Raw genomic sequence first — 144,179 nt, forward strand, 5'->3', positions numbered from 1 at the left:
CGAGAGAGATTGCAGCAAACAGCCCGGGGGTAGCCGCTGTGTAACTCAGACCCGCCGTGCTCACAGCTGCCGCCACTCGCCCCTCAGCTCATGTATGATTTCCCATTGCTGCAGGAGGCTCCCAATGTATTTATCCTCAGACCACCCATGTGGGTAGGACGGGGTAGTTACCATTACCTCTTCTCCCAAACACACACTGTCACTCACTCCACATGGGGATCTGTTTACAGTTAGAAAACTCAAACGTGCACAACTACGACTAGCCCAAAATGCTGCAGCGCATCTCTTCAGCAACACAGGCTACCATGAGCATATCACACCTGTCCTCCACTCTCTACATAGGCTTCCCATAGAATTTTGAATCAACTTTAAGGTCTCAGTCCTTATCTTCAAAGCACTCTGTGGCCTGGGCCCAGGATGCCTCAAAGGTTATTTAAAGCTCTGAGATGAAGACGGTTGAAAACTTTGTTCCTCTGGCACAAAAGAACAATAATAAGTAAGGATATGATTTAGGCACAGAGGTCAGGGATTCCATAACTAACGAACCTCCATGACTTCTTTGGCTTCGGCCCCCATCGCAATGGCAGGGCTGGAGCTGTTAGTGGCTGCAGCGGGGGCTGGAGTCCCCTGCGGGTGGTGGGGCTCGGGCTGTCAGTCCTATCCCGCCTGCAGGGCTCTGGCTTCAGTCCTGTTCCCCGGGCGGCAGTCCCTCCCCTGTTATTTTTAGTAAAAGTCATGGACAGGTTGTGGGCTTCCATGAATTTTTTGTTTATTGCCCGTGACCTGTCCATGACTTTTACTAAAAATAACTATGACAAAATCTTAACCTTAGTAATAAGAGTAAAGCTTTTCTGTGGGAAACAACCTTCTTCCCTGGGAATTAAGGACTATCATAAAGTGCATCACTTTCTGCTCCATGTGCAAAGCACATTTCTTTGACCTCTAATATAAACACATAGAAACAGGCGTATTAAAAAAAAAATGACACTCTACTCCACACACTTCTCCCTCTGGGGAGAGGATAAGAGAACAAACAACGTGACAGATTTGCAGTCATGTAGCTTAATGCAGTACTGGAAGGCACTCAGATATTACAGTGCTGGTATAAAAACCTAGATAGATTAGAAAGTTACCCATATATGTCCTAATTGCTGACATGAAATGATGACTAGAAAGTGCTGCAGAGTTTTATGTATTTAAAAAAAAAGTCTTTCAGGTGAGTTGGAACCACCAAGTTGTGCAAGAACTATGTCACTATTTGATATTATTTTCATTATCTCTCCACTTCCTTACTTTGTGATGGTCATTTGTTGCATCTTTTTTCAAATTAGGCCTAGTCTTGGCAGGTGCACCATGTGAGCAAACCTTATGCCCAGATAGATGACTGCACCCACATGGATTTACCCACATGGAATAATTTGTAGGACTGGGACATTCAGTTGTAGGAACCTAGTCTATTACATATGTTTGTACAGTATCTAGCACAGTGGGACCTGATTTTGATTTGAACCCTTAGATGCTACTGTAATAAAAATATTTCATGAATTTATATCACAATTTGCATGCAACTACAGGGTTATTTTAAAATCATGCTGAAAATAGATCAGGTTCCATTTACAGCCCACATACTGTCAATATATCCTCTTAATTTTGTTTCCAGAATTTATATTCCCTATAATTAGCACATGTAGATTAGAGTTTAAAAAAAAAAACTCTGGAGGAGGAGAAGAGTGCAAACAACATTAGTATGTCCTTTCCAGAGACAAACAGCATTTTGCAGTTTTGTTACAAACTTTAATTTTATGTTTTTTTGTTCTTTTCTTGTTTGGTAAATTGCATATTTTGGACTTTGAAGGGTTTGGCTCATCTTTTTGTGCAAAATGCCTAATAATTAGCACTTATAAAGCACATTTTGCATATCTAAGAAACAAACTTGTAAAATTCACCAGTGCTTTTTCTTGCTGAATAAACTACCTGGTGAAGAGACTGTTTTTGCAACAATATGCAAGCTTCCACCTGGTAGAAGCCAGGGAATATTTATAACTGAGTAGAGGATCACTAAAGATAAATATTATGTAAACAGATGAAGCTGTAGTTCCATATGCAAAAGCTGCCTTGTTGTTATGTTTTGTACAAAATTACTAATTTACATAAGGAACAAAGCTTTATGAAATGTAATTAAGCAGAAAGGTAGAAGCAGAAGTAGGTATATTATGAGATAATCACACCCTTAGGGTATTGCATCAAACTGATTGCAAAGGCTGTTCAAAGCAGAATAAACCCAATAACTGCTACAGCCATAAAAATATAAACCCACTTTATTGATTTAGCCAGGCCTGGTTATATTTGACGTTAATATATATGCATCTATTTCATTTTGTAGTATTTCATTTTTTTAAAATCTTGTTATATTTTAACTACAAAAAACTAAGGTGCTTCAGCTTTGTTTTGTTTTCTTACTGAAATATCAGTCTCAATGGGAAAGAATAAAAAGAACAGTTATTTCAAAAGGCTGTCAGTATTTCCTAACTACCAGCCAGTGTAATTTTTATGGCACCAGTTAACAAGGTGGCCATATTCAGAGATGAATTTGGGCCAATATTTCTAACAGTAGAGTTTAATTCCCTGTGCATCATATTCAGCTGTAACTTAGAGATGGTGGTAAGACTTGCTAATTTTTTGTAGCAGTAGCTGGAGAGACATTAGCAGATAACCACCTTTTGTATCTATTCTCTTTTCAGAAAGGCAGTTGAGATTAGGGACTGTCATAAAGTTGACCCTATCTTCCACTGGATTCCCGGTCTGCTCCATGGTGGGACTAAACTCCCAAAAACAATCTGTTGGAAACATCTTATATTTTTCTATCTGCTGTGCCTTTTCTCTTTGTTTTGTCACGGGTGAGGGCAGTTCCTCTGTTTTTATATTAGCCTTTACTCAAATTCCCACTGACTTCAGGAGGACTCAGAACTGAGTAGTATGAGCTATATTATACCAATGATTTTTAAGTAGTCTTTCCCATTGAAATTAACGATGAAATGTATTTAAAAACTGATGGCATAATACAGCCCTGAATAAGGGGCAGTAAAGGATTTGGTCCAGTATTTATATAACATATAAGTTTTCATTTTGATTGTTTTAATTTGGACTAGTAAGAGACTATTAGATACTTCTCTATTTCAAGACAAAAATCTAGTTTTGAGGAAATAAGTGAAAGGCTTGTGTTGCTGAAGTGTGCCTCTCCCCCTTCCCTCAACTGATGCTCTGAGTGGTAGGAGCCACACCCAACTTTGGCACAAATTTTGTGAACATTAGTGGTAAAATAATAGGTGGATTTTGGAAAAATCTCACCGAGCAAAAAAAGTCAGCCTCCAATATAAATAACCTTTGTATTCCAAAGAATTCATCTTATGTATGTATTCTTAGTCCTTCTGGTACTTCAGTTAGTATACGTTTCTATGAGGCACTGCATTCCATTCTAGGTGCGGCCGCCACCACTACCCCACCACTGACCGTGGACTCTAAGGATGAGATATTGTCGATGGCCGCTTCCTCGGAGATGTTAGCGGACGGGGAAGATGAGGAAGGAGATGAGGAGGACGAGGCAGTCGACAGCGCTTACAACGCTGATTTCCCCGACAGCCAGGATCTCTTCATCACCCTCACAGAGATCCCCCAAAAAACCCTGACTATTTTAACTAAAATTACATTGATGTGCCATGCAAGATATGAAACCTGAAAACTTTAAAAAATCCAAACACACATTCAGTGTTGTTAGTGTACTGAGTCAACATCCACTATCTCTGACTCTTAAATTTGTAAATATTGTACATCATTTTGGCTGCTAACTCCCAATGAAATGCTCTTTTAACAGCTTGAAAAACAAATCCTTTAGTATGAAAGGGGCTAATTTTGCTTCTTGTTTAGCACACATTTTTAGCCAGGCCAGCTGACCCATTTCTGAACCATGTTTTGTTGTAATAAAAATAAAAACAAATCATTCTGTGGAAGATTCTACTACTTCTAGAGAAATTGTTTTCAACCTGTGGTCCATGGACCACTGTGGGGGTCTGCAGACTATGTCCAAGGGGTCCACAAAAGGATGTCGTTACCATGGAACCGTGGTTTTCAACCTGTGGTCTGCAGACCCCTGGGACTATGTCTGAGATTTCCAAAGGTTGAAAACCACTGTTCCAGAGGATAAAGATAGTCTTGTGACTGTAGCACAGGATGAAATCTGGGTTCTTTTCCTGCCATCATCACAGACTTTACTGTGTGATCTTGGACAAGTCATAATCTCTCTGTTCCACACTTTCCCTTGTTGTAAAATAGACTAATATTTGCTACACATGGGTGTTGTGAGATTAATGTAATGTTTGTAAAACACACCTTCCAAATGTCATCTGGAAAGTGTTACATTAGTCCAAAGCATTGTTAGCCCAGTGGGATATTTGCTATTGGAATTTATTTTTATACAGAAAAGAGGCTTCAAGTGGCATTTTTGTTAGTAGTTTTATAACCAAATGACCAAGATTGATCTAAAGGAAATGCAGAGGTTCATAAATTATATAAGCACTATTGGGTTATAAATAGTTCTTTGTTTTACTACAGAAAGGAAACACAGTTAGTTGTTCGTTATGAAGAGATAGAGCAGTTTGTACTTTGATTTTTAATACAGTGGAAACAATTGTTCACTGTTCTTTATTTGTACTGTTCCTATACTGTTAAGGAACTAGTTTTGGCTGCTTTCCACATCACTTTTTTATCATTAAAAAGCCACAAGAATAAATTTTTCTAGATCTGCCAGAAAAAGACCATTCTAACTGCTATATTGTCTTGCTTTTTTCTTGTTTAAAATTATCTCTAGTCGAAAAGCAATAAAGTCAATGATACCCTGCAGCTAAAGTGGAGCAAGAGCATCTGCATTATTCTCTTATTTTCTTAAATCCACCAATAAATAAATAAATGCCCTACACTCTGAAATGAGTGTGGGCTGAAATGTCTGTTTAAAATTTTTGAGATAGTCAACTAAATCACAATTCTCTCTGAATCATATTCCACATGTTGCTATTTAATTTGTCTGCTTATATCTTGTCCATAGGACTCCCTTTGATGTCACTGCAAGTTTGGTGCACAGAATGATTATTGAATATCCAATAGAGATGTGCAATGCAGATAAAAATATACCTTGTAGATTGGAAAGGGGAATTTGATTGGAAGCCTTGGTTTGAGAGGAATTTACAGATATAATGAGAACTTCCATTTTGTGGTATCACTTCTTAGTAAATGATAAACATTTCACTAATTCCCTTCACAGTCATGTCACCCCATGATTTTTTCTCTGGTACCATCTACAGTCCTATAAATCATTTTTAGATTATCTTTTCATATTTCATTCAAGCCCTCACCCCATTATTTCTGTTATATAAAATTTTAAAGGTTGACTTCTTTCATGTTTCTTGCTTTACCTTCGGATAAAACTGGCCCTATCTCAATATAATATCTTTTATTTTGAAATGTTTCATATTAATTTCCATCTTAATTCCTGTTCCTGAAAAGCACCCCTCAGCTGAACACTTCTGATTGGGACAGGAGAAACATGAGGCAGGCTTTGGATTTTTCTTTTGAATGTTAAAAGCTAAACCAAGAGTTGTGCAATGCTGTTTTTCAGGTTTTGCTTTGTTTTTTTAAAGTAGAAAATAAGAGTAAACTAAGGGTATGTCTACACTATGAGAGTAGTTTGATTTTACTTAAATCGAATTCGTGGAACCAATATTACAAAGTCGAACGTGTGTATCCACACTAAGGACAGTAATTCAACTGTGTGAGTCCACACTAACGGGGTAAGCGTTGACATTGGAAGCGGTGCACTGTGGGTAGCTATCCCACAGTTCCCGCAGTCCCTGCTACCCATTGGAATTCTGGGTTGAGCCCCCAAGGCCTGCTGGGGCAAAAAATGTTTCAAGGGTGGTTTTGGGTAACTGTCGTCATCCAACCGTCACTCCTGCCCTCCCTCCCTGAAAGCGCTGGCGGGAAATCAGTTTGCGCACTTTTCTGGTGAGTGACAGCGCGGACGCCACAGCACTGCAAGCATGGAGCCCGCTGCGACCATCGCTGCAGTTATGGCCGTTGTCAACCCCTCACACCTTATCATCCACCTTTTCCAGAGGCAGATGCTGAGAAATCGGGAGAGGAGGCTACGGCAGCATGGTGAGGACATTAAGTCTGAGAGGGGCACAGACCTCTCACAAAGCACGGGACCCCGCGCCCTGAACATCATGGTGGCAATGGGTCATGTTGATGCTGTGGAACGGTGATTCTGGGCCCGGGAAACAAGCACGGACTGGTGGGACCGCATAATGCTGCAGGTCTGGGATGAATCACAGTGGCTGCGAAACTTTCAGATGCGGAAGGGAACTTTCCTGGAACTTTGTGAGTTGCTGTCCCCTGCCCTAAAGCGCAAGGACACCCGGGTGCGAGCAGCCCTGACTGTCCAGAAGCGAGTGGCCATAGCCCTCTGGAAGCTTGCAACGCCAGACAGCTACCGGTCAGTCGCGAACCACTTTGGCGTGGGCAAATCTACCGTGGGGGTTGCTGTGATGCAAGTAGCCAACGCAATCGTTGAGCTACTGCTGTCAAAGGTAGTGACCCTTGGAAACGTGCATGGCCTTAATAGATGGCTTCGCCACGATAAAATTCCCAAACTGCGGTGGGGCTACAGATGGAACTCACATCCCTATCCTGGGACCGGACCACCAGGCCAGCCAGTACATTAACAGAAAGGGCTACTTTTCAATGGTGCTGAAAGCACTGGTGGACCATAGGGGACGTTTTACCAACATCAATGTCGGATGGCCGGGCAAGGTTCATGAAGCTTGTGTTTTCAGAAACTCTGGTCTGTTTAGATGGCTGCAGGAAGGTATTTACTTCCCGGACCAGAAAATAACTGTTGGGGATGTGGAGATGCCTATAGTGATTCTCGGGGACCCAGCCTAATGCCCTGGCTCATGAAGCCCTATACAGACGCCCTGGACACTGAAAAACAACTCTTCAACTACCGGCTGAGCAAGTGCAGAATGGTGGTGGAGTGTGCTTTTGGACATCTCAAGGGGAGATGAAGAAGCTTACTGACTCACTCTGATCTCAGCAAAACCAATATCCCCATTGTTATTGCAGCTTGCTGTGTGCTCCACAATCTCTGTGAGAGCAAGGGGGAGATCTTTATGGCAGGGTGGGAGGTTGAGGCAAATAGCCTGGCTGCTGATTACGCCCAGCCAGACAGCCGTGCGATTAGAAGAGCCCAGCGGGACGCGCTGTGCATCCAGGAAGCTTTGAAAGCTAGGTTCCTCAGTGAGCAGGGTAACCTGTGACTATTAAGTTTGTTTAAAGAGAAGCTGAACCTGCCCCTGTTTCTTTACCCAGTTAATGTTGACTATCCTCTCCAGTTACATATTCCATTCACCCCGTTTCCCCCCTTCCAACACACGTTTAAAAATAAAATAAATGGAACTCTGTTAATGAACACCATTTTCTTTATTACTTTTCGAGACTCTGTGTGTGGGGGCTATGTGACTTTGTGGCGGGGGAGGACGGTTACAGATCCCCTGCTGCGTGGCTCTGTGATCCAGGCTAAGGACTGCATAAGATCTCTAACCGCCCTCCCACGCCACAAAGTCACATAGGCGCCCCCCGCACAGAACTTGAAAACCACCTCCCAGAATGACCAGGGTGCCTAGTGACTGCAATGTGTGTGTGACCTTCTGCTGAACCTGCCCCTGTGTCTGTACCCTTGTAAAGGTGACTGTCTTCTCCAATTACCAATCCCCTTCTCCCCCTTCAAACACACTTTCCTCTAAAAGAACATGACGGAAACAGTAATTAACAGAAACGTATTTTTTATTAGCAACTACACAGTTAGGGGATGACACTGGGACGGGGGCTTGGATGAGGTGCTTTTGGAGTGAAGGAAAGGACTTATCAAAACGTTGGGAATGAGAGCCGTCTGGTACTTGAGTGGTCTGCAGGGGTGGAGTGACAGTTTTCACGGCCCCTGCTGCCCCTCCTTCTTGGGACTTTGGGTGAGGGGGGTATGGGACTTTGGGTGAGGGGGGAGGGCGGTTAGAGATAGACTGCAGCGGGGCTCTGTCCTCCTGCCTCCGGTCATGCAGAACATCCACAAGGCACCGGAGCATGTTCGTTTGCTCCCTCATTAGTCCAAGCAGCGTTTGAGTCGCCTGCTGGTCTTCCTGCCGCCACCTCTCCTCCCGTTCGCTGTGTGATCGCTGGTATTGCGACATGTTCTCCCTCCACTGGGTCTGCTGGGCCGCCTCGGCTTGGGAGCAGCCCATAAGTTCTGAGAACATGTCCCTTGTCCTTTTCTTTCTCCGCCTAATCTGCGCCAGCCTCTGGGAGGGGGATGCCGGGGTAGGTTGGGAGACAGTCGCAGCTGTGGGATGGGAAAAAGGGAGTGAATTCCTCACAAAGATAAATTTTTGTGAACAATGTACATAGTCTTTCTCTGTGAACAAGACCATGCACAGCACCTATCACATGCGCACTCAGGACAAGGTCAAATTTTCGGCCTTCGCATTCAGTGCCTGGGGTCTTGCAGTGGAGATCAGACAAGCGGGGCAGGTCAGCGGAATTCAGGTAGCAGGCTGACATGGTAAGCCATAGACTTTTGGCTGCTTAAAACTTAAATTATAGAAGTGCCCTCCTTTCACGTTCAAAGCAATGCTCCTAGCGTTGGCCAGTTCCTGCTGCCGGCAATCCAGCAAGCATGAACTCTGCCCCTGTCGCACCCCCTCGCGGCTGTCCCCGGGAAAGATCCCTATATGCTGCCGTTCTCCCGTCTCCACTGCCTGGCTGTAAACCGCCGGTTACAGTTATGTAAAGGAGCAGGCAAGCAGTCCCAATACTAACATTCCCCTAATTCAAAGCAGGTCACCATGAGCGACATCACTCTGCTGAGGATTTCTGAAACAGAGAAAGAGCGCATGCTGCATGAAAGCCAGCAAAAACCAGGGCCATATGCCGCCATGCTCTGCAAGGCAATGATCCCAGAGTACTTGATGATAGCCTGGCGCGGAAAAGTTTCCTACCACGGAGGACACAATAAGGCAGCTCTCCCCAGGAACCTCATGCAAAGGCTTTCCAATTACCTACAGGACAGCTTCGTGGAGATGTTCCATGAGGATTTCAGCTCTATCCCCGGACATATAGACCTTATTTTCCAGTAGCTGCACTGCCAAGGACTAAAACGTTAAGCGCCTAGGGCAAACTAATCATGAAAAACCCATTGTTAATAATGTTCCTGTTCTGTTCAAAATAAATGTTTACATGTTTAACACACTTACCGACTGATCTTTCCCCTGACTCAGGGTCCGGGTTAACACATGGGGAGGTTTGGTAGGGGATCTCTGTGAGGGTGATGAAGAGATCCTGGCTGTCGGGGAAATCAACGTTGTAAGCGCTGTCGACTGCCTCGTCCTCCTCATCTCCTTCCTCATCTTCCCTGTCTGCTAACATCTCCAAGGAAGCGGCCGTCGACAATATCCCATCCTCAGAGTCCACGGACAGTGGTGGGGTAGTGGTGGCGGCCGCACCTAGAATGGAATGCAGTGCCTCGTAGAAACGGCATGTCTGGGGCTGGGATCCGGAGCGTCCGTTTGACTCTTTGGTCTTCTGGTACCCTTGTCTCAGCTCCTTGATTTTCACACGGCACTGCGTTGCATCCCGGCTGTATCCTCTCTCTGTCATGGCTTTTGAGATCTTCTCGTAGATCTTCGCATTCCGTTTCTTGGAGCGCAGCTCCGAAAGCACAGACTCATCGCCCCACACAGCGATCAGATCCAAGACTTCCCGATCAGTCCATGCTGGGGCCCTCTTTCTATTCTCAGATTGCATGGTCACCTCTGCTGGAGAGCTCTGCATCGTTGCCAGTGCTGCTGAGCTCGCCACGATGTCCAAACAGGAAATGAGATTCAAACTGGCCAGACAGGAAAAGGAGTTCAAATTTTCCCGGGGCTTTTCCTGTGTGGCTGGTCAGAGCATCCGAGCTCAGACTGCTGTCCAGAGCGTCAACAGAGTGGTGCACTGTGGGATAGCTCCCGGAGCTATTAGCGTCGAATTCCATCCACACCTACCCTAATTCGACATAGCCATGTTGAATTTAGCGCTACTCCCCTTGTCGGGGAGGAGTACAGAAATCGAATGTAAGAGACCTCTATGTCGAACTAAATAGCTTAGTTGTGTGGACAGGTGCAGGGTTAATTCGATTTAACGCTGCTAAATTCGACATAACCTCCTAGTGTAGACCAGGCCTAAGCTCAATATGACTGTAATTGCACAGTATCTAGTAGTTTCTGTTCTTAAAGATGTTTGTGGCAATCAGCACTTTATTTGCATGGGTGTGTGTAATAGGGTGCTCCTTTGCTCCTGTCATCTTGCCCCACAGAAATTGCACAGACTCCACTGATTGTGCATTCACAGTACCACTTATTTGAGTTCCCTCCACCAACACCACTACACCATACAACAGTGTATTTATAATAGCCTATGTGCTTTTGGCCCACACATCTGGACTTGAGACTAGCTAGCCCTGTTCCTCTCACTCAGCACTCCCTTCCTGTGTCTCTTGATCCTTCTGAGAGGATGGGCTAATTATTCTTTGTATCACCCTGCTTTCAAGCCTGACTATCTAATTACCTCAGTCAGCTTGGGGGCAGAGGGGGTTGGGGGAGGAAGGCATGGCCAAAGCATAGAGCATGCAAATGATCCTGGGCTGCTGAAATGACCCCTAGGTAGCTAGTATGTATTAGAACAGGGGTCGGCAACCTTTCAGAAGTGGTGTGCCGAGTCTTCATTTATTCACTCTAATTTAAGGTTTCACATGCCAGTAATACATTTTAACATTTTTAGAAGGTCTCTTTCTATAAGTCTATAATATATAACTAAACTATTGTTGTATGTAAAGTAAATAAGGTTTTTAAAATGTTTAAGAAGCTTCATTTAAAATTAAATTAAAATGCATAGCCCCCCGGACTGGTGGCCAGGACCCGGGCAGTGTGAGTGCCACTGAAAATCAGCTTGTATGCTGCCTTCGGCACATGTGCCATAGGTTGCCTACCCCTGTATTAGAACTTCCCACTGGCTGCTCCAATGTGAGTTGGAGGCTAACTCAGGCCTCAACTGCCCTAGGATTGAGGTGTGGGTGTAGAATGCTACCTCTGCTTCTCCTCCACTTCCCCGTAGCTGTGCCAAGCAGAGCCTGGTGCAACTGAGGATCCAGCCCTCAAAGTTTAATAGACTTCAAGACATGGGGCCAAATTCATCAGTAGTGTAACTCCATGAAGTCAATGGAATTACACTTAAGATGAGTTTGTTTCAGTGTTTCTTTATGGGACGTTCTTTTATAAGGTTAATTTAGTGCTTGTGGAAGGAGGTGGCCTGAAAACCTTGGCCCTTTATCCACAGAGTGGACATTAGAAGCGCAGGTTTCCTCACGCTCACGGATGAAAGGTAGTTCTGTCTCCACAATAACTCAATCCTTGGCCTGGGCTAAGACTGCCAATTTGTGCCAGTTTTGATGGTGACATTTGTAATGTGGGCCCTGTCCACTAGGAACTGGACTAAGGCCAACAACTTATTTTACTTAGGCCACTTAACGGCATTCTGATGGCAAGATTTCATCTTTCAGTCACTATTGACTGGTATCAGATTTTAATTACAGTACAGACCCATTTACGCGCGGATGTCGGGAGTCAAGCCATCACGACCGCGGGTTAACGGACTGTGGGTTAAGAGGGCCATGCTGAAATATCTTACGATATCTATATATACATTTATAATTATCTCGGATTACATATGTATGCACAACATCCCAAATACTGCAGGCCTATCTGTTAACGGCACTTTGCAAGAATATAAATTCAAATGTGTAATCTAATAAAAACATTATTATTAGTACACAGGGGTGAAAGTAACTCAGGACACTTACGGGGTGGAGGCGGCTCTGGCCCCTGGAAGGGGCGGGGCCTCAGCCAGAAGGGGTGGGCCTAGGGGTCAGCATCCCCCAGCCAGCCCTTGCAGGCCACCTGGTCCGTGCCGCCCGGGGTTCCCGTGATTTAAAGTGCCTGGGGCTCTGGACGCCGCTGCTGTGGTAGCGGCGTCCAGAGCCCCGGGCCCTTTTAAATTGCTGGCCCTGGGGCAGCTGATCCCTTTGCCCACCCTGCCCGTCGGTGGCTGGGGGGGGCAAAAGAGGCAGGGACCTTAAAGCGCTGCAGGGTCCTTTGCCACGGCAGTGCTTTAACGTTGCTGCCCCCTTCTCCCCCCTCCCCCCCATCGGCGGTAAAGATGTACAACACATTTCTGATCCGCACTTCCTGTCGATTTCTATGTCAGAGAGTTAGTGAGCAAATCTGTAGCACTACATAGCAAGTACCTGTACCATGTGTTAATGAGTCTCGCGTGTTAAATAGGTGGCACTGAGAGGCATGGCACTACCGTGCATTAAACGGATTTGCACGTAAATGGGTCACAAATAAACAGGTCTGTACTGTAATGATCTAAGGTCTGATCTTGCTATGCTTGCAAAGCAAGATCTGGAAAAACTCCTTTTGACTTCAGGGTGTTTTGCCTAAGCAAAGTCTGCAGGGTTTAGGCCTCTACAGATTGAAGGTGCGATACTCCAGTATCAAGCTGTGGTCGAAAAGGCACCCAAGTGCAAATTTGCCATATTTAACTTCCTGATTTTTATTTATTTATCACTGAGGATGAGGTCATAGGAAAAAACATGTCCTCACATCTGCACAGTGATGTTTGCAGTGTATGGTTTCTTTTTTAAAGTTCTCTTTCTTCATTTGAACTACTCCCTCAACAGAGAGGAGGAACAATAAGTTGGCAATAAATTTCTGGTGATAGTTTATACAGTGTGTGTTAATTTAAAAAATGGAGAGGAAGGACTATCAGAGTTAAAGCCGAAGATGTGGAGTCTGTATAACTGAATTCCATTCTTGCTTCTCCTACAGACTTAATGTGCGGACTTAGGCAAGTAATTTAGCATCCTGTACCTGTTATCTCATCTGCAATGTTGTTATACCAGTGCTAATCTCCCTCACAGCGTGTTGTGAGCCTTAATTTATTGATGCTTGTAAAGTGATCTGAGATCCTTGGATAGAAGGTGCTATAAAGCATGTGAGTCAGTATATTAGTATTCATATATATATGAATGTGCGTATACATACATGCTCACCAAATGTTAAAATTTGTAAAAGTAAATGTTATAAAAATAGTACAATGAATGTATAATTATTAGGGCTGTCAAGAGAATTAAAAAATCGATCGCGATAAATCGCACGATTAAAAAAATTAATCATGATTAATTGCACTGTTAAACAATAATAGAATACCATTTATTTAAATATTTTTGGATGTTTTCTACATTTTCAAATATATTGATTTCAGTTACAGCACAGAACACAAAGTGTACAGTGCTCATTTTATATTTATTTTTCATTACAAATATTTGTGCTATAAAAAACAAAAGAAATGGTATTTTTCAATTCACCTCATACAAGTACTGTAATACAATCTCTTTATCATGAAAATTGAACTTATTCTTCAGTTCAGTGGCCAGTGCTAGGTGCCTCAGAGGGAATGAACAGAACAGGTAATCATTAAGTGATCCATCCTCTGTTGCTCATTCGCAGCTTCTGGGAAACAGAGGCTAGGGACACCATTCCTGCCCATCATGGCTAATAGCCATGGATGGACCTATCCTCCATGAATTTATCTAGTTCTTTTTTGAACCCTATTATGGTCTTGGCCTTCACAACATCCTCTGGCAAGGAGTTCCACAGGTTGACTGTACATTGTATATAGAATTCTGTACAAAAAAACCTGCATTCAAAAATAAAACAATGTAAAACATTAGAGCTTACAAGTCTACTCAGTCCTACTTCTTGTTCAGTCAGTCACTCAAACAAGTTTGTTTACATTTGCAGGAGATAATGCTGCCCGCTTTGTTTACAATGTCACCTGAAACTGAGAATGGGTGTTCACATGGCATTGTTGTAGCCTGCATTGCAAGATATTTATATGCCAGATGCGTTAAAGATTCATATGTCCCTTCATGCTTCAACCATCATTCTAGAGGACATACATCCATGCTAATGAGGGGCTCTGCTCGATAACGATCCAAAGCAGTGCAGACCGACGCATGTTCACTTTCATCATCTGAGTCAGATGCCACCAGCAGAGAGGTTGATTTTCTTTTTTGGTGATTCAGGTTCTGTAGTTTCCACATTGGAGTGTTGCTCTTTTAAAACTTCTGAAAGCATGCTCCACACCTCATCCCTCTCAGATTTTGGAAGGCACTTCAGATTCGTAAACCTTGTGTCGAGTGCTGTAGCTATCTTTAGAAATTTCACATTGGTACCTTCTTTGCATTTTATGAAATCTGCAATTAAAGTGTTCTTAAAACGAACTACCTGTGCTGAGTCATCATCCGAGACTGCTATAACATGAAATATATGGCAGAATGTGGGTAAAACAGAAGACATACTATTGTCCCCCCAAGGAGTTCAGTCACAAATTTAATTAATGCATTATTTTTTAATGAGCATCATCAGCATGGAAGCATGTGTTCTGGAATGGTGGCCGAAGCATGAAGGGGCATACGGATGTTTAGCATATCTGGCATGTAAATACCTTGCAATGCTGGCTACGAAAGTGCCCTGTAAATGCCTGTTCTCACTTTTAGGTGACATTGTAAGTAAGAAGCCAGCAGCATTATCTCCCATAAATGTAAACAAACTTGTTTGGCTTAGCGATTGGCTGAACAAGAGGGAGGACTGAGTGGACTTGTAGGCTCTAAAGTTTTACATTGTTTTGTTTTTGAGTGCAGTTATGTAACAAAAAAAATCTACATTTGTATATTGCACTTTCATGATAAAGCGATTGCATTACGGTATTGTATGAGATGAATTGAAAAATACTATTTCTTTTGTTTATAATTCTTACAGTTCAAATATCTGCAATAAAAATAATAATATAAAGTGAGCACTGTACACTTTGCATTCTGTTGCAATTGAAATCAATATATTAAAAAATGTAGAAAATATCCAACAATATGTAATATATGTAATATATGTAATACATTTCAACTGGTATTCTATTGTTTAGCAATGCGATTAAAACTACGATTAATATTTTTGCGTTAATGGCGTGAGTTAACTGCGATTGACAGCCCTAATAATTATCATTATACATCTATATATTGCAATCTGTACATTTCCCCCCAATCCTTCAAAACATCAGTACATATTACTGTCTTTCACACAAATATCTGTGGACTTTATAGGTCAGCTAAATAGGCTTGGATTGTATTTTCTAAATAGACAGCCAACCTAATTCTCAATTACTGAGGGACAATCTCCACTCATTGATATATTTTGCTTTCCACAACCAAATCTCTGTACAACTTTTCATGAGTGATGTACCAGAGTATTCAGATTCTAATATCTAAACTATATTGTTAAATATATTCACCTAACGTTGCATTATTGCTGATTATGTACTCTATGTATCATATGACTTTTAAAAACTAACTTTATATTTGTAGATAATCTAAGCACTATACCCAGATGTACAGACACTCTTTTCCCAACCTATGTATTACATATTTTTTTAACATTAGCTTTAATAACATTTTTATTTCTCTTAGCACACATCACAGACAACTCAACTGAAGCAGCAAATAAATCTAAAAAAACCCGATCTTTCCCCAACTATCACCCCTCAGCAGATCTGCCTTGTGCTTTTATGTTGTTACATCATAGATACAAATGGGGACTGGGGCGCTCTTCCCTTTCCTGGGGCTCCCAGCTAGATCCTTTAAATCCAGGGGGAGTTTTGTTTTGCATTTGTCAGAACTAAAGGATCTGGGCAGGGGCGCTGGAACAGTTTGTATAGTGGGGTTGCTGTGAGTCATTGAACCAAACTGTAAATTCTGTATGTGATGGAAACCCCCTCAAGGAGGGGGTGCTGCAGCACCCCTAGTTCCAGCACCTATGGATCTGGGCTCAGGTCCCCTTCAGCCTGTGGCGTGCAGAACGCCCGGAAGCCCCATCTGACCCGCGGACACCCAGCACACAACCGGCGAGGGTAGCCGAGAAGGGAGCGGGGAGCGATCGCCTTCTCCCATGCACCGCATTGGCTGCGGCACCAGCAGCCTCCGCGGGACAAGCGCTGCCGGTTGGTGCCGGTGCACGCCAATTACCAGCGCTGACCTGCCCTTCCCCGGCGCTGTCAAAGTTGATCACCGGGCGCTGCGCTGCAATGGAGCGAAGAGCAGCGACAGCGGCCGCCAGGGAAGGCGGAGGAAGGGGGAGATTAACACGGCCCTGGCTGGCACAGCGGCGCGGCTGATCTCCCCATGCAGTAAAGGGGGAGCGAGCGGAGAGAGGCGGGAGAGGGGGAGGGAGGGATGCTGCTGCAGCAGCTGCCAGTGCAGCGCTGTTAAATCTGCTGGTCAGCCCTTCCGAGGAGCAGCCGCCGCCCGCCGGCGGCTCTTGGGCTTTGAGGCAGGAGCGGGAGGAGTCGAGGCGGTTTCTGCTAGTTGCCTCCTGCTGCAGAGGGGGATTTAGTGGCTGTTTACCCCCCTCCGCGGACTTTTCTCCCAGCCCCCCAGCATAACCTCGGACCCTCCTCCTCCTCCCCTCCCCGCGATCTTCCAACCATGAGCATGTCTGTTTTTACCTTATAAAGATGGCGGTGTGGGATCACTGCAACCTTTAGACTAATGACTGTCAGAAACATCGCCTCCATCTGTAATATGGTAAGTACTTGCTGACCTGCAGGCTGGCTTCAGGGGCGGGGGACACAACTCAACAACCCCCAATGGTGCAACATCAGAATGGGTGGAGGGGAGGGGAGGAGACTCCTTTCCAGGTGCACCGGGGAGTAAAGTTATGGCTATTCCTGTCTAATCCCCTCGCTGGAGGCTGGTGAGATCTGGAAGTGGGTGAAGGCCATGTAAAGATAAGCAGGAGATTTAATTCAAAACAGGGCAGTCGATGGCTTGAAGAGCTTCTACTGACTCCTTGCATTGAATGTAGACATTCATTGTCTCCTCAAGAAGGGAGAGTTCAGAGCTCAGCTGTCCAACCACCGGGCTGCATCTAGGTATGGGAAGGAGTTCAGAACAGTGGAGGGTCTCATCCTTTGTACGTGACACTTAAGCAGGCTGACAAGTTTGCAGTTTGTGTCCCCACCTTGTGGCCCCAATTAAACACTTGAGCCAATATTTCTAAAACTGGATTCCTAAAAGTAGGTTCCTAAATCCATACTGAGGCTCCAAAATAAGTGGCCTGATTTTAAAAGCCACTGAGCACCCAAAGACTCCGACTGAAGTTAGTAGGAGCAGTTGGTGCTCATCTGTTTTGAAAATCAAGCCACTTATTTAGGCTTATAACTGTTGACTTAGGAGCCTAGCCTTAGGCACCCATTTTTGAAAATGGCCAGAGGATCAGAATCTGTGCTGATGGGTATTGTAAGGGATATCCAGTAAATGAGAACTGGCTTTAGCCCAAGATGTTTCTATTATATTTTTGAAACACCTAACTCCCCTCCTCCCCAGGATAGTCTAAAAGTTTAGAAAAATAAATTTAAAACATTAATGTTTCATTTCAGTTTGTGTTGGGTCTTGCTGTTTTCAGCCCCAATAAGATATGACAGGAAGATTTCTTTACACATTTGAATATGGTTTTCATTTTGACTCTACAGACTTTGGGGTTTTCTTATTAGACCACATTGCCTTTGGATTTTTAAGATTTGTTTGGTTATAGTTTAAGGGCTCAAAAGTTTTAATGGACCTGCTGCAAAAGAAAGCAATTTATGGGGTAGGTTATAAATGCCCAAAATAAATAGGATAAGAACACATTTCAACACCCTTTGTTGTTGTAGTTTATGTTTTCCCCCCTTGTTTTCAGGTTCTGCAAGAACAGTTACATGCAGTTGCCAGCTTCCTTCCATGTGGTGCCCCAGCATGCCCTTTGCAGGTGATGTCACACCCACCATTCATCAGCACTGGAGAATGGAGCCTGCCTATAGGGTAAGGCAGTGGTTCTCAACCTGTGACTCATGATTCCCTTGGGGGTCACAAGCAGTTGTCCAAGGGGGTGAGGGTTGTGAGTCTGCTCCCATTCAATGTCTCCAGTCTTATGCTTGCAACCACTCATTCTCGGATGCTAGGAATGCCCCCCCCCCCCACTTGTTCCAAGGTCCTCATTGCCACCTTTGAAACATCTGTTCTGAGGTGCATTACTGGAGGATTGAATTTAGGTGTCACATTATGAAAAAAGGTTGAGAATCCCTAGGGTAAGATAATCTGAGTTCTTGCCTCTCCTCCCCAATGTGGTTTCCTAAAGTTTTCATTGTTCTTATTTTTTTAACCCTGTGGAATAGGAGGCAAGTATACTGCAAAGACATATATAGGAAACAATACAGTATTTGGGGAGAAAACCTGGAGTTACTTACCTTACCCTATAGGCAGGCTTCAGTTTTCAGTGTTTGATGAATGGTGGGTGCGATCACGCCTAGATTGCATGCTACAGCACCGCATGAAATAAAGCTGGAGATTGTTAGAGGGCTACAAGAGTTTAACATTGACATGATGTCTTAAGAATCCTATGTTTCCCCCCACACCACCTATCCCAATTATTTTAGAGGGATGTATTTGTGCTTTCCCCAAGGTCCAGAAGAACCACAGAGCAAAACCAACTAGGCTTGCATCAGTTTTACTTTTCTATTCCCGCTCTTGTCACTATCAATAGGCAGCTGCACAAGTAACATCTTACGAATGTAGAACTTAAGAGGAAAGGGACACAAGAACAGAAGAAGGGAATGGTCTAGTGAAGCCTCATGTTCAGGACCAAGTTTGGTTTCTTGCTCCCTTCATGATACTGGGGTGGCAACAATGCTTTGTTTCTCTAAGGCAACTTTCAGCTGAACAAAGGAGCTCTATCAATGGACTCCAGAGGAAGCTATGTCAACCCCATATGGGAGGGCTGCTGCAATGCGTGGCCTGTTGCAGGGGGAGGCACGTGGATCATAAAAGGCTTCCGAAAAGGAGGGACAAGAGAAGCAAGAAGTAGGGAGGAGAGAGACTGACACAAATAAAATGGGGGGAAGACAAGAACAAAATGCATTAAATCCAAAGGAGAGAAAAAGGCACTAAGAGTGGGATTGGAGAAGGGTGAATGAAGATTGATTTAAGTCGACCCTAGAAATAGGTTATTATAAATTCCAGCCAGAACTATTAATCCCAGACCATGTCTCAGTGCTTGACACCAAATGGCTCAATTCTTCTTTGGCCTAAGAATTAACCAGTTAAAGGAGAAATATATATGGAGTTCATTTCGTAGTTGAAATGAATTTTAAAAGCTCACTCTGTTCTTTTCCTTTTATCCTTCTAGTTCCCCTTCCATTTGAAGGTATGTGCACGGACTGCACGGAATGATTACATAAAAACCCTTGCTTAGTTGGTGTTTGCTCACCTACACTGCTATAAATATTTGTCATGTAATGATGGATTATAGGTTTTGGATTGTAGTCCTCTATTGAACAAGGATTTTTTGTTTGGAAATTCGTATGTGCTCATCTCTAGATTAAATGAATACAGTGAGAATTAACAGGTTGAAATTGGCCTGATCTAACTGGGTTAGTCAGAGTCACAGGAAGAATGCTTGTTATGATTTAGTTGACTGCCTGAGGGTATAGTACAGGGGTCGGCAACGTTCGGCATGCGGCTCGCCAGGGTAAGCACCCTGGCAGGCCGGGCCAGTTTTATTTACCTGCTGACGCGGCAGGTTCGGCCGATCGCGGCCCTCACTGGCCGCGGTTTGCTGTCCCGGGCCAATGGGGGCGGCGAGAAGCCGCGGCCAGCACATCGCTCGCCCGCGCCGCTTCTCGCCGCCCCCATTGGCCTGGGACGGCGAACCGCGGCCAGTGGGGGCCGCGATCGGCCGAACCTGCCGCATCAACAGGTAAATAAAACTGGCCCGGCCCTCCAGGGTGCTTACCCTGGCGAGGCGCGTGCCAACGTTGCCGACCCCTGGTATAGTATGTCAAATTGTAAGTCTGGTCTCCTAGTTATGGCGAGGCATTGTCCTCTTTCAGGAAGGCCAAAACAGGTGTAGGGAAACAAGTGTGTGAAGGAAAATGTTTTAACTTGTTTGAAAAAAATCAAAATCTAGTACTGCATATTCAATAGACAGATGAATCCTCATTTACTGAGCCCAAAGCAAAAGAGTTAGCAACAGTAACTGAGCAGAAGTGACCCAGTGAAAGAACTTAGCAGATATCGCTGTCCACGTGTTAAACAAATAAACCCACAATTTCCAAAACAGACCAGTCAGGGCCATGTCCTTTCTCTTTGTCCTGTCCCCACAATTAGAAAAAAAATGGTAGGTGAGGTCTAACACCCTGATTTTGCAACTTGTTCTGCACAGGTATACCCCTGCATTCATGTGGGGCTCCAGTGAAGTGAATGGGACTCTTGTGTGACTGGTGGGATCCACCTGCTCAGCTCAGTTGTATTGTAGGGGAGTCCAACTCTCTCTTCTTACATGCCTGACAGATGCTGTGAGAAGTTTAGTCAAATATGTGTACAATGCTCTAATCATGTTAGGTGATATAAAAGTGTTTATTAGCTATATTGCTTGAGGAAGAATGGTATGATACATTTGAAAAACTCGGTTCTAGGGAATGTCCATGCCTTAATGTTACCCCAGCTGAAGGGAGTCCAGGTAAAATTAGGGACTTTTATTTTTAGTACCTGTATTTACTCGTATTGTACCCATATTAAACTTGCATTGTAATCCTCTTCTGTAAAGCTCCTTGAAGGCAGCCAGTGTGACTACAGCATAGAATATTTGGTCCAAAGGTGAATAAGCATGTTGTAATTTTTAGACTGTTACTGAAATCCACTGCAGTGCTTTTCTCTGTTGATGGCCTTCTGATTCAGCCTGGGACTCTTGAGTTAAGCTCAGACTGCAGTGTAGAGAATGTTACTGTCTTGTGTAAGAACTACATCTAATCATTTATTAAATGTATATATTTATTTATTTTTGTATAGAGTGACCTGACAAGCTCTCTTGTGCTCTGAACAAGAGAAATACACCTTTGTGTTGTCCTGCTAAAAGCAGGTTTTATATTTCCTTCCCAACATTTTTCAATAGTGTTTGAAATCACCTGATCTCCATTGAAAGATGATATGTGTCAGTTTAATGCACAGTGATAACATGACACAACTTATGAGGATCTCTTGTTATACAACGTATCACAGACATCACATACATTGTAGTTACAGTAGACTCTGACATGTTTGTTTGGTAATCCTATACAATGTATACATATGACTTCAATAACAAGTTACAGTACAAAAAAACCCTTCAAGTTAATTTGGTTCTCTACTCTATATAAGCATGGCTTTAGTTTTTCCAACTCAAGATTTTATCAAGTCTCACAATAACTGGTGTTTTTCTTAAAGTTCCAGGCCAGCTCCAGGAGTTATGTGAACGCATGAGAATCTCAGTTTTCATTAAAAAACTAAGCTTCTAGCCCTTGTGGTTGTAGAGAAAAGCTTGAAAACATGAAAAGTTCAAAACCCAGAAGTCAGATTAAAAAAAGAACTCAACATTTTATTATTTTTAAAAGTCTCAGGATTGTTTGAGTGATGGGAGTTAGCAATATCAGGATCTTAGCTACAGAGACAAATTTGAAAAATGTTAGATGCTGGGACTATGTACATTCTAGTTATTTCTATAAACACAGGTTCTGAGACAGATTCTGCTCTTTGCAACACAAGTATACTTGAGGTGCAGAAGTTAGCACCATGAGTTTTAAATTGACATCATACTTGATAGTGGTTAAAATTATTATAAAACAAATTATATGATCATTTTAATTTTGGAAATTTCTTCTAACAAGAAAAACTTTGGGCAGTTTGTCACTGTCTAGGCAATAAACTAGCCATCTGAAATTATTTATGGGTAGATTAATGAAGCACTGTAAATATTTAGGTGTGAAAATATAGTTGCAGGCACAATTTAGATTCCAATCTTTAGAAATGTGGTCTCAAATGTGCATAATTTTTATACATATGACTTGTTTCTTCTGATGATCTTTGATCAGCCAAAAGAAATTACATTATTTTTGGTTAGTTGTTTTGCTGCTGCAACTATTATCATACATGCATTTTTATGGCACTTATTATAACATTAGAAAAAAGCAGGATGATATACTTTTAAGGTTGATTAACTTCTTTTCACTATCAGCTATATTCTTTTCTGGATTGTAAATAATATAGTCCACTTTACTCTGTCATGAATTCTGATTCTGAGATAGAAAAACTCCTCATATACTTCTACTGCCACTATTCTGAATTCCATCTCTGTAAATGAGAGTACAAATAATTAAGCATCTTTTCTTTCATGCCCAGTTTTCTGGTCTCTCTCATTCTCTCTCTCTCTCTCTCTCTCTCACACACACACCTTTAAATACAATCTGCAATTATTACTTTAAAAGTTTTAATTAATTGAAATATGCATTGACTTCAATAAGAGCTGCATCTGTTCATCATCTATGAGAAATCAAACCACATATAGTAGGTGCCTAATTTTAGGCAACCACATTTAGAAACTTTGGCCTCAATCTTGACACAACTTTATTTTAAAAACTTACTTTTCCCTCTCCAGCCCCTTCATTTTAGGTAGAGATGTAGTTTGGAGATACTGAAAGGAAAAAAATTGGTAAGTTTTTGAAGGATGCTGGTGAGGAAAAAATAAGAGACCTTGTATAATTCCATGTTAATAATTTTCACTATCCATACTGGGGGACATGGATCAGCGTTCATGTCACACTCCTTGTCAGTACCCAGCCCAGGCTGGGAACGCTAATGATCCAACCAGTGGATCAAATTTGGTGATGAATCCTTGGTCATGTGCCACCTGAGGCACATTGCGCATATGCTAAGACTGTCCATACTTTTCCTGTGCAGTAGTTCTATGTTGTTCCTGATCAGTTAGTTTAAAATAGGGGTGTCAAACTCATTGGGTGACAAGGGCTGAATTACCTTGTCAGTCAGTCTGTCCATTAACTTACCTTTCTGTGCAAGTGCATTCCCACTATGACCACCTTCCCTCCCTGCCCTGTCTTTTGTGAATTTCTTGCCTTTTCCTTATGGACACTACACTCCTCTTCTTTCTCCACCCCTTTTCCCCACCCAGTTTTGGGGAAGTTGGCTTTCCTCTCTGAGCTTGCTTGCTACCTATCCTCTAGGGTGCTGATGCTGCAGGCTCAGCAGTGGCAGTCGGCAGTGGAGAAGGAGACTCTCCTCTGATCTCAGAGCAGCAGGAAGCAGTGATTGTTAGCTGAGCTCTGATTTTACACATAATCGCTTTCTCCTCCCTATTACATTGCACTGCCATTAGCTGGCAAGGCTGGCTACCTACACACAGAAAGAAAGGTCTACATTTCTTTCTTTCTTTCTTTCTTTCTTTTTCTTTCTCCTCCCCTTTTATAGGCTACTGTTTTCAAAATTCTGGGATGAGGGCTGCCTGACCCTGCAGCCATTTCTAGTTTTATTCTTATTTCTCTTTTACCAGTTCTAGTGTCACCCTTCATTTGTTTTAAGCTTTCATGTTCTTCCCCAGGGAAATTCTTGACTTCTAACATGTTTTGCTCACTTTCCCTAGTGAACACTAAGACAAAAAAGTGTCGTTTAGTTCCCAGCCATGTCTGACCCTTAGTTCCTCTCAGTGGCAGTTTCTTTTCATGAATCTCTTGCACCTTATATATTTATTTGTTAAATGTTTTTTTTCACAGTTCACTTTCATCTGTGTCTTTCATGATCATTTTCTTTTACTTTTCATTTCTCTTGCAGTAGCAACCCTATTACTATTTCTTGTCTTTTCTTTTATTTCTCCATGGTCATTAATATTGAGTTTACAGTTCTAATGTATTATTTTCTCAAAAGAATATCTATTTGTTGGGCTCCCTGAAGGTAACATTAAAAAAACTTCTAATTTTCCTCTGGATTGACTTCGGTAGAACTATTCATGTACTTACAGCAAACATGCATGTGCTTAACTTTATCACACTGCAATATCATATCTAATTTGCATCCTCTGTTAACCCCAGTTTCTTTCAGATTCACCGGTTTCCATTTTTTATTTCCCAAAAATATCTGGGTTTTAATTATTTTACCCAAGATATATTAGTTTATATTTTTCAAAAACAAATATTTTGTTATATTTTTAATATCAGATTCTTTATATCATTTTTCTGTCATGACTGGTATTACTCTATTTTAAATGATTCATGAAGAAATCAGACCAGACATAACACAGATCTTACAGTATCTCCGTAGACAGCTGTTCTTTGCCATTTAAGTCAGTGGGAGCTCTGCACATACTTCCATGAGCAGAATTCAGTTTTTAGTCTTGTTCTTGAGATTCTCAACTAATTGGCCTCTTGTACTTATGTACAGTAATCACCTAGACTACATTGTCCAAAAGGCTGTATTTTGTGCCTTGGAGGTATCTGATAAAGGTACCCAAAGAGTACATATCCAAAATTTGCCATACTTGGATCGTGTTCCATGGTTGTCTATAAAATAAGGAGTAGAATGAGAAGACTCATAATCAAAATAGGAGGCAAAGTAATTACAACTAAATAACTATACAGTTATCAAAACTATGCTAGGTATTTGCAAACAAATAAGAAGATTCTCTCTTTGCCTTGCAGAGTTTACAGTCTAATCTGATTTAATCATGATAATCTCTTTGGGTTTTTTGGGGCTGTTGGTTAATGTATGCAGTAAACTAAATATTGGTCTTTGCTTCATTATTTCCACAATAATTTTGAGAATGAACAATCATAATTTAGTTAATCTGCTATTCTTTCTTGTTTCACGTGGCCCTCCAGTGCAAAAATCATTATCAGCCATTTGAGTTGAGATGATGATCAGCAAATTCAAGTGCAATAGGGCCAGGGAGAACAACAAACAAGAGAAAAGATTATCAGAAGCTCAGGTTTGAACCAAAAGCACAGTCATTGGCTATGGTTCTATTGCAGAAGTCTTGGTTTATACCAAACTGACACAAACTTGGCAAAAGTCTCTAGCTGTGTTCCTTCCATGCTGGTTAATGAGCAGTACATTTCAAAATGCTAAAGGTGAACTCCTGACTCTAGTAAAGTCAATGGCAAAACTCCTATTGACTTCAGTGGGGCCAGGATTTCACCCAGACTACAAACTATAAGGGTACTTCCTCTGTTTCCCAAGAGCTCCACAGCCTGTGTTCTGGTCACCACAGCCCCCTTTAGCATTTCCTTTTGTAACATACTCTTCTTTTAAGCTGTTGAGCCTAAATAGGCTCTGCTCACCAAATCTGTTGCCTCTGAATCCTGTCTGGGAATTAACATCCTAAAATCCAAGTCCAGTGTCTGTCTCTGTAGGGCCTCCTCAGTGCAGGACCCTTGTCTATAATTAGGACTCCCACCATTGCTACTTCTGATGGAACTGAATTAGCATTAGCAATGTTAGGAAAACGTTGTCAAAATTCCTGGTGGAGATACAGCATAGGATTATGTTTACAATGGGAAAATGTATTAGGCATTTTAATTAGTATATTAATAAATATGCTTTTGCTTTGATTATAACCATAGGGTTGCCAACCCTCCCGGATTTTCCTGGCATCTCCAAGAATTAAAGATAAATCTTTAATTAAAGAAATCTCCATGAATTTGTCCAACCAAAGTTGACAACCCTATGTAACCAGGACAGTAATGTTTTAAAAACTTATTAATTGGTCATGGATAACTCTAGGGTAGGTTAAGCACAATGGCTAACATGTTTTTTTAAACATGACTTGTCTATTTCTACACTGGGGTGAAATTATGTTTAACATCATGTTAGTTAAAACATTGGTTAAATGCTTGTAACCTGATACATGTTCCTAGTGTAGACATGGCCTAGGTGGGATATGTCAAAACTTTTCCCTTCTTCTCTGAGCTCCATTGATTATTGGGGAGCCTTCCTATACTAAACATTTACAATGTAAAGTCAGTGTTTTTTTTTAAAAAAAAAAAGTATACTGTTTAGATCTTTCTTCCTCTGTGTGGGAAATGCGTCTGCTGTTAAAAATCTCTAGACTTTTCAGCAGTTTACAGCCTCCAATCTCTCCATGTAATTTTGATAGTACCTTCTCTGACACTGTAAAGTAATAGCTACCAAGCTGGATTCACCCTTGATGTAAGCTGGCACAACTCTCTGTGAAATCAGTGGATGTTGTGTCAGCTTACCTAACCACTGAATTTGGCCCTCCCTGTTCTATTTTCTCCAAAGATGATATAGAGTATAGTGTATAATTGCTATGTCCAAGGCCTACTTTTGAAATAGAAGGGGGAGCTCCGTGATGAGTGACAAGCTATTACTAAGCCTATGTTGTTTTTGTGAAGTGTGCTTCAGCAACTTCAGTGCTAAGAGTTGACATTCGCATCACTCCCCATATTGAAAAGCAATTAGAGTCCAGAGTTTTAAATACAGATTGCACGATACACAGATGGATAGTGCACATTATGGACTTCTTTGGTTTTCAGTGGTGGTTCATCTATTAAATCCTGATTCTTGCAGTTTCTCACAATGTTTAGGAGATATTTTAAATAATAGAAAAGATCTGTCCAAGCCTTTTGGCATTCTCTCAAATAAGAAACCATGGAGTCAGGTCTTTGAGAATTCACAAGTGGTCACTGCACAAGTAATTTATAAGCATAGCATTGGCCCTCCACAGGTTTAATGACACACCCACCATCTTTACACAGTTGGTTACAAAAAAGTGGAATATTACAGGTCATTATTTCCTAAGGCCTTTAGATTTTTTTTTATAGGTCAAGAAACTTCCTACAAAGCTAAAAAAATGCCCAGAACTGTCTTTGTCCAGGGGTGATTTGAATGCTAGTCACATAACAAAAGAAAGTCTATTGGACAATTAGCTGAACTTAAACTGCCATTTTTTCTGAGTCCTTATACCTGTGCTTTGATCTGAGTAACTTATCAACCCAAAGACAGTTTAGTTCTGAAAGAAACAACATTACACTTCTGTATTTGCTCATGAGAACTTTTTTTTTTAAATCAGGCAAAGTTTTAAGACCAACAATGATGGCAGTTTACTTTCCTACTAGCCTTTTGAATATCTTAGATTAATACCTTTTCCTCCCTCTCAGCAACAGCTGTTTTGTGCTTTGCTGAATCAGTGTGTCTTTGGTGAGTAATAGCTCAGAAATGGAGGCTGTCATTCCCAGCAAATACATTAATCCTCACATGGAGTTTGTAATGTATGCAGCATGTCATATTTTCATCTGCCTTGAGATGCAGCCAATAACAATTTCATATGGATGCTTCTTTTGTGTGTGTGTGTGTGTGTGTGTGTGTGTGGTTAAATGTGAGTTTCTGATAGGAGCCTGTCTCAACAGTGAATACGCTACAGCTACTTCATTCATTTTGATATTTCCTCTGCCAGCTTCTCTTAACACCCCCCAGTATAGGGGGAATACAAAAGCATGTGTGGAATGGGGGGTGGACAAAAGGGGGCCACTTCTCTTGGTCCTCTACTGGTGTAATGTGACTGCATGCTAGTGGCAGAAGTTGGAGTACACCCCCTATTGCTCTAACTTCTGCTGGGACAAGGTGGCTGAAAATCAAGGAACCACAATTGGCTCCCTGTTCCCCCACCCACACACCCTCTACATCTGAGCTCTGCTAGAACGAACTGGAGAACTGAGCCCTATTGTGGCTTGACAAAAATGAAGTAAAGTACTTGGTTTACAGGTGACACATTTGGGAAATATTTACATACTCAAACATGTACTTGCCCCCCCGGGAGTTAAGATGAACGGTGTGGGGGGTGGAAGGGTCTGAAAAAGGGATATGAAATGCAAGATATTTGAAACTGTATTGGAAGCTACTAACTTCAAGCAAGTCATTTTACTTGGAAGGTTTCAGGGTCACCAACAGCATCTGTGTCAATTTTAAGACAGCTGATTCATCTGAAAAGAAACAGCTTCTTTCAGTGAATGACAGGAGATGATAATCTAGCATGACAAGGAATTGGCTGATGATGGGAGTAGTAAGAAAATTTAAATCAGACTTAGAAAAAAAAAAGTAACGTTAAAAAAATCACTGAAACCTATAACCAGCATATTTAAAAATATTGGCTAAAGAGCTCTTTGAGGCAGTAATATTTATATTGAACAAATCTTGGAACCCTGGGGAAGTTCCAGAGGCCTGGAAAAAAGCTAATGTTGTGCCAGCATTTAAAAAGGGTAAAAGGAATGACCCTGATAAATATAGGCTGATTAGCCTGACACTGATCCCAGGCAAAATAAATCCATGTATGTCAGCCTTACAGAATCAGGGACTGTACTTTGCAAAGCAGTGACTCTGAAAGTAACTTGGGAACCATGGTGGATAACTAGTTGAACATGAGCTCCAAATGCCATGCAGTGGTTAAGAGACCTAACATAATCCTTGGATTTATAAACCTGGGAATATCGAATAGAAAAAGGGAGATGGCATTAATAAGATCACTGCTGGAATACCTGTGTCCAGTTCTGGTGTCCACACTTTCAAAAAAGATGGTGACAAATTAGAAAGGGTTCAGAAAAGAACTACAATCTTAATTAAAAAAATCTGCCTTATAGAGAGACTAGTTTAACTATGAGAAGATTGAGAAGTGACTGATCAGAATCTTTAAGTGCCTGATATTAGAGGACTGTAATAAAGGATGCTTAATCTAGCAGAAAAAGACACAGTGAGATCTAATGGCTGGAAGCTGAAACTAGACAAATTCAGACTAGAAATAAGGTGCAATTTTTAAACAGTGAGGGTTATGATGTGTTGCAGCAGGTTGCCTAGGGATGGGGTGGATTCTCCATCACTTGAAGTCTAGATGTCAAGACTGGATGTCTTTCTTAAAGATATGCTGTAGTTATGGGCTTGATGCGGATTCACTTGGCGAAATTCCATGGCCTGTGCTATGCAGGTAGAAGAGGCGGTCATAGTGGTTCTTCCTGGCCTTAAAATATTGGCATGTTATATACAGCAGGGAAACAGACTGGGCTTTTTGGATGATAGAATTATCAGTAGATAATGGTAGAGGGAACTATGTGGTTGTCAGTTCCAACTCCCTGTCTCAGAAAGGAAGGATCCTGGACTCTGCTTTTCATTTACTTATCTCAGTTGGAATACAACTAATGAACACTGTTTCCTCTGCCTCTCCCCAAACCACATGAACTCCTTTATGAAGGGAAGGTATGGTGGGGAGGCTATCAATAGAGTGTCCTGCTCACCTTAAATCAACCATTACTTGAGACTACAGGATCAGGCCAGCCAGGCAATTATCTAGAAATGCAAATATCTTTATTGGCCTAAGCAGCTCCCAGGTTGTCCATTCCTAAGGCCAGCTTTAGCTTGATTAATTTTTCCCAAGAAAGGGGAAATGGTTTCCATCTGATGATTATTCATGACTTTATTTTGGAATCTGAAATGGAGGATAATTGGCTTTTTTCCCCCCCTTTTAGGGCACCAATGCCTCTGCTCTGGAAAAAGACATTGGTCCAGAGCAGTTTCCAATCAATGAACACTACTTTGGGTTGGTCAATGTAAGTACCATTTCTGTAAGGTGAACCGTATACTATTTTATATTGAGCAGTTGTAATGAGAACCATATAGACTCTTTTATGGTTTGATGCTGCTTTAATTTCAATGACCTCCAGTGCAACACTGATTTAAGGCTAGAATTTGGGAGGGTGCTCCTAGTGTTCCAGGGGACATTTTAGGTAATATGTTGAAAGTTGGTTGCAGCTAAGTCAAACATTTTAGGACATCTACCATTTGAGGAGAACAGCTTAGTGAAATCTGAGTAGTTTTAACATTTTATAAACCACTTCTTTCCCTGACCCCAAGTAAAATTAAATAATATCTTTTTCTAGCTATAAAAACCCCACTTTGATATTTACCTTTTTAAATCAGGATGCATGAAGTCAATGGGAATGGAGTATTTACATGGTTAAAATTTGGCATATGCTTAGATGTATCTGTCAAAAAGTGTTATTCACCTTATGGAGAGCGGATGAGCGAAAGCATCCAGTCTAAAGGGTGTTTTTCATGTCCCGAATGAAACCAATTTAAGTTCTGCTCCTATTGCAGTCAACGGGAGTTCTACCATTGATTTCAGTGGGAACAGGAGTGGGCCATTCCAGAGCATATTCGTTTATAGGAACTCTTATCAAAGATACTCTCATTGCAGTGAACATCTTTTAAATAATGCCCTACATTTGGAGCTTTTATTTTTAGTCCTAGTCAGTTAAGAAATTTTAATATTTATACTTTTTTTTTTTTTTTTGCTGTGTGACAATCAGTAAATGGCACTGAACCTATATTCAGTAAACAGCTGTGTGGTAATTGATGTGGTATTTTACTGGGGATGCAGATTGCAGAGGCTGGATGAAGTGATTAGTTTATATTACCTTGCACAGTGATTCAGGGCATTTTTGCTTTTACATTTGCAGTTTGGGAACACCTGCTACTGTAACTCTGTGCTGCAGGCATTGTATTTTTGCCGGCCATTTCGGGAGAATGTGTTGGCATACAAGGCCCAACAGAAAAAGAAGGAAAACCTCTTGACATGCCTGGCAGACCTTTTCCACAGTATTGCTACTCAGAAGAAAAAAGTTGGAGTGATTCCACCAAAGAAGTTCATTTCAAGGTTACGAAAGGAGAATGGTGAGTGCAAACTCTGATTCCTTTCAGAGACTCATGTAATGCCTAGGAAAGTAAAAACATTGAACAGTGTGGTCAAATTAATCAAACAATCAGGTTAGATTTGTAATAAGCTTTTAATGCTTTGTTTCCTAAATATTAATTATTTAGTGTATACATATATACGTGTGTGTGTGTGTTGTAGTTGGCAATAACTATACTAGGATTTGCAGTTAAGGGCCAAATCTTCCAAAGGTGCACAGCGGCTCTATTGATATTTCCACTGCATGGAGGGGCAGGCTGTAGAAAGCCAGCAGCAGGCAGTTGGGTCTGGATGAAGGGCTCTGCACATTGCAGAGGAGTGCTCTGCAGTGGCTTTCTATACAGTACCATGGAGATGGATATTTTGGGCAGCTGGAAGAGTGAATGAGGTGTGACCAGTAGGTTTGTGGATAGTACAGATCCATTAGCCCAAAACATCCTGGGGTTCAGTATGTGCATGCATGCAGTGAGCTACATCTGCTGCTCCTCCCATTCCCAGAAATAGTGACTTCACAGGAGCAATGGTGCCCACTCCATCTGGGGAGATTCCCCTCTAAGGGCATCAGAGGAGGAGGCAGTCTTGGTAACACAGTTTCATTCTGCATGGGAGCCATATCAGTGGGTGTGGCCCAAGAGACAATGCAAAGGGTCTACATACAGATAGCCCTGTGCCTCTGATGGAACCCCCTGGGAAGGGATTCACATGTATCTTGGCTGGAGGGGGTTGTAGGAGATAAAAATACATGTATTTGGGGAACAGAAGTTCCTGCTTCTTTGACAGAGAGTGGGATAGGGGCAAACCAAGCTGCTGATGGAAAAATTCAAAGGATATTTTGAAATGGGAGCATCTCATATAACATCACCACAGAGATGCCTCCCATGAGTTTCCTTCTGGTTTGTGACTGTGCATGTGTGCGCACCATCTGGCCCATTATTTATTGAGCTTTATTGACAGAAACAAAAATTCAGGAAATGTTTTCAGGAGCAATGCACTTACCAAATTACTGTGGGAAAACAATATCTCTTTGAAAAAAAAAACACATCTTTTTGTGTCAGACTCTCCCACCCTCGATCCTCACCCATGTTTTTTATTGCCCCAATTGAGCACATTCTTAACATAGTGCACATAGTCAGTGGGATTACTCACAAGCTTAAATTAGGCAGGTTTTAAAGTATGTTCCTGAATTGGGGCTTGTAATTGTATTTGGGAGCAAAACCTGAATTTAGATATATCCTTTCCTGCATGGAGCAAAGGAACTTTAGAAAGAGACAATTCTTCTTCTCTCCTATGCAGATCTCTTTGACAACTACATGCAGCAAGATGCACATGAATTTTTAAATTACTTGCTAAACACCATTGCAGACATCCTGCAGGAAGAGAAGAAGCAGGAAAAGCAAAATGGGAAACTAAAAAATGGCAACATGAATGAAGCTGAAGAAAACAATAAACAAGAACTCACCTGGGTGCATGAGATTTTTCAGGGAACACTGACTAACGAAACTAGATGTTTGAACTGTGAAACCGTAAGCATTGGGGTGGTTGATATTTTTACACACTAATAGATATGTATAAATATGTGAATCTATTCTGCCACCTGAGAAATGTGGATATTCCTGTATAACTTCACTTCTTGAAGTGAGTATATTATTTTCCAAAAATACATTTTTGTAAACATAACTTGACTAACCTGTCCCAAACTTTGCAGTTATAATATATGGTTAGATACCTCATTAACTAATCTGATATACCCTTTTCATTCAAGCCATCTTATTTATAAACAGTTAAGTATATATAGATGCTGCTGCAACTGTGGACAACGAATTTGCCTCATTATTCCATGAGTTAGGGATAACTACATAACTCACAAGTGGCAAAGTTAAGATCAAATTGTGCTAATTCATCCCTAAGAATGTCATTAAAATTCAAAATATTTGCTAGCAACACACTGTACATTATCAGGTTCTTTTTCAGTATTTTAAAAGAATGTCAACTTTAAAACTATTCATTTTGAAAAATGAGTACGAGTAGTTCCACCTAGTATACCTGAGAGAGTTCCCTGCCAATTTTTGTTGTTTTTCAATCACACTTTCCTATTTAAAAAATGTTTTTCTCTCCCTTGTTGCTGTGTGAAAGACCCCTGCAAACAACAGGGAAACTGGCTATTCTGGGAGAACAGTTGACATTGATATAAAGTGCTGTCAAATGCATAGAGGACCAGATTCAGTTGCCCCTGCTCATGTAGAGTAGCATTGTACTCCACAAAAAGTCTCCTTGATCTAAATAAGACTACTTGCAGAGTAACAATATCAGAATCTTGCCCAAAGTGAAAAAACAATGGGAAAAATTGAAAAGCAGTGTTTTGTCTAATGTATTTCAGTTATAATAACCCTTGTAACAAACAATAGTAGGTTAAAAAATACCAAAGGCTGTTTTTTAAATTGACAATGTCCCTTTAAACTTTTGAGATGAAATCCTAAATTTATATTCAGTGTTTGTTTACTCAGGGAAATTCCCACTGAAGCCAGGATTTTGCCCTAGCTAGCTGAGCAGAACTACTAAATACCTTATTTGTAAAATCTTACAGTGGGTCAGGCCATTGAGAGAAATTTGGGGCCCTGGAACATCATGTTCACTGGGGTCCCACCCCCTCCCCTTTCATTTTATTTACACAGATGTTACAGATGTTTTGAAGGGCCCCCTGAGCTTGGGATCCTGGTACAATTGTCCCCCTTACCCTCATCCCTGTTGTCAGCCCTGCAGTTAGTTCAAGGTTTGGTGGAAAAATTAACTTCTGAAGATTCCTGTTGTTGTTATAGGAAGGTTGATCTTATAGCTTCCTATGACTGCAGGAAAAATATATTCATACACTTTTCTAGTTTGTATTATGTAATTTTTTATTTATTTATTGTTTCTCATACTTTTTGGAAAGCAATAGAATGGATTAAAAGATGTGGTACAAGTATACAATCTACAAAGAGTTATTCAGATACAGGCAGTCTTATTCTTATTTATGAATGCAGATGTAATCCACTCTTCCAGTTAATTTTAGTACAGTATACATCACTCTACTTCCAGATCAACAGGTTCCGTCCCCCCACCCCCCAGTCTCTCTGATGGTTTGAAACTGTACCCTTTGAAACCAATGGCAAAATTCCCAGTGACTTCAGTGGTAACAGAATCAAGCCAAAAGACTGAGTATCTACGTGCATTTTTAAAATTTGATAAGCCAGACAGAATTTAGTTTGTTCTTAGTTCCAGCAGCAGAGACAAAATGTTCTCTGAAATTTTGTTCCTCTGTCTTTTGAATTCTAGCTCCGTGTTTATACTACAGGCAATTGTTGAAAAGTCCTGTGGTTTCCTGTCATTTTGCACGGAGTTATGTCACAGAGGGGATTTTTGTTTGAAGAGTTGCTGTTAGTTTTATTTGGACATATTTTATGGCTACCCACATCTTTGAGAATATCAAAATTCATCCCCAGTTTCCTATGGGTTCAGGGCTGGCATCAACTGGATTCACCATGTCAGCTGGGTTGGTGGTTACTTTAAAGATGGGCCCAAACCAGAACATTGATTCCAGAACCCCTTGAATTTTGTGGATCTGAATCCGAGCTCAGATCCAACTCTGTGATATGGCTCCACAGCAGAATACAAGCTCCAACCCTCTCCAACTTTGGAGAAGTTTGGATCCAGATCTAGACTTGAACTTTGCTTCTCAGCCCCATCTCAAGGTATTCTAATGAGATGCAGACACACATGGAGTTATTAACAGTTTAGAGAGAGTATTTAATCAGTGTGCACTACTTTTTTTTTTTAAATAAACAGGATTTGATTTTCATGAAGTTGGCCAAAATCAGTTCATGTGGCAATCTTGCTTCAAACTCAGTTTCTTTCAGAGCTGCCTAATACATGGCTGCATTTCTGGATTTTGAAGATTTCCCTCAGCCACCAGCCTAAACCTTTTGTACTTATAATGAAATAAGAGGCTAAAGCATGAATATTGGAGACCAATTGAAAAGAGCATATTTTCAATCTTAAACATGTGATATGTGTTTACATACAGAAGAACCTCTGTGGTTGCTGATCTGGGATAAATCAAAGGCCGGGGGGGTCTTTTTCTTATTGCAATAAACTTAGATCCTAGGAAGATTTATTCATGTCTGTCATTCTCAAGACTCTTCTAAGACATATTCTGTGTTAATTAGTGATGGGTCCCAATTAAAACCTAAGGCCTGAACATTCCTGAATTTTGGAGAAGTCTGGGATCTCAATTCAGATTTCTCAGCTGGCAGTTCTAAAATAGGCTAAACTAAAACCATGGCCCTAAACACCTCCCACTCCAACAATTTCCCCAAATTTGAATCCTGTAATTGACTGAAATCCTTTAAGGTGGCCTATAAGGGACATGAGTAGAGCAGGGCAGAGAACAGAAATTACATTTTGCAGAGCATTGTGAGATTTCAATTTTTGTTTTCATTTGGCTGGAATTGAAACTGAACATGTAAAATTAAGCGTGAAAGAAAATTACAGGGGAAAAATTGTTTGAGCTTGATCAAAAATGTTAGAGCAATTACAGGATTAATTTCATTTTAATTTTAATTTCACTGTATGGTATAATGCAACATTTAAAAAATTCAAAACAAAATTGTTTTAAAGGAAAAATTGAAATTTTTCATTAAAAATATTGAAATTAAATGGGACATTTCAATATTATTAGAGCTCCCTCCCTCCCCTTTTTTGTCTGAAATAAAATTTTGATGATATGGACATGATTTTGCAAAGCATTTCACTTTCTACGGAACTGCATTCTCTGAGGGAAAACTATTCTATTGCATTTTTTTCCAACCAGATCTAGATGCAAGGCTAAAGATAAAAAATTTGGTACAAAACTAAAAATTTGGTACAAAAGTGCTATGTTTACCTCCCTGATTGTCCCTGAAGATGAAAGAACACAAAACCAAATGGTATCCATTTTGGCGAATATGATATTTCTCCATGCATGCCCATTCTTGATTTATACCAACCACTGCACTTTCATTGCGGTCCTGTCCACAGGGGTGAATATAATTATGTAGATCTTTAGCTGTGTGCATATAATGCGGTATATTATATGTAAAAGACGCAAGTAAACTCTGGTACAATGTGCACTTAAAAAATTTAAAACGGGCAAAACTATTTTCATATTGTTTTAAAATTCACCATAGAACAATGTGTATAAATTATAGGTGCATCTCAAGGGGAAAGAGGTGAAACACCTCGGGCTGGTCTACACTACACAATTAGGTCGACGTAAGGCACTTATGTCGACCTAATTATGTCAGTGTCTACACTACAACCTTGCTCTCACCAATGTAAGTGCCCTACTACACTGACATCATAACTCCACCTCCACAAGAGGCATAAGGCTTATGTCAATGTAGTTAGAGCAACACAATGTTTGCGTAGACACTGTGTCCCTTACATGGGCTTGTCAATTTCACGGCAGGAAAACCCCAGGTGGCTTCCCTCAGCTCCCAGTGGGGAATGAGGGTGGGGGGGGAGGGGCGGGGCGAGAAGTCCTGGGCAGCTTCCCCCATGCTCTGTGCAGGGAATGGGGGGCAGGATGGGATCCCAGTGGGAGCCTGTGGGGGTGGTCTCTCAGCTCCCGACACTGCCCCTCTTAGATTGGTGAAAGCGTGCCTGGTGAGCATGCATATCACTGACCCAAGGAGGGTAGTGTAGACATGCACCACCACAGTAATTACTAATATAGGTCGACTTAGGCCTTGGCTACACTTGCAGCTGTACAGCGCTGTGAGATAAACCTGTCTTCGTACAGCTGAGTAGGGAAAAGCGCGGCAGTCTGTCCACCGTGACAGCTGCCAGCGCAGTGGTGTGGTCACACTTGCAACATTTGCAGGTGTGTTGGGAGCGGTGCATTATGGGCAGCTATCCCAGCATTCATGTGACTGCAATGTGCTTTTCAAAACGGGGGTGGGGGTGGGGTGGATTGTGACAGGAAGTGTGGAGGGAGAGAGAGTGCTTTTTGGAGAACGTCAGCTCTCTATTTTGCAAGTTCCGAACTCCCAGCCCCCTGCTCATTCATTTACTCACTCAAAGCAAGCTGCAAACTGTTTGCTTTTCTCTGTGGTACGAGCTTTGAAACCGGCACTTCCGCATTCCTGCAGCCGGTCACAACAATGGAGAGGATTGGCCACTTGACAAGGTGATTAGTACAGCGCTGCAAGCGTTTACACTCACACCCGTGAGTCATAGCCACTCCGCTGCAGCTGTTATTCCTCTTGGAGATGTGGATTACCTGCAGCGGTGTACCCAGGGAGATACAGCGCTGTAAGTGCCCTGCCAGTGTGGATGGGGAGTGAGTTACAGCGCTGGGGGAGGCTTTACAGCGCTGTAACTTGCAAGTGTAGCCAAGGCCTTAGGTTTGTCGTGTAGACATCCCCTTATTCTTTATATTTACATCAGTTATTTTTCACTCTCCTGCTTCTATCACAAGCATCTGAAAACCACAAATGAATTAAAATTTGGCTGCTCCAAAAATATGGTGGTGAAAAGCCAGGCCATTTTAAGGACTAGAGATAGATGGTCACTTGGTCATGGTCAGTGAGTTGGGATAAGTGCCAGAAACAGAACTGAAATGGTGTGAAAGGTTGATTAATGTACTTGCTGACTGACACGGGAACCTATTTATACAAAGCCAGAAATCTGTCTAGAAAATATTAAAAGTAGTTATTTTGTACAATTTGTATTTGTAGTAATTGTTTCAAGTGCAAAATTTGTATATGGGTTTCAGGTGCATTTAGACGTGTGTTTATCTTTTACATATGTATTTTTTGCTACAGGTTAGTAGCAAAGATGAGGATTTTCTTGACCTTTCTGTTGACGTGGAGCAGAACACATCCATTACGCACTGTCTGAGGTAAATGAATGGAAGATTCATAAATGCATCTGTTTGGGAATCATTTCTACCCCACTCTCCTAAATCATGTTTTCTTTCTGATTCTCTCAGTCCAGTAAAGGTTGAAAGTAAAGGTTCTAGGAACATCCCTGAGTGATGAGATGCAAGACAAACTGTGCAGTGTTAACTGAGGTTTTGCTGAGCAAAAGAAAAAGGGAATAATTTGGATGTTCATGATGCAATGGAACCTTTAATAAGAAATTTACTTTAAATTCATTTTGTTCGTGTGTGTATGTGTGTGTGTGTGTGAGAGAGAGAGAGAGAGAGAATATGGTTCCCTATTGGGGTAAGAAATTGATCATCTAGTTCACCTGGAAGAGTTGTTGCTGAATATGAGTTTGCTTCAGTGGGATTTAAGTATGTGTTTAACTTTAAGCCCATGCTCAAGTGCTTTGCTGATTAGGACTTATATACATTCTAAAAGTTAAGCATATGGTTTGCTGAACTGGGCCCAGAGACCTTAGAAACAAGGGATTTTAAAAATCTAATTTTCTGCTTTGTAAATTACAATCTGCTCCTCTGCTTGTAATCCTAACATTATAGCGGGAGAGGAATCTTGACTTATTTTGCAAGTTCCAATTGTGTAGGGAAGCTGCAGTGCAGCAGAAACTGACAACTTTTTAACCATTATCCCTGAAAGATTTTTTAAAGAATACCGTTTCCAGGTTCACATAGACTGACTGCACTGGATGGATTTAAAATATCATGAGTCCTGGCACTGACTACGGTAGATAGGTATCTATGTTCAAAACAATATGTTATTTTAATTAAATAATATCAGAAGGCCAAAATAGTCTTTCAAGGTCCAAAGTTACTTAGAAGTTTTAAAAATACATTTTAAATGAAGCTTCAGAATCTCAGAGAGACCTCCTTACATAGCACACTACACCTAAAAACACACAGAAAGAGCAGCAACTAGGATATAAACAGCTTCCTGAATCAGATGCAAGTGAACCATTCCACAGAGTACGGGAGATGGGGGATTATTATTGCATTTTGGAATGTTACTTATGCTGTATGTCAGGGTTTTGCTCAGTAACTACCATTTCATTTCAAAACTCTGGATTCAGGAGAATTCTCCTTTTCAGTTTCAGGCCAGTTTATTTTAGGGTTTTGTACTGATGCTCACCAACATAATATGTCTGTATCAGTGGAGCTAGTTTGTGACCATAAAGGACTTTGCCTTGGAACACAGGATGTCTTTTTTTCTATTCTTTTAGAACAGTGTTCTTGACCACGAGTAATCACACTGGTATTGGTACTTCAGTCGTTTGTCACTGATACTTTAGGCTCCTGACCTTAGTCACTGGTTTGGGCCCAAATGTGCCACCATTGATCATCTCTCTTTCAGCTGTATGCTTTCAAATTCCAATGGCACTTAGGATTCTCCAAATAGAAGGGTATACAAAGACTGTAAATAGGAGGCAGGCAGCATTGACTTTTGCAGCCAAAATCTGGAAAACTTGTTAGGAACTGGTTTCAGAGTAGCAGCCGTGTTAGTCTGTATCCGTAAAAAGAACAGGAGTACTTGTGGCACCTTAGAGACTAACAAATTTATTAGAGCATAAGCTTTCGTGGACAACAGCCCACTTCTTCGGATGCATCCGAAGGTGCCACAAGTACTCCTGTTCTTGTTAGGAACTGTTGTTCTAGAAAACTATCTAATACCTGTATGTGAAAGTACCCTAAACTATACTTCTGAGTGCCAGCCTGTTAGATTTAAACAGAAAATTGTATCACAATCAACCATATGTAAAAAACAAATTGCACAAATAAGTTATACTAGATATTCTAAACAGAGCTTAATATTTTATCTAACCTCTTGATTGTTAAACTCATAAGAAATGTATTGTTTAAAAGGACCCCTCTTCTTCAAGGCTACATAGTTCTTCAATAAAAGGTACAGTCTGGAACGGAGAGCCTTCCTAATACTGTGATTTGAATCTGTGCAATCCATTCCTTTCCTCCTACACTTTGCCAGTATCATATGTCTTTCAGCTAGAACAGAAGCTAGGAAGTTTAGTAGCCTGGCTGGACAACCTCCCATACACATACAGTAATTTACAGTACTGACATAACTAAAACCTTGGCAACGTACAGTATAACAGCCACATGCTTTAAGTAGCCTTTCCATCCTCCATTGCAGGAACATAATAGGATGAAAATACTCCAAATCTTTTTTGAGAAGGTGGCTACAGATTGTTACCTACAAAACACACAAGGCAGAGAATCCACAATTGTTATCCTTTGTGATGGCCTTTTAGAAGGAGCACAACTCCCTCCTTGAGAATAAGAAATAAGAGAAACTCTCTTTTAATTAAACATTTGTAAAGCTAGAACACAGGCCTTCCATAGCTGCATTATTATTCTGTATCACTCATGATAAAATGGACAAATGCCTCTGCAGCCTTTTTCAGCAGGGAACATCAAATTATATTACTAAATTTCACTGCCTGTTTTCTATGACAATAATTGCTTTTGCTGCATCTTCATGATGTAACTACTGTAATGTTGAAAAGAGGAACAAGTAAATAAGAATTGTTCAGTATTTCAATAAAATGTATTTCTTCACCAGTATAGATGAAACTTTTCTAGTTATTTCTGTCTTTGGTCAGATGAAAAGGTCTTTATGTGTTTAAGTGCTCCAAAAAATACATGCCTCCAGCATAATCTTTCTCTCCTGAGTATGAGGTCTGGCAAAGAGCAGGAGAGGAATTCATCTAAGAACAAAATGAATTATGTATCAATTATTTTTATTTCCATTCCAAGTTATAAAGGCCCGTTGACTCAGTCCATTTGATCCCAACTTTCAACTCCAGTCTCTTTGTTATATATTTTTATCCCATTAAAAGATATTATTTATATTGGTTACATGACTAAATAACACCAACACACTTTCTATTTTAGAAGGCACCTTTCTGACCATTGGGTAAATCTTGCAGAGAGACCTATAGGTTTTTTTTTTAAATAATCCAGATGGGCTAATCCAGAAATAGTTTGGGGTGGGGTGTGTGTAAGTATCTAAAAATTCCCCTCTGCTCCCAATTAAAACCACACAAACAGAATTCAAAGTCTTTTTTGGATCAGTGACACGGGGGAGAATTAGGAGTGTCTTGAGTGCTGCAGCTGTTGGGAATACCTTACCCAGTCCTGAAGCTCTTTACTCCTGGGGGAATTCTGCACCACTGCACATGCAGAATTCATGTCCCCTGCAGATTTATTTGCTTTCCTGCAGAAAAATGACTTTCTGATGGGGAAGCAAAGGAAAGCCACAAGAGCGGTCACATATCCCTCCCCAGCGGTATGGGTGCATCGTTTTGGGCACCCAGAGTAGTCAGTAGAGAGGTAAATCACCAAGCGGGGGTGGGGGGGGACTGGGGATGCCCTGGCTTGTGGCTCCTACCCTGCACCAGGCTCAGCTACTAGTCCCAGCTGGGTTGGGAGTGTGGGAGGACAGGACTTCCCCTTTCCCTGCAAGGAGCAGCCTGGCTGGGTCAAACCCACCCTAGAAACCTTCCCCAGCTGCAGGAAGTTCTGCCTACCCACTTCCTGCCCCCATCTCTCCTCCGCAGAAGGAGGGGTCACTGTATGGGGAGTTGCTCCCCCATCCACCCAATCCCCCCCCGCGACCACCTGCATTGGAACATTCCTGCACCCAGACCTTCCCACTGAGCCCCACCCTCCTACATCTGGACCCCCACACCCAATCTACCATCCACTGAGCCCCCCTGCACTGAGCCCCCACCCCGATGAGCCCCCCACACCTGGACCCCCATCACACAACCCCACTTTCCCAGATGCCCCCCACCAAGCCCCATCCCCCCACACCCATCCCCTTGCCCTGCTGAACCACCTTCACCTGGACCCCCCGGCAACCTGAAACCCCCACAACAAACTCCTGTGCATCCAGATGCCCCCGCACTCGGACCCCCTACTGAGCTGCCCACACCCAGATTGCCCCACACAGAACCTTTTCAGCCAATACCTGGATTCCCCCACGCATTAAGCCCCTCCACAGTTAGATCCTTCCTGCCCACACATGGTACGCCTGGTGCAGAGGGGCAGTGCCCTGGGGTGTTTCTGGGGCAGGTCCAGCCCTTGCGCTGTCTCAGGGTCCTTGTCCATGTTCCAGGGTGGGGGGAGAGGCAGAGGGTGATCTCCCACCTTGCACAGCCACTGGCCTGTGCTCCCCATTGCCATGCTGTAGCCTCCACATTTATTTATTGACAAATAAAATTTGTGTGCAGAATTTTTACTTTTTTTGGAAGAGAATTCCCTCAGGAGTACCTTATGCACACACATCTTGCATGAACTTCAGTGTGAGTTATATGCACGGGATGGAAGCATGCATGTTGAATTTAATACTGTTGAAAAGTCTTGCTTGGTGAAGCAATTGCCAGAGTGAAGCAAGTAGCAGCACAAAACTCTTGGTACTCACAAAGAAAAGTAATTCTTAACATTCCCCCAGCAAAGCACTTCAACACATGCTCAAGTTTAAGCATCAGTAGTCACACTGAAGTCAATGGGACTACTCAGGTATTTAAGTGCTTTGCTGGGTCAGGGCCTTTATAAGTCTAAGCTGTGATGTAAATAGCATGTTTTAGAAATTGGATGAAACTCCTGTTGATTTCAGTGGGGCCAGTGTTTCACCCATTGTGTCTTATTGGCTTTTCAGTTAATCAGTCCAAGTGTGATATTGGGGGAAGTTTCAAGGAACATTAAGAATTGATAATTATATTTATTTACAGAGACTTCAGCAACACAGAAACATTATGTAGTGAACAGAAGTACTACTGTGAAACTTGCTGCAGTAAACAAGAGGCACAGAAAAGGTGGGTAAAGAACAGTGCAATTCAATCCCTGTTCAGGTAAATTGAGCTCTTAAGGTACGTCTACCCTGCAATAAAAGACCTGTGGCATGGACACAGCTGGCCCAGGTCAGCTGACTTGGGCTCGTAGGGCTATAAAATTGCAATGTAGCCATTTGGGCTTGGGCTGGAGCCTGGGCTCTGAAATCCCACAAGGGGGAGGGTCTGAGACTTTGGGGCATGTTTTTTTTTAATCATAGTGTAGACATATCGTTAGTAGAAATTTAAATCACTGCTGAAGTGTAGCGTCACTCACTCTGTTACTGATACGTTAAACTACGGTCCAGTCCTCCAACTTCTGTGTTTGTACAACGTTCCCAGTCTCCTGCCTGTGATACCTTTGTGGCTACAGTGAACCCCCTCCTGAACTTGTTTGCAGCTTCTTGGCCTCTAGTGGCTGCAAGCCTCTCCAACACACGTACACTCCACATGGCCCTTGAAACCAAGAGGTAGAGCCACAGCTGCTGCACACGTCTCTTAGGTCTCCAGTTACTGCTGATGGAATACCTCTATTTACAAAGTGCATTTATAATGCGCAGGCATAGGATTGCAAGAAAAGAATAACACTGACCTGAGCAGTGCTTCATAATATACACCCTTATTAATGATTTCACAGGATGAGAGTAAAAAAGCTGCCAATGATCCTTGCATTGCACCTCAAGAGATTCAAGTACATGGAGCAGTTACACAGGTACACCAAACTCTCTTATCGTGTGGTATTTCCTCTGGAGCTACGTCTCTTCAACACATCCAGTGATGCAGTCAACTTGGATCGCATGTATGACTTGGTGGCTGTTGTCGTTCACTGTGGCAGGTAAAGTGCATTCAGGTGTACCCAACCTATTATTAGATCAGTAGTATTGCCAGTTCCAAACATTCAAAAATCATGTGTCAGGCCTCAAAATATATTGAGATTGGTTTAAAAATCATAAGATTTTAAAAATGATTTTGGGTTCTTTTGTCTTTGGAGCTTTTTTCCCAGGCTTCTCAGTAGCCAGTCTGCCTGGTGAAGAGTTTACAAACTACTCTCACCAGGCAGACTGGTGGGGCCCCCGGGAGCCAGGAAGTATACTTGTTTGAGAAACACCAAAAAGGTTCCTGGGAAAATTTCATTGTTTCTAAAACAAGATTTAACAGAATTTCAATTCTGCAAAAAAATTTCAACATTTTTACTTTTTGCCCTAATTTAAGACCAAACAATTTCCGAAAACCTCAAATTGTTCATGGATGTCAAATTCCGTTTCCTGACCAGCTCTACTTGAAACAGGTATCATAGGACTACAGAAATGAGACATGGAAAAGGATCAATCAAACTGTCTAATTCAGCTATCTGCCAATACATGTATATCTAGAATGCTGACTCTGGGCCTGATCTTGCAACAAATTTGAACAAACAGACCTTTACTACTGTGCAAAGTCACATTGAAGTCAATGGGATAGCATATGAAAGCCAGGGTCTGCCTGTGCCAAGTTGTTTACATAGTTGAGACCAACTTTAGGTTACCTAAAATTGGATTATTCTAAAATATTTCGGACCAAAAATATATATAATTATAGGCCAGCTCAGAATCACAGCAGGAATATCCTGCATTGCCATATGAAATACCTATATCTCAGTCAGATTTTTGTAAATGAAGATGGTGTAAATCCAAGTAATTTAAATTGAGTTACTCTGTTTATATACCAGTGTAACAAAGATTAGAATCTGGCCCTCTGTGTCTTACTTCTGTTGGGCTGGAAATATGTGGAGACAGCATATTCAGACTCTAGCAGCAGGCAGTGGTTGTATTTTCTTTTCTTACTAAATGGTGATTGCTTCAGCTGGCTGATTTTAAGGATTGGTAATGATTGGTTAGAATGAAGAATCGTAGCTATAATAGGAGTTCTTGGATGTAATGGATTGTCAAGCATGGAAAAAACTGGAAGAATTCTTAAAGCTCAAAAGGAATGTGAACTAATTGTTCTCCCCACCCAGAAGAAGATACATAATTGCATTTCCACGTTTAATATCAGCCTGTTTTCTTCCTATTTAAATTCCATTGAGCAATTTTGAAAATATTTGTCATAGCTTATGTCTGCCACCAACTAATTGTCAATTACTTTTTAGCTAGATTTATAAACTACCATAATGCAGATAATGAGAGGACATTCAATTTTCAGTTGACCAACTCATTTTAGATAACCCAGTATAGGAGAAAGAAGAATGCACATGTATACTTAACACTGCAAGCTGGCTTACAAGGGCTTCAGTGGAAATATAATATCCATTTAACATATGACTTATCAAAACCAGCCCATTTATATCTCTGATACTTTTTAATTACTTTTTTTTCTAGTGGACCTAATCGTGGGCATTATATTACCATTGTGAAAAGTCATGGATTTTGGCTTTTGTTTGATGATGACATTGTAGAGGTCAGTATGCGGATGATCATGAAAAGATTACTGGTGTGTAAGTTCCTATGTCCATTTGGTGTGGCATACCATTCAGAGACCATCAGCTTTTGATGGTGACTTGATTTCCCCCTTCCCTTTCCCCTCAATTTAAGAAAAGATTAACAAGCCAATCTCTGTCTCCTCTCATAAGCTAGGCCCTTCAGTCCCCTATCATCCTAATAGCTCTTCTCTGCACCTGTTCCAGTTTGAATTAATCTTTCTTGAACATGGCTTACCAGACCTGTGCACAGTATTCCAAATGAGGTCTGACCAGTGCCTTGTACAATGGCATTAATACTTCTGCAAAAAGAACAGGAGTACTTGTGGCACCTTAGAGACTAATAAATTGTTAGTCTCTAAGGTGCCACAAGTACTCCTGTTCTTTTTGTGGATACAGACTAACACGGCTGCTACTTTGAAACCTGTCATTAATACTTCTCTATCTCTATTGGCAATGCCTCCCCGATGCATCCTAGAATCATATTTGCCCTTTTTCACAGCTGCATCACATTGGTGGCTAATAGTTATCCAATGATTGACCTGCACACCCAGTTCTCTCTCATCCTCTGTCACTTCCAACTGATGAACCCCTGGTTTGTAGCAGAAATTCTTATTATTAGACCCTAATTGTATGACTTTGCTCTTTGTACTATTGAATTTTATCCCATTTGTTATTCCAATCTTCAGGGTCATCCAGATCCTCCTGTACAATATTTTGATCCCCCTCTGTGTTAACAGTGACTCACAACTCCATTAGTAACCTCCCTCCAGTCTGATAGTTCACCTTTCAGCACAGCCTCTATAAATCAGAGCAGAATCTGGCCTACAGTTGGTGCAGATGCAGTCTGCTCATAGTGCAGTAGTGTCTCAAGCAGACACTAAAAATCGCTGCAGTATGTTGCCAAGACTAGGGGCTGGTTCTGGTCTCACTCTAGTGTAAGTCAGGAGCAAATTCATTGCAGTTACAGTAGAGTAAAACTGGTGCGAGATCAGAATCAGGCCCATTGTTTGGAAGGAGATTGCGTGGTACTGTACTACTTAAATATAAGGGTAGCAGAATCTGTCCCAAAAGATGCAGTGATGAGGAAAATAAAAGGAGGAAAGTAGAGGACCTCTGGGGGAAGGCAAAAGTTAAATGCAGTATCTACCATTACATTTGTAGAAACCTTAAATCACAATTTACCTGTTTGCTATTATGTAACAGAGAAAAGATTCTCTCCATTTAGCTATGGCAAATCCTGCTTGGATTACTCAGAGTAGTAGTCCCATTGATCTCAATGAGCGAAGCAAGCAGGATATGGCCCCTAAACTATTAAACTGCCCATTCACTTCTTGAATCACTATCAAAACTTGCTAATCATTACCCTGAGGCAAATAACTACATACATGTTTTTGCATTTTTATATTAATTTAATCCAAGCTTTTTTTTTTTAAGCAAACATTTTAAACAACTCTGTTTATTTTTGCAGAAAATAGATGCTCAAGCTATTGAAGAATTCTATGGTCTGACCTCTGATATATCAAAAAATTCAGAATCTGGTTATATTTTATTCTATCAGTCAAGAGAGTGACTTGGAGAACTGTGAAATGCTGCAAGTGGAGAAAACTGATCAGCACTGTCGACTGACTTTTACAGAGCACATTCTGAATAGTCGAACAATGATCTATCTTATCTTCTACTAAATGGTTTATGTGTTCTTGACTATAACCCTTCATTTCTGACATGCAGCACTTTTTTTTTTTTTTTAGTATGACTCCGAATGAATTGCAGTCAGCACTTAGTAAAATTTATATGGACTAACATTTACAGATAATAGGATTTGGGGTCATCTGTTAAATCCAGCTGAGCTAGAATAGTATTTTGTATGGAAGTGTGCATTACATTTAGGGCAAATTGTTTAAACTTTCTAAATAGCTTTGGGATATCATTTTATGAAGCATTCCTTTAAATATGTACTAATATGTATTGTTATCCATTTTAAGTGTAGAAAAAAGTATATTTCATAACCATTGGAATTGTGGTTGCATAGGGGATTTTGTCACATGTTACTCTCCATCAGTAGAAAGATATTCTTCCCAAATCCTTTGAGCTTTGGGTTATTAAAAACTTGAAATGTGTAACTTCAAGACTACAATTCACATAAAGAGATTTAAATGACATTGGAGCAAAATGATACAATGTGTCCAGTCTTCCTGTTTATCCTGATGAGAGAGCACAGATAAGCTGAGCTTGTCATTTTGATTCTAAAACAACAGAGGCACTGAGGGTTTTGTGGGGAAAAGTGGAGGGAGAGGTTCCTCATATGAAGTACTTTTCTAAGGAATGATCTTATGTTTCTGCCAAAAAGAATAACAGAACGTGTGTGTGCTTATTGAGTTCGCAGATATTCCAATATTGAGCATACAAAACATCTCCTTCATCAGGGCTAGTATTACACAGTCTAGTTAAGTAATGTTATTGATACAATATCTCTCATTGGGCTCAATCTCACAATGTGCTGAGCACCCACAGCTCCAAATGACATCAGTGGCAACTGTAGGTACTCGGCACCTAGGACAAGGCCCATTGCTTATCAATGTAGAACACCTGTTATGTAATAATCCGTTGTTTACACCTGCAGTATGTATTGACCATAATCCCAATCAGTAGTCATGTTTGTCAACATCTCAATCACTGTGGTATCAAAGGTTCAAGAGTACATGGTTCTAGAGATATCAAAAGGCATAATGTGACTGTTCATGTTTTACTTTTCAAACCTGGTTGGCACTGGTCATGTTCTAGCTAATAAATTGCTATACAAGTAATACTGGAAGTACTTGGCAAGAAAGGAGGGTAGGAGGAAGTATCAATAGGGCATGAGAAGGGATTGATTGTGTGTTGAGAGTAATTTTCTGTCTGACAGCTAACTTGGTAGATTTAACAATAATATTTCACCATTTAGTGTATGGACTTTAAGAATCGAATCCTGATCTCACTGAAGACAATTGGTAAAACGACCATTATCTTCAATAAAACCATGATTTGGCCCTATTAGGGGGGAGAGGAGAGAAAGAGAGGGGGAGGAATTCTAGAAAGAAGCATCATCATCTCACAGTATTTACTGTTATGTGTTTTTAACTTTGTATATTTATTAGAAAGTGTCACCTTCGGTACTTTTTTAGAAGTTCAACTGTAGTTTTGTCGCTGAGCTTTTTATTTCAACAAATATTATTTAAAACCAGTGTTGAATCTGATAGCTCCGTTTCTCTTGGGAGAGTGGGAAAAAAAACTTACTTGTGTTACAATCTGCTGTGAAAGTGAAATTGTTTTTGTTACATTTTAGTGAGCGTGCAATGTTAGCCTCTGGTATAACATGGTTTGAAGTTTATTTGGAATTATAAGTGGCCATTTTATACCAGTGGCCATATACTAAGAAGTATAGCACTTTAACTTGGAAGAAAAACAAAACTGGATTTTTCATCTTCAAAGATTTGTGAATTATTTATTATGCTGGTGTATTGATCCAACAGATCAGACACAGAATCTAATCCTACAACTCTTCTTATGCAAGTAGTCCAAGTGTTCTAATGGGACCATTCACATGAGTAAAAGTTGGAGAATTGAGTCCAAACAAGGGCACTTTTTTCTTTTACTCACAGTGGGATGGAAGTTTTACCATAGAGGACTATGATGTTTCTTAATTTTAGACTGGCCTAATAAGAGGTTTCAACGATCTCTGAAGTCCATTGACTTTAATGGAACTGGATCAGGCCCTAAATTCAGTAAAATAACTTGTCTTCTTTAATGGAATATTTCTGAACATTCACATCTTTCCATTTAATAAATGTTGCCATCTTTTGTCTGACAAGTGAGACTGTATTCTGGTTGTGAATAAATGCACTTTTTAGATCAAAGTTACCCAAGGTCAGACAAACATTCTGTACTTTGCGATTTGCTGCCATATATTTTTAGGATGTGTGTGAAACTTTACAACAAAACAAAAAGAAATAGCAATGTATGTGTTGTGTTCGGGACTGATGTTTGTATAAAGAACAATTGTACATAAAGAAATTATTTTAAAATGTGTTGGATTCTAGGAAATGGTTTTTGTGTTAATAAGGTTTGGGTATTGCAGCAATAGTTAAACACTAACATCTAAGATTCAGCATATGCAAATTTTTGTTTTTCCCAGGCTGCAAGACAAGACTTTACGTTGGATAATAAATTCAGATAATTACAATTTGTTCCTTGATACTTTATGGGTTAAAAAAAAATGTCCATCAACATTTCTGTGATACATTAGGGGGACCCAGAGGAGTTATATGAAAGTGCTGCAGGGTTGTTAAATAAGAGGGTTTTGCTAACTCAAGAAAAGATTTACAGGAATGATGTAACACGAGTAGAAAATCAGTGGCTAGATTTCAACTTTGAAGAAATCATGGAAATACTACAAAGTAATATCAGCATGAACTTTATTTTAGCACCAGTTAAATTACTCTGTATTTGTTTGGTCTGTCAATCAAAAAAATTTTAATCATGATACAGTCCTAATCATCAGTTAAGGCTCCATCCACCAACCTGTCTCCAGGCCAGCAAAACTCAATCATGTGCTCAACTTTAAAATGTGAGTTGCCCCATTGAAGTCCATAAAGCTATACACTTGGTTAAAGTTAAGCTCATTTGTAAGTGCTTTGCTGGATTGAGGCCAGGGTGATCAGCGCCTTGCAAGATGATGTACATTTATTTACCTGGATTTTTAATATATGCATGGTACATTTTTCAGACATTTTATATACTTATATTTTTCACTTCCAGTGCATCATGAAAAGAGTGGAGAAAATCTGGGACAATCAAAACTTTTCTAGCCAGCAATTTTAGAAAAAAATTGCAGTAGATTGTCTGTGCTCTTGTATAATGTGATTTTTAGTTTATAGAGCTAACTGGATTAGTCCCAAGAATAATTTAAGTTCATTAGTTGTTTTGTGTGCCATTGCATGAGATGTATTTTCTGTATAACGTTGTTACTTGTTCATCTCCACATTTTATTACATGCTTTTATTTATAGAAAAGAGCATTTTTATTCTCTGTTGGTATTCCGCTAAACCCAAGGAAGTGTTACCGTGCACTGTGTAAATTAGCTATCTTGGAGGAGAAGTTCAGACCCAAATTTTACGTATCACAAAACAAGCTGTCAGCATATTATACATTTTCTATTTTTGGAACATAGTAGATGGGGACAAAAGAAGGGATCAGTGAAGAAGGAGGATCAATGAAAGCAGAAAATCTAGTTGAAAATAAGATGTGCACAACCACCCCAATACTCATCCAATTTCAATAGGGTACAGATGTGGTTCAATAGACTAACATTTTAAAGTCTGACTCCTTTAGCAGTTAAAATTAAAAAGCAGCAGATGTTTCCTATGCATTGAATTTAGCAAAGACATTAAGGGCTTGTCTATGCTGCTGCGCTGCAGTGCAGCCTACAGGGGTGTGAACTGCAGAGTGCACCAAAATGTTACAGTCTAACTGCCCTGTGTGGACTCTGTAGGCACAAACTAAAAGGCTAGTTTGCATGAATGTAGTCCTGTTTGAAAGAGGACTAAGTTTATGCAAACTCGGTACCTTTTAGTTTGCATCAGCAGTGTCCACATGGACCAGTTGATTGCATCAAAATGCCATGCTCTTACAATTCATATCCTCATAGACCATTCTCCGGTGCGGTGTAGCCATAGCCTAAGACTTGAACGAAGATGTAAGTGGAATTTATGCAACGTTACCATGGATTCTAGCATTTTATTACACATGGCTTTTATCTTCAAATAGTACATTTCATATACATTTGCACCCATATGTGTTATACTGTGCACCGGGGGCCTGATCCTGAGCAGTGCGGACTACTTGCAACTTCCAGCTACTCGGCACCACTTGGCAACAGGTCCTTAATGTTTTATCTCTTGTTTTCTGTTTTATGGCCAGGGAGTTTGAGCACTCCCTTTTACAGTTTAATGTGTATTAGAATTTTAGGGGATTCTTTATTTATACCTATTTTACTCTAGTACCTTTTATCAGTGTTGTTTTAATTTATTTGTCTTCTATTTCTCAGTAACTGTACTATTTACTGTATTTCTATAATTATTTAATTGTATAGCTAATATTGCTTAGCCTTATGTTTTAATTATGTACTTTGATTTTTTAATTGATTCATGCACTTTAAGCAATAATGTTCATCTTGTGAAATTTCAATCAGTTTAACACTTTGCCTCTAAAATAAAGTTTTCAGAACAAACACACACAAAAACCTATCTAGAGAATTGTCTATGGAATATTGTATACAAAGAGACACGGTGGGTGAGTTAATATCTGTTGTTGGACCAACATATCTTGGGGAGGGCAAGTCTACACTATGGCAGGGATCAATGCTCTGAGATCAATCCACTGGCGATTGATTTAGCAGGTCTAGTAATGACCTGCCAAATCGACTGCAGATTGCTCTCCAGTCAACCCCTGTACTCTACCCCCGATGGGAAGAGTAAGGTAAGTCAACTGGAGAAAATCAGTGTAGACCCACAGCGCAGTAACTCAACCTAACGTCGACTCCAGCTATGTTATTCATGTAGCTGGAGTTGCATAGCGTAGGTTGACTTATCATGGAAGTGTAGACATAGCCTCAGAAAGACAAGCTTTTGAGCCACACACAGCTCTTCTTCAGGTCTGGGAAAGGTACTCCCAGCATCACAGCAAAATGCAAAGTGGAAAAGATTGTTTAGCATAAGCACTGAGCACATATTGTAAGGGAGCATTCAAGGTAGAGTGGCCTGTTAACCTCTCTGCAGTCACAGGACACAAAGAGGGAGTTGGTAGGTTACAAATTATAGTAATAAACCAAAATCCACTGTTTCTGTTCAATCCATAATTCGACTAGCAGAGTAACAAATTTTAGGTCCTAGACTTGTCTTTTGAAAGTGTTGTGCAGGTTTCCTTTGAGTAAGAGGACTGAGAGGTCAGATATAGAATGATCGCTTTGTGAAAACAGTTCACCCACAGGTGATAGGTTTTTTTTGGTCTTTTATCATTTTCCTGTGTGAGTTCATTTGAAAGCATAGTGATTGCCTAGTTTCAACCACATAGTTGTTATTGGGGCATTTAGTGCACCAGATGAGTACACCATATGTTGTGACAGGTATGTGTAGGATCCATGGATCTTGAAAGGTGTGTTGTGGGGGATGGTGATCATTGTAGCAGTGGAGATACGTCTGCAGGTTTTGCATCTGTTGTTCTGGCAGGATCTGGTGCTGCTTTGAGTTGATGTGTCCTAGGTCAGCTGTGTAGTTCAAAAGCTTGTTTCGCTCACCAAAAGATATTCCTCACCCAACTTGTCTCTCTAATCGCCTGGGCTGAACACAGCTACAACTACACTGCAAAGAGATTTGAGTTTTTGAGATATGGCTTACTATAGTTTGTTTAGCCAATCAAAAACTGATTTCATGTCTAAAATTTAAATTAATAATACATACAATAGAAATCACATATGTGGTGGTAGCATCTACACAAAAAATTGTATTTGTCGTACACATTTGACAGCTTCTTCTGCTTACTGGTCCATCTGGGAGTACAAATGACCACCATATAAAAATACACCTGCTACAGAAACGTTTCCTTCTTTTCCCCAAATGGAGGATTACCTCTTCCCTCTGCCATGTCCACTCCCCCAATTACACTGGTCCCTGTACTCCCCTATCAGTCAGTCATACTTCCAAGCACTTCACAATCTTTAATGTACTCAAGCTCAGGAGCTACAATTATCCCTGGCCCTTATGTTGTGGGGGAGGGGAGGAGAATAAGTCCCTTTGCTCCTTCCTTCCCAACCCCTGTGCCCATATAAAGGGAAGAGATAACTGGGTAGGATAAGTCTTGTAATCACCTTACATTTCTTCTAGGTCAGTGCCCATGGCATCTCTGGGTTATTGTAACATGCCTCTACCGAGCTTGTCAAGAAAGTTCTTCTTGTATGGGCATGCACTTATTGTATATACCAGTGCTGAGAATAACCTTGTCATCATTTTAGACAGTCCTCTTTGTGGTCAGTAAAAAAACCCAGGCTATTTCTCAATTGCAAAAGATTTAAGTAAATTCTTCTTGTGATGTTTTTTCTTCACAATTTAAGGGCATGGCTACACTTGCAGATGTAGAGTGCTTTGAGTTAAACCGTAGAGTGCAGTAGAGAAAGCGCTGCGGTCTGTCCACACTGACAGCTTCAAGTGCACTGGCGTGGCTACATTTGTGGTACTTGCAGCGGCATTGGGAACGGTGCATTATGAGCAGCTATCCCAGCATGCAAGTGACTGCAACGTGCTTTTCAAATAAGGGGTGGGGTGGAATATGACAGGGAGTGTGTTGTGTGTATGTGGGGGGAGAGAGTGGGTTTTGGGGGGGGCTGAGAACATATCAGCATGCTGTCTTGTAAGTTCAGACAGCAGCAGACCTCCCTCTCTCCCCCGCCTCTCTCTCTCACACACACAGCATTCCATACTAATGATTGCTTTGTCTTAGATCAGCTAAGCAGCCAGCTCTCAGAAATGGAGCTTTCAAAGGGCATATCTGCATTCCTACAGTGATTCAAACAATGACAAGAGTGGCCACTTGATTTAAGGGGATTATGGGACATTTCCGGAGGCTGATCAGAGCGCAGTAATGCAACACCTTGTCCACACTGATGCCCGGGCATTGTAGCCAAGGCACAGCAAACGTTATTCATCTTGCCGAGGTGGAGTACCAGGAGCGTTCTCGCTGCGTTGTCAGAGCGCTCTACGTGCCTTGCCAGTGTGGACGGGAAGTGAGCTAGTGCGCCTGGGGCTGCTTTAATGCGCACTAACTCGCAAGTGTAGCCAAGCCCTAAGATAGCAGTCAATATCTAAATGATGCTCAGAAAGCTTTGACAAACAGACTTTTAATATCCTTCCTATTAACAAGTGGTACTTCAAAGGAATTATTTGAACTTGGCTACAGGAACCAATTAGATAAACATATCCCTTTTGCATATAAGGTCAGATAATACCTATTAGAAGGTGTTCACCTGCCTGGTATGGCCATCTGGGCTAATCTTGAGTCTTCTTACAAGTTAGTGATTCTTTTCCCCCAGGAGGTTTGCTTGCTGACTTTGCCTGAATGCTTACACATGAGACCAAACTTGACTTCCTTTTTTAACAGTCTTAGTTACTATAATTCTTTAATCATTCCACTTCATTGGACTATCAGGGCTTAGATGATCACACACAATGTAAAATAACATCTGTGGGCCAATCACAGTTGTCCATTTAATAGCCTAACACTTCTTTTCAGATGAAGGATTCTTGGAGGTGGCCACTCCAGGACATGTAATAATGTTAAAAAGAGAGTAAGTGATTTATCCATGGTAACTCAGCATGTCTGGGGCAGGACCTGGAACTCAGGGCTCTGACCCAAAACTTCTACCCCGAATAAGACCTATACTCTAACCAATAGGCAATGCGTCCTATGTATTCCATTAGGGGACTCCCAAGAGGTAGAAGCAAGTTCTTTAGGAAGGTACCTGCAGTCCTCCAATGAACAACTTGTCAGCTACAATAAAGAATTTAGAAGTACTTTCAAAATTCCTAAGTGCAGTGCCCTGTCAACACTACTACTTTGTTATGGTTTGCTCTAAATATGGTTTGTGTTCACACACCATACAGCTTACTAGTATTCTCCTAGTAATAGGTGACGGCTTCTCTTCCCCAATAGTCAGGGGTGAAAGTAAGGTGGTATGGGCCGATACGGCGTACCGATAAAAAGTGGCCACTGGTACCAGCCCCTAAAGCACTGTCACAGCAGCCCTTTAAGCGCTTTATCATTGCTGCCCCTTTCCACACCCCCCCCAGGTTGCCAATGGGGGGGAGGGGATGAGTAAAAGAAACAGCTGCCCTTGGCCAGCTATTTAAAAGGGCCTGGGGCTCTGGCTGCTGCTGCGATAGCAGAAGCAGCGGCCGGAGCCCCGGGCCCTTTAAATCGCCGCTGGAGCCCCGGGCGGTGTGGGCCAGGCAGCCTGGAAGGGCTGGCTAGGGGATGCTGACCCCCCCCAGCCCCTCCCCTTCTGCCCGAGGCCCCACCCCTTTGGGGGGGCGGAGTCGGCCCCCATACCTGTAAGTTTTCAATTTTACTTTCATCCCTGCCAATAGTGCATCAGTATGAGGTCTGCATATTGTAGCCCCAAGTGATTTTTCTCATGGAGTCACTCTTTCAGTTCTAGTGGCTTTCATTAGAGAATACTGACCAATGGAAATTACGTAACTCAAACTTGCTTTGTTAGCTGGCCTTGAGAGTTCAGTCACTGTATGTATACAGAGAGAGAAGGGAGGTAGGACAAAGGTATTGGTGACTGAAGGCTATAAAATGGTATGTGTATGCTGCCCTCTACCCCAAAATCATTCACATAGGTGGGGCATGAGGAAAATGAGTTTAAAATGTTGGAAACCTCTAGTCAAATCTTCCGTGGTGAACATGAGCATTACTATGTGTTAAACTATAAAGACAAACTAAAAAATGTTAACAATGGAAATATACCAAACTTAGAGTGTACAGTAGAAAACTACACTCTGGGGCATTGAACATATTTGTGATATGTTAGGATTAATTATAAAATTCAGCATCTCAAACTTAATTCTGAAAAGTATTTTTTCTCTTTAACTATTTCAAGGATGTCGAATGTTTAGTTTTTATAATCAAGATGAATCCTTAATGGAGATACACAACAATAGATAATTTCCCTCATGAGAATATTCACTGCTGCTTCAAAGACTGATCTTGCTTCACTTCTTTATGTTTCATACTTGTCTTTGTTTTATTAATTATATTTTCCACAAAAGGGAAGTATTAATTTGGGAATGATCCAGACTGGCCAAAGACAAGAAAGTAGCAGGGATGAAACTGTGTTATTTACCTCTGGGGCTTTCCTTTCTTTTAAAAAGAAAAGTAACCATAATGAGTTATTACAATACTTTTGATGTGCTATAGCTTTCTTATTGACTAATTTATAAATGGACTATGAAGGATTAAAGTACTATCATGTAGTCAAGATCCACTTTAAAAATAGTATGGTGAGACCTCGTGTATGGGTATATCATCTATAGAGCATCCATAACACAAACATGGCCTACTCGATAGAGCACTAGACTGGGACTCAGGACAGGCAGGTTCTATTTCTGGCTCTTTGCTGGGTGACCATGGGCAAGTCACTTTACCTCTCTGTGCCTTTTCAATAAAGCACGTTGAGATCTACTGATAAAAAGTGCTATATAAGAGGTAGGTATTATTAGGAGGATGTGACCCAGGGACTTCTTGATGTCAAATGTCAAAAAGTACAGGGGTGCATAGGGTTTTACAGGGATCCCTGGGACGGATATCTGCATAATAGTTCACTGAAGGGTGACATGTGAGGTCTCTACCGAGAGCAAGTAGCCTACTGATTATCATAATCCCTGCAAAATCTATATATGGATAATATTTGAGGAGTTATGTATCTATTCTGAAAATTATGCTCTTAAGGTCTTGGAATTAAGGCAGGTCACCAGAAGGTGACATACTTCAGAGATGTTCCTTTCAGGCAGGCAGTAACTGACACCTAACTCCCAGTCTGGCCATTTGTGTATTGTCCACCTCATGCTGTATGCCTATTTGCACACTGAGCCAGGTGCAAATTGAGAGATTGCAAAAATCTATAAGAGAGGAAATCCACAGGCCCAAACAAAGGGCGGCGGTGGGAGGTGATGTCCTGTTTATGAATAAAAATGAAGAATTGGTCCCATGTATATGGAGTGCAAAGACACATTGAATCCTTCACCTTGGAGACTAGCTAACAGCATGCATGTGTCATGAAAGAAGAAGCTGTAGAGTGCTGCAAGGATTCTGGGTGAGCAATACCCTACTAGACATGAGTGTATCATGTTAATTAAATCCAGGCTCTAGAATATGTTATGATTTTTTAATATCCATTTGTTGCCAATATTTCTACTTGCTGTCACTTGAATCTCTGTGCTTTGTTAAATAAACTTATATTTGATTCACTATAAACAAATCTAAGTACTGTGAGTTATGCGGCGCGGCGGTCTGAGGTGGAGCCAGTAAGCTGGGTTGTCCTGTTCCTCTGGACTATGAGTTTCCAGTGGACAAGAGGGTGGACACCCCAGGGGGACACTTGGAGAGCTTGAGAGCTGATGGGTGCCTATCGTTAACCTGCAGAGTAACAGCAGGGCCTGCAAGGCCTAGAGGGGAGCGCTTGTGTTGTCAGTGGGGTTGGGGAGCTGATGCTTGGCAGACACAGACAAAGCTTTCTCACACTAAGGGCAGGTGGCAGCAAGGTGTACCCCTCAACTCAGGGTAATCCTGGGAAGCATTACAGGGAGTAACAATTAGAGTTATAATTCTGATGTAACATTAATGTTTTGTATCTGTTCGCTCTAGTTATTCACATGTGTCACAAACCTGCAATATCCCCAGAGGTGTGATGTACTTGTCGGTTTGATATCAAAATAGTAACACAGGAAAACAGGCTTTTTCTGTTTGCTAACTGTATTTACATTTGTAAATAAAAAGAACGCCCTAAATTGATTATCTTGGCTTGTTTTGCTTGGACTTTTGCATGTATGTTTAAACAGGAGACCTGACCCTGCTTCAATTTGAGACAGTGGCAAAGCTTGCATTGAATTCAACAGGTGTAGAATTGTGTCTGTAGATGGATTTTATTCAAGATGTAACATGCTTCTCAAATCTCAATATAGATTGTTTATGGACTGTTATGAATATGAAGGCACCTGATTTTTTTTTTTTTAAAGTATTTCCTTCAGCAGTACTGTTGACTTTTAAATGGCTCTCCTTACGAGAGACTATAACTTCACTTGGGTTAACTACTTGTGAAGTGTCTGTAGTGAACAATTTTTGTATGCAGCCCTTCGGTCGTTTTGGTGGAACACAAACACAGTTCCATCACCCAGCAGTACCTGTTCAAGTCACATGACTGACCTTGCCAACAGGAACATTTGCTGATGAGAACAGCTGAAACTGAACAGAATGAAAACCAGGCAGAATGAAGCTACTCATCTCATCAGGGGAGCAACTAGAATCCAAATACCTTCATTTCCCTGCGACTGCTAGTGTGGGAAAGTGATTGCTAATGAAGTCTGAAATCATGTCAGAGAAGTGGAAGATTCTCTCAGTTGGCTCGTATCCTTGAAACTATTCATTAGCAAACACTATTTACCTTCTATAGTGGCAGGCAAATTTCCTTGTCTACACGGGTTCTTTTTACTCCCCTAGAGAACCAAATTCAAACATTGCTGTAAGACTGTATGTTAAAATTATAGCAAAGATGCAACAAGATTTATGAATTATCAAAGTATCAAAGGATGGAGAGTGAAACACTGCACAGCTAAGGTACAGAATTCCTGTGAAGACAAAAACCTGGAATCAGACTCAGATTTCTTTAGATTATTAGAAAGAAAACTTTTAACTGAGTGAGCCAAGGAGATTTTGAAGTTTAATGATGAAAGATGACTGAAATCAATCTCAACAATATAGAGAAAAACACTTTCAACAAGCCAAATGTGTTGTATAAATCATAAATTAGCCAAGCAATTCACACAAGATGACCTGGGACCAAGTTCACTGGTGTTGTATGTAGGCACAATTTTGTTGAGATAAATAGAATTGCTCTCACTTACACCAGGAGGGAATTTGGCCCCTTGGTTATGATGTGATGCTTAACCAATTGTTTTTTGGAGGGTTCCCCCCCCCTCAGATGTGAGCTAGATTAATCTTTTAGATTATGGTGTCTATTTCATGCATATTAGCAAAATTTAAAAAATGCTGAAAAAATGCATTTTTTAGCAAAATAACAAATGCTGGTGAAAGTATTAGTATGGTCAGTTAAATGTACACATGTGACTTAAAATATCACACATCAGGACTGGCCAAACATTTGAAATGATGTTGCCATGGGCTGTTGGCAAATGTAAGCATCTCATTTCCTTGCAAATCTACATGCATTTGAAAAAAAAATCATAATAATATTCTCAGGCTGTAGAACCACAAAGACACTAACTAAACAAAGTTACATTTCACTCCCATAGCAACTATACATAACAACTAAACACTGCCCAGTCAGGCGGGACACTTATTACCTTCCTGACAAAGTGTATGTTAGTTGCCTTTATTTTAACAACATCCCCAGTTTTCTTCAGACTTCTCAAGCTTGGGACTTAAAAATAAGGTAAAATGTATATTTCACACTTCTGTTTGCACAGGTGGCAATACCCCATCATCACTGCTTCTTTTTGATATGTTTAGGTCTTGTTTCAACACAGGGTGGGATTTTATCATTTGGGGAGTCTTTTATGATGTGGTAATGCAAAATACTTGTTAGAGAAAAACCTAGTCATCAGATGTTGAGCTAAATAATGAAATAAACCACTATGAACTTTTTGGATGCCTATTTACTTTCAGTTGAAGGAGATAGTTTGTGTGGAAAGATTGCAAAGTATCTAACTATTAAAGAGTAAATATCCAAACTAGTAGATCTGGTTGGAAATTTTCTGATGTAAAAATATTTTATTGGAAAAAGCTAATTAATCAAAAGTGAAATATTTTGTGACACTGTGTTAATTTTGAGTAAATTTTGTTTTGAAAATTATGGACTGGAGCATTCTGATAAGGTCAAAATATTCTGTTCTGACATTTTCGGAATGTAACATTTTTGTTTTCCATTGTGAAATTACTTTCCTTTAAAAAATGTATAATAGAATTAATATAATATAAAATGTAGAAATTAGAATAAAACATGTTGATGTTATTAAAACAAAACATTCTGACCTTAATTTTTAAAATTTCATTTTGTGGGAAATTTTGACATTTTTGGTTTTCATTTCATTGAAATTGTGTTACTTTCCATGAAATAGAAAATCAGCTCAGCTCTACAAACTAGACATCACTTGCTTTAGCAATCAATCACCAGGAGAGAATGGATTTGCAGATCGGGACCAAATTCTGTTCTCAGTTACATCACTGTAAACCTGGACTAACTCCATACAAGCTTATACATTTGTACCAGGGTAAATGAGAGTAGATATTAGCACATGGTTTCTTACAAAACCTACAGGAAGCTTTAGGTCCGAAGAGTTCTAACTCGTATGTAATTATAAGTTACACTATGTGTAACATCGTAAGGACTGGAATAGATTTCAAACTGAAACTAGGAGTTAGCCCTGCAGTTTGAAAATGCAACTCAAGACTCAGAGTTTATACAGAACCTTACACTTAATTAAATCACTGGTTGAGTTAATGATTATACTTGGCTTTTATGCAGCATTTTTCAGCTTCAAAGTATCCTACAAAGTAATTAATTAAATTAAATGTACCATTTAAGCTGATCAAAACCATAGAAACCATATCATGTGTATTAAAAGTAACGTCTTAATATATCTACAGCTAGTGCAGAATGTGGCTGCCTGTCAGTTAGCCAAGAGAGACATATTTCAGCAGTTCTTCAACAGCTTCATTGGTGTCCTATTCACTTCTGGATATAGTTCAAGGTGTTGATTGTGTTTCTATTTAGCATTATGTGACTTGATCTCTGGCCTTCCAAGAAACCGCCTCTCTTCCCTGGAATCTGCCATGGCAGTTGAGGTCAGCTGGGGAGTTTACACTAACAATCCCTTACTTTCTGAAGCCTGAATTCAAAATTCTGTATCAACTGAAATAACCAATCACATCACAGGCATCTACATGGACATTTTAGATTGAGCTAGGCCATCTCATTTATTTGGTTTCTTTATATTTTTCAGTTCTAGATGTTTCTTTTTCTATTTTTAGATCTGCAAAAGTATTCTGAGGTCTTGTAAAGTGACGTTAATAGGAACCACTCTAATTCCTGCTAGATGAGTGACCCAGCCAGAGAGTTAGACCAACCACAACCACCAGACCATGCTGGAGTCCAAGCCGTCTATCAGAAGCTGGTCTTGTTGACAAAGCACAACCTAAAAGTAACTATCCTTTACAGCAAGGATTTTTTTTAAGTGTTTAAGCGCTGGTTGGCAATTCATTTTGTTACATAAAGGAGGTTCTCTCAAAACCACATGTCCACATTGCAGCCCTAAGCTTAGGGCTTCAACCAGCTCTGTAATAACATACGTTACACCCAGCCCTGCAGTATTTTACTCTAGAGTAAGCTGAAAGTTTTTAGTTGTTTCCACTGTAGATCACTGTACATTTGCAGTATTTTATCATCAGAGGCCATAGCCCAGTCCCAAACAGTCTTTGTAGCAGATGTCCCATGAGTCATGGGCCATTTTCCATGAGTTTCCACTCACGAGGGCCAAAGGTGCTGCCTGTTCTTAAGGGGAAAGATTTACTTATTCAGCCAGGGAGACCTTGCCCCGGTCATTTCAGGATCCTATCTTTGAAGCATAGGAGGAGGCCAGCCACACAGAGAAGCACACACCAGAATACAGTGCAGAGGCAACTAGATTGAAGTTAATCTTTAAAAGGTCTGGAGGCAGCTAGAGAAAAAAAAGAGGGGTTGTAGTGTCTGAGGAAAAAGTGATTTAAGAGGACCTGGAGAGTAGAGGCTGAAAGGTTAGAGAAAGCAGAAAAAGTCTATGCAGGCTGGATGGGTGGGGAGCATCATCTTCTGATTATGGTCTATAACAGGAGTGGCCAACCTGTGGCTCTGGAGCCACATGCGGCTCTTCAGAAGTTAATATGCGGCTGCTTGTATAGGCACCGACTCCAGGGCTGGAGCTACAGGCGCCAACTTTCCGGTGTGCCATGGGTGCTCACTGCTCAACTCCTGGCTCTGTCACAGGCCCTGCCCTTAATCCTGAGCCTGCCATGCCCTCGCTCCTTCCCCCGCCCCCCAGAGCCTCCTGCATGCCATGAAACAGCTGATTGGGAGGTGCGGGGAAGGAGGGGGAGGCGCTGATCGGCGGGGCTGCTGGTGAGTGGGAGGTGTTGGGAGTGGGGTGTGGGAGATGATGGGAGGTTGCTGATGTATTACTGTGGCTCTTTGGCAATGTACATTGGTAAATTCCAGCTCCTTCTCAGGCTCAAATTGGCCACCCTGATCTATAACCTCCTCCTCTCCAGCCTCCTTGACACCGACAGGGCATTCTGCCATCAACAGAAAACATCTGCTATGATCTTTCTTGCCCATTGTCCTGATTATGTCACCCCAGTCTTTGAATGCCTCCACTAGCTCCTTCTCCACCACCTGAAGTTCAAGCTTCTTCTCATCACTTTCCAAGCCCCGCACACCTTTGCCCCTCACTACTTATCCACTTGGGTTTTTATTGAGTCACCTCTGCCCCCTTTTCTCTGCCATTGAATCTTGACTGCTAAGAGGATTGTTTTATGTGGCACAGACTACAGTCAACTGTGCCACCAATGTCTGTACTCTTGTCCAGAGAAGACAGCAAACAAATGGTCCAGAGAAGACAGCAAACAAAAAAGATGACAGTTTTACTTGACAGCAATATTATACATGCATTTAGCTAGAAAAGTTAATGTGCATTCTCACTCAATTAGCTTCCACTGATGCAATTACAGAATGGCCCTGGATGAGGAAGGCCAATTGAAGTATCACAAGAGTAGGCAGCATCCCACAATCCCTCACTTCTGCAGGAGAACCTGGTCTATGTGCAAGTGGAAGAATGAAATAGACAAGCTTGGCTTCCTGTGTTAATTTCGTAGTGACTATATTGGGAAGAGATCCACCAAGAGCATACATTTCCCTATTACACTGGGTTAGTTGCTCTGTTTCTCCTGAGCTAACACCCATCCCTCACTCTGCAGTGACAGGGAGGATGAAACAAGCATTCCACTGCACACTATTTATTACATATGTGGTAATACATTTGTTTATCCAAACACATCTTATCCAAAAAGCACTACTATCTGAAAATGTGCTGCATCCCCAGCCATGAATCATTTCCACTGAAAAGTTCCTCATTTATCAGAAATGTCATTAATCTGAATAAGTTCTATGTATCCATTCTATTTTAATCTACAGTTGTATATATGGTAGTTTATAAATTATTTAGGGATTCTTCAGGATGGAAAGTATTATCCAAGTGGAAGATATTATTGTTAAGGTAGTATTACCTTAGGCCAAGTGATTAGCCGTATTTGGGGACTTCCAGGTTGTTTCTGTGGGGAGGAGAAATCTAAAAGTCTGGTAATACAAGGGGAAAAGTAAATAGGGATTTTCAGATTACTGATATTTTTTTCTTTTCAGATACCTTCTTTTCATAAATACAACAACACACCTTTCAGTGATGGGGATTTACAGCCTGCAAAGATAGTTGACCATTACCTGACAGGAAAAGAACTTTACAAAGAGATCAAAAAGTGCTATGGACTGTCAGGAGTGGACTTAGTGAGGCAAATATATTCTGAGCATTTGCTAGAAGGTTAGTGGTACTGAAATTTGTTTCTAAGCACCATAGTCTAATCTTGATTCCAAACAAAGTCCAATGAGAAAGGATCAGGCCCAAAGTGAGGAATAATAGGCAATCCAACAGAGGAATTGTCCTATCAGATCAGACCACTGGTCCATCAAATCCAGCATACTGTTTCCTACAGTGGTCAGCTCACATGCTTCAGAGAGAATGGGTAAGAAACCCCATTATGTAGGGAAATTTCTTCCCAAGCCTAGGCAGTTAATCGTTGCTGTATCCACAAGTACAGGTATAAACTCACTGGGCTAGTCTTGTGGTAACTTCTGATCCATTATGTTTTCTACTTAGCTCATGTATTTTTTAGAAGTTGTCTGTAGAATTTAATTTAAACAACAATCTTCAGTGGTCACCCTTAAAAGCATTCTGGTTTTGCTTTAGATAATGAGATGTTACCATGTTATTTACAGTATTGTCTTTAATATTATCTTACACAGTAGACAAGATTTCAACGGCAACCATTGTAACAACAACAGAGTCAGCTGAACGAGGACAAGATAATACATTACAATATTGCATAGCTTTTCCCTCTGAGGCTTTGTACAGTTCACTTAATCTTTCTATTTCACTTTCCATAGCTGTAAAATTAGAGCTATTATCTAATTTATGGGGGTGTTCTGAGGAACAAATGGTTAATTTTTAGGAAGGGTTTGGAGGATGAGAAGTGCTAACTTCTGTTTTATGTTCTTCAGTTTTGCACTTATTCTCTATAGAGTTATAGTATCTGATTATGATCCCATCTGTGCTGATTTTACACCAGTGTAACTCCACTGACTTCTCTACAGAGTTACGCCTGGTTTACACCTAAGAATGCAAGATCAGAATAAATTGTTTTGTCTTTTTCATATAAATGTGTAAACAAACCAATGGGGCCAGATCCTGCATTGTTTGTGCATAAAACAGTCCCAGCAAAATCAACAGGAGTTTTGCGTGCACAAGGAATATAATAGCATCATGCCCACTACTAACTTGAAGTTACTTAGTATATATTTTCCCTTTAGGGAACCAGTCCAATGCAGCAGTTTCACTCCCTAGCCAGAGGATGATTGATAACATCTTGGCCAGGAGAAGTATTCAACGGCTTGAAAAGAAAAGACAAACGGTCAAAATGATCAAGTAATAACATTTCTGCTTTGGTCAAGCTTTCTGTAAAGTTACTTATGACACTTTATATTATTGATATCCCCATGATTAATTCTCTATGAGCTCTACAGACATCTTATGTAACTTTGATACACTAGATATTATCTAGTTAGCCTAGTCTTTTCTTGAAAGGATGAAAAGAAATTGAGTTTCCCTTTTTGCAAGCAAGCACCATTTTGGAGGCCCAAAGAGAAATTTTAAACTTTCCCCACATACCAAGTAAGTATAGAAATGGATCACATGTTAATCAGAAAAAATAGTTTGATCCCATAATAAACTTGTGTAGTCTGTTACTGGCATCCTGATTGAGGAGCTCTGAAGTCATTTAAGACAAAGTTTCACTGCTCTTAATCTAGTTTTTACCCTTTGAAATATTCTCTGAAGGGGCTAGAAGACTAACAGCAGATTCCGACAGTATGTGTATTGCGTGCACTTTTTCATTTTAATCTCTTCCATCAGAATGTTTCTATTTTTGTATTGTGGGAGCAATGGCTTTTGATTAATAGTAGTCTTGTCACAAATACTACCAAAGTAAAACTAAAGAACAGTCTAGAAACCGGGGAAAATAAAACAACCCAACAACACTGAATCCATTTGACACAGTGGAAGTATTCAGTCAAAAATCTAAGAAGGAATCAGAATGCAACCTTTTAAGAAAATGTCATCTGTTTTGGTTTTCCAGAAAGCTGAATGAAGAAAAAGTGTGTTTGGAGAAAATGCTCCAGGAGTTACAATTAGAAAAGAAATCCTTTAGGCATGGTATGGTATCACTCAATTTACATGACTGTAACCAGGTGGAGCCAGCAGCAACAAGGGCCGGGTTCAGTATCTAGGGGTTCCTTTTCAACAATACAACACAAAACCGGCTTGAGTCCCCACCCAATGACCTGGAACAATTACACACCACCCTATAAGAGGCAATATTTCTCCTCTTGCAAGCACAGATTCTGAGTGTAGCAAAAACTTTTAATAAAAGGAGGGAAGTAACTCAGAATTAATTTGAGAAAACACTGCAGCTAGGGTTCATAAACTCAAACTCGGGGGGAGGGATAGCTCAGTGGTTTGAGCATTGGCCTGCTAAACCCAGGGTTGTGAGTTCAATCCTTGAGGGGGCCACTTGGGGATCTGGGGCAAAAATCAGTACTTGGTCCTGCTAGTGAAGGCAGGGGGCTGGACTCGATGACCTTTCAAGGTCCCTTCCAGTTCTAGGAGATAGGATATCTCCATTAATTTAAAAAAAACCATGAGCAAAAGACCCACCCCCAAGTAAGTTGGGCAGTGTCCTTTTCCCCTCAGGTTCTTAAGTGCCCATCCCTTCTCTGTACCCCACTCACAGTTGCTGTCCTTGGCCAGTGCAGCCCCAGACTTCAGAGGTTCATCTGCAGAGTTCACCTCCCATCCTATGTGGAGGGGCGGGGGTCAGGAGGCACCTTACACGCTCTGCTGCTCGGGCATTCACTTGTCGCCCCAATGGCCAATTGTCACGCCTCTGCAGGGCTCTGCTCTAGACCTCTCCACCAGCCTCCCTGCTGGCTCCTTGCTGCACTTCTCTGCCAGCCACCCTGCTAGCCACGCCTCTCCACCAGCCACCCTGCTGACTGCTTGTCGTGCCTCTCCACCAGCCATCCTGCTGACTGCTCACCAAGATGTCCTCAGGACACCCCCCCCCCAATTAATACAGCACTCAGTGATTTCAGCTGTTAGTGTGGGAGGCAGAGCCTCACTGCTGGTGCACACTGGGCAGTCTCTTGCAATAGAGACACTGTCCCAAAGTAGGTCTAATACTTAGACATATGTATCAGCAATTTCAGCTCTGCAACATGTAATAATACTCTCAATCAAATCTAAATTAGCTCTTATTATGCCAGGAAGAAAGAAAGGATCAAATGGTGTCTAGGACCATTAAACAGGGCCTACCCTCTCTCAACTCATTGGGTTTTGGAACCCATGTCTCCTGCCTAGTGAGTGCCATGTAGTTGAGGGTGAGTTCCTCCATCGGGGTATGCCAGGTACAGTTCTGCTGCTATTGGTTCACACAACAAGGATAACAACCCTTTATTACTCCTGCCCCAATAATAAGGAGACTGGGGATCCAACACAAGCCACAAATGATCATTTGGGCAAGCAATCCCATCATGCTGAGCACCTAGGCAGGGTGGGTGTGTCCATGCAAATGAGATCAGCTTCTGAAGTCTTCTTCCACAGCTCACCACTAGATGTCAGGGGAGAGCTCATTCAGACTCTGCTTACGTTACATTTATATAGAGCCTGTAATACCAAATATGATTACCCTGATCTAGATTTCTGAGTTAATAGGTTCCTTCTGTTGTATATTCTGCCTAAGTTCAAAACTTTTTCTGGTTGCATTTTGATGTGCTAATATATGAGCTCCCTATGGTCCTGCTCCTGCAAACACTTATGCAGGTTGTCACAGTCCCAGAGTAACTACACCTCTGACCTCTTCCTGGCCTCATTGAGAGCACCCCTACTTAGGCCTCCGGCCACCACCTTTCTCTGGGAGGGAACTCGCATCCCTCTTCCTGCAGATTGGGGATTTAGGTTGCAATTCCTTCTCTTCTTCATAGTGATCACTTTAGTAGGTTACTTCAGCACTGTTATCTCCTAAGAGCTATGACAGGGAGATGAGTCACTAGCCAGCTTTCACAAAGCATAGTACATTTATTTAGGACAAAGCATTACAGAGAAAACATATCGTGAAAACAATAAACAGTTTAGATACATGCTTTTCCCACCTGGTGTCACCCATCTTCCACGTGGAGAACCTGGTAGGTTTCAAAGTCCTTCACACCTTTCCAACAGGGTTTTGACCTTGTGGTTAATGTCTTGTGTCAGTTTTTGCATCAAGTGAAGGTCATCACTCCTCTGTAGTAGGCTGCCCACTTTATACAATGCTCAGTTCTTTATCTGTTGGGCTTCCTGAACCAAGTCAAAACCAGGGGCAGTACTCTGCAAACTTGTTAACCTATCTAAAGATTTGCAGTAATCACCCTTATTCCCCTGCATGGGCATGCAGCAGGACTCACAGCTGGGCCCACTCTGATTATACATTTAGTCAAAAGTTATTGCAATCAATTTGTTAGTTTGTGTAGGGACTGGATGGCTCCAGGGATTTGTAATGGGTTAGAGAGCTTTCAGCTCTAGACTGCCAGTTGAAATCAAGAGCTGGTCAATAGTTTCCACATGTTGCTATCATCTCATGGCTGTATGATAGTCTGGATGAAATAATTTGGTAGTCACACTCCAATTTCCCAGTAGACAAGTTTATACCCTTCAGGAAATCCTACTAGAAGCGATACTAACTGTCAGGCTTGTTTGCTGCTTCATTAGAGAGGCCAAAGACTGAAGAGCCTAGAGAGAGATCCTCGTGCATTGTAGAAATGGTTCCTTTGGGGCAGGCCTGAAGCATATTTGTCAACAGGGAAATTTGGATAGCTGCATCGTGCTGTACCTGTTCTATGAGTAAAGAACATTAGCCTTAAGGGCTGTTAAATTGTCACCTTTCACAAATATTGACTTCAAATTATTTTTTGTAAATCTCATGGTTGAATTTTATTTTATTATTATTATTATTATTATTTACACAGAATGCTGTAGAGATCTTATAGTCTGTGATGTCCATGTTTATGAAATTTCTGGAAAATGTGTATGGTTAATGGATCCTGCACAAGATTAAGCCCCCTCTACTAATTTATGTTGTGCTTTTAGATTTCAAAGTGTCTCCTCGAGACATGGAAAATAAACGTACTCTACAGAATCGAATCCACTCTACAATGGAGTGTTTGCCTGAACTAGAGGCCAGAGTCCAGAACCTCAGGTAGCTTTCTACTTGATTTTCTCCACTGACGTAAAATAAGAATTGGGGCAAACATGCAGTATTTCTGGAAAGCGTTACTTTACTAAGAACTTCCCTAAAAGTTGTTATGAGGGTTTCTGATTAATTATTAATTCAAGTTCCAAATTTATGGCCCAATACTGTGCACAATGGCTATCTCTGTGTATAGACCTTGAATTGAAGTAAACAGCCCTTCCCCAAGTCAAGCGGCTACAGGATCCGGGCTTGGGGCCATTTCTTTGTTATATGTTGCTTCTTGAAGAAATATTCGCTGTAAGCCTTTGCTCCATTTCATTTGAGAAATAACTGATGTTTGCTATATTGTGCATCTGCCTTCAGACTCTCTGGATCTGTGATTTCACATCATATCTTAATTTTACCATTTCACCTCATAGTCATGTCACAATTGACTTAGTAGCTTAGGATATGCACATATTTCTCAAAATGATAAATCTCAGTTGTATTCTTTATATTATAACACATAAAATATACACTAAGTCACAATGTGTGTAAGACTGTAAATATGTGAAAGATGATAACATCAGGGCGAGAGATGTGGTATATGGCAGTATAACCCTAATCCAACCCTAATCTTCTATGATTCTATAATGAGGAACTATGGAATGAAATTTACAAAGAAAATTTTAGGCTGAATATTAGGAAGTTACCTTGGCAATGAAAGAATTAAAGTCTCAGAGAGATGGATAGTGAAATATATCAATTAGGCCATAGAATACTAAAGATGGTCAGGAATTATTCAAACAAAACGGTTTGTCAAAACCGTAACTAGTCAAAACCAATCCTTTTCCATGAAAAATCTCTCTACTGGAAATATTTTTAAAAAGTTTCTAAATTGTTGAAACTTTCTGTTTCAATATTTTTTACATTACAAATTCTGGTTTTCCAGTTCAAAATGACTTTTTGTATAGAATTTGTAGCTAATTATAGAGGGAAAAAAAGTCAAAATCAAAATGAAACATTTTGAAGTTATTGAAATGAAACATGTCAATTGACCTAGACCAACTTTTGAGGGTTGAGGAGAATCAAACCCCCTCTCCCCCCCAAATTTTGACGTTTTGTTCCAATTCAGGAAAATTTTCATGCGACAAGAGAACCATTGCCCACCCAGCTCTGTAGAATAGCCTCCCAAAAGAAGCCCCATTGTTTGGGACTGGACAAAATGCTAGCAAATGTATTGTGGTGACACATCCTAATTGGCAGGGGAATGGGCTTCCAATAGCTGGTAATAGATATTTTAGCCAGAACAAGTTTTTGGTTCTAGAGGGCAATTGGTTCTTTATTTAAAAAGACAGAAAGGGCCATTTAACATGAGTAGCAAGAACTTTTTTTTTTTTTTAACCTTTTTGATTATGCAAAATAAGCTTAAACGATGATATGTTACTGTACAGAGAGGAGCTTCATAGAGAAGATGAGAAGAAGCTAAGGCCTTACATTGGAGAGTCCTTGTCAGTTGCTGCTGAGCCCTATCAGCTACAAGATATGAAAATGGTTTGTGCTTTGAATTTCTTATAACTTTTTTCATACTGTTAGAAAACCCAGCCTTTGATTCCATTTGAGAAACTAAGAATTAGAGTTGGTCCTGAACCAAAATATTCATCTGAGCACTCCTGAATTTTGGAAAAGTTCATATCCAGATCCAAATTTTGTGGCATTAGCTAATCGTTAGTAAGGCTGTTGCATGTGTCTTTAAGCCAAAACTGTAGAATGAATCTAACTGAAGGCTCTTATTGGCCTTCTAGATCAAACTTAGAAAAGACAGCTTTTGTTTATCTACAAAATGGTGTTATAATGGGTAAATTTAGAAGAATAATTAAATCATATAACACAAGAGCCTCTGAATTAAAACGATGTTTTCTAACAATGTGGTTAGCAATTTTACAAATAAGAAATATCCTGTCTCTAAGGTTCAAGAACTACTTGGTGAAATGGTGGAAAATCTGATGGATGACTACATAATACATGTGCCTCAAGACATGTATCCTTGCACTGTAGAATATTCTTTAGAGCTAATCAAAGTAATACTCGGCATTCTACTGTCACTTTCAAAATTTCAAAGCAGATTACTTTCAAAGCCTATTGTATGTCCAATTGTGTTTTAATGGTAGCTTCCCGCACTGTTTTGGTTTCCTCTGGATTGTACAATTGAATATCAATCAAATGAGAACAATAATTGTAGGAAAAACTGCAGACCTATCTATCCAATGCAACATATTTCCTTAGTGGGAGATAGACCAAAGTCAAAACCTAATTCACATTGTTAATGTATTTTCATCATCTCAGAGGTTGTTTTCAATGTTTCTTCCCCCCATCCAAGAGCCAGCTTGCCCTGGCTTTGTAATCTGAATTTCACAAAATCAAGAGATAAAATATATCTGGAAGTCTTGATGAGCACATGATGATTAAAGAAGGGCCCAAACCAGAACCTCAAATCCAAATACCCCCAAAATTACATTAGTCAGTTAGGCCCCTACACTCATGTGATGTTTATTTGACACAAGTGAACAGACATTGGGCCAAAACCACAGTACAACCCCACTGTCTTCAATGGTGCAAATGTGGGCAGAATTTATCCCATTGTGGTGCCGGAACTGGCTATGTGAGCTCATAACTGGGTATACGGCAGTAAACTGAAACACACAATGCAATCAGAATTTTTGGAACCTCAGCAAAACATGGCTTTTGGCAGGTTGTAAACGTTTTATCATTTCTGCCTGCTTATTCCATGACAACTTCCAGACAACCAGAGTGTGAAAAGGATAAACGAGTCAAGATACTTGAGGAAATGTCATTTGAAAGAGCAGTTCAGCTCATCATGGAGCAGTTGGTTTTGGAGGTCAGTATTTTTGGATCATGTTGTGCCTTGCTCTCACCTATCTTATGTAAGCAAAGCAGCTTGTCTTTTAGTCAAGAATCTGCTTATTGAAGGGATCACCTTTGGTCCTGGGGATGGGGAGGGCTGAAGAGAGTTTAGTAGAAATCAGCATTAAACTTTCACAAAATATACAAAGCTCTCTTTCTGTTCTGAGACAGTATGTTTATTTTCCACTGCCATAAATGCATACACAAATAATTCCTTCTTAGTCTGACTCTTCTATTTTATTGGCCTGTATTTTTCCCCCTGTTTCTTAAATTTCCAGTTTTCATTACTGTGGTATCTGAAAGCCAAATACAGTAGTTAAACTGAAATTGATGTCTATTCTTTAACCCCTGGTTATTTTATAACTATTTTCACATTACCAAGTATATCACAAGCCTATAAACTAATCACTACAAAGGTCTTCTGCAAGGGTCTCTTGTATGCACCTCTATAGAAACATACAAAGGAGCAAAACCTTTAGTTTTGACTGTGTATATTCAGTATAAATCTATGTTTTTACACGCTAGCACATTAGGTAGGTCACTTTCATTAGTTACCTTTTTAACAAAAGCAGCAGCTGTTGCAGGTTCTGCAACTAGAAGAAAAGCAGTGAGGGCCAAATCCTGAACCCCACATTAAACTCAAGTGAAGGGGATTAAGGCAACAGGGTTCCATGGCAGTTGGGCTGGATGTAATCCTTGGATTCCGACCATTGAGGTGCAGGGATGGTACCTCTAAAAGTACATTGCATTAGCGTGTCTTCTTACAAGAACATCAATATTACATGTATTAATTCATTCCACCTCAGATCTGGGAGGTAGGTAAGTATTTGATAGATGGTGAAACTGGAGCAGGCAGAATAAATAACTTGCCCAGGGTCACAGAATGAGTTAGTGACAGACAGCAATAGAACCCAGAACTCCTATATTCCAGAACTATTTATTTTTAAACTATTTCTTTATTTAGAAAGTTTTAACAGGCTTAGAAATCCTAGTCACATAAATATTATAGAGAAGAGTGAACTTTTGTACAGAGAAACATTATACAGTAATATAATCATTGGATCTTCCTATTTCACAGTTTTACCATGTTAAACAGAGAGCATCTTTACACTGCCCACATCATTTCTAGTGATTTTATTAAATTACCAAGACCATGGACCTGATCTTGCTCCCACTGAAGCCAATGACAAACTTTCAATTGATTTCAGTGGGAGCAGCATTGAGTTCAAGACACTAACAAAAATGTGGGCTTCACCAAAATGCTGGTTTGGTTTAAAATATTAGAGAATCACAGGTTAACATGCAATTATAGTCAGAAAGGCAATTCTTTAGAAAATATTTTGGATTCTATATTTATTCTATCTCAATTATTTTCATGTCAAATTTTGCAGAGTTTAAAAGTCAAAAGATTATTTTTTCTTAAGTGCAAACTCAACCTTGGATCTTTTTTGTCTCTTGCAAATGAAACCTGACTGCAGACAATTCCTTGTTTATTCTAGTGATGACTTGATAATAGAATGAAAGCTATTAAACTAAACGATATCTTTTTAGATTCTCATTGTATCTCAGTTGAGTGCAGGCAAAATCAAATAGTTTTTCAAGGAAAATTGAGTGAGGGAAATAAAAGAGTGTCTTATTAGTATACGTAAGAGAAGTTTTAATCTCTGCAATGAAATAATTATGTTGGAAGCCTATAAGAAGATATAATATTTTGTGCCAGCACTTTCATTATAAACTCCTAAAATCAGAAGTATATAACCTGAACACAAACTAAAACGCTTTTGTTGAAACTTGCTATAGAAAGTCTCAACCAAGATTAAATGTTTAACAAACATTGGCAATGTCATCTAGTGGTTAGAGTAAGGAATTGGTAAAGCCCTACCAAATGTGCGGCCGTAAAAGTATACAAAAGAACACAGCATTTCTCAAACTTGGGATCACAACCCGAAAGGAGGTTGCAAGCCTATTGTAGGGGGGTTGCGGTATTGCCACCCTTACTTCTGCGCTGCCTTCAGAACTGGGTGCCTGGCTAGCAGCTGCCACTGTCTGGCTGCCCAGCTCTGAAGGCAGCACAGAAGTAAGGGCAGCTTGGTATGAACACATCCATGAAATTTGCTATTTATGCCATGACCAACCCACGAAAAATGTATGATTTCTCCAAGACTTAAGTAGACCTCTAGGAATTAGGAGTCGAGACTTCAGTTCTATTCCCAGAACTGAGACTGAGTTACTGTGTGCTATAAAGCTGATCACTTAAGTGCCTTGTGTCTCCATTTTCTATCTGTAAAATGAGAACCAAATGCTTAAGTGCCTTTGTAAAGTGCTTTGAGATCCTCAGATGAAAGGCTTTGTGTAAAGTGTCAAGTATTATTGTTATATCATCAAAATGTACTGGTGCTCTAGCAAAACAGAACCTCACTTGGTTTCCAATACCTGTACTGGCTCTGGAGTAGTAAGAACTTATTTTTGTCCATCAAGTAAGCAGCAAAGACACAGGGAACAATATACAGTATGTATTGAAGCATAAGCTTCCATGGGTGAATACCCACTTCGTCAGATGCGTCTGACAAAGTGGGTATTCACTCATGAAAGCTTATGCTCCAACACGTCTGTTAGTCTATAAGGTGCCACAGGACTTTTTGTTGCTTTTTACAGATCCAGACTAACACAGCTACCCCTCTGATACATAACATACAGTATGTTGATTATGAGACTATTCCTCTTACCAAGTTGGTTTTCAGGTCATAACTATATTTTACATAAAATAAAATAGTTTAATATAAATGTGTATATTGTTGAGAGGGACGTCTCATTTTTTAAAAAAGGTTAAAATTGCGGCTGACCTTTGTACAATCCAGGAAGGACACTGCAAAATGAATGAATAAATAAAAATAGTTATAAAAATTATTCAGTTTGCTTAAGTCTGAATGCTGTATTAGGAAGATTGCTGTTAGCAGTGATAGTTGAGATGATGTCAGTACATGCACCCTCTTATTTTATCATTAGTATATTTTTTCATACAATCCTAAATGTTGCTGTCCTACGAAAATACACAGCACCGTCATCTATGCTGTTGTAGCACCCATATTGCAAACACGGCCTCTGTTTGTTGGCAATTCTGTATATGTATCCTGGTTTTTCTGTCAGACACATCTTATGGCATGTACAGTAATAGCTTAATGCAGTATCTTGTTAAAAATAACTTTGTTTCATTCCAACGCACAAGCATTGCATTCACATACCATAGGTATTACCAGGTAATAACGTTTTGGCTTTTAAAATACTGTTTCTGAGTTTGTCATCCCACTCCAAAGCATGTAATTCTTCTGGATAAATATGTTTCTGATTTGTGATGGTATCCCTGGTGACAGTTGCTATAGTGCTTCCCAGGATTTCATTTCTGCTCATTCTTCAAAAGTAAATCTTTGGATATCTCTGTGGGAGGCTCTGAGTTCCACTAACCTCAGATTTTATTGACTTTACTATTCTGCCCCCACTCAGGAATAATCTTCCTATATATGTCATTATCATCTCTTTCATCTTGTTGCCATCTAGTTTATCCAAAATGCTTTTACCATAACAGTCTCTCTCTCTCCTGATCTAGGACCATATCACATGCCCGTTCAAATTCCTTTACTGGTCCCTGCTTGCTTTATCTCATGGTCAGGCTACTCTCCCTTAAAACACCATAAGGCCTTTCCAGTCAAGTCCCACCAAATACTGAATTTGAAATTTATTTAATCGATATTAAATAAAACATTTAAAAATACCAAGTAACCAGCAAAAAATGTGATATTAATTTCCTCAAGTGATCTGCTCTATGCCCCCTGCAAGACCAGTTCACCACTCACTGTGTATACAGATGGCAAGCAGGTGCTTGGGGCGGCCACTCCGGAGAGGGGCGGCAGGTCTAGCTATTCGGCGGCAATTTGGCGGACGGTCCCTCACTCCCGCTCGGAGCAAAGGACCTTCCGCCGAATTGCCACTGCAGATCGCGATCTCGGCTTTTTTTATTTTTTTTTTCTGGCTGCTTGGGGCGGCCAAAACCCTGGAGCCGGCCCTGTTCCCAACCCTCTTTACCTTTTCCTATTCAACAAGGTCTTTTCTAATTTTTGTTGTTGTGCTCTTGATCTAACTCCTGCAGCCCAATTGCTGATGGAACTACTGGTATAAGGTCTAACCACACAGAGCCAAGTCTGCCACACTTACTCATGTTGAGTATGAATAGTACCTTGCCCCATGACTTAGTCCCACTGAAATTAAAGTTGCAGAATCACTGCAACCATGGCAGAATCTGGCCCATAAGAGTTTGTAGGATCTCTAATCTATATAAAATGCCTATTACCAGCATTTTAGGGCCAGGACAGGATTCCTCTACTCACAGTGAATATACCATACTCCACAGAGTAGTCTTTTTATCTGAGTGTAATAGTCAATGCACCCCTGGTGCGCTATATAAATTATCCTCTTGTTCAGGGCAAGGTTTGAATATTTGAAGTGATTGAAAAAGAGACAAAAATTATTCCCATAATTTCACAACTGAATTTCTGAAACTGTTTAACCAAGAGCAAAGAACAAATCTACAGTACTATGAAAAAAGGGGCAGTGAAAGAACATTAAGGTTGGGATAGAAGTTAATGAAGATGAGGAAACTCTCAGTCATGGTTGGGCACAGCAGGAGAAGCCTATATGTGGAAAAGCTACGCAATAACAGTTTACAACTACTTTTGGGAAAGACACTGACTTTAGGCACAGCCCTGAGCAAGGGTGGTGCACAAATTGCACCACTTTAGGAGCAGCCCTGGGAGGCATTGTGCCTCAACTGATTCACTATATCTCCCCTGGTTCCTCCTTTCTCAAGGGAGGCAAGATGAAACAGCAGTGGGGTTTATTGCTGGTATCTATACCAGCATGCTTAGGTGTGTTGCCCAGCAACTACAGACATTGACTATTTCCCACCACCTCATCCACCTGCTTAAGTGGTGGATGGTGCTAGCTATCTGAATTGAGAGCCCCTGTCATTGTAATTTAAACTGAGACTATCTGTCAACCACTGCACCAAACAACTTTTCAGAACATTATTCAAAATATATATCAGTATAGAGGCAAAAAGGAATTGGGTAAAACTGTCTGTTTTAAAATTTTCTAGGAATGGGTATATTTTTAGGCTTGCAGACTAAAAATTAGAGACAGGCATATGCTAACTCCCTATTCTGAACCCCTGAAGCTTTATGGTCAGGGTGGTATGGGATTCAGGATCCAGATGTGAATCTTGAGGCATTGGCCTACCTAGATGAAAAAAAATGGAAACCAAGCAATCAGGCGCATGTTTATCAATAAGTTTCTGCCTAGGTTACAGTTTGAATCAAAAGGGAAAACATTGTGTTAGCAATCCTTTCCTAATTAAACCACTCCGTGTTTAGTTTATTTCAAGCCAAAATAGAACTTCTTGCATAACTGGCTTCTTCTTTTATTTTGTATTTCTACCTCAATATAAACTCCTGTCATCCAAGAGGAAATTTCCAGAGAAGCTAAAGTCAACATTTATAAACATATTGTAGCAGATTTATTTTAAGACCAATTATATAATGTGTGTCTCTTGGAAACACCCAATAAAGATTTATAAATACTTTAAAAGAGGTTTTAAGTGCTAATGAAATAAATGGACCCGGGGCACTAGAAAGAGCCAGACATGGTACAGACAGGCGCCATGTAACCTTCCTCACATAGTTCTACCAATGCTCCTAAAACCTGACCTGCAACAACTCTTCTTTTCCAGTGATAGGACTCATGTGATTCAAGATCACCAGGGAGATTGTTTGCAACCTACACACCAGCTTTGAAATGTCTAGATTCCAAGCATGGTCCAAGCAGTGAGTGAGGAAGATTATTACATTAGCTGCAACATTTTTGATACACTGGAGGGGTGCGGTAGATAGGGCAAGTAAAGATAAAGGAAAGGATACAGAGACAAGAGCACAATGTACGGACAGGCTAGGTGGCTGTTAAAGATGACTGTTAAGGCTGGTATTCTGGAGTGAGAACAGAAAGATTAGAATATGATGATAGGAGCAGTTGAAGAGAAAGACCGTCTAATTTGTGCTACAATTTCACTAACTATCAAGGCAGCAGATGGCAGGGTTAAAAAATAGATGGCAAAATCAGTTCATTGACAAAAGTGATCAAATGGCAATAATCAACGTATAAAGTGGTTAAACACAATACAAGATAAATGACAGATCTGTCATATGGAGGAGGATCAGTTAATATGGCAGAATCAGTTACACAGCAAGAAATAATCAGATTCAAGATCAGTCAGTCAGCTGATAAAGGTCTCACTTAGATGCTAAAGTCTGTCAAATGAAAAATCAGTCAGCTATATCTCTAAATCAGGTAAGTGGCAAATGTAAGGGCAGAATTATTTACGTATCTATCAAATCAATAAATCGGTCAAATGGTAAAATCCTTTTAACTGCTCAGGTTGTTGCTCACTTCCAGAATCATCACAAAATATTTATTGTGAGACACAACACAGCAATTTTTGTGGTTTTACAGCCACTCACTCATGTGTAGTAGTGTTCATTTGTTTTTTAAATGCTATGTAACAACTCAAATGGGAACCAAGTCCCAGACCCTCAAAAGCATCTAGGTACTAAATCCCCACTGAAATCAATGGGAATTAGGTGCTTAAATACCTTTGAGGATCTGGGGCCAAAGGACTGGCACTTGGCTTTGCAAGACCCTCAACTAAACCATGTGCATGAAGCTCAGATGGATTCCTCTACCCAATACATCTGAGGATTGGGTGAGAGTTTCCCAGCAGAGCAGGTTGGGGATGTAGATATTGCTATTTTGTTGTGTCAGAGAGAGGGGGAAAAGGATTTGAGTTCCAGTGCTCCTGAAAAAGAAGCCTGAGTATATGACAGCACAACTGTCTGGACTAATCTTTTGAGAGAGAGAGAGAGCTTCTTTGTAGAAACCCTTCTCTCTTTGACTTCTGTTGTTATTGTTAATGGAATTGTACATTCTTTTGAAGATGAAATAATTTTAGTCTTCCTGTTTTTTCCTTCTTTACCTCCCTGTTGCATTCACAATGTAAGTTAATTAAAAGCATATTTGAGTCGATAAAAGCTCTTTTATGTAACATGTTAAAAAGAAACATCCAGTATAGCCTAAGTAATTTAAAGTTGGAGAAACTGAGGGTTGTGTATTTGTCTTTCCTAGTGTTGCAAAGTTTCACTATTAATGTGGCTGGTTTTAAATGACTATCAAGGTATCCTGATAGCATAAATTTCACCCAGTGTTTTAAATTCTCTCTTTAAGAAAGAGCCATTTGTCTTTTGGCCTCTGCTCCCATTGAAATTCACTTTTTTCCACGTGATAGCAGACAGTTGGGTTTTTTTGAGCTACTGGTATTTTTCTCTTAAAATCCTTGGTACAGCAGGGGTTCCACAGCTTCACTGTTCTTGGGATTCTTCCCCATCCAAGTCTGTTCTGAATTGTTTCTTTTGAACTTCTGTGTGTAGCCCGATTATATTGTCTGTGTTGAAAGTAGTTATCCTTGCTGATCTTATCTTAAACCATTTAACATTTTCATATACTTCAATTAAATCCTCCTTGAAACCCAGCCCTTTACATTCTTTCTCTAGGTGGTATAAATGAAAGGTCTTTCATTTACCCGCCTTGCTCCTTCCCTCTAATCCAGACTATCCTTCTTGGTATGTTTTCCACTGGAATGTGTTGGGTTTTATTAAACAAGGTCAGCAATACTTTTGTTGTTGTTTTCAGTTTAATGTGGTTTTGCAAGAATAATAAGTTTTGCCTTTTCACAGAGTTTAGAAAGAAAGTTTTAACTGTTTTGACCTGGCAGCAAGGAAGCACTGTTGTTCTGATACCTTATTTTAACTAACCTAGAAGACAAATAGTTTCTGTTTCAAAACCCCAAATGTATACTGCCCCAGAAGGGAGTTGGTGCTTTATTAGAGACAGATGGAAATTTCATTGGAAAGTCTGCAGGTCAAACCTTTTTGATAAATAACAAAGAGTTAGAATCAGAAATTAAATGAGGAATGGCTCTATGGGGAAAGTAATTCACTTCCAGAGAGTTGTGTTTAATTTAGAGATGGGCTCAAGGGACAAAATTCTGATTCAAGCCCAGATTTAAAATACCCCCCAGTTTGAGATGTTCGGATTGGTGTGATGGTGCAATCCAATGTCAACATAAGAGGGCATTTTAAAATTCAGATCCTTGCCTCTACTAGAGCTATGCCAATTTACACCAGCAGCAGAGAATCTGGTCGAAGAAGCCAATTGACCTACGCCCGTTTACATCAGCTGAAGAGCTGAGCCCAACAAAGTTAATAAAGCTGCACTGATGAACAGCAGCTGAGGATCTAGCCCATTTTGGCTCAGAGAAAGAAAATCAAAAACCCTCAAAAAATAATGAAAAAGGGGAGTATCCTAAGTTGCTTCAGTGTGCAAAACTCCCAGTGACTCCAGTACTGCATCTCAGGAGCAGACCTATGACCAATCAAAATCTTGCTCTAGTTGTGCTGGGAAATGATAATACCTGTTTTTCCCATTTACTACTTGAACCCTTATTTTATATTTGTTCTTAAACCAGTGGACAAGATCAGGAGACATTGCAATTAAAAACTAAAATAAGTGCATTAGAAATTCATTGATATTTGCTTTTTTTCTTGTAACAAGTACTGAACAATTATGGTTTTTTTTTTAAATAAGAAAGAAAGATTAAAGCTTCACCTGGAATCAGAAGCAGAACATTTCTCGGAGTTCAGAGTTCAATCAAGGTCAGAGCTACAGTGAGTCGGAAGGGGAAAATGACTGCCCTCTGCATACACATGCAGAAGCCACACTTCCTGCTAAAGCCATTATCTGATCAGAGATTACTAAATTATTAACCAACTCAATCATAGGAAGGAGATTGTTAAAAGCTGTGAATGCTACTTTGTGGATGGCAAAGTTGAGGCAGTCATTATAAAGGTAGGACTTTGTACTGAGGATCAAATTTCATAAAAGCCTAGCTGGCACTTGCTAACAAGAGACCAATAGCCTAACCAGGCTATTTCTAACTATTGATTTGTGTCCTAAAAGCCTAAATTCTGGCCAAGGCTCCTTCAGATGTCCCAACACCTTTCATATCTGCGCACATACTATAATGGATTAACCATCCATCAGGATGTTCTCCACTGATACTTCATGTCCTTAGATTGCCTGCTTCCTGCCATCCATCCCCACCCTTCACCTGTAAATATACTGCATCACTCTCTTCCATTCTTCAGATTAAAATGGGCAATTTTTAGCCCGCAAAAGTATGTTTTTAAGAGTTAATTTAGTTCTATCTATTCAGAAGAAGTTACTTACCAGCCAGGTGGTTCTTTGAGAATCACCTCTGTGCATGCACATTTGCAGGCGACATTGCTAGGGGGCAACTCATAGCAGTGGGAATTCACACAGGCCCCCAAAGAACACCTGTTCTCTTCTTATACTATGTCCTTATGTCACTGTGGATCCCCACAGAAATGGCAGAATGCGAAATCAGCCACCAACCTAGATTTTTAGCAGGGTTAGAGCTGGTCAGAACATAGAATTTCCAACATTTCAAATTTTGCTCTCATTTCAAATTCGAACAAAAACAAAAAAAAATTCCTGTGAAATGAAAATATGTTAAAGATTAGTTTTTGGTCAATTGGCATGTTTTGTTTTAATAATAATCTAAACTTTTTGTTCCTCTTTTGACTTTTGAAAATAATTTTAAATTGTTTTTAAATTAAAAAAAATGTTTTTAAAAGTTGTTTTGAAATGAGAAATCAAAATGTTCCATATGAAAAATGTCAAACCAGAATGTTTCAGCATTATTAAAAACACTTTGCTTTGATTTTTTTTTTCAAAAGGAAATTTATGTGAAATAGCCGTGTTTCCACAAACATTTCAATTTGGACAAAATGGCATTTTCTGATGTCAGAAAATTTCCAAGCAGCTCTAAGAATGATATTGATGATGGGCTATGACTGGTGTGCACCTATTCCATTTTTTTGTATTCAGGTGACATGGACGTCTGTACACTCCACTTTATATGGAGAGATGACTGGCATAAAGAGGCTCCCAAGAGGCTAAGCCTGCCACACCATTACTTGATTTTTCTGTTTCTAAGTGTCTGTTTTGTAGGCAGTTCTTGCCTAAGTTTACCAACAGGCCAAACTATTTCACTGTTCCAGAATGAGACCTTCTAGGGGAAAGCACACACTTCCCACCCTCTTTAAAGTGGTGGCTGCCATGCAGAGTGTCCAGCTAGAATGTCAGTATGGGTGATCAGAATGAGAAGAAAAACAATCCACATACCATGCAGCACTTTGTAACAGGTTTAATTCATGCTGGGTGATTAATACTGTCTGGGGATTAGACCCGTCACACACAACTTGACAATTTTGTTTTGTTTTATGCCTGGAAATTTTTAGAATAAATGACATTCCACCTCACCCTCTGCTCCCCTTTCAGCACTATTCTGTCAAACAGCTTTCAAGTGGTTTATTTTAGACTTCTAGGAACATTTTGTAGAGTTGAAAGGCATTTTGTAACATACTGTATAAACAAAGAAATTTCTCAAAAAAGATCTACAAGAGGTATATTCCAAATAATTTCATTCAAGTTTTTATTGCTTGGTATTGTTAAAAAAGTATGTTTTAGATTAAAGGGTACATTGAGAAAAATTAGATAAACTAGCAAATATAATAGCAAAAATTAAGGCCCCAATTCAGCTAAGCATTTGAGTGCATGTTAACTTTAAGTATCTAAATAGTTCCACTGAGATCCATAGGAATTTTGCTGGAGTACAGACTTCAAGATTAGACATCTTTGTAAACTTAAAATTTCATAAAAATCCAGCTGTTTGGGGGTTAAGAAAAAGAAATATACATGTTAATCCCAATCTCATCCTTCTTTCTTATACAGTGAAACCTCTACAAGTCATCATGGTTATTAGGCACTCTTCTGTTTTAGTTGACCGCATCAGCGTATCCCAAATTTTTCTGCGTACAATTTTGTTTCACATCTAATAGAAGGACATCTCCTTTAAGCACATTTTAGTCTGAGTAGTTGTTTAAGACAGGTTTCATTGTATTTTGTGTTCATAGGTAGCTGGACTAGGGACTTGTTCATGAAAGTTTTAAAAAACGATAGTTAAATGAGTCTTTTGTTGTATTTTAAAAAGGGGGGTTGTGTGTGTGTGTGTGTAAAACTGTTTTATAAATAAAGCTGTTATAAATGAAAAAAAAAAAGTGGCCCAGACCCTCAGCTTCATCCAAAGAATGCACAGAGCAATTTAAGAGAAGGATGAGGAGCAATGGTGGCTTCTGCAAGACTTTCATTAGACACGTCATTTAAAGACTAGTAATTAAGAGTATTGTGTTCCAGGTAACATTTGAGATGGCAAAGCAGCTGGGTCAGGAGACATTCACTGACAAGAGCCCAACGTGGACTTTAGGTTTTGACATAATCTTCAGAGCCACAGAAGTAAGCAATGAAGATCAGAAGTAAATGTACTTCATAGAATACAATATGTCGTGTTTTATGTTATGGCATGTATATAATACTAGCACTGTTCACTTTTTCTAGAGAATGTATGTACCATATCTTAGGTATTTCTAGATGATATCTAGAATTCACTCATATAACTTTACTTTTTCAAAGAGTTGTAGAAGCTTTACATAAACAGCACTTTTTGGGTTGGGGGGGAAGGGTAAAGGGAAATATGTTTTATTGAAACTGTACAGTGGTGTATATGACTGACAATTCAGGATACAGTCAGATATAGTGTATCAAGCTATTTTATTCTGAAGAATTAACTTTTTGTGGTAAGTGGCCTCAGGCATCAATCTTAGTCTTATCGTGAACTGTCTTTTCAATTAATATTACCTAATGGACCCCGGATCCTTGAGGCAGTGACTAGAGGCACTAGACAGTGTTCAGTCTGGTCAAAGTTTGTTCTTTTAATCCTTCATTACAGCTCTCATTCCATCCTACAACGAAGCTTTATGGGGCCTGATTGCTAGGTCACAAGATTAGCTTTTAGAAACCACTGTATTGTACATACCTGTCTTCCTGGTAATTTGGGAGACTTGAATTAATATTATGAGTTACATTATTATTCTGACTACTTGTAGCTGCCAAAAATAGGCATAATTTTACCATCCTATACCCCCCAAAAAGTGAGTATGTTTTTGTACTTTCTACTACACCCTGGTTCTCAGGTGACTTCATATGCCTGGATATCCATTCCCTCACACCATGTGTAGGACTTTGCCAGACCTGTTGTCCCTGTCATATTCTATATGATCTGATGGTAGAAGTGCCCTCCATCTGCTCATCAAAGTCTATCATTTGCCTTCGGTACTTTCCTGTACTGAGCCATGAAGCACAGAATGAAATGTCCCAGCTGTAGGAAATGCTCATTTGAGAATTAACAGATAATGGGAAGCTACCACTGGAAAGGAAAACAAAGCTGCATTTTTCACCCCACTCCTTGATTTTGTGCAGACCTGGATAGATGAACTGTTAGAGAAGAACTTTAATCCCGCCCATACATTTCTTTCACTCTGCTTTCAGCGACCACCATGCTGTGTTTTTCCTATGCCATTTAAAAATGCGTCTTTGGCAGTTTGTCAGAGACAGTCCATGTGTTCTAGAAAGCTGCTGCTGTGTTTTTCACAAGGGTAGTAAACAGTTGTGTAAAAGCAGGTTCTTGGACACATAATGTTACATGAAGAATATAAAATGGGGCCCACTCTGCTGAGCACTGCCAACTTGAGCATTGGCCAACACGCATCCCAGATTCATTCAATCACAAAGACCTTCACATCAGAATTGCAAAAAAGGGTCAGTTCTCTCTCTCTCTCTGTTTATTCATCTCTGAGTGAATGAGTGTTTCATGTATGAAACTCTCCACACTTTGAGAACGGTATGTCTGCAAGGCAAAAGTATAATTATCCGTGAGGTAGGTAGACTAAGGTAAACGCCAGCTCCAGGTGCTCTGCTTTTGTGCTTATATTGGTGTGTGCTGGGAATGAATGAGTCTCTGTTTAAATGTTGCAACCCGGGTGTCATGTTCTGGTTTTCTCTTTCATAATTAATTCCATGTTAAGCTGTTCCCCATCTCTCTATCATTACTAAATTAGCTGCCTCCAGTGCTGTCTTTGATGCTACTGGTCCCTGGGAGGTAATCTGGATTCTGCTTCCCTTCCCCGACCCTCCCTCCTACCCCATATGTTGAGCTTATCACCTTACTGATGCTCAGAATTGCTTGCATCCCCACAGAGAGCCCTATGATTATTCATTCTAATTTATACATTTTTCTGAAATGGTTCTTAAATTAAATCTTATTACTTTATCCAAAAAACAAGATCTGATTTTTATATGCCCTCTTTTTTATAGTTTGGAAATTTGAAACCCCATCTGCATAACAGAACTGTTCAAATAACTATTTTAGATTTTAAAAAAATTAAATAGGAAGAAATCAAATATGCAAAAGGAAAATTAGTGGAACTTTTATAATAAAGGTTGATAATGCATAAGAAATAAATACAGTCCTATCCAAAGTGTAAGTGATTAATTTGAGAATAATTTTGGAACACTAGAATGACTAACCTTCATGGTTGTAAATGTGAAAGGATGGGCAATAAGCAGTGTTATTTTTCTCATTAGGAAGCAAGTAACACCAAGAAACAGAGAGAGAAAAATCAAGATGATGTTCAAACCCATTTTATCCTACAACAAATCAAAGTCCGAGATCACCACAGGTACACAGCAATGTAAAATGAGGGGAAAAAAATGGTTATTACAGGGCATTCATAGGTAATGCCTATGAATTTCCATGGTGAGAATTAGTATTTTGCTTTGGCATGTGAAGAGAATCCACTAACATACACATTTTGTTTTCCTCCTTAATTAATAGGAAAGAAATGTGGAAACACACACTGGAGGAGCATACTAAGGATGCAAATGTGCAGAGAATTGGCTATATTGATGGTGGGTTGGCATAACTTTAACACGTTTATCTATAATGGCCCAATTCTACTCCCATTGAAGTCAGTAAGTATTTTCCTTTGCCTTTACTGGGAATAGGATCATGCCATAAATTAATTAGTTAATGCCAAAATGCTATCTTAAAGACAGTAATTTCATATTAAATACATATGAACATTCAGTGGTATCCAAAATATTGCCTGAAGCATCTAAATAATCTTTAAAAGTCATTCATATACCTACATTAAATTTATTCTATTATTCATTTTCATTCATGACTCAGAGCTTGATGGAAGGATCTTTCAAAAATCGTATGGGGACAGGCTTGCTTCGTAGCAGTCCGCACAGACGCAAGATTGATTCTACCTTACTAACCAGCTATCTGTTCCCCCCACATTATGTGTGCATTCCAAACCCTGGCCCAGATCCTGCAAACACTTATGCATGTGCTTAATTTTGCTCACAAGCAGTTCTGTTAATTTCAGTAGGACTACACACACAGACACATAACGTTACTCATAGGCTTAAGTGTTTACAGTAATGGGCCTTTTTCTCTCTCTAAGAAAAATAAACTGGACCATGCTCTCTTACTACAATGGATGCATTAGGATGTTTTATAACTGATGTAAAGACAATGCACTGGCCAGGAGATTTCTAGACAACTGTAAAATATTTAGTCTTTTTTTTTTTTTTTTGGAGTCCAGACATTTCCTGTGCTTCAACCCAAAGCATAAACCAAGGTACAGTGAATGATTTCCAGACAAATAGCAAAAGTAAACTTCCAGTGAAAAGCAACAGAAAACTGGCCTAACTAAAGTAACAGATACAGGAAATGAACACATTTTCTTTACATACAAAGGTAGCAGAATCTTCATAAGCCAAAGAAGAGGACTCGTTAGAAACTTCTGGGCCAAACAGGTAATTCATTTACTAGGTTCCAGCTATAGTAGTTAAATTAAAATCTGCAAGACAGAGATTTTCAAACTAGAGTGCTCTGGTGTAGAAGATCCTGCTGTTGGTGCAACACAGCATTAGGTATTTCAGAAACCTCTCACCTGGGGATGATTTGAGGAAAGCTGCCAACTCCTATGGGCTCGAAGGTGGGAAATGCAGACAGTCCAATATTAGAACGAGGCCCATGTAAATGACGTCTGAATAGTGGCTCCCTGTTGTCATGGTGTTTTTTTTCAGGTCATTGATGGACAAAGTGCGCTGTGCTGGGTTCAAACTTGGTGTTAAGCATCTATTTGAGTCAGCTATCTGAATCCTATGGCAGTGCACCTAGTTGCTTAGTCATATGAAAAAATACACCTATCTGATCCCTACTTCCTTTCCTCATAGGAGATTCAGTCCTGCAGTTTTGTCATTGAAATCAATGGGAGCAGAACTGGACCTGGAGCAGTAGGCATTATAAAGGCAGCATTTCCTAACAGTTACTGCATGATGCATCTGACATACCTCAGTTTTTCAACAGGGAGCCACTATTCAGACCTCATAGAACAGGAAATGGTAACTGTGCTGTGTCTTTTGTGAGACATGTTTTTAACGGTGACTGCTGAATGGTGCACAGTATCCCTGTACATATGCTTTTAACAACTATTAAACTTCTTGATGACAACATTCATAGATCCAGTCCATAGTTTTGCTTCCGTGTTATGCAAAGGGCCAGAATGTAATTTATTGCGATATCAGCACTTGATGGGGAAGGTGACTATGCTACCATGGAGGCAGCTTTATCCCACTTTCCATGCTAGGTGTCCCTTTCACAAACCAACCTGATGGGACCCAGGAGTAGTTAAATTAAAATCTGCAACAAAAGGCTTAAAAGCTAAAGTACAATGCATTCCCGTTTTATTGTAAGAGGACACTTTTACAGGCAGCCAGGCAGACTCGTATCAGCCTCCTTCCTGACACTGCAGAGTGGTAAGGTCTGCTGTTAGCAGTGATATTATCATCAACCGGTGGGACCAGGAGAGAGGCATGTTTCAGTTCAACCCCATTTCTACTATATTAATTCAAAAATACATATCTTAAGTCAAGACGTCTTTGGACTGACCAAACATTAGTAGACTTGGTTAGTTCTGCAGCTGTGAACACTATGTAAGTGCATCATTTCAGAGAAATCCTTCAGCTTTAATCTACAACAGATGTTGTGGCAAGAGAGGCCATGTCAGTCCAGTCTAAAAACATGAATAAAAAAGTAATTATTTCCCTCTGTACATTTTGCATTTTGCAATTTCATTTCATTTGAAATTTTTTACTGTATTTATTGGTTGTCTCCCTTAATGTCTAGTATGGGGTCCCCAGTGATCGTGGTCATTGAAGCATTTTTTCCCATTGCTAATGGATCTGTGCCTCAAGGAAATGCGGTGGCGACTAGTGGTGGTTGGGATTTGAAGAATTACCCTCTTCTTTCATCATGTGGGTGGAGGAAAAACAGTGGCATTTGCAATGGAAACATACCATTGCTGTTCAACTAGTGCTTTGTTAAGCAAGACAGCAAAAGCATCTGGTTCTCCAGAGACCACTGTTGTTCAAACCCTGGAAAATGGTGCTGATTGAGAAGCTTATAAGATAGAGAGGAATGAAGTCAAATTACAAAGAGAAGCAACAGAAAAGCAAAATATGACATCAAGTAGTAATTAGGTAAGGCCAACTACAAACATACAAACCAACCTTAATCATGAATAGTCCATAATAGTGCAACCTAAACTGAATATTGGGAACTCTTTCCTGTCAGTGAGATCTGTTAGTCTGTGGAAGACTCAAGGGGAGTGATTATGTTAGACATTTAAATCCAGGCTAGCCAAAGTAATAGAAAATATATTGTAGGATATAATCCTGGAGTGGTAAAGGTTGGATTGAATACCTGGAGCAGGCCTGTTTCATCTCTAATACCTTTGAACCATGCCAAGTGTACCTAAGGAGACTATAATTTCATTGAGGGATTCTGATGACATTTATGATGCACCAATGTACTCAAGAGAGTCCTCTTCTAGGCTTGTTACTGCCTAGTTTTGATTACGTACAGTACATACTGCAATGTGAAGGGTAGACCTTGGTGAAGAGAAGAAAAGAGCCAGGTATCAAAGTCAGGATGAAAGAGAATGGGGAGATGTCAGCTAGGTGGCGGTAGTTAGCAACATGGAGGGAGAGGGGAGAACCATGTGTAATGAAACATTGTTCCAGACAGTCCTCATTTGTTCTTCTCTTTGGAAGCGGCATGAGTGGAAGCCACGGCAAGGAGTGTGTGAGGAGAGGCACCAGGAGAGAGAACAGCTCAAAGGCAGTGCCAGAGAAGGAGCCAGGTTTCAGTGAGCCCCTAGCAATGGAGAACAGAGGAGATGGAGGACCTGGATGCTAGAAATGGGATAAGCATTCCAGAGGGATCAGGAGAAAGGGAGGGACAAGGCTGGTAAAGAAAGGCAAGGGCTGGAGGGAGGGTGAAAGGCTATGTTGGAGAAGGTTGAGAGAGATGATGGAGGGAGGGCTGGGGTGGAGGTGGGATGCGGATCTGTGGGGAAGTAAGGGAATGAAAAAGAGAGGGAGAGAGAACAGGTGATAAAGGTGGTGAGACCAGTATAAAAGAGGGTCCTGTGGCACCTTTGAGACTAACAGAAGTACTGGGAGCATAAGCTTTCGTGGGTAAGAACCTCACTTCTTCAGATGCAAGTAATGGAAATCTCCAGAGGCAGGTATATATCAGTGTGGAGATAACGAGGTTAGTTCAATCAGGGAGGGTGAGGTGCTCTGCTAGCAGTTGAGGTGTGAACACCAAGGGAGGAGAAACTGTTTCTGTAGTTGGATAGCCATTCACAGTCTTTGTTTAATCCTGATCTGATGGTGTCAAATTTGCAAATGAACTGGAGCTCAGCAGTTTCTCTTTGGAGTCTGGTCCTGAAGTTTTTTTGCTGTAAGATGGCAACCTTTACATCTGCTATTGTGTGGCCAGGGAGGTTGAAGTGTTCTCCTACAGGTTTTTGTATATTGCCATTCCTGATATCTGACTTGTGTCCATTTATCCTCTTGCGTAGTGACTGTCCAGTTTGGTCAATGTACATAGCAGAGGGGCATTGCTGGCATATGATGGCATATATAACATTGATGGACGTGCAGGTGAATGAGCCGGTGATGTTGTAGCTTCAGCTCAATTCACCTGCACGTCCGACTCATTCACCTGCACGTCCACCAATGTTATATATGCCATCATATGCCAGCAATGCCCCTCTGCTATGTACATTGGCCAAACTGGACAGTCACTACGCAAGAGGATAAATGGACACAAGTCAGATATCAGGAATGGCAATATACAAAAACCTGTAGGAGAACACTTCAACCTCCCTGGCCACACAATAGCAGATGTAAAGGTTGCCATCTTACAGCAAAAAAACTTCAGGACCAGACTCCAAAGAGAAACTGCTGAGCTCCAGTTCATTTGCAAATTTGACACCATCAGATCAGGATTAAACAAAGACTGTGAATGGCTATCCAACTACAGAAACAGTTTCTCCTCCCTTGGTGTTCACACCTCAACTGCTAGCAGAGCACCTCACCCTCCCTGATTGAACTAACCTCGTTATCTCCACACTGATATATACCTGCCTCTGGAGATTTCCATTACTTGCATCTGAAGAAGTGAGGTTCTTACCCACGAAAGCTTATGCTCCCAGTACTTCTGTTAGTCTCAAAGGTGCCACAGGACCCTCTGTTGCTTTTTACAGATTCAGACTAACACGGCTACCCCTCTGATACTTGACAGTATAAAAGAGAGGCTAAAAGAAGTGAAGCTGGAAAAGAAAACACTAAAACCCAGAATTGGTACAGTGAGAATCAAGGGTGAGTATTTGCAGGTTATGGTTAGTAACAGAAAATCAATTAACAAGTCTAGTTTTAAGAGCTTTGGGAAAGGATCATGTCTATGTGTTTATACAATGCATAGCACAACGGGGCACTTGGGCACTACTATAATAGAAATACATCACTAATCAGATAAGGAGTCAAATTAAGGGGTAAATACATGTTTGAGGACAAATCCTACTGTCACATTCTCTCTCAGCTTAGAATAAATTTCATCTCAGTATAAATATTTAGCTTGAAAGTGTCCTTGTGGTCCGTGTTGTTCATTGCAGATTTTCTAGAGTATTATTGTTTATAACGCTGGGATATCTGCAAAAAATTAAAACATTGCTCATTTCCACACTCAGATACTTATTTGAATCAAAGTGGAAAATCCTTAGCATTGAACAGGAACATGAGGGTTGTCATGTTGTAATAGACAAGACACTGTTTATCTAGTCTGGCTTGCCTCTAGTTGTGGCCATACTTAACATTTAAAGGGAAAGTGAACCTGAATCATACATCTGTTCAGCTGAGCAGCAAAAAATTCCAGCAAGGAGGGAAGGCTCCTCTCTGACCTCAGCTATAGGAATGCAATATGTGTTTGATTTTATAATAGCTACACACACTTTATGAATTACAAGGAAGCCATTATCAGTGAGAATCAAAAAACATGAAGTTCATCTACAAGAAAATGGAATCTTTTCTACTTTCTACACAAGATTTTAATTCTAGATTTAATTCTTTGTATTGCCATTTACCCTTAACGCTTATATGTATTGGGTGCATAGTATGTAGAGTATGGGACAGTATAATGGAGGCTATAGTTCTGAATGTCAATGTATATGAGATACAGCATGATGTCTATGCAAAATTCAAATGGAGGATATCAAGAATTGAGGTTGCTCGGATACTGTAAGTCTGAATTTTTAAATTTTCTAACCTTTGGGCTTTTAAAAAAAACAAACAATCTTAATGTAGGATTTTCTGGTTTCCCCAATAACTATTTCATGGAAATGACCATGTTCAACTAAGAAAAAATAGTGGGCCAAATTATTCTCCAGTGCTATTCGTATAGCTATGGTTACACCAAGGATGAATTTAGTACTTAAGTTCTTCTTACAAACTTGCCAGTTTAACTCCAACCTAAATCTTGTCTGGAAATATTTTCTAGTTAGCTGCCCTTTTAGTAAAAACCTATCAATGCCCCAAGTTTGACCCATTTAAACATCTGTTTGCAATTGCAAATTCAATGCAATTTTAATGTTTTTTTCCCAAAAAAACCCAAACGAGTCAGAGCTATTTTTTCTTCCTGGTTAGTGCCTGCAGCCTTGCAGTTGTGACAAGCCCCAAATATTTCCTTCTGGGAGGGCGGGGGGTCGGGAAGGAAATCACCCAAACCTATATTAGCTATGGGGGAAAATAGCACCACAAAAGGAGAAGACTTGAATTTCTCTTTATTTTCAAGGTATGACGCACAGACTTAGGCCCTGGTCCTTCAAGCTGATTTATGCTGGCAGACTCCTGCTCCCACAAGGAGCAGGATCAAGGCCTTAGTACAGCATGAAACATGCACTGTCTCCTAGACTATATTTACTGGCCACAGATTGTCTTCTCTGCTTCTGCTGTTACCGCTTTCATATAGTCCTTAAAGATACAACTTTATCCATGTTTATAACCTTAAAAAATTCTGTAATTATCTCCCTTTCCTCATACACAATACCTTTTCATGCCACTGTTATGTCACCAGTAACTGCTGTATGTATGTAGTATATTGTAACTTCAACTGCAGTGCTACTTTAAGGATTTCTTAGATTATCACAAAGGCATAGCCAACCAGATGCTGTTGATTCAGCAAAGATGATAACATTATAGAAGCCCTGTTCTGAACTCCTCACTCAGACAGCTCTTCCATTGAAATCAGATAGTGAAAGCTATCTGAGTAAATACAGAATAAGGAATGTTGAACAACTATCAAGTGCAGCAGACGTGAAGTTTGAGGACAGAGTATTTACCAACAGGATGTCCTAAAATTTGCTATGATATTATTTTTTTGTTTTTAGAGTCTGGTAGAAACATTGGAACAAATAATGTTAGTCAAAAGAGTTAGACAATGGAGTGAGCAGTAATTTCGGAGAAAAATGAAGATGGAATTTAAAGCAAATTTTTTCTTTTCTTTGGGAACAATCATGATTTCTACAAGATTATGAGGTCAGATAAACAGCAAAGTGAAAAATCACAAGAGAATTGGCCAGTGATTCAAGGAGCACTGAGGATGTGCATTAGAAGGTAACACTCAGATATGAATCAAGAGCTCTAATCGTTAACTATTTAGTGTTGTCATCATTTTAAAAATGTAAAACATATTTCCAAGTGGATTCACTGTTTCATGTAGACAGTGTGGATGGGCTTTTCAAAAAGGCTAAACACTCACCTTACTGACTGCAACAGGAGCAGAGTCTGGTCAATGCTGAACGCTTTTGAAAGTCCCACTCTATGTGTTTATAAAGCAGAAGTGGGAGAGGAAGAATTGTCTAGTGATTAGAGCAGGGCACTAAGAACCAGAAGTCCTGGGTTTGAGTCTTGGCTTTGCCACTAAATCAGCGTGTGACCTTGGGCAAGACACTTAACCTCTCAGTGCCACAGTAGAACTGTGTACTATAATACTTGCCTACATGACAGGTGTGTCTGTAAAGTGCATTGAACTATTTGCTATAAGAGCAAAAAGTTGTATAGAGGGTTTTTGAACGATGAACTGAAATTATTGTACTACTTAATAAACAATTTTACTTTTTCTTTAGCACTGTTTTGTGTTTACAGTAGGGATTTTTTGTTTATTAAAAATGCTATAGTTCACTACTACAAATACTACAAATATTTATTAAATGCTATAGTTCACTACTACAAATATGTACTCCCTTTTGTCCAAAACAGTCTGAAACTGATCCCATTGCCATTGTCTTCAATGGGAAGAAGATTAGACCCTTTACTGTCACAGTGACAGGTTTCAGAGTAGCAGCCGTGTTAGTCTGTATCCACAAAAAGAACAGGAGTACTTGTGGCACCTTAGAGACTAACAAATCTATTAGAGCATAAGCTTTCGTGGGCTACAGCCCACTTCTTCGGATGCATAGAATGGAACATATATTGAGGATATATATATACACACATACAGAGAGCATGAACAGGTGGGAGTTGTCTTACCAACTCTGAGAGGCCAATTAAGTAAGTGAAAAAAAACTTTTGAAGTGATAGTCAAGCTAGCCCAGTACAGACAGTTTGATAAGAAGTGTGAGAATACTTACAAGGGGAGATAGATTCAATGTTTGTAATGGCTCAGCCATTCCCAGTCCTTATTCAATCCTAAATTGATTGTATCTAGTTTGCATATCAATTCCCGCTCAGCAGTCTCTCATTGGAGTCTGTTTTTGAAGTTTTTCTGTTGTAAGATAGCCACCCGCGGGTCTGTCATTGAATGACCAGACAGGTTAAAGTGTTCTCCCACTGGTTTTTGAGTATTATGATTCCTGATGTCAGATTTGTGTCCATTAATTCTTTTGCGTAGAGACTGTCTGGTTTGGCCAATGTACATGGCAGAAGGGCATCTCAACCCACACCTGGATCCCCCCACACTAAGCCCCTCCACACAAGGATCCTGCCTTGCTGAATCTGCCTGCCCACACCTGGTGCACCTGGCACAGAGGGGCAGGGCCCTGGGTTGTTCTGGGGCAGGCCCGGTTCTTGTCTTGTGTCAGAGTTGGGTGCTGCCTCACTGCTGAGTCCATGTTTGGGCGGGGATTGCACAGTGATCTCCCACCTCTATGCAGCCAGTGGCCTGTGCTCCCCAATGACATGGTGGAGCCTCCACATTAATTTGACAAATAAAATTTGCAGAATTTTGCAGAATTTTAAAATATTGTGTGCAGAATTCTTGATTTTTTGGTGCAGAATGCCCTCAGGTGTAACTCTAATGACACGTGATAACAGTGTGATAGACCTCAATGATGAAGTGGAGGTTTTGCCATACTGTGGCTGCTACTTGGGATTCCTCCTCTGCAGAGTTTGTTCTTCAGAAGCTTTTAAAAGCTTTGTATTAGATTTAGTGTCTAGGAAACGGGTCTTCAGCAGGTGTAAACTGTCATAGCTCCATTGACTTCAGAGAAGTGATGACAGTTTACACTACCTTAAGATCTGCTCCTAGATATTTACTATAGAAACAAGAAGACTCTTTCAGTCAGATTTTGTCATTTTTCAAGTAGTTCAGTGATGGAACTGTAAAACCCTGACAAGGTCACTTAAAAACAAAAACATTTTCCTTGTTTTGTTTGCAAAAGTTTAAGAACTCTGTTCTCTACAGCCCTCCAGGCACAACATGATCATTCAGCAAGTTCAGTACTTGGATATATCATGTGAAAATTGTTTGAATATAAAAATAATCTCTTCTGCCTGCAGCAGAAGCCAGCCAAGGACAGGTATATCCAATTTTACCTCTGTTTCCTTTGCAAATCTAAACTGAGCCAGGGAACACCAGAGGAACTGTAATTATTTTGTTGCATTATTAAAACAAAACATTCAGAAAAATTGCTAACATTTCAATGTCACCTGTGTGAGTCCTCAGAAGAAAACCAACCATCTCGATCATGCTGAGAGTTTAATGTAAATTAAAACGATCACCTGTTTCAGAGATCACTAACTTTTGCTGCTTTATTAAATGAGCCAACACATTTCCATATGTTTCTCTTATTAGTAACTGAAGTTGTTTGCCTGGTAGCAATTATCTCAAAGATTTTTCTTAAAAATAGATTATCATAAGGACTATAGCTTACAACTTACATGATTTTCATTTGTTCGCCTCTATTTAAAGACTTTACCGTATTTACTTGTGGAGTTCTGTTTTATGGCCCGGTCTTACAAACTACTGAGTGGACTACATGCTCATCTCAAAAACTGGCACAAAAGTAAAACCACTGGGTCTGATTCTCATGAAGAGCAAATTCCCTTTACACCATTCTAGCAATGCAAAGGGACAGTAGCGTAAATGAGAATCAAGTCCATTGTTTGGACAAACTGTGGTAGCACAACACTCTACACTGAAAAAAGCAGAGCAACACCTCAGGTTTAATAATGGAATAAATCAGAAGTAGTGGGTCAAATTCTCTGTTGGAGTAAATTGCAAAGGCCCTCAAGCAAAAATGAAGATGTGAAGAGCTGATCTTTCAAATATAAAAAAAACAAACAGAATATTATAAAATAAATTTGAGCCAATTCTTTGAAGCAAGAAAAAAACCAATAAAAGACAAAAATAAATGCTATGGTGTATTTGCTTGGCTGTTCACCTTTTAACATTCATGTACTGAGTAACAACAGCTCTATGCCTGCCAATAATAAAATCTTCATAAGAACAAAAAGGATAAGAATTAAGCTTGGAGATTCTTGCATTGTTTATTTGAAGTGGTCATAGACATACAGCAAAGCAAACCAAACCAGAAGGCTCTTTTGCCATGTAATTATGAAGACAGTAAGGAAGCAAGGCCAGGTCACTATAATTTGCCTCTGCTATTTACAATTATGCATTGGTGTAATGTCAAGGTAAATTTAGCTGCAGTAATCGGCTGTACATATTGCATTATATAAACAATCCAGCAGCTTCTTGTTTCTGTGTTTAATTAAGAGAGTCCCTCTGTGCTTTAAAATTAAATACTCGAATAACCAACAATGATTTGTATGTCAGAGTTTCTACAGTTTACTCCTGAGAGAATTCTGTGCCAAACAATTAAAAATTCTGCACAACATTTTTTAAAAATTTTGCAAAATTTTATTTGTCAATAAATAAATGTGGAGGTTTCCGCACGGCATTGGGGAGCACGAGCCACTAGCTACATGGAGGTGGAAAATCATCCTGCAGCACTTTCCGCCCTCCCACCCCCCCTCCCAGGCCAGAACCTCAGCAGTGAGGACCCTGACACAGTGCAAGAGCCCTGCCATTCCACGCCAGGCAAGCTCAGCCCAACAGGATCCAAGTGTGGAGGGGCTCAGTGTGTGGGGGGCTCCAGGTATGGGGTAAGAGGGTTTGGTGTGAGGCAATCTGGGTGCAGGCAGCTCAGTGGGGGTCTGTGTGCAGGGGGGATCTGGATATACAGGGTCTCGTTGTGGGGGGGGGGTCTGGGTGTAAGGGCAATGGGACTCTGCAGGGGGGGTCCAGGTAAAGGTGGTTGCGGCTCAGGAGAAAGTGTCTGGGTGTGGTGGGCTGTGGCTCAGCAGGGTGGTCCAGGTGCAAGGGAGTGAGGCTTGGTAGGGTGTCTGGGTGCAGGGGGGGTCTGGATGAAGGGGGGTGAGGCTCAGTGGGGTGGGGATTCCAGTGCAGGGGGTCTGGTGGTGGGGGTTCTGGGTGCAGGCAGGGGTTGGACAGGGGACCCCCTCCCTCCATGGCTGAGGAAAGCGGGCAGGGGGAGCACCGAGCTTCTTGCAGCCGGGGGAGGTTTCTGGAGGTGGGTCTGATTCAGATGCGGCCACTCCTTGCAGGGGAAGAGGAAGTCCCCTCCTCTTGCTCCCCCAGCCCAGCCAGAACTAGCAGCTGAGCCCCATGCAGGATAGGAACCACAGGCCAGGACTTCCCTAGCCCCACCCCACCCCCTGCAATGATTTACCTCTCCACTGGTTGCTCCAAGTGCCCGAAATGGTGCTCCTGCACTGCTGGGGAGGGGCACATCACCGCTCTTGCGGCTTCCCTTTGCTTTCTCATCAGAAAGTCATTTTTCTGCAGGGAAGCAAATCAATCTGTGGTGGACATGAATTCTGTGCATGCAACAGTAGCACAGAATTCCCCTAGATGTAACAGTTGACCTCCTTATGGTAATATAGTCTCTTCTGAGCCATGGATGATTGTGCTAAAAATACATATACTGCATATACCATTTATTGGTTTAAGCTCATGGACTGATGGTTATCACTAAGACCAATGTTTACAGTCCAGTGTTTCATTCCAGTTCCCTTAATCAAAGCTGATCTCAGAAGAGCAGCTACAATGAAAGAAATGGAGAGTTTAGGACTATTTTGGATTGCATATGATGCAATTTAAAATTTTGTATATGGCACTTTGATATGAATGTGGCAGTATTAGAAATGCAGCTAAATAGATAAAATAGACAAATAATTGTGTCAACATTTACAGAATGCTGGGTGGCCCTTCAATAAAGCCAGCTCAAAGCGAAGATGCAGCATTCAAAAGAAGGTTCCATGCACACATGTAAAGTGTCTCATGAATTCCCTTAGGGTTTTTTCAGTGCCAAGCTTTGCACAAATTTTACACCCAGCTAGTTACCGAGGAGAGGGAAGGAGCAGATAACTAAAGTGAAGTCAATCGTGGTCATCAAACACTCATCACTTTCCCTGCGTGAGAATGTGCCCTTTTTAAAAAAAAATTAAAGAAAGTTTTAGTGAAATCCCCATATTTTACTGCTTGAACTTTGCCTGGTGGGAATGGGGAATTTCCACACAGGTTCTAGCTGCACACTCGATTTGGCAAAATTTCTCCTCTCTGTTGCACTTGCATAAAACAAGGGCAACTCCAATGCAATCAGCAGAAACACACCAGCATAAAATGGGTGTACGGAGTAGAGAATCAGGCTTTCACTTCTGAACAGATTTAAGGCCTACATACCACCCACATAATGTCCGGGGCCAAACGTTGGCCCTCTGTGTGAAGTCTGAGTAAATGAGCTTTGAAAAGGAGATCTTTACGGTCTCAGAAGGGGGAAAGAATCCTCCATACACGGATGCCTCTACAGTCCTCCATATGGAGGTTTTTGATTAAGGATCTCTGTAGTCACGAACCCACTAGTCCCTCCCTAGTATATTACTATCTCTAGCCCCTCCTTTGTGGTGCCATGGAGCAAACCGTCACAGAGCACTTCTCTGCAGCACAGAATAGTGCAGAGTTTTCTTTGTATCCTCTCCACAGCAGCAGAATTGCTGTCCTTATGCACTCATCCGAGGTGGATTCAGATTTTCCTCAGAGTTCTGTTGGAAGGTGATGCTATGCTTTTCCCAACAAGGAAAGGCATCCAGAAATATTTTTAATACTAGTATTATAATCTCCCTAACCTCACCTCGGCCATCCGAAGTAAACAAGTAACTATACAACAAAAGAAAACTTTCTGTGCCAACTCACAGTTCTGAGTGCAATTAAAGGGTTTGTATAGGAGCAATCTCCAAAGGAGTGGGAATAGGCAGGGACCTAGCACAGAAGCAGGCTTTTACACCAGCAGGCCAAAAACCAAAATAAATGTCAATCTCAGTAGATGCTTGTAGTTTTTCTTGCAGTCTAGCTGTAGAAAAAACTCCATCTGCAGCATTTGTAATTCACAACTAAAGATCAACTACACATTTTGGTCCCATTTTAGAAACTTGTTAAGGTTTTGGTGTGTAGGGTGCAAACCTGAGGTAATTCTTGACAACTAAGGCCCAGATACTCAACAGGTATTTAGGCGCTTTTAACTCCTATTAATTTCAATAGAAGTTAGATGCCTAAATACCTTTGAGGATGTGGGCCCAATGGCTCAATCTTGCCAGGTGCTGAGGCAGAGGTGACGAACAATTAGCATCTTAAAGGGTCAAGCACAAAATCTCCTAAGTCTATGACAAATCAGACCTGTGAAAATTTGATTACACAGCAATAAATACTCCCAAATTTTCGATTCATTGGGGATAGCAAGCCCTGTCAGTACAGTATGTTGTAAGTGGAGAGAAAGATGAACTTCGCTAATGGTGCGCTAGCCCCATCAATACTTAGGCCCTCATCCAGGAAAGCATTTAAGCACATGCATAACTTTAAACTCTTTTAGATAGTTCCTTTGACACAAATGGGTTTACTCACATTTAAAGTTATGCACATGCTTGAGTGCTTCGGAGGCCATGCAGAGCAAGTATGGTGAGAATTTGTTCAAATACCCCACAAGGGTGTGTGGAAAGGTCTTCGTTCTGCAACGTACTACAAATGGCTATCCTGGATGAATTAAGTAGTCCAGGGGCCTCAAAGTTCAACCTGCAAAGTCATACATAACATGTGGCCTGTATAAATTGGCCCTTTGTTTGTAATTGCAGAAACATTACTGCCTGAAGTTGTTGGTTGCTAGTGAACTCAAACAAGAAGCAATTTATTAGTTTTTTAGCCAGACTTAAGTATAAGCAAATAGTCTGATTGCATGCCTTGTTTTCCCTCTCCCCCCTTCCCTAACACTGTAGGTAAGCTTATAATTTCAACTTGCTCTGGGGCTCTTGGGTGATTACCAATGTATAGTCTTCATTGTCAGGAAGTTTTAAATGCCTTATGATAAATTTCTGAATTTTGTTATGAAAGGGGAAGGCCAAAATGCATTCCAGAAGGTAGCCTAAAGTAAAAATTGTGGCGCCACCTGTAGATTACAGGAGATATTAAACTAGCAGAACTATTTTTCCTTTCTAGTGTGTATGTTAACTGTGAAAAAAATATTGAACAACATGTTCAGAACTATTTTGGTGGTCTTTTAAAATATTTAAAAAACACCGCCCTGTAGATTTTACATGTAGTTATTTTATGCTATTTGGTCATTTGGGCCAAATTACAGTTCAAATAGTACGTTCTAATCCATAAGCATACTTAAAGATCGTTCTAAGTAAAAGCAAATCTAAGCCTTTGTTCAGGTCGGCTCCAGGGTTTTGGTCGCCCCAAGCAGCCAAACAAAAACAAAACAAAAAAAGCTGCAATCGCCATCTGTGGCGGCAATTCAGCGGGGAGGTCCTTCGCTCCGAGCAGGAGCGTGGGACCTTCCACCGAATTGCCGCCAAACAGCTGGACGTGCCGCCCCTCTCCGGAGTGGCCGCCCCAAGCACTTGCTTGGTAAGCTGGTGCCTGGAGCCGGCCCTGCCTTTGTTATTGCTGTTTGAAAAATCCCCATGGAAACTGTATAAAACTAGCTTTCTGACATGCTTTGTATTGCTTAAATAATAAGTGGATGTGAACTTAATTTGGATATTTTTATGGTTAACTATGGTAGAGCAAGTCCCTTGGAACATGCCATAATGGAGTTAATTGCTATACTTATTGTGTCTAAGATACAAATTAATACTAGCTTTGCTGAGAAAGGCGGAAAGGAGGCATAACTTTTAAAGCACAAGTTGATGATCAAGTTTATTTATATCTCAACCCATTGTAAAGTTTTAAAATTTGAACACAACATTTGGCATGTAAACTGGTGCATTATTTCATACAGATTTGGCTGAATCCAATTAAATCAATGTAGTCACACTATGAGTGAATTTGGCTCACTAACTTCTGGGCTGAGGCATGCTTTCCTGAAGGCCCTGTGCCTATTTAATATTCAACTTTCTGATAATAGCCAAAGGGACATAGCCATCATTATAAGTTGGATCAAACTGTAACACAGGTGACACCTTCCCCCTTCCCCCTCCCCCACAAGTTCCCTGAGATAACTCAGGTAAGTAGAACTATACAACTTTGCTTGGTATAGAGTCTTTCACATAAACAATCCCAAGATATTTTATGGAGTTAAATACTGTAACGTTAAATGCTGTTGATACACAATGAAGTCAGGTAAGCAATGATTATGCCTGTGAAATTAAGGTAGCAGCACTCTCTTATTTATACACACTTACATTCAAGAATTAACTTTTAACAACAATTCCTCCCTTGTAAATTTAACTCAATTACCTTGTCTTTTTCCAGGCTTAATTCTCTCACTAACCATCTACTTCAATAGGAGCTCTGTTTAAATAAGATCTGGCCCCTAGAGAGGACATGGATTTGATGTAGCCATGAATCTGCTCCTTGAGTACAGTCTTTTTTGTTACAATGTCTCCACACAGTACAAGCTCTTCACAATCTTTATTACAAGCAATTCAATAGCCTTCGCCTTTCCATAATATTCCATGGCTTTTACCATTTAAAAAAACCAAACAAAACTGTTAGGGCTTGTTTCCTTGTAACAGACGGCACTGATCCTCTATTGACCCAACCTCTTAAGAAGTGTAAGGTACCCTGCTGGAAAATGCTAATTGATTCCGGATTCCTCACTGTGGCAGGTGTGGCTTGTTAACCCCATCCTGGATATGATATAAGGGAGATAGGCATGGCTCTGGAGGCAGAGGGAAGAGTCCTACAAGAACAACCAGGCCTGGGGAAAAAGCTTTGGTTAGAATTCAAGTTTTACATTGTTTTGTTTTTGAGTGTAGTTATGTAACCAAAAAAACCCTACATTCATAAGTTGTACTTTTTCAATAAAGAGATTGCACTACAGTACTTGTATGAGGTGAATCAAAAAATACTATTTCTTTTATCATTTTAGAGCACAAATATTAGTACTAAAAATATAAAGTGAGCACTGTACACTTTGTATTCTGTGTTGTAACTGAAATCAATACATTTGAAAATGTAGAAAAACATCCAAAAATATTTAATACGTTTCACATGGTATTCTATTGCTTAACTATGATTAAAATTGTGATTAATCACAATTAATTTTTTAAGTTAATCGCATGACTTAACTGCGATCAATTAACAGCCCTAAAAATTATCTTTAAAAGTAGCTAGATGAAAGCTTGGTGTAATGGACTGTAAGAAGATTTGAGGTTTTTGTGTGGATTTTGTGGCATAGGCATTTGAGACTGCCCAGATAAGATTTGTTTCCATAAATGACAAAGAGAGACCTTCCTCTTCCCTGGATGGTGATTAATGGCTAGTCTTCATGGAGATCCTTTTGAGTTTCTTTTGTACCAGTTAGACATAATGGAGCTCAGTATACAAGGCCAAGAAAATCTAGAATTGTCTTTACTAGAGATGGTCCAAAATTGGTCCTGAACAGCCCCAAAATTTAGATCCAGATCCAAATTTTATAGCTAGCTCTTCTTTCTATTATGGGCTGAACTTAAATCCAGACCAAACATCAGCTAAAGTTTGGGGAAGCATGGGTCTATCTGAACTCTGTGGCCAGGGGTCAAAGTCTAGTCTTTTCCCCTCATCATGACGAGACTGTTCTAATTGACTGCTCTCTTCTGAGAAATTCTTAATTCTATTACCCCAAAATAAATACACAGAATCTCATCTTACTCCTTAGCCTCTCTCCTGACCCATTCACGATGTGCCTTTTACTGATGTTTCTTTTTTTATTTCATTTGAGATGGTTTTCTGCTTATTTTACATTTGAGCACAGTTTCAGATGCCTCAAAGAAAAACATTTTCACACTCCTTTCTAAAACATGGTGGAAAACAGGTTTTTCCATGGATAACAGTAGACTTAAGGAGCTCCTCCCCACAGCTGATGCTGATTCTTGTTTGTGGAGAGGAGACTGGCTCAAAACATGCCCCAGTCAGTGTTGTGTTTGGCAGCGAGAAAGCAAGGGAGAGAAGTGACAAATCCCTCCTATTCCCAACCAGCCAGGTGTAGAACAATATACACTTTATGCTTTCAAGCATCCTGTTCTAAACTCTGTCTCATTTTACCTATATGTAGTTTATCAGCTAATAAGTACACATTAGACTGTAATAACTGGATAATTTATCTGGGGCCTTATAAACAGAGTTTTGACTTCAGTAGGAACAGGATCAGACCCCTTTTTTGGAACCTGTCAGGATTGTCTTTTGTCACTCTAAAATTTTAACAGTGTTACAGACTGGCCCACTACTGAAGTGTATGGTCACAGGTCTGTTGCAAGTTGACCCAGTCACTGGCTTCTACATGCTTCCAAGCCACATGGGGAGAATCTAGTCACTGTTTCTAGTTCTGGGACTATAGGACACATTCCCAGACTCAGATCTTCTGAGACCCCTTTTTTGGGATGTGGGACATCACCAACTAGCCATCCTGCACCCCATAAATCAGTGTCAGACCTCCCTAGCCACCCCAGTCACTTACACATGGTCCCTCACTGCTCCATCTAGGCTCAGGGCTCTCTGGGCTTATTAGTTTAACTTCTTTGGGAACAATGTGGCAGAAAAAGCAAGGACCGTTTGCTTAGCAAAGAATTTCGTAACCACCATGACTTCACTTTTAAAGCACTTGAGAGTTACAGATGTGTGAAAATAACAAAAGTCCTGAGGACCCCCCCCCCACCAGTCTGATTTCACTGCTGCTGTGAGCCTGAAGTTTGTCAGCATTTCTGGCTGGACAGATTCCCTCCTACGCTCTGTCTCCTGCACATCCTTCTGACATATAGGATGTGGCCCCTTGCACAGAGCAGAACTGCACTCTTAAATTGGGCCTCGGGATATGTAAACATTACAGCTTACATTGGTATAAGTTATGTCGCATAGGGTGCGAATAAGCCACCCTCTCAGTGACGTAAGTTACACCAACCTACGTGCCGGTGTGGACAGCACTATGTTGATGGGAGAGCATCTCCTGCCAACTTGGCTACAGCCTCTTGCGTAGTAATGAAGTCGATGGGAGATGCAGCTGCACCACTGTAAGCTCTGTAGTGTAGCCATAACTCAGTCTCTGTGCCGTGTGCTCGCACTGAGAAACCTCCAGATCCACCGCTTTTCCCCCTACCTCCCACAGTGTAGGAAAATCACTGATTGTCTATCAATTGCTGGCCACTCCCATGAAACAAAGTCAATGGCCTTCGACTGCAGTGTTTGGGCTGGTCCACACTAACCCCCCACTTCGAACTAAGATACGCAACTTCAGCTACGTGAATAACATAGCTAAAGTTGAAGTATCTTAGTTCGAACTTACCCCGGGTCTACATGTGGCAGGCAGGCTCCCCCATCGACTACACGTACTCCTCTTGTGGAGCAGGAGTATCGGCATTGACGGCGAGCACTTCCAGGATCGATCCCAGAAGATCGATTGCTTACTGCCGGACCCGAAGGTAAGTATAGACATACCCTTTATGGCTCTCTGTGAGGCAAGTGGAATTCATTTACCGCTGGTACAGCCCCGCCCGGGGGCACATGACCTCCTCACATGACCCTCCATGTTTCTCCACCCCACCCTCAGCCTGGGGCCCCCATGCTCTCCGCGTCTCCTCCCCATGATCCACCCCCCTTACCTGGGGAGGGGGGGGCTCTGTCCTTCTGCTGCTGGACACTTTGGTACCACAGCAGCAAAAGGAGCGGAATCACCCCCAGCCCTTCCATGCAGGGTCTCTTCCATCTGTATAGCAGCCAGCCCCACAGAGGACAGCCCTGGGGGCGGTACAGCAGCCATACCAGAGGAGCTGCCGGCGTGGGGACTGCTAAAGTTCTGCTCCTTTCCTGGCTGCGGTTCCTGGGAAAGGAGCAGAAACATCAGCAGCTCCTCCGGCAACCGTACTGCCCCCAGTCCTGACCCCCCCAGCCCTGTCCACTGGTGGGGCTGCTGTTGGGAGCTGGAGAGATGCAGCTCAGTGGAAGGGCAGAGCTGGGGTTCTGCTCCTTTTCCCACTGGGAGGGGCAGTGAGGAAAGGAGCAGAATGCCAGCAGCTCCTCCAGCAGCTGTACTGCTCCAGCCTTGCCCCCACAGCCCAGTCCGCCCGTGGGGCTGCTGTACAGAGGGAGGAGACCCTCTGTAGAAGGGCTGGGGGCAGTATAGTGCACAGGAGGAGTTGCCAGTATGGGGCTATCCAGTGGCCCCATGTTCTGCTTCTCCTCTTTCTGGTACACCGTACCAGCTATAAATATCTTGCTGGTACGGTGTACCAGACTGTACTACCCTACTTGCATTGCTGTCAGTGATAGCCCTTCAGCCACATGTCAAAACACTGTTCCCCAGACAGGGCAACTGTCTGGAATTCTGTACAACTGGGCAAGTCCAGACTTGTGCAGTCATGGTACCTAATTGCACACAAAGTACAATGGAGTCAATAATCTGATACTATGCCAGAGTGAGATGTGTCTGTAAGTGTAATACTGCTAGAAATGAGAAACTAGTAGCAGTGGCTTGATCCCATTATGCTAGGTATAAACACATTGTAAGAAACAGTTTCTGGCCTGAAGAGCCTAAGTGTAAACAGGCAAGGCAGACAAAGGGCTGTGAGAAGGGATACCACACAGAAGCAGGCTGACCAATTTTTTTTTTTTATAAACAAAATTGTGTGGGGTTTTGTTGGGAAGGAACTAGAAAAATGGAAATGGGACACTGACAGGAGAGGAACAGAGAAGGCAGGTGGCGTGAGGCTGAAGTGAAGAGACCATGAGGGAAAAAATTGGACTGACTTGCATTGAATTGGATTGAAATGATTTATAACACCTATGCTAGTCCAGGTCTGCATCTAGGGAGCAGAGCGACAATCTTTCAGTAAGGAACACATGAAGAGTGAGAGGGAATCACCAAATTCATTTTCATGCATGGTCTAAGGCAAGATGTGAACCCATCTCTCCAGAGGTGGAAGCTCTAAGCTACTGCACCACCCTATTGTTAGGTGTAGAAGCACATGATTAACTACAGCCAGGATAACTGTACACACATTCTAAACATTCAATTTTCAAAAGAGAAAAAAAATGTTTTTAAAGGAATTAACTTTATTTCCCCCAGTCTGCTAAACTGGTTTCTGTTTTTAAGAGGGAACAAATGTTATCTGCCTGAAGGCTTTTGATGATTATTGAAATTCCAGGGATTTACATAAAACTTTCCCACATCTGTATTTTTGCCACCATCCAACTTTTTTTATTTTGAATGGAGCTCCTGTGTCCCTGTGCAGCAAAGTTTAAGTAAGAGCCACATTCTATTTCATGTCAGTAGCTCATTATTTAACATAGTCTTGAATGACAGGATGATAGATACAGCATTGCTAACCCTTAGTGGTATCATCTCGATGTAGACAATACATAGAATAATAAAATACTCCAGTTCTATACAACACACACAAAATGTGGCAATCCTCACAACCCTCTTCTTCCTAAACTAATTAGGATATTAAGTAAGCAACAGGTATTCTAATCAGGCAATGCTGATGTGCACTTAGGCAAGAATAAATAAAAATGGTAAAGTCTGCGGTGGTTGATCTATAGCAGAGGTAGGCAACCTATGGCACGTGTGCCAAAGGCGGCATGCAAGCTGATTTTCAGTGGCACTCACGCTGCCCGGGTCCTGGCCACCGGTCCGGGGGGGCTCTGCATTTTAAATTAATTTACTTTACCTACAACAATAGTTTAGTTATATATTATAGAAAGAGACCTTCTAAAAACATTAAAATGTATTACTGGCACGCAAAACCTTAAATTAGAGTGAATAAATGAAGACTGGGCACACCCCTTGTGAAAGGTTGCCGACCCCGATCTATAGTGTGTAAAATACAAAAAAGTAACCAAGGGCCATATGCTGCCAATGTGTCATGTGCAGAATTTCTATTACAGTCAATGGAAGCTTCATGTAGGCCTGTCAATTAATCACAATTAACTAAAAAAAAAAAATAATTGCGATTAATCGCAGTTTTAATTGCACTGTTAATAGAATACGAATTGAAATTTATTAAATATTTTTGGATGTTTTTCTACATTTTTAAATATATTGATTTCAATTACAACACAGAATATAAAGTAGACAGTGCTCACTTTATACTGTTATTTTTATTACAAATGTTTGCACTGTAAAAATGGCAAACAAAAGAAATAGTATTTTTCAATTCACCACAGACAAGTACCATAGTGCAATCTTTTTATGGTGAAAGTGCAGTTTACAAATGTAGATTATTTTTGTTACACAACTGCACTCAAAACCAAAACAATGTAAAACTTTAGAGCCTGTAAGTCCACTCAGTCCTACTTCTTGTTCAGTCAATTGCTAAGACAAACAAGTTTGTTTACATTTATGGGACATAATGCTGCCCACTTCTTATTTACAATGTCACCTGAAAGTGAGAACAGGCGTTCGCATGGCATTTTTGTAGCCGGCATTGCAAGGTATTTAGGTGCCAGATATGCTAAACGTTCATATGCCCCTTCATGTTTCGGCCACCATTCCAGAGGACATGCTTCCATGCTGATGATGCTCACTAAAAAAATAATGCATTAATTAAATTTGTGACTGAACTCCTTGGGGAGTGTGTCTCCTGCTCTGTTTTACCCGCATTCTGCCATATATTTCATGTTATGGCAGTCTCAGATGATGACCCAGCACACGTTATTCATTTTAAGAACATTTTCACTGCAGATTTGACAAAACACAAAGAAGGTACCAATGTGAGATTTCTAAAGATAGCCACAGCTCTCGACCCAAGGTTTAAGAATCTGAAGTGCCTTCCAAAATCAGAGAGGGACGAACAAAAAGAGCAACACTCCAACATGGAAACGATAGAACCCGAATCACCAAAAAAGAAAATCAGCCTTCTGCTGGTGGCATCTGACTCAGATGATGAAAATGAACATGCGTCGGTCTTCACTGCTTTGGACGGTTATCAAGCAGAACCCATTATCAGCATGGAAGCCTGTCCTCTGGAATGGTGGTTGAAGCATGAAGGGATCCATGAATCTTTAGTGTATCTGGCACGGAAAAATCTTGCGGCTACAACAGTGCCATGAGAATGCCTGTTCTCACTTTCAGGTGACATTGTAAACAGGAAGCAGGCAGCATTATCTCCTACAGTTGTAAACAAACTTGTTTGAGTGATTGGCCGAATAAGAAGTAGGACTGAGTGGACTTGTATGCTCTAAAGTTTTACATTGTTTTATTTTCGAATGCAGGTTTTTTTGGTACATAATTCTACATTTGTAAGTTCAACTTTCATGATAAAGAGATTGCAATACAATACTTGTATTAGGTGCACTGAAAAATACTATTACTTTTGTTTTTACAGTGCAAATATTTATGAAAAATAAATATAAGGTGAGCACTGTACACTGTGTATTCTCTGTTGTAAACGAAATGAATATATTTGAAAATGTAGAAAATATCCCAAACTATTTAAATAGATGGTATTCTATTATTAATAGTGCAATTAATTGCAATTGTTTTTAATCGCTTGACAGCCCTAGCTTTATGCAAAAATCAATGTCAAGGATTTGTTATTGTTATTATTACTATAGTAGTTTAAAGCACAAATGCAAGTATCAGAAAAATAGTTGTATAAAAACAGTTAATGTTGCAATGATCTATGTGAAATATATTAAGTAATAATCAGCCATTTTCCTGTCTTTGCACTCTGGTTGCAAAACGTGCACCTGATCTCTTCATATGGGAACATAGATGGAGTAGTATAATGAAATGAAACTGCAACAAGGGCCCTTGTGCTAGTGCTTTTCCTAACAAGTATCTCTTGTCTTATGCAGCCAGTTGAGTAAATCCAAGGTTTCTCTTGCACAACTGGAGCCAATCTAACACACAGTGAAGTCAGCAACAGAGAGTCCTGTGGCACCTTTAAGGCTAACAGATGTATTGGAGCATAAGCTTTCGAGGGTGAATACCCACTTCGTCAGATGCATGTAATGGAAATTTCCAGAGGCAGGTATAAATATGCAGCCAAGAATCAGTCTGGAGATAACGAGGTTAGTTCAATCAGGGAGGGTGAGGTCCTCTGCTAGCAGTTGAGGTGTGAACACCCAGGGAGGAGAAACTGCTTTTGTAGTTGGCTAGCCATTCACGGTGAAGTCAGTGGAAGGAGTCCCATTGACTTCAATGGAGCCAGTTCAGAACTCTGCTGAATTGACTTGACTACACACAGTTAAATGAATTATATCTTGTTATTTCTGAAAAAAGAGGAACAGCACAGACAATAGCTCAGAGGCATCTCTATCAGTCTATTTAAAGTTTCTCTACTCTCTTTAAGAGACCCCTTGTTGTAGCAGCACTGCCACCTACTGCCCAACGTATTAAGAAAACTCATTAACTTTTGTGGCTCTATCTTAACTTATAAGGCAGTTGCTTTCTCTCTTACTATATCCCCAGCACAATTTTGTTTAACCAAATCCACCTCTTCTAAGCAATCAATTTTTGCTGATAGTTTGTGTGGTCGCTGAAAGTAAGTTTCACTGTACCATTACTTTTTATAAATTTTGCACCAAATAATAAATACATAAAACAAAAGTTAGACTTTAGTCTTCCTTGATCTGCAAAATCTTCACTACAGTCATCTCACATACCCTTTACTGTGTAATAACAGGTACCAAGTAAATGATACATTTGCAAATATGATCTGTCTTGATAAATACTTGGAATCTGAATACTTAAGCATGTCTCAGATCTGTGCCTGCATCAACTCCCATCCAAATTAATGTATCAATCCAAAATATATCTGAATAATCAAACTCCAGAAAAAACACATTGACAGGCAATTAAAACTTTCAGTTTGTTGGAGAGTATAATAAAAAAAAAAAAAATCAAAGCACATCACCTTTCCTACAAACTATCTTATCCTAAAACTCCCTTACTTCTTTTGTATTTTAACTAGAATTTCTGTTATCTTTCACTATTAACACTAATTTTCTGTAGGCTATCTGAAAGAAAGTCAACAATTAGCATGCAACAGATTTTTCCTGTTCGTAAGAAGAGGAGAGTTCTCCCGTATATGTCATATCTCTGTCTCTGCCATATCAAGTTGATTTTTTAGGGACGATCTGATTGATGAACAGTTGGTGATAGAGAAAAAGAAGCCATTTAGTAGTCTGTTGAGGCAAAAAATATCAGCTTCTCCCACTCTGTGGGTATGAATCTGAAACACATGAATAAATACTCAAAGACTTTCTCTGTGCTCTTTGAAGTTTGCAGTTCAGGATAGCAAGGCTTGCACTTCAGCTTTACATCTCAGATAGTCTAAGGTGGTCTCCTACAAGATGAGAATATATAAAACACTCAGTTTCCATGGCAAAACAGTAGATTAGCAATGCGGGTGGCCATCATACTTTATTTCAATCATTTTAAACTTTCTTTATAGTGTACTTGTTTCAAGATGGCAAACCTCTGATTATAGCAATCCTGCTATTAAGCTGAGGATTATAGGTCAAGGCAATAAGCGATATTATTTTCAGACATTTTTTAAAAATGTTATCACATCTCCTGGGACCAGATATGACTCTCTCAATAGGAGGCCATGGCACATGAAAGAAATAAAACTGGAGAACAAGAGCTGGATTAGTTTACACTTGTTCTCATCTATGAGGGACGTCTATATCTTGAAATCTAGCATGAAATAATACATAATCAAACATCACTAGCCATGAGCCAAAGCAAGCTCTCTTGCATGCTAGTCATACACTGTGGTCCATTATGGGATTATAGATTTCACCTGTCTAAAGTGCATCAAAACTAAAAGGCTACTTTTTATTACAGATGGAAATGCCTGGGGTAGATCATCAGCTGGTTAAATGGTTAGAACTCGTTTGGAGCTATGACGACAACTTATACCAGTGGAGAATCTGCCTCTTGCTGTACAGTAGCTTACCATTTTACTTGAACTTTTTTCTTTTTTAATTCAAAAAAAAGTAATTACACTGAACTTATTGCTCATGAAAGCGACACAGGTAATGGCACAGGAAAATGAAGTTGTCTAATTAGCCACAGAAAAGGAACAGCAATGCACCTCAATCCTAACATAAAAAGACCACCTCTTGGGGTAAAGGAGATTTCATACCCATATCTTTACACTTATCCACCCCGGCCTATTTGCGGAGACTTGCCACAACAATGGTGCTAGATGCGCTAGTAATTTTTGTGACGTGGATTCTTATCCACTAAAAATTAGAGTTGGAAAAAAAAAGCCACACAAAAAAGCCACAAACTTCTTTTGCAATTGGCTTCTAAATATGAAAGAAAACATCAATCAAATGGTAACAATTTTCAGTTTCCAACCACCTGGGAGAACATTTGAACCATTGACCTACTGGTTTAAAAAAAAAAAAAATCGCTATACAATTTATATTCTCCCATAATTTAGCAGAATGTCTGAGGTAATCATGACCTGTTTTCTACAGACTTGTAATCAAATTCAGGAAATATACAAAACAGAACAAACAATTATTTTTCATTATGTATGTCACATAACACATTGGTTCTATTATCAGAGCTTGTCAAGCCGGGCTACTGGAGCTTGCTCAAGTAGGTAAATATGGTGTCTGTTACCTTTTTCTTTCTCAAGTTACTTACTTTTGTTTCAGCTGAAGAATGTATATACTGCCTTCTAGGGACAGTAATACCAGTGTAAGTTAAGTGCTATGAAAAGCCATTTGGGTGAACATGATACATTTGAATCCTGAATTAAAAGGGTGCAAACTATCATATCTGAAAAATGCCTGAATCCCATTGAGTTTCATTGGATATTGGGCACCTAACTATCTTAGGTTCCTTTGAAAAATCTCAGACGTAATGTTCAAAAAAATGTATAAAGATCGTTCGGTCTATAAAAGCTTCTAGCTCCAGCACTAAGGGATTAAGAGGAACAGATCAATGAAACATCAACACATTGTGCAACCCAGTTCTAAGTAAACTTCTTGTTATTGTGGAAGCAGAAAAAGAACTGACAGGAAGGAACTGTTATGCATTGCAGTTCCTTCCTGTCAGTTCTTTTTCTGCTTCCACATTATGTAAATGTTTTTCACACAATCTGAAGCCTTTGTTAACATTTTAAATATGTCCTCAAAGGAACATTTATGCAATCCTGCAATTTATTTTAACCAGTACTGGATAAAGAAGGGAACAAACCTCAATTTCCTATTTCATCCACCAGCATGTATTGGTTTTGCTGTTTACATAGCTGCTTGTATTTACTCCCCATAGTTGTTGGGTTTTTTTGGTTTTTTTAAAGTGTAGAATATTTTATTCCTGGATGTGATATAGGCATACTGTTTGCCCACTAAATTATAAGATTTGCTTTTCAAGGGGACTTAGGATCTCTGAGCCTGATTCTGATTCTTGCAACCAGGCAAAATCCTATTGATGTGGAGTTATTTTTGATTTATAATAATAAGGGATCAGAATCAGGCTAAAAAATGTTAACTACAAAAAAATGAATACACTAATAATAATAATAAAAAAATAACAAAACCTGTAACCCTTAAGATAGGTGCATTATTCTCTTAAGGTACCACATTCCCACACTAACACTGATTCAGCAAAACACATACATAACTGTAAGCATGTGAGTGGGCCTATTGAAATCAATTGGGTCACATATTAAAGTGCTTTGATGGGGAGGGGTATTTCCATAATTCTCTATCCGTATTGTTATTTTCTCTTGTTCTTTGCTTGTCAGTTCTTTGAAACAGGAATTCAGAGTTTAACTTGCTTTGTAAAGCACCATGATCTGTTAGGAGGCTGTATATGTAAAAAGTAAAAATAATAATACTTTTGTACAAAGCACAACACTGTACAACCCAAGCGGACTGTAGCCCTTTCTGATATGGATCCCTCTATCTAATTTTTTGTAAAAAACCAACAGCTTATGCAACGTGTTTAAAATCCCTTCTGGCACGCCAAGCTATCCCATACGGTGACACTTGTATAAAGGTGTCCTATTTGCCCTTATGAATGGTTGTGTTTTATAAAGACGAATGAGCAAGAGGAATGTGCTCAGCTAGTTATTTGTAACTGTTTTGCAAAATACAAAAAGAACACTTTGAAACTTACTGGTATCTGTAAAAGACAAGTCACCTTCTATCTTTTGATCAGGACATGCAGGTGAATAAATGACAGACCTGTGGAATGGATTTAAGCAGCAGGCTGCAACATTATTAACTTAGCTCCCCTCCCCAGTGTTATGTGCCCTTGCCCTGCTCTCACATACCTGGCATTTAACTAGGTCCAGAGTGGGGTTACCAGGCTCCCACTGTATAACCAAGAACACTCTGTGCGGACCTGTGTAGGCCCACCCCTACAATTCATAGATCTGAAAGGGACCTCAAGAGGTCATCTAGTCCAGTCCCCTGCACTCATGGTAGGACTAAGTATTATCTAGACCATTCCTGACAGGTGTTTGTCTAACCTGCTCTTAAAAATCTCCAATGATGGAGATTCCACAACCTCCCCTAGGTAATTTATTCCAGTGCTTAACCAGCCTGACAGTTAGGAAGTTTTTCCTAATGTCCAACCTAAACCTCCCTTGCTGCAATTTAAGCCTTGTTTCTTGTCCTATCCTCAGAGGTTAATAAGAACAATTCTTCTTCCTCCTTGTAACAATCTTTTATGTTCTTGAAAACTGTTACATCCCCTCTCAGTCTTCTCTTTTCCAGACGAAACACACCCAATTTTTTCAATCTTCCGTCATAGGTCATGTTTTCTAGACCTTTAATCATTTTTGTTGCTCTTCTCTGAACTTTCTCCAATTTGTCCACATCTTTCCTGAAATGTGTTGCCCAGAACTGGACACAATACACCAGTTAAAGCCCAATCAATGCAAAGTAGAGCGGAAAAATTACTCCTTCTGTCTTGCTTACAACACTCCTAATATATCTCAGAATGATGTTCGCTTTTTTTGCAACAGTGTTACACTGTTGACTCATATTTAGCTTGTGATCCACTATGATCCCCAGATCCCTTTCTGCATTACTCCTTCCTAAACAGTAATTTCCCATTTTGTATGTATGCCACTGATTGTTCCTTCCTAAGTGGAGTACTTTGCATTTGTCCTTACTGTATTTCATCCTATCTACTTCAGACCATTTCTCCAGTTTGTCCAGATCATTTTGAATTTTAATCCTATCCTCCGAGCTTGGTATCGTCCACAAACTTTATAAGTGTACTCTCTATGCCTTTATCTAAATCATTGATAAAGATATTAAACAGAACTGGACCCAGAACTGATCCCTGCGGGACCCCACTTGTTATGCCCTTCCAGTGTGACTGTGAACCACTGATAACTAATCTCTGGGAATGGTTTCCAACCAGTTTTGCACCCACCTTATAGTAGCTCCATCTAGGTTTCAATTGCCTACTTTGTTTATGAGAAGGTCATGCGAGACAGTATCAAAAGCTTTACTAAAGTCAAGATATACCATGTCTACTGCTCCCCCCCATCCACTGGGCTTGTTACCCTGTCAAAGATAGCTATCAGGTTGGTTTGACATGATTTGTTTTTGAGAAATCCATGCTGACTGTTACTTATCACCTTATTATCTTCTAGATGTTTGCAAATTGATTGCTTAATTATTTGCTACTTTATCTTTCCAGGTACAGAAGTTAAGCTGACTGGTCTGTAATTCCCCAGGTTGTCTGCATTTCCCTTTTTATAGATTGGCACTATATTTGTCCTTTTCCAGTCTTCTGGAATCTCTCCCGTCTTCCATTACTTTTCAAAGAAAATTGCTAATGGCTCAGATATCTCCTCAGTCAGCTCCTTGAGTATTCTAGGATGCATTTCATCAGGCCCTGGTGACTTGAAGACATCTAATTTGTCCAAGTAATTTTTAACTTGTTCTTTCTCTATTTTAGCCTCTTCTGATCCTACCTCATTTTCACTGGCATTCACTACATTAGACATCCAATCACCACCAACCTTCTTGGTGAAAACCGAAACAAAGAAGTCATTAAGCACCTCTACCATTTCCACATTTTCTGTGATTATTTCCCACCTCCACATTGAGTAACAGGCCTACCCTGTCCTTGGTCTTCCTCTTGCTTCTAATGTATTTGTAGAATGTTTTCTTGTTACCCTTTATGTCTCTAGCTAGTTTGATCTCATTTTGTGCCTTGGCATTTCTAATTTTGTATCTACAAACTTGTGTTATTTGTTTATATTCATCCTTTGTAATTTGACCTAGTTTCCACTTTTTGTAGGATTATTTTTTTGATTTTTAGATCATTGAAGATCTCCTGGTTAAGCCAGGGTTGTCTCTTGCCATACTTCCCATCTTTCCTATGCAGTGGGATAGTTTGCTCTTGTGCCCTTAATAATGTCTCTTTGAAAAACTGCCAACTGTCTATTGTTTTTCCCCTTAGACTTGTTTCCCAGGGGAACTTACCTACCAACTCCCTGAGTTTGCTAAAGTCTGCCTTCTTGAAATCCATTGTCTTTATTTTGCTGTTCTCCCTCCTACCATTCCTTAGAATCATGAACTCTATCATTTCATGATCACTTTCACCCAAGCTGCCTTCCACTTTCAAATTCCCAACCAGTTCCTCCCTATTTGTCAAAAATCAAATCTAGAACAGCCTCTACCCTAGTAGCTCCACCTTCTGAAATAAAAAATTGTCTCCAATACATTCCAAGAACTTGTTGGATAATCTGTGCTTTCCTGTGTTATTTTCCCAACAGATGTCAGACTAGTTGAAGTCCCTCATCACCACCAAGTCCTGTGCTTTGGATGATTTTGTTAGTTGTTTAAAAAAAAGCCTCATCCACCTCTTCTTTCTGGTTAGGTGGTCTGTAGTAGACCCCTATCATGACATCACCCTTGTTTTTTACCCCTTTTATCCTTACCCAGAGACTTCCAACAAGTCTGTCTCCTATTTCCATCTCAACCTCAGTCCAAGTGTCTACATTTTTAATATATAAGGCAACGCCTCCTTCCTTTTTTCCCCTGCCTGTTCCTCCCATTCTCTTATAGGCACTTGTTCTAAAAGTTAAATTCCAGGTCTCATTTTCCTCTGGGAGTGGCCTTTTTAGCTTTTATCCACACTGGATACAAGTTGCAACAAGCTAAACATTCTTATCTTTCTGAATATTCAACTTTCGAGTCCTATTGCATGCAACCCAATTGTGCCTCAGTGATACTGTGAGGTGTGACGGTGCCCCCATAAAGCTTTATGGAATATGCTTATGATTGTATATATGACTTAATTAGAATAGGTTTTATGCTACATATGCCATGTAACATATCTCTGTAAAGGTTATGATCTACTGAATCTATTAATCCAATTTGTATGCATGTATCATTTTTGTACTTGAAGTTAGGAATATTGGCTGTATACTTGCTTGATTTTAACTAGCTTAGTAGAGCATTTGGTCAGCTTCTTGAGAAAAGTGCAAATTAAGTGCCCAGTCAAAAACCACTTAAGCCAACAATGAACTTGAGATGCCAATCCACATCTGAGTTTTCACAGGAATGTGGCTTGGCTGGTAAAAACTGAGTCATGCATGGATATGTAGCTCACCCATGTGACTCCAAAACTCCATCCTGGAGCTGGACTCTGCATAGGGGAGAGGAGGGGGTCTCCACCCACAAGAGAAAGTCTATTTAAACCCCCGGGAGACCCCTCCATTTTGTCTTCAGCTGGCTAAAGAGAGCCTCTCCACCCCCAAGGATACCTGAAAGAAACTGGAACGAAGGACAGTAACTACAGGGGGTGTGAGTGATTGCTGGACCCAGACTAGCAGGAGGCTAGTCTATAAAAGGAAGCTTACTGGAACTGGTGAGGTTTTATTTTTATTCAGTTTCTTAGACATAGACTTGCGTGTTCTATTTTATTTTACATGGTAATTCACTTTGTTCTGAGTTACTACTTGGAACCACTTAAATCCTACTTTCTGTATTTAATAAAATCACTTTTACTTATTAATTAACCCAGAGTATGCATTAATATTGGTGGGAGAAGCAAATAGCTGTGCATATCTGTATCAGTGTTATAGAGGGTGAACAATTTATGTGTTTCCCCTGTATAAGCTTTATACAGGGTAAAATGGATTTATTTGGGGTTTGTACCCCATTGGGAGTTGGGCATCTGAGTGTTAAAGACAGGAACACTTCTGTAAGTTGCTTTCAGTTAAGTCTGAAGCTTTGGGGGCATGTGGTTCAGACCCTGGGTCTGTGTTGGAGTAGACTGGCGTGTCTAGCTCAATAAGACAGGGTGCTGGAGTCCTAAGCTGCCAGGGCAGGAAGTAGTCTTGACACATCAGTTGGCAGTTCTCAAGGGGGTTTCTGTGATCCAACCCGTCACATGAGGAATGCAGAAAAAACCTCACTAGACCTCTACCAGTTTGGTCCAACTGGAAAAATTCCTTCCTGATCCCACAACAGGCAATCAGTCGGAGCTGCAATATCCTAAAAATACAGCTCCTGTGCTACACCTAAGAGGAAGGAGGGCAGGGGAGCTAGAAGGAGCACGAGGCTTTTGAAAAGCCCAGGATAGTTTAAATATGCAGGGTTTTGAGGAGTCGCATGCAAGAACCTATTGACTAACCTGGTCCCACATCCCCAACCGATGAGAAGACAGCAGACCTGTGGTGGGGGCAGCACGTTCTAGCCATGCTGCGTGTTTGTGTCTGTAGAAGGGCTCGTCTGAGGCTCGTCCCTCAGCAGGGCTGTGGGGTACCCCACCGCCTCGCAATAGTTCGCTATGGGCCCAGGCCCTGGGTCAGGGCGGGGCAGCAAACAAACAGTCAGGGGCTCAGGCCCTTAGGCAGGGGCTGAGCCAATAGTTCAATAGAAACCCAGGCCCTGGGTCAGGGCGGGGCAGCAAATAAACAGTCAGGAGCTCAGGTTCTGAGCGTTTGGTGCGAGGGGGAGACTGCCACCCGTGAGTGGGGTGGCAGGGGAGACGCAGGCCCACCCACTCCACTGCGTCCCAGCCCGGGGCCCTAGCAGCAGCAGAAGACTCACTGCTATGTCAGTGGGGATCCTGACCGCAACACACTGACATTGGCTCTGGCAGTGCTGCGGCCGGACCAGGGTCGGCTGCCCCCGGGCTACTTCCGGACTCCCCGTCGTAAGATACATGGATTAGGGCAGTGTCCTCGGAGGTTTCCAACACCATCGGTTCCTCCGGGTAGCTAGTGAGGGGTAGACTCAGCTGCTCCTCAGGGTAGTTGGCGAGGGGTAGGCTTGGCTGCTCTTCGGGGTAGCTGGCGAGGGGTAGGCTTGGCTGCTCCTCCGGGTAGCGGGCACAGGGCAGGCCCAGCCAGTCCTGTCGGCCACCTTGGGCTGCAGGGTTTTCCCAGTCGTGGGCTAGGCTAGAGGCATTTGGGCTCTCCGGCGGCTGGCTTTCAAGTGAGCTCTGCAGTTGGGCTTTTCTACTTCTGGTCCCATGCTGTGACCTCTGAGGGCAGGCGCAGGATCCACTGGCTCCACCCACGTTGGTGCTAGGGGAGGCTCGTCCCTCAGCGGGGCTGTGGGGTATCCCACCGCCTCGCTACAGTGTCCCTCACCAACCACCATTTTCCAGGTACTGTGCTACATCCCCATCTGTTCAAGGTCCCCCTCGCCAGCCACTGACTGTGGGGGAGGGGACATTTAAAGCCTCATCTCTTCTTCTTCCCCCTCTTCATTAGTGCCACAAGAAGTTTGCCATGCCAGTAAGGGCTCTACTTATGTATGGCACAATGTCCTAAGTCAAGGGGAAAAGCTTTAAGGGACAAAAACAGGCCTCTCCATTCAAACCTTGTCTACTCAAGCAAAGTTACCCATGGTTGACCCATAGTCAATGTGTGTAAATCAGTCATCATTCTGAACACAATGGCCTCTCAGAACTTCATGGCAGCAGTGACCATAGCCACCAAACCCGCCAGATTCATAAACATGGCCCCCCTAGCACTTGAGGATCTCCATTAGCTATTAGCAGTATAGGGCCTGTGAAACACTGTTGAGCAGTTTTGATTCCATTCAGTAGAGAGCGGTGATGCACACTCACTCCAGCCAGTTCATTACAACATACACAGAATTTTAATAGTGTTTGCTGAATAAAAGAAAAAAATACTTACCCCTAAAAGATTGCTTTCAAATATAAAAGTGGCAATGGAGAAATTTCTGGATCATTTATCCAAGCTTCTCCAATCTCAGACTTTTTGATTCAGAGAAATGGGACCAGAATCCCCTGCTTTTTGCTTTGCAAACTAAAATCCCAACGTATTGGAACAGATATGGGACAAAGCTGTAACCATTTACCCAAACTACTCAAAATCTGGGCAGTTCAGGTAAATGGGTTCTGGATCCGATCAACACCTAGCATTGGTTATGCAGAACAACTACTGGTCTGCTCCATCTTGAATTTCAATGTGATATTAGCTTCCATTTGACCTCTCTTTGATCCAGTTTTAGCTCACTGTGTTGCCTCTATTTAAGGTATTGGTTAGGGTATGACTAAATGGTAATGTAATACAAGAGTAGAATATAACATCATCTGTTTTATATCTCCTGTGCTAAAATCTTCAGATCTTCTCAGGATAAAAGCTTATTCTAATTGCAAAGAAAGGCTTTCCTTTGAGAAAAATACTCAGTAATGTGTTATAGCCACAGCCTTAGAAATAAGATTCCACTGTTTTGCTGGAATTTTAATGGATGATTGGGTAACGTTCCAAACTACTGAGTATCCAGGAGCCAGTGTCATGCAATTTTAATTCAGCTGTACTGAATCTATAGTGAAATCTGTTGTATACTACATTGAAATGTACTTATACTTGTGCATTAAGCAGCAATCAAATTGCCTCTGTATTGGAGTCTTGGAACACTTAGTACTAAAAACAGAATCCGAAACAACAAGACACCAATGTACAAAGAACAAATATTTTGAAATAACCCTCTAAACATTCCCTGACTTCAGATTCGTCATCTCTTGAAGGAAAAAGAAATCTAAACATAAATGATTGACATTGGCCAAGTGAACGTAGCCGACAGCTGAAGTGTCCTAGATTTCATCTTCATTGGTCCCTTTTTTGACTTAAAATCAAAATCCATTTGTAAGTTATTGACCTAGTTTTGTCTACTGCTCTTCCAGAATGCAAATCATAGCAATAGCCTAGCATGCAGATGACGTACGACTTCAGCATTCTCAGAAACACACACTTATTTCCAGTCACTCATCAAAACACTAACGTTGCCCTCTGGTCAAGGTTACCAGGATGAATCTGTAAGAGCAGTGTTTTAGCTTCACACACCATTAACCTAGAGTGCTTCAGGCTATACGTCATATGCTTGATGAACAGGCACTGACACACAGTCCTAATATATTTGTGTACCAGAATATATCAAGACCTAAGATGTGATTAATTTTCAGGAGCAAAAAAATGTTTTGTGTGGGTGAGGGCAAGGGACAGAAAGTATGGGCCAACTACTCTAAAATTATGCAGTGTATAAATATCAACCATATGCACATCCAGTATGTTTGTTATCATAAATAACTGTCTCTTATACTTGTATTTTTGTGGAGAGAGGATGGGGTGAAGAGGAGACACATTAAGATAATTTTAATCAACTTTTCGAGTTCTTCTTTCTGAAATACAAATATATTTATTTACTATAAATGTGATATGTTTGTAAGGTGGTTTGTTTCATTTTTCATTTAAAAAGAAATTGTAAAAATAGCGTGTTTATAATGAGCCAGAAAAATGATGCCCAACGGCATTCATTTATGTGAGCACTTACAGTGCTAATCAACTCCAATACACTCTTACTGACTTTGTGAAGTTTATGGCACCAAAGATCCCAGTCAAGAAGTCTGAACATCAAGGCTCAACCAAGCACCCCTTGAGACTACTATGAATAACAACATATGCAGCAAAATTCTCCTCCTTGATCTGCAGTCCTGATCTGTTATAGAATCTAACAAGATACAAGCTATATTTAAACTGGGGAGCCCACATGAGTTCTTTTCTAAACAAAGAGAAATTGCTGCTGCTTAATAACATTAGTATAGAAACAGTCCAAATAAGGATTTGCAAGTTCCACCTTACACTCAGGTAATGGATCAAGTTCATACCTTCGCTGCTGCTTCTGTTTGGCTGGAGTTGGTTTTCTGAAAGGCAGATTTAATAAGACAGTAGTATATCTGTATAACTTGTAATGGCTGAAACCTGACAACCAAAACCAGAGCAATATAGTTTTAATTACAGTATAAGTAAACAGTTGGGAAGACACCAAAAAATTATCTCACTGTCAGCTATATTCAATGGAAACGGGAAAGTGTATTTCTTTCTTCTTTTTTTTTTTTTTTTTTTTTTTTTGCAGATTCTCATAGAGCAAAAAAAAAAGGATTTTCTTCAAAACCTTTACAAAGATATTCATCCATTGACTCATAGGAGTAAAGTTAGCAAGTACATGGATTCAATTGGATGACACATGGACATAAATTTAAGAGTTAGCAGGATCAAGGCTTAAGTGTCAAAACTTGAAATTGAAAAGGAGGAATATCCAATTACGAGACCAAACATAGGTCATTTTGCAGACTATATAAGCTTTTTTTTAATATATATACTTTTTCTATGTACATAAGCATCTATACTATGAACATCACCAGTGTATCTGAGCAACTGGCAAAGGGCCTACCCCAACCATTGATGTCAATGGAAATCATCATCACTATGTGGTCTAGTTTCCTCTTTCCATCCCCTTGGGCAGCTGGGGATTTAGCCCCCCGCCCTCGTCTTCCCCTCCCCCCGACCTTCTTCCCTTTGGTCTTATATTGTTTTTGATATTAAGTGAATGATATATTATTTGTATTGCAGTAGTGTCTAGGGGACCCAGCCACAGACCAGGACCCCATTGTGCTAGGTGTTGTACACATATAGAACAAGAAGAGAGTCCCTAAATCAAGCTTATAATTGGAGAGAATAGCTTCACGCAAACAACATGGTATATTATGAGAGCGACTCTTAGCAGTACGGGTTTCTCTGACTATTTTTAGTCTGTTGAAGAGGAAGGTGGTGAGGTTTTGCCATTTGAAAAAGGCATATAAATGTACTCCCTATTCTGTACATCATGTTGCCTCATATATTACATATGGTCTGTGAAGCAAGCCACAGGGCACAGTGCGGGCGTGTGATTTACACACCATGCAGCCTATCCAGATCATATGCATAGTTGTCATCTTTCATTTTATTTATTACATTTTCACCTCCCCAGAAATACATATTTTCCTCCTTTCTGTATTATTTCTTTATATTACTATTTTAAGAGTGTTCTGCTCAATTTATTACCTATTTTAGAATACCATGCAAAGAATCAAACATTTTCAATTAAAGCAAAATGCAACCTATCAAAATTATGAATTTATAAACCAAGAGGAACCAAAACAGTACACTCACACTGGTTAGAANTCTGGTGGCACCTTAAAGACTAACAGATTTATTTGGGCATAAGCTTTCGTGAGTAAAAACCTCACTTCTTCGGATGCATCCGAAGAAGTGAGGTTTTTACTCACGAAAGCTTATGCCCAAATAAATCTGTTAGTCTTTAAGGTGCCACCAGACTCCTTGTTGTTTTTTCCAAAATGAATGGCTGCCTCAGCACTGAATTGCAAACAATGTATTGCTTGCAATTCACACATAGCAGTGTTTGTAGTCATCAGCACTCAGCTCCAAGGTTATTTATAAATTCAAATCTGCCAATACAAAGCAGAGGCGACTGCAATGCATGACACAGGGGAAAAGATCACAGTACGTGATGTACAGTATAGGAAGAGAATAATGCTATCGTTGATATGGTATAGAATTTACAGAAAAATCATGGGCCAAGAGCTACACAGTTTATTCACTCTAATGGAGTTGCAGAGATGTAAATGAGATCTGATTTTGGCCCAGCATGTGGAGCAATTTACCTGGGAATGGACATCAGGCCGAAAACCATCCTCATTTATCCCTTATGCAATCTAAAGAGTAGTAACTGAGGGCAAAACTTGATGAATACCATACTATAGTGCTGAATCTGTGATGCTGAGTTCTGGAGAGCTTTCCCAAGCATCACCTTGATCATTTCCCTCATCTGCTGAGCTCACCTATCATCCATCTCCATCCTAACCCTGATCTGTATTTCATCCTTAGATTGTGAACTCTTCTTGTCAATAAGGCGGGCAACTTGCACATTGTGGCACATAGCTCCCATAGATAAATACATAATTTCTATTGTAAATTATTGTTTGAGGAGTTTTCTATCTTAACAGTTTTACATGAAATTGGAATGAAACTTTTTATAAAAATTGTCAATCCAGATGCAAAATGTTTCCCACTTCAGATATTGTAATCCATTAAGATATGTTTATAATGATAAAACAGCAGAACTCCTGTCCCCATCTCTAAAACTATTTTAAATGAGATTCAGAGACTCTCTTGACTAGCTCTAACAGACATTTCTAATGTACTCAACATTGCAGTAGCTAGGCACCATTTAAGATATTAAATTCAGAAGGACTAATTAATTTTTTTAGGAGAATAGTTTTCAGGGAGAATGGGTTTCAATCTGACATTAACAGATTGCAGCAGAAAAAAAAAATCACAAAACCAATTACATGACATAAATCAGTTTAACTCACTGTGAGACAGCATGTGGCTTTGCCAAAAGCCCTTTGTATGGCTTAGTGCACATTTTCCTCCCCGCTTTTCCCTCTTGTTTGGGAAAGGGGTTAGTAACTTTACCAGGACTCAATTTTCAGAGGTGCTGAGCATCTAGAGCTTCATTGGTCAACTTCTCTGACAATCAGGCCCCGAGTGTCTTGAGTTAGGGACCCAAAACTGGAGGCATTCAAAATTAGACAATTATTTTTTTGGCCTAAGTGACTTGCTCTAACCAACATAGTGAGCAAGTGGCAGAATTAAAGCTAGAACCCGGGTCTCCTGCACAACAGCCCCGTGCCCTCACCATATCCAGGGGTCCCAGAAAAGTGAGGGTTTTTTCACATTCCATGAACTACAATAAGCAGAATGGGAGCAGCAGTTAAGGCTGCTGCTCTGACCTAAGTCTGAATTTTTTTGCTTTGGTGTGTATTAATTCTGACCTTTCACATAGATTTAATGCAGATTTTAGCTTAATATATTGCCACTTGGTAAGGATGTGCACAATAAGGGAGAGAACCTGAATTCGTTCAGAAGGCTAGTTCATGACACAAAGGGCTAGTTATTAAAATGCCTATTCCACATGTTTCCTAACTGAAAGGGAGGCCAGTCAAATTTCTGATTCACTTTGGAGTTAATTGCTTTAGGTAGGAAATCAATCACTGTTAAATTCCAGGTGGAGAAAAGCATTTTTGTAGCTGAGGCGAATAAGTCTATTTTGATGTGTGGGTGACATGTTCTGGTGATTTACCAAGCAGCAGATTCCTGCCTCAGGTGAGAAGACAAATTTCAGCAAGTAATCTATGCCCTGAACAGGGAGAGCAGGGAACATTCTGTAAGCAGTTAGTAGCATGGAGTGATATTATATTGTTATGCCTCAAGGCAGGGAAAGACTTCAGTTCTTCCATCTCACTAATGAGCGTGGAGGGTCTTTCACCATGCAGAGATACTTCAGTGAAAAGACAAGCATGGAAATCACTTGGTAAAACATTATTAAGGGGATAATTCAGTAAAAGGAAAATTATGGCAAGAAATATCTAGGTGTATTTTACATCCATTTTTGGAAAATATTAGAGTGGCTTAAAATCTAAGGAGCATTTTCCTAGTACCAAACACTGCCTTCAGAAATGTGCATGAAATTCGGAGTCACTAAGTTCCATTCTTAAATTTCTTCTTGTATCTTATTCAGAGGTATAAGAAACTCTGCCTATATATCACATTTATGAGAAATATTCACCCATAAGCATCTAAAAAGATGAAATCACAGTTTTAGTTTGTTTTCCCCTTCATTTGTTAGCAGCCTAATGGAAAAGTAGTATTTAACTTTCCAGTGTTAATTTTGTACCCCGCAAACTTGAACATTTAAATTTCCATTAATACAATAGGCAAGGTGATGTGGGGCTTACTCAAATAATGGAAAAGATCATGCAAAAATAGTAAATTTGTGTGTGTGTGATCAGTTGATATACCTGACACATTGCATATTTGAGGCAGGGGAGGGGGGGGGGATGGCATTTTATCTAACATCCATCTGAGTTCAAGCTCTTATTTGTTCTTGGTTTTTAACTTAAAAAAAAATCAGTGCATATTTCCTTTTTTGCAGACTACTGCATAAAAATTCTAGCAACAGCTTTGTAAGATTGATTGTAACTTACATCACTGCTGGTATTCTAAATATATTCCTGAACAAGTCAAGGACAGTCTCCATTATATTAGAGAGACTCCCTATTTGTTATTTCTTGATAAATACATACAGTACCGTGTAAATGTCAAATACCTCTTGAAAGTGTACAGTAACTCTAAATATTTATTTTTTCACTTCACCCTTCATTTATTTTCATCCCATATCTCAAGTGTCTCATCTACCCATCTAAGAGTTTTTCTATAGCCTATTCATCACAGCATCTAAGCAATGCTTAGTATCCAATACCTATCTCTTTATTTTAAAAAAGTTAGTTTTATGAAGAGTATGTTTTTGAGTAAAAAGGTGAAATACAGCCACTTACACTTGGAACACCTACCTGCATTCACCAAGCAACAATCCTCTCAGCATTCAACTTCTTTCTTAAAACTTGTCAGGGTCTCCACTGCCTCCAGGCTCAGTACCTACAAACCCAGTGAGGTCAGCTGGGCCCAATAAACCTTCACTAAGTAACTGTGCTCCCTGATTGGTCAGAAGAGACAACAGACCACCATTTAAGACTGGTAGCAAGAGCAGTATAGTGGCTGCTCAATGCATTCTAAGCTCATAGCTGCACCAGATCGCCTTCCAGTCCACTCCTTGCTCTGCTCCACCCCTTGCCTGCTCTGCTCTAGCCCCAACCCCATCCCCAATCTACCTCTTGATTCCTAACTCCTAGCTCTGACCACTGACTTGTCTTCTGACCACACTTCTGGTTCTGCCCTCTGATTCTGCTCTAACCATTAGGCTAGTCTCCTGCTCCAGTCACTAGATTGCATCCCCTACACTTCAGAGTGTGACACGCACTTGTTCTGCAAAGCCATTACATGATAATCTACCAATTATAGATACATTTAAAAGTATACACAATATCCTAAAGCTAAAACTATCTCCACTGATGCTCCAAAGATTGGATTGTCACCATGTGTCTGCAGCGCATCGACATGGTCAGACTTTAGGCCTAATCCTGCTCCTAATAAGATCAGTGACAAAACTGCCTTTGCTTGCAAGCTCTTTGGGACAGGGACAAGTGTTCTACTTTTTGTTGACATCAATATTGTAAATAGCACTGTGAGCGGTCCTTTGTGATTATTAATAGTTCTTGGATGCAGTAGAGTCTCTGAAACTGGTATTTCTTCAGAAAATGTAATGACCTCAGCATATCATCTTTGGAGCTCTGAAGACACTGGTGGCGAAGCTTAATAAAGTAAATTTCAACCAAGCACTATCTTTAACAAACAGCGAGATACGGAAACAGATCAAAGATTAATAGCATTGCATGTGGATGTATAAGAAATGAATTAGGATTTAGTGATGGATTCTTATGTATAAAGTCTAGAGACCAGATTCTGAAATCCCATTTAGTGTTTACTCCATTCTTCAGGCCCACTGAAGTCAATGGAAAGACTCCCATGGGCCTTGGAAAACCCCTTTATTTAAGCCAACTTCCATCACTTCAATAGGCATTTCCCCCGAGTAAGAATGGAATAAAAACTAAAGGGCAGATACAGAGACCTTTAGTCATTTTGTTGTATAGTACTATTACAAGAATACTTCATGAGTGGACCAAGGTACTAATCAACATGTCTTAACGGACATATATTGATTTCAGTGGCATCATTCATGGAGTAAGGTACTATGTAGCATGAGTGAGGATATCAGAATCTAGTATGAAGTACAGCATTTGTCCCCATAGTCTAGAATCAATGTAAGCATGTGTATGGGCTTTTGCATGTGTAATGGTACAAAAAAATAGTCACTGTATATCACTGAAGTGTGCTCTGTCATGTTGAATCTCTAGCTTGTCACTTGTTCGTTCAAAGATGACATATGTCTTTAATAAAGCTCAAGTCTTGTACTTGCACATTTACTCAATTTTCAAGTTTAAAGGAATGTGAGATTAATGTGTCTTATCTGATTGCTGCAGTTTCAAAACCAAAGACCATCTCAGAAGGCTCAATATTGAACATCTGGTATCTGTCACATTAAAATAAAATAGATATGGATCAGACAATAAGCATTTGTTCACCATGAAGGCAGACAATATGATTTGGTATGCTGTTTTTCAAAGCAACTCAATGGTATTACCACACTTAATAGGAACATAAATAATATTTATTATCCACTTATTTCTAGTCCACATTTTCCAACTCCTTCTCAATAAAGTGCCAATGACATGTCTTAGAAAGAGACAGCAACTGTAGAGATAAAAGGTATACATTAAAAAAAATTCATACTAAAAGCCATCTTAGATTACATAAAATGAAAGACATTTTTAAATTGTATCGATTTTAAGGATTTGGGATGTTTGTTTACTTCTTGAATTTCACTCAGGCGCCATTTACACTTAGTGCTTTAGAGCTGGGGTGGGGAATCCAGGCTTGCATAGACATACTCACACTAGCTCTCATTGAACTAAAGCACTAAAAATAGTAGTAGAGCCACGGTAGTATGTGTAGCTGCCCCAAGTTCATACCCACAAGAGGGGTTGTACCGGGGGGCAGCCAGCCTGTGCTGATGCTCACCGCTTCCTGTGCTACCACATCTACATTATTATTTTTAGCATGCTAACTCATTGACAGCCAGTACATGTCTTTGTGAGCTAGCAATCACATCCCTAAATGCAAGTGTAGACATCATTTAAATCTGCTTAATAAAACTAGAATGGCCAGTTTCACATTCTGCTTATAGAATATTGAACTCAGAGGCTTAAGCACTAGTACAGCCTTATTATGTTGGAGTTTCCAGCACTGCTGGGAAATACAAAAAACAAATCAAAAGCTTTATTTTCAAAATATTATTTTAAAGAATGTAAGACACCATTCCAAATTTGATTTTGTATATTCTATTTCTTCTATTATGATCTATATAACATATTCCTTTAATCATCTGTTCCCTTAAAATGAAAGAAGATAGGCCTTTAGAAAGGATAGGGTCCAATTCTCCTCTCCATCATATTAATGTAAACCAGGAGTTAATTCATGGAGTTACACTGGTGTAAGTGAGATGACAATCAACTCCAATGCCTATAATATGCAGCTTATCTTGTGTTTTGCAAGTAAATAAATATTTGCTCAGTGCAAGAATTTATTTGAGCAAAAGAAGCTTAATCATGGGAAGAGTTGAAGTCATCTACTTCATTTACTAGTACCTTTCTCAAGTAAATGAGAAAGCACAAATTGCTGCTCTCTGCTTAAAAAAACAAACAAAACAAAAATCAAACAAACAAAAGCACCCCATTTATTGTAGGTGCTTTCTAGTATAAATGGCTTATGTGCCTCTAAGGGGAGGTGCTATTATCTATATATCATCACCAGCATGTTAGACACTTTAAAGATGGAAATAAAGACAAGGTCTCTGCTACGGAGTGGAGCAGAAACAAACTGGTGGTTTTAGTCCATTTATTAGTGGACAGGTATCCTCATCAGAAAAATTGTCATCCTAAATGAAAACTGCTGATTTTATTAGCAGTATGTCAGCCAAGAGGACAATGACTGAATGGGGGAATGGAGATTCACCCTTCAAACCTGTCACCCTTTGAGACACAGGTGCTGGCTTCCTCTGGGCCCCGGGAGGGCTCAACCCCACGCCTCACCCCCACCCCACCCCTTCTTTCCCCAAGCCCTCACCCCTTCCGGCCCCACCTCCACCCCACCTCTTCCCATCCAGTTCTCCCCCAAGCGCGCCCCATCCCCAATTCTCCCCCGCCAGCGCCTCCTGCACACCATGGAACAGCTGATTGCGGCAGCGGTAGGAGCTGGGAGGGAAGGGGAGGAGTTGATTAGCAGGGCCACCAGCGGGCAGGAGATGCTGTGGAGGAGGGAAGAGCAGGCTGCCAGTGGATGCTCAGCAGCTACTAATTCTTTTCCGGGGAGCACCCACAGAGCTGGTGCCTGTGCTTAGAGATGTTGCTTCCAAGTCAGGATTAAGGCACATATAGACAGTACAAAGTGGGGGAAATTGCATTGCTGCTTCTGGTGCTATGTGTGATCTGTAGCTAGATAAATAAAAGATGTCATTTTTTATGAACCCTGTGACAAACTGTACAACCTTTCTTAACAGGAGAATTTGTTATTTAAAACCTTGGAACAGTGGCAGGCCTTCATCTCAGCTTTGCAGTGCCTGGATTGGATTTTCACAAACAAACAAACATACATTTTCAGACATTTGCAAAGTAGTGTAGAAAGGTGATGCAATTCAGCAACTCTTGTGATTATATAAGAAAGCATTTGTTTGTAGGTAAAATAAAATGATACATTTTACTGTAAGGTGAATGTTATCCATAGCTAATTTAGGATTTCTACAAGCTTTTCATCATGAGAACATTAAAAAAATGCCATGCAGTGTCTTTGCAACAGAGCTAAGTCTATATTCTTTGAGTTCAACATGGTTTCTTTTCCAGTGCAACTTCTTTTTGCTGAGATAATAGACACAATGAGCCAAAAACTCTCTCCACTGATTTAAACAGTTGCACCAGGGAAGAAATTGGCCTCAGGCCCACAGTTTATATAGTTCAGCCTGACAGATACAGAGCACTGAATGTACTGTAAGCATGCACAGGAATTTATGGACAATTTTTTTTTAACTACTGCATTCTAATGTTTCTACTAGCAAAACTCAGAAAATGGAATTTGACCTTATTTATAAAATTGACATCTTTGTCTCTTGCTGCCCTCTACTGTCACATGCATTGTCTACACTTACTGAACTTTAAACACTCAGTTAGAAATGAGCTCAGATCAGAAAACCTCAAGTGTGGGGGAAGTTTGGATCTGGATCCACATCCAGACTGACTGTGAGCAGCCTTCTATAATGTGCTGTGTCAATCACCAAATCGAAATACTACTAAACTTCGGGGAAGCTGGGATTCAGATTCACTTGCAGGTACAACCTTTACTTAGGGTGACCAGATGTCCCGATTTTATAGGGACTGTCCTGATATTTGGGGCTTTTTCTTATATTGGCGCCTATTACCCCCCCATCCTCGTCCCAATTTCTCACACTTTCTATCTGGTCACCCTACCTTTACTATTTGAGTCCATCCAAATAATCAGCAGATTCTAAAGCCAGCAAAATGGTTTGAAATGACAACTACTAGAAAATAGCTCTGAAGATTTTCCTGCGTCTGGGCATATACTACTTTTCTTGCTGAATACTTGGTTTTGCATGGGATGTGCAAGCACTGCTGTCTAGAGGCCTGATCCTGTGAGAGCTCATTAGGAATCGAGACCATTTAGGAACTCGCAGGGGGCATTCAGCACCTTGCAGGAATCCTTGCAGCAGGATTAAGTCTTCTGTTAGGAAGCTAATGTTTCTAAATGCTTCCAATACTATAAATCCAGTTATTTCTACCACATGAGTACAAAATGTTCAAGTAACTTTCTATTTTTCTTTGGCAAATATAATTATGTACAGACAGAAAACTGCACTCTTTCAGCATCCTAAACTCCTTGGATTAGTCATCTCTTGCTAAAATCAGGTTAGATAAAAATGAATTATTTAAAATTAAAAAAATCAGTTTATTTAAATCAGATTTTTATTTAAATTGAATACAGTTTTGTATGCAACCTATTTAAAATTTAATTTGAAATTATGGCAACCTATTTTAAGGATTAAATTTACTATAAACTCTTCAAAAATTAAATTTTTTAAAAAGTAATATTAAGCAGTACATGTTTACTACCAAGTTTTAAAGAAAAAGTAAAATCATTAAAGTCACTGGCTAAGCACCTGGAATCAGCATTTGTTGAAGTGCTAAACTAGCTTTTGATAGCAATAGCATCTTCTGCAGCTGAGAAGAATTTTTTCTTCATTTCAGTTTATTCGAGTAGTTCAGTTCAATGACTAATTCATTCAGACTTAAAACACCAATTGGGAGTTAAATGCAGGAAAGTTTGTTTTCCTCTTCCAACTATGAATAAAAATCAGTAATGAGAGGATGAGAACTACTAATTCTAAAATCTGAAAGGACATGGTAACCAAGTCATAAGTTAAAAAAAAAAAAAGTCCTCATCAAGTAACTTAAAAGTGCATCATTTACCATTTTCTAACATAAAACAAAATATGAAAACTAAGAATCTCAATAAATGTAAGTTAAGCTATATAACTGCTTACATAAATGTATATGTATATAATATATATTCATGGTTAGTGGAAAAAAGCACCATATTTTTAGTTTAAAGGCTATATTTACTGTATTTTCTGGCGTATAAGACTACTTTTTAACCCAGGAAAATCTTCTCAAAAGTCGGGGGTCGTCTTATACGCCGGGTGTCGTCTTATAGGGCGGGTGCTGAAACTTCTGAGCCGGACTGGAGAATCTGCGGTCGCCGCATATGGTGGGGGGAGCTCAAAAACGGCCGCGGCCGCATCCCCGCCCGATGACGAGGTGAGGGGGCACCTCACTGGGAAGGTGTAAGTGAAGGGCGGAGCAAGCTGCAGGCGTCCGGGACGCCCGGGGTATGGAAAAAAGAGATAGAGCGGCGCTGTGCCCAGAAAAACACGCCTCTTTCACCCGTCTGGCCCGCCCTTGTATCCTATTACCGTACCTCCTTCTCTGCCTCTCAGATCTCGCTCCTGAGGACTGCAGTGAAGCGGCGCAGGCGCGCATGTGCGAGATCTGAGAGGCAGAGAAGGAGGTAATAGGATACAAGGGCGGGTCAGACGGGTGAAAGAGGCGTGTTTGCGCTACCGCTCTGATAGTCTTGGAGACAGGGAGGGCTGGGCAGGCAGGGAGAGCTGACCAATCCAAGCAGGCTTTGTATACAACAACCAGCCAATCGCCGGTAAGGTACATCGCTTGCCGTGATTGGCTGGTTGTTGTATACTGGGTACCACATACAGTACAGCACCAGTATCTGTACCTGTTCATACAGTATAGCACCAGTACATACAGTACAGTATACAAATATCCAACAGTCAAAACCCCATCATGGCTCCACCAGCAAGAAGAAAGAAATATGAAGCCAGTTTCAAACTTAAAGTTGTAAACTTTGCCATGGAACATAATAACTGCGCTGCTGCAAGACAATATGGAGTAACAGAAAAGATGGTTCGGGACTGGAAAGCAAATGAAAAAGCATTAAAGAGTATGCCAAGGGGTAAGTGTGCATTAAGAAGAGGCACTCCACATTGGCCAGAACTCGAAAAACATGTAGCAGACATGGTGAATGAGCATCGCCAAAACGGTTATGTAGTGACACGAAATAAAATACATTTGTTTGCAGTTCAGTGGGCCAAATCTAACCCAGATCACAGCAACAGATTTAAGGCCACTGTATCCTGGTGTACTAGATTCATGGGAAGGCATAATATGGTACTGAGGCAAAAGATGAAAATTGCCCCAAAATTACCTGCAGATCTTGATAGCAAAGTAAATAGTTTCCATCGATACGTAATACAACAGCGCACTAAACATGGCTATGCGTTAAGTAGTATTGGAAATATGGATGAAACGCCAATGAATTTTGATATGGTTGGAAATAAAACTGTCCATCAAAAAGGTGAAAAAACAATTTTAATTAAAACAGAACATGAGAAGTCCAGTTTTACAGTGGTACTAGGATGCACAGCTGATGGCGCCAAACTGAGACCAATGATTATTTTTAAAAGAAAAACAATGCCGAAATTCAAGTTCCCTGTTGGTTGTTTTGTACATGTGAATGAAAAAGGCTGGATGGATGAAGAAGGGGTAAAGCTATGGCTTGATAATGTATGGAGCAGGCGACCAGGTGGATTTATTCAAAAATGTAGTCTACTGGTGTGGGATATGTTCAGGGCTCATTTAACTCCCAGCACCAAGCAAATGCTTGCAAGACTAAACACAGATGCGGCAGTTATTCCTGCAGGATTGACATCGTTGGTACAGCCACTGGATGTGTGCCTAAACAAGCCATTTAAAGATCGCATTCAAGAACAGTGGAATGAATGGATGGTTAGCGGCGAAAAGTCATTCACAAAAGGAGGAAACATGCGTGCTCCACAGTTGGATGTTTTGTGCAAGTTTGTCATAAAAGCCTGGAATGATATTGATGCAGAAACAGTAATCAAGTCTTTCAAGAAGTGTGGCATATCAAATTCATTAGATGGTATGGAGGACGACTACTTGTGGCAAGACGAAGAGGAAGCCGAAGCTGAGACCACACCATCTGATACGGAATTCGATCCATATGATGACTGCCTTACAAATGTATCACAAGATGTCATTGATGTACTTATGATATCAGATGATGAACAGGAGGATTTTGAAGGCTTTTAAAGGGAAACTGTCACGCCAGCAAAACCTGTAAAAATACCGTAGCTTGCAGTTATGATGGGCGTTGCTAACTCGCCAGGGACTTGCCCGGCACTTGCTCTCTCTCTCTTGTTTGTCATCTTCCTCCTATCATCATCAGTTCCAGTTTGGTTGACAGCTTAGAAAACAAACAGCATGGCAGCTCCCATGGGTTTGTTGTCTTATCCTTCCTTTCAGCTTTAGAGCGAATTAGGAAAAGTTTAATCCACTTGCACTGTTTTATGTTTACATGTTTGATGACAAACAGCCTTATGTTTATAAGTGACAGTTTTCCTGCTAAGTACCTGCATGTCATAAGCATTTGAATTAAAATTACCATATTGAAATCAAATCTGATGTTTTTTTAAATTTTTTTTGGTGTGTGTTGGAAGAGGGGTAGTCTTATACGGCGAGTATATCCCAAACTCTATATTTTAACTGGAAAAGTTGGGGGTCGTCTTATACGCCCAGTCGTCTTATACGCCGGAAAATACGGTAATTGTAAGTCAACATGTTTTAATGGTTACCAACTAGTGAGAATCAACCTTTCTTTAGGAAAATAACCAAAATGTACAAATGCAAAACAAAATTAAAATTGATCATTTAAATCAAGGGTTTCTGCTTGATTTAAATCAAAGAGATTAAAATCATAGATTTTAATCAGCAATGTGCCCTGCTAAAAATATAAGGTTCAGGCAGTAACAGGAATTTATAGCCACAGGAAAATTGAAACAACTTCTGGTATTTATCAACGAATACTTGTGAAATGCAAGAATATAACTTCAGTACCTATTTATCTATTTAAACACCTAGTGATCAAATTCTGGGTTCTCCTTTCATACTTGTAACCATCTGCACCAGCAATCCTTCCCTGCATAGTGTGCCCCTTGGAGCCATACCCTGGCAGCATTCAGTGGCACCAAAGCAGAGGACAGAGAGAGAGCAGAAATGGCAGCCTCATTCAGAAGAATCACATTTAGCAGCCTGTTGAGTCAGTTCTCTTGCCTTTACTTTGAAGCCACCTTGCTCTTGTTGCTGACAAAAGCCATTTCTTTGATAATGAATTTGGTGACTGGAATGACTTTGTGTAAAGAACGGTGGCTACTTTGCAGTACAATTTTTTAATGTTACTTTTTAAATGTGCCCTTACACACACAAACTTACAAAATATCACAGCCCACGTGTGGTGTGGAAGTCTTTAGTAACAGTGAAAATACTGGGACACATGCAGCCCTGCAACATTCAGCTTATTTCGATTTATATATTGCTTACAGCAGAGCTTTTCTATATACAAACGTACGTCACAAGAGAGACAATCAGATCTACTACATGGTGAAGACATCTGAAAGAATCTCCTTAAAAAGACCTCCATCACCTTCAAACAGGTGAATCTTACAACATGCCCTGAAGCTCAAATACATAAAAAGGTCATAAGAGGAGATTATAAAAAGTACATTTCTTATTTGCCTAGTAATTTATTATTTTGACCTCTGTGTATATTTTTTTGTTATGTTTGGGTGGGCAGTGTAAATTGGGTAGGGTAATAGTGAATAATGAAGATTAGATGGCAGTAGAGAATTGAATGGATTCTTAAAATGTTTGTTCCCAGACATTCTAATGTTTAGATTTTTCACAAAAGTGTACAATATTTGCAAGGAAGTTATTATTGTTTTACCTGTTAGCTGGACACCAATGAAACACACTTTTCATCTTGACTTAAAAAAAATAATTAAAAAGCACTTGGTAGAATGGTCTTGTGGCTAAGGCATTGGATTGGGATTTTGGAGATTGGGAGTCAGTTTCCCCATCACCAATTTCATGTGCGACCTTGGGCAAGTCACTTAATCTGTCTGTGCCTCAGCGTTCCATCTGTAACATGGAGATAATACTACTTTTCTCCCACCATTTATGCTCTTCAAAGCAGAGGCCATCTCTTACAACATGTTTGTACAGTGCCTCGCACAATGGGACCTTGACCTCAGCTGGGGCTTTTAGGCACTACTGTAATATAAATAATGATAAATAAAAAGATTTTATTTTTATTATAAGGGTGGCTGGTAGCACTGCCTCTCATTAAGGTTGCCTGACAGTTTCCATTATAGGACCCTGATATCAGTTACTTATAACTTCGTCTAGCTTTAACCATTTGGGCTAAAATTTTTGAAGCTGGGTGTGCCTCAGGCTGAATTTATTTGGGGAATTTCAGCCAAAAGAGTTCAGCCATTTCCAAAACCGAGGTGAGGGGAAAATGGATTCATTTGCCCATGTTAAAAAATTCTTACAACTTTTTATTTGAACAGCATTATTGCCCCATGCTTTGGAAGAGGAACTTGACATTTGGGGAGGGGATGGCCTTTGTTTCAGAGCTTTGCCTTTTATTATTCCTGTAAATATTTTCCCAAACTGATCCAAGATATAAACCTTTGAAAAATTGCAGTTTGCACATGCTCACTAGAGACTTTTGTTTTTTTTATCCTTCTATTCATTTAAAGTTAAAGCTTCAAACTAGCCAGATTTTTATGAACAGAGATTGTCTTTTTGTTGTGTTTGTATAAGACTTAACACAATAGGGCCCTCGCCTCGCAGTGCTACCAAAACACATAATAAAAATACTGTTATGCCAGTCTAGTTATTGTTAGTCTCTTTTCTTTTGGTTTCATTCTTCATTTCTATATTTTTTTCCAGGCATAAGACTCACCATATGAAAAGTGCAGATGTGGAGCTTTTGCTAAAGAATATTGGAAACACTACTACAATCCTTGGAGGAGTAATTCACATTTGCACAAGCATCATTGCTCACTGGCTGAATGTTTCCTATGATTAAGGAGAAGTTATGTGCAGAATTGACCTGCTTCATCTTGGCCAACTTTTCTTGGCATGTGCACCTCTGCAGCATAAGAATGAGGTTCCAAGGTATCTGTTTAGGGTACTACTAGCTGGATAATAAAACAGCTGCAGAATTTAAGTGAGTTCCATGTGTCATTCTTTTTAACATACAAGTTCCTTAAATATATTTTTAAGGATACTTTAATTTGTCTTTCTAATCCCATATCATCAATTGCTTTATATTCATTGTATCCATTGCACTTTTAGCAGCATTAATTATTTTTTGGGTAAAAATCATCTTGGTTTTATTGTTACTATCAATGCATCCAATCCTGTATCATAATTCACATTAAAGCCAATGATAATATTGTTTCAGGATCAAGCCTGATTTTTCTTTAGATTGTGTACTTCAACGCAGAAAAGCCAAATGTTGGGGCAGGATTCTGGAGGTCCATCTTGCTATGATGGTATCAAACAGATTGGAATCTTACCAATAAAGAAATGAAGAAAGTCATCAAGGCAGAACCCTATCAGTTTATAACACTAGGATCTTTTCCTTAAGATGCTCAAGAAAAACTGAAGATACTAATTGCTCTGTTTTTTCCTGAAATTATATAAATACAGAAAATAGAAATGCTGATTTATAAACACCATGTCTAGTTTCACAGACTATGCTGGAAACCTCCCATTGGAATCAATAGGAAACTATTTTAAAAAAAAATAAAGAAAGAAAACAGAGTCCACTGTAAAGTATTTGTTTCCTTTTTACAATTGCTGGGAATCTAATTTGGTCCAAAGAAGGAGGATGGTGAGTGAATACATTTAAAGCTTCGCTCCCTCCCCCTTTTGTTCCTACTACTGCTTTGTATTTGGGATTCATTTATTTTTATTTGAAAGACCAGGCTGGATGGAGAGTAAGGAGTTGTCCTCCTCCTCTCTTGAAGAAGGGGCAGCCATCCTAGGCCTTGCTCTCCTAGCATGTAAAGGCTAAGGAGCAGGGGAGGAGGGCGGGTAGCTTGTGACACGTAAAAAGAGCCAAAGCCACTGGCCAGTGATCCAAGGCTGGAACACTGAGGCAAGGTCAGGCACAGTGCAACCTTTTAGAGGCTGTTGTATCTGCCTCAAGCAACTCAAACACAAAGCCAGAATATTCCTAGGAACCACACACCCACCCCCTCACCCGTCCCAAATGCAAGAGGTGGCTTTGAAAGGAACAATAGAGCACATAATGCATATGAATAAAGAGAATGTGTTGAGGTACAATATTACTTATAAATGTTGTTTTAAATGTTATGGTCTGATTGATTGATTGGCGATCCCGCGAGTAGAGGATGATCTCTACCACGGATTTACATATGGGTCCGGAGATGACTCAGGAGTCCGATCCTGGAACCGCAAATCCGCCCACAGTAGGTACAGACATTTTGTGACAGGCCAGCGGCCTGCTGGAAGAAAGTTACTTCTTTTTCCTTCCTCCTCTTTCTCTTTTAAGCTTTGAGGGCAAAGCACTTCTCCTCGAAGCGGGCCACTGCCTGATGGAGGATATGTCGTCACTGGGGTTGGTTGGTGGCTTGCTCTTCCCAGTTTGTGATGTCCATATCAGTTTTCTTAAGATACACTTTCAGTGTGTCTTTATAGCATTTCCTCTGACCACCACGGGATCTCTGATGATGGGTGAGCTGAGAGTAGAGGACTTGTTTTGAGAGGTGAGAGTCTGGCATCCACACACAATGTCCAGTCCAGCGAAGTTGGTGCATGAGGATCATTGCTTCAATGCTGGTGACTTGGCTTCCGCAAGGATGCTGGCGTTAGTGCGGATCTTCCGGCGGCATCATTGGTGATACCTCTCCAAACTCTCAAGGTGCTGTCGATAGGTCACCCAGGTTTCACATTCATAGAGGAGCATAGGAACAATAATTATCTTATAGACCTGGATCTTGGTGACCTGCCATAGGTTACGGTCCATGAAAACGCATCAGAGAAATTTCCCAAAGGAAGCACTTGCGCACTGGATCCTGTGCTGGATCTCTCTGTCGATTTTTGCATTTTGAGAAAGTTGGCTACCCAGGTAGCAAAAGTGCTCAAATGTATCGAAAGTCTGACCCTTGATGGTGATTTGTGGTGGGTCATGTGCAAGGCCTGAAGCATGTTGATAGAGCACTCTAGCCTTCCCAATATTGAGTGAGTCCTAGGCTTTGGTAAGCTTGTGCAAGAAAATACAGAATGGACTGAAGGTCATGCTCAGTGTGCACGAGGATAACACAATCATCAGCATACTGAAGATCAGTAATGGACGCCCTGAAGACTTTACACTTCGAGTGGAGACATTGAAGATTAAAGAGCTGCCCATCCATTCTGTATTAAAGGTCAACTCCACTGGGGAGGTGATCTTTAACGAGGACCAAAATGACTGCTAAATATATGGAAAACAGGGTTGGGGCAACAATACATCCTTGCTTAACCCCAGTTTTGATGACAAAAGATTCCATCTCAAGGCCATTACAAAGAACCGTGGCAGTCATCTGATCATGGAGAAGCCTTAGGACCTAATACATTTTGGAGGGTAGACAAATCTGGCCAGCACCTTCCACAGGGCTTCTGTGACAAAGGCCTTTGCAAATCAATGAAAGCTATGTACAGGGCCTGATTTTGCTCCCGATATTTGGATTCCTGGATTTGGCAGGCAATGAAGATTTTGTTGGTTGTCCCGCGGGATGGTCTAAAACCGTACTGAGATTCCGGAAATATTTCCTCAGCAAGGAGAAGTAATTGGTTTAAGAGGATACAGGCAAGAATTTTCCCTGCTGTATATAGCAAGGCAATGCCTCAATGGTTTCCACACTCCGACTATGTCAGAGACTATGGTATACCATATTATCTTTGCTTACCCCAAGTATTTCCTTAGGGACAGCAATGGTTTTGAAATACGGGTCTTTTCCCCATTAGATATAAAACAGTTTCAGTTAAAAAAAAAAAAAGAAAAAAACTTTACTAAAGCAGATTTTCCTATAACAATATTTCTACTGGTATGTTTATGTTCAGATATCCTCTATTTTCACATGTTACTCATAAGCTTTCCAGATTCTCCTTCGAGGATGAACATTTCCATGCTTGGTCACAGTTCAGGGATGAACTGAGAGTATATGTGTGGAAACTGTTAGAAAATGCCCTTCAGCCAATTTTGAGTTATCGGAGTATGAGACACAGACGTATACCCCCTCATACAAACACACACTTTCAGCTGAAGTAATTTTTGCTCACCAATAACTCAAAATGTTTAGCATAAAAATAAAGCTACTCAGCAAGTCCTCCATGAGGAAAGTCTCGAAACTAAGTATGAGTAAGAATTTTAAAATGTTGTAAAACTCTTATATCAGTTGACTTTGATAAAGGCAAACGAAACTACACTTGATGGCAAAGGGAGAAAGCACAAACAGGAGATATTTTGTTAAAATTCTACAACGAAATCCTGGTACTTCTTTAAAAAAAAAAAAGAACGCTATGTTTTTAATGGTGCCCTCTTGATTCACCTGAAACATGCACTATTTGGAGAAGGAAAATGGGTTTTTGGAGCTGCCCAGAGAGAGTTTTTCACTAACTACTGTGTAGTTGGGAAAGAAATTTAACAGAATGTACCTCGATGATGCATAATTCATTATTTCTTTTTACTGTTTTGTCGAGCCATAATTATTAATAATTATTCCCAGTACCATTTTAATCCACAAACGGTTTGAAATTCTGGAGAGAAACCACTTGGACAACATTGTACGTTCTATTCATTCCCTCTGAAGCACCTGGCATTGGCCACTGTTGGAAGACCGGATACTGGGCTAGATGGACCATTAGTCTGACCCAGTATAGCCATTCTTATGTACAGTAAAATACCCAAATTAATAAATTACTGGACCAAAAAAATCCTTGATAGCATTTACTCCAGTGTAAACTTGGAGTTACTCCACTGACATCAATAGAAAAGCTCTAGATTCACACCAGCATAACTGAGATGAGCATTAGTCCCTACGCTGTTTAATCATTAATCTATTGGTTGAAGCTTAAAATGGGTATTGGCTATGGTCTTGGATCAACACATTACAAGGAGATACTGTTACAGCAGCTGGCGAATAAAATCTAGACAAAGCACACAAGATGTGGTGAAAGTCAGCTGTAATGCAGTACAGGAGGTGAAAATCCACTTTTGAGAGTGTTTTGGTTGAGGAGCTCATCCTCCCACTTTCTCTATTTCAAAACCAAACACAATCATCCAAAGTGCTGAGATCCTTCAATTTCACCCAAAAGGGCAATTAACAGAAGTCTGTTCTTAAAATTATTGCAGAAGATTCTAAAATAGAGTCAAGCCACACTGACTGCTGGGCATGAATTGGCCTCCCACGAGTTACTAGAAACGGTGGGCCCCCAAGTAACTGCTGTACAATTCCACCACTGGGATTGATATAATGAAGCAGTTTTATCAGTTGAATAATTCACTGTTGACTTATAAGAGAGCGCATGAATAAAGCAAGGTCACCAGCTATTCATCTTCATTTCCTTTCTTTAGCTTTCATGCTCATTAGTTAGAATCTAAAGCCTCTCCTTTTCCTTTCAGATTTGTTTACAGAAACGGAGAGGCAATAAAACATTAGACTAGAAATACCAAAAAACATGCCTGCCAAAAGCACTCTCACACTAAAAACACACACCATCATAGTCATGAATCTGTTTAACTCTTGATTTCTGTCCAACAAGACAGTGGAAACATGGAAGATGTCAAGGCTCACCATGTCAAGAGACCTGGATTCTGTAGCACGTTTTTGCAAATGAAAGACTTTATGGAGAATGTTTTATTATTTTTGTAATGTAAATTTGTTTTGCACAGCTCTTTAGTATGAAGGACTACTAGCACAAGGTTGCACTAGGTCAGTGGTTCTCAAACTTTTCTAGTGGTGAGTCCTTTCACATAGCAAGCCTCTGAGTGCGTGTGACCCCCCCTTATAAATTAAAAACACTTTTAAAATATATTTAACACTATTATAAATACTGGAGGCAAAGCGGTTTTGGAGTAGAGGCTGACAGCTCACGACTCCCCATGTAATAACCTCACGACCCTCTGAGGGGTCCCGATCCCCAGTTTGAGAACCCCTGCACTAGGTTCAGCTATGCCAGAGTACCTTGTAGGTGCAGATTAGCCACTGGGCCAGGGGCCTGGGCAATTGGAGGGACCCAGAAAAATGGGTGCCCACACACACACACACACACACACACCAGTGTTCCTCCCTGACCCCATTCCCCGGCAGAAGTGCTGTGCGGGCGGGGGAAGCCACCATGCTCCGACCCTATTTCCCTGGCAGAAGTACCAGGGGTGGGCAGAGGGGACTATGGCATCATCTATCTTCCCGATTTGGTGTTTGATAGGCTTTATCGCCTCCACTCGACTTTCCCATCATGTGGCACTCAGTGATTTCAGTGTCAGAGAGGATGTTCCCAGATGTTGCTTCAAAATTTGCCATCGATGAGTTGATGCAGAGAAAAATACATAGATGCTTTGAATTACATTAAAAAATTCAGCAGCCTCACTAGAAGCTGATGCTGTGTCACTGACCACTCATTCAATGAATGAGAACTGCATGGGACAAAAAAAGCTCGAGGGTTTAACTCTCGGATCCATGTCTGTACTTCTCAATTCTTTCCTCTTATGTTGGCACCATTATCGTAGCCCTGACCTCTCATGTCAGCTATCGCAATTCCCGTATCTTCCAGCTTTTTCAGAAGCACATTTGTCATACCAGCCCCTGTAGTATCATCAGTGTCAATGAATTCTAGAAAATGCTCTCTGACAGTCACCACTGCAGGGACATTTTCACTAGGTTCTGTTGTTGTTACAAAACACACCATTAAAGTCATTTGTTCCATATGGCTGATGTCAGGTATGCAGTCCAGAATAACAGAGTAATACCTTGCTAACTTCAGATCTGCCACAATCTTCTGTTTGACTTTTGTTGCCAGTAACTGTATGATCTCATTTTGAATGGTTTTTCCAAGGTAGTGGTGTGCATGGGGCGGGAAGCCGTGGGGGGCGGCCTGCAGGTTGCTATGAGGGCGGCAGTCAGGCGGCCTTCAGTGGCGGGCCTGCAGGAGATCCGCCGGTCCCACAGTTTCGGCAGCAATTCGGCGGCAGGTACGCAGGTCCCGCGGGACCGGCAGATCACCCACAGAAACGCCGCCGAATCCGCGTAACCGCAGACCGCCTGCAGACACGCCGCCAAAGGCCGCCTGACTGCCGTGCATGGGGCGGCAAAAAACATAGAGCCACCCCTGGTGGTGTGTGTACATTTCTTGGGTGGTGACTTCTTAGATGCTCCTGGAGTACAGCATCAAACTCAGCCATCAGCTCCACAATTTTAAGGAAGTTTCCATTGTTCGGCACATACAGCTGATCTGAAGTGCCACACAGTGCTAGGTTTTGGGTATCAAGCACTCTCACAATGGCAATGAGCCTTTTCAGAATATGTTGCCAGTAAAGAGACTCTGATGCAACCTTCTCTTGATGCTGATCATCTATGATGGCCTTTAACCTTAGTCTCATCTCAAGCTCTTTCCACCTATGGAATGCCCTCTGGTGATTTGCTGCCTTCTCATGGCATGCCAGATTTCTAGCCAGATTTTTCCAGTCCTTTGTTCCTGTAGAACCCAATGTGGCTGCAACATTAGACTGGAAGAGTTTGCAACAAAAACAGTATGCAGCATTCTGGGTTTTTGAGTACATAAGCCATGGCCTCTCCACTTTGTCACCATTGGGGATTTCACGCCAATAATGTTTTGGATGGAAACTTCTATTTTCATTGTCTTTGGGGAACATGAAGTTTTTCACTTCCTTGTACTGCATGGGCCACAGCAATTCCCTCAGGCTACTGCTCAAGTGGGTCCACAGTCCTGGATCATCTAGACTTAAGGAACTAAACTCAGCAGCAGCTGTTTCTTGCACTTGCACCACACTCTTCTCTGATCTACACTTTTCTTCAAGAATGTTCATGGTTTATCCATTTGAGATGGAGATATGGATGCTGCAGTAGCTGCCAGGTCACCTGCACTCTGACTAACTGGAAGATCAGGCATCTCCTCACCACTCACATCGTCACTGGGGCCGGAAGGCTCACCATCAACATTTGTGTCTATGTATCTCAGGAGAGCTCCTTCCTGCTTAGATAGAAAAGCTTCCTTTGCTTTCTTTCTTCTTCTGAATGCTGCCCCAGAGGGGCGTTTTCTTCTTTCACTCATGACTGCGGTTCTGTGCCCGCTATAGTGGCTCTCAACACTCAGTTGAAGGGGAGAAATAAGCAGGCTCATAGCAGGGCCTGAGAGAGGGAAGATATCAGTGTCTTAAGGGCCTAACTGGCTCCTACTACTTCAGTTGACTGCCTGTTCTCCTCAAGTGGGTTCAGGGCAGGGCTGGCTCCAGGCACCAGCTTCTCAAGCAGGTGCTTGGGGCAGCCGCTCCGGAGAGGGGCGGCAGGTCCAGGTATTCGGCGGCAATTCGGCGGACGGTCCCTCACTCCACCTGGGAGTGAAGGACCTCCCGCTGAATTGCCGCAGCAGATCATGATCGCGGCTTTTTTTAGATCGCGATCGCGGCTTTTTTTTTTTTGGTTTTGGCTGCTTGGGGTGGCCAAAACCCTGGAGCCAGCCCTGGTTCAGGGAAGCAGCAGGAAACAGGAAGCTCCCTGAGAAGCTCGTGTTAATCAGTCCAGGCTCCTGGGGGTGCTAGAGGGGTACATAAGAGGCTCCTCCTCCTCTCTCCCTGCAGCTCCTGCTGCTTTCTGTTATTCCCTCTCACTTTTTCTCCTGCCTGCCTGTTATGTGTCTTGTGCCCTCCTTCCTCCGGCACAGCACTCCACCATCTCTGTGCCTCTAGAGCAGAGAAAATACATATGTACCAGCAGCAGACAC

General features: G+C 40.6%; 2 protein-coding genes across 4 annotated transcripts; both read left to right on the top strand.

The window, feature by feature from the left end:
- Positions 1 to 16,234: 16,234 nt before the first annotated feature.
- USP46 (ubiquitin specific peptidase 46) lies at positions 16,235 to 49,342 on the top strand. Of its 3 annotated transcripts, XM_034770837.1 has the most exons (11): positions 16,236 to 16,437; positions 16,765 to 16,834; positions 17,988 to 18,109; positions 29,638 to 29,718; positions 30,628 to 30,841; positions 32,154 to 32,383; positions 37,700 to 37,776; positions 42,564 to 42,647; positions 43,300 to 43,497; positions 45,020 to 45,098; positions 46,589 to 49,342. In XM_034770837.1, exons 3-11 carry the CDS (start codon positions 18,029 to 18,031, stop codon positions 46,688 to 46,690), a joined length of 1,146 nt encoding a protein of 381 aa, XP_034626728.1. In that variant the 5' UTR covers positions 16,236 to 16,437; positions 16,765 to 16,834; positions 17,988 to 18,028; the 3' UTR covers positions 46,691 to 49,342. The 3 variants fall into 3 exon arrangements, with proteins under 3 accessions (XP_034626729.1, XP_034626728.1, XP_034626726.1); XM_034770838.1 differs by lacking the exon at positions 17,988 to 18,109 and having other exon boundaries at positions 16,235 to 16,437; XM_034770835.1 differs by lacking the exon at positions 16,236 to 16,437 and having other exon boundaries at positions 16,462 to 16,834.
- A 9,944-nt stretch (positions 49,343 to 59,286) lies between these two features.
- On the top strand, positions 59,287 to 87,564 carry LOC117878239. Its single transcript, XM_034772335.1, has 12 exons — positions 59,287 to 59,377; positions 60,976 to 61,145; positions 63,395 to 63,569; positions 64,616 to 64,730; positions 65,440 to 65,516; positions 68,484 to 68,592; positions 70,020 to 70,119; positions 70,536 to 70,606; positions 71,368 to 71,464; positions 82,924 to 83,022; positions 85,210 to 85,304; positions 85,460 to 87,564. The coding sequence occupies exons 2-12, from the start codon at positions 61,041 to 61,043 to the stop codon at positions 85,545 to 85,547; spliced, it is 1,131 nt and encodes a 376-aa protein (XP_034628226.1). The 5' UTR covers positions 59,287 to 59,377; positions 60,976 to 61,040; the 3' UTR covers positions 85,548 to 87,564.
- The last annotated feature ends 56,615 nt before the right edge of the window (positions 87,565 to 144,179 follow it).

This window comes from Trachemys scripta, chromosome 5 (genome assembly GCF_013100865.1).
Source record: "Trachemys scripta elegans isolate TJP31775 chromosome 5, CAS_Tse_1.0, whole genome shotgun sequence".
Taxonomy (NCBI): Eukaryota; Metazoa; Chordata; order Testudines; family Emydidae; genus Trachemys; species Trachemys scripta.

What these genes read in the sequence shown, in the direction of transcription:
- USP46 (XM_034770837.1), top strand. Translation starts at nt 18,029, where the DNA reads ATGTGGTGCCCCAGCATGCCCTTTGCAGGTGATGTCACACCCACCATT. An exon ending in AAGGTTACGAAAGGAGAATG is followed by an intron (nt 30,842 to 32,153) that starts GTGAGTGCAAAC and finishes TCTCCTATGCAG; the next exon opens with ATCTCTTTGACAACTACATG. An exon ending in TCCATTACGCACTGTCTGAG is followed by an intron (nt 37,777 to 42,563) that starts GTAAATGAATGG and finishes ATTTATTTACAG; the next exon opens with AGACTTCAGCAACACAGAAA.
- LOC117878239 (XM_034772335.1), top strand. Translation starts at nt 61,041, where the DNA reads ATGAGTGACCCAGCCAGAGAGTTAGACCAACCACAACCACCAGACCAT. An exon ending in AGCTACAAGATATGAAAATG is followed by an intron (nt 70,120 to 70,535) that starts GTTTGTGCTTTG and finishes CCTGTCTCTAAG; the next exon opens with GTTCAAGAACTACTTGGTGA. An exon ending in AAAGTCCGAGATCACCACAG is followed by an intron (nt 85,305 to 85,459) that starts GTACACAGCAAT and finishes CTTAATTAATAG; the next exon opens with GAAAGAAATGTGGAAACACA.